This window comes from Thamnophis elegans, chromosome 5 (genome assembly GCF_009769535.1).
Source record: "Thamnophis elegans isolate rThaEle1 chromosome 5, rThaEle1.pri, whole genome shotgun sequence".
NCBI classification, from domain to species: Eukaryota; Metazoa; Chordata; class Lepidosauria; order Squamata; family Colubridae; genus Thamnophis; species Thamnophis elegans.
The window spans coordinates 54,477,704-54,579,370 of NC_045545.1; the positions used below are offsets into that span (position 1 = coordinate 54,477,704).

Here is a 101,667-nt window from a genome sequence, read left to right on the forward strand (position 1 = left end):
CACTTTTATCTCTCAAACAAAAATTGAAAAGACTAAACTGGGCTAAAACCCATGTTACCTGGACAGAGGATATATAATTTTATGGTACTATTCAAAAAAAATGTGGTGTTATTAGCCATCGAACCTCAAAAATACTGTACACTTTTCCCAAAAGGTTTCCACAATTTTGGCCATTACTGTACCTACTTAAAACCCCACCTCATTGTAGGCACAATTGTGGCTTTTCTAAAACCAAATCTGGAACATTATAAGACATGTACCCAACCATATGACACATACTAAAGAAATTTGAACAGGCTGGGTTATTTTAAAAATATCAGCCATATGCTAATGTGACACCTTTTCTCTGTGACATTTAAAATGGAATTGTTAATACAGTATTGTTTAAAGCAAGCAGACCAACTATACTACAAAATACTAATCGTCATTTATTCCTAAAGCCTTTTTTGAATCCAGTTGGACTCTTGATGACTTCATGGACACATTATTGTGGTTTTCGTGGCAAAGATATGTAACCAATTTACTTCTACCTTCCTCTGACCAGGTATTTCCTAGTGGCTTCCTGTCCAAATACTAAAAGTCCAGGCTTAGCTTTTTGAAGTCAGTCAAGAGCTAACAATTTCTAAGAGTTTGGCTGCAAGCAAAGGACTATATGCTGCTGAGTTTCTGCAGACTTCTTATATCTCTGGACTACATAGATTGATCAATATCTATGCAGTCAGGAGATATCAGAAGTGAACAGCTACATTCTAACTTCATCTGCCTATCTATACACATCAATGTGCTACTACTTCTGGTATTACAAAGCACTTTGCTTTTTCATATACTGTATATGTTGGCCAGTTAAATTTGCACTAAATGACAACTCTCCTATAGACTCACCTCTCCTATATTTCAGTCGATCATGAAAAAAAAAACCAATGCTAATTGCTTCCCAAATTCTTATATCATTGATGGGCTTTTTTAAATCCGCCATAAAAGATTCATGCTGAGCTATTGTCTCTTTGTGTTGTCTGCAAAGAAAATTCTATTTTCAAGCTGTACCGCAGAGTATACTAAACTATGCTTTTAAAAATGATGGAGGGGGGGGGGAACAGAACAGCAGTTCTTTGGTTAGCATTTGCAATACTGAAGATTTAAAGCAGCAGACGGCATTTGAACTTCTATGAGATTTGGGAGGTTGACTCCCTCTATAGAATTTCTGCTCCAGAATTCCTAACCACAGGGGAATTCAGCAAATTCAGAGGAATCTTGGCTGCCTTATGCTAAGCTGGTGAATCTCTGAAGCTGCATGAAATTGCCCATATTGAGTGACAATATGTTGAAGACATAAGGGAAAGTTAAACAACTATTTCAGGAAGCTTGGAAGGCCACCAGAGAAAGGAGGAGCCAATATAGGCAAGAACCACGAGGGAACACATCACTTCTGATCCTTACTTGCTCACCAAAAGGAGGAAAATCAGGCATATAAATAACGAATGACATACATAGTGTCAGTGTTTTTCAAACTTGAACAATTTTAAGATGTCTGGATCACATTAAAATTGCCAAATTTGAAAAACCAGATATAACAGGTAATGCTGCAATAACAATAACAATAGTGCACCACAGATCTATACTGTAGCTTTTTGAGCCATGAATATTTTGAATGGGAAATTAGAAAGTTATATATTGGGTTGTCTTTTTTTTAATGTTGCATAGATTTTTTAAATGTCTATTCCTGTGATATATCACCTGGATCCGCATTGCTTGAGTTGGAAGTCCTTATAAATACACAAGAGAAATAATAAACTTTGGGGATTTAGCATCCATATCCTATATGTTTTATCCTAAAATGTCTTTCTAAAAATCTTATGAATTTAACATTTTATTTTAATTAACTCATTTAGTTTTATTGTTTTACTTTATTCATGTAAATTGTACTCTGGTTTGTGGACTTCAAGTATTTTAAAGATACACAGATTATATATAATTCATTTTACTACAGCTTATTCATATAATCATGATTTAACATATCATAGATTACAAGTTTTGAAAAATATCACAATAGTGATATGAGAGATCACTGAATTTATATACTTTAAAAGATTTCAAAATGGGTTTTTCACATTACAATGGTTGCCTGTTTCTTTTTCATCAACCTGTCTTCCCCTTCCTTTCCCTATTTATTCCAATTTAAATATTATATCAGACATTGAAATAGTAGCCACCAGATCCAGCAAAGTGGGCCTGCTTCAGGTCTGTAAGAGCTACAGTGATGAACTTGGAGAAACATTGCAAAAGCATGGAAAGGAGAAAACCACAAAAAGAAATTCAAGCTGATTCCACCTTAAGAGGCAGGGAAGGGAAAACAAAATGAAGTTTTTAAGATAATGGTCAGATACAGATACAGATTAACAGAGTTGGAAGGGATCTTGAAGGTCATCTAGCCCAACCAGATGCCAAAGCAGGAGATCCTACACCAGGGGTGTCAAACTCAGATCTTCACAGCAGTGTCACGTGATGTATCAGGACTTTTTTCCCCTTCACTGGCATGAAGCAGTGCATGAAGCATCCAGCCCAGCGCCTGGAGTTTGACAGCCCTGCCTACACCATTTCTGACAAATGGCAGTCCAATCTCTTATTGAAAGATTTCAGAGAAGTTGTACAGCCCAGCTGGGGAATTCTGGAAGTTGAGGTCCACATTTCTTATTGAGAAACTCTGCTATGGCCTCTCTCAATAAAATACAATCCCAGTCAAATGGCAAGAAGCAATGTCACCTGCCAGGATCCAAGCAGCCTATCTTCTTTTTTGTGACAGCTGGCTTCTAGAACAGCCTCTCCCCTGAAATGCTGGATGGCCCTGATATGGCTGGCTTTCCAGAAAGCCTTGAAGACTTGATTCCCCCCCCAAAAAAAAAAAATCTTGGGAATGGAATGGAAGCCAAGCACATATACATGTGTTGCTTTATGTTGTTGGAGACTTTTTGATCTCAGGCTATTAGAAAGTTTTCAGGGTGCCTAACCAGATTTTTAGTTGGTTGTTTCATGCTGCCCAGAGTTATACTGGTCAAGATTGGCAGCCATATTGCTTACTTAAATGAATTTAAGTAAGCAATAGCTGACAGAAGCTAATGCATTTTAATAAATGTTTTGGTGGAACAAGGTGCCACCAGACACTTCCTGATTTCAGGAATTCAATGAATCCCTTTGTCTTTGAGAACGTATTGTGCTAGGATTTGAATGACAGAAAGGTCATGGATAAACATCAAAACAAGACTTGCCTTTTTGATTGTATCATGACTGACGTATAACCTGCTCTTGGATAAGTCCTTCTTCCTTTTCATTCCTATTACTTCACCATCAAATATGGCAAGGATTTGACCTATTATTCCAATAGTCTTGAGCTATTTTCTTGATTGTTTGCTAATATCTGATTGGTACACTTAAAGGTTGCCCCACTTACCACCTCTGCTATTTTAACTAATTAACATTATGAAATATTTCACCACTTCCTTGCACCATTGCCAAAACCAATCACATGCTTTCTGGTTTACTAGCATAGTGGAAGCAATAAACCTTCTTTGAGCAATGAAATATATTTTTGCTGCACCTCTTAATGAGCACTCAAGTGGATGAAACATCCAACACTTTATTTATTTATTCTATTTGTTTAACACGTCTACAAGCTGTTTGCCATTTAATACAATATTCAGTCTGATGGTTCCTGATTTAGAAATGAGGATTTTAGGGAGTTATTTCTTTAGGGGTCAAGGTCAAAAAGGAGCATTAAGAATAATGGGGTGAGGAAAAGTACCTCCAAATTGTACTCCATAAAGAGCAAAATATCTGCAGGCATTTTCTCTCTGGGGTGTAAACAAGAAACATCACAAATATAACACAGTAGATGGGGAATACTGTAATTTGCACAAGGAGTGACAGAATTTACAATCAAATGAATTGCTTCCATTGGAAATCTCCCCCAAATGCTGGAGCAAGAAGAATGGAAGGAAAATACAATTGCTCACTTTGTCCTGTCGGTAAGAGTCCAAAAAGTTTTGGATTCTCTGTGTCTTCTAATCTTGCTGATTGTTCACTAAAAGGCTACATTTCTGAAGATATGGTGCAAGAACAAAACAGAAAAGAAAAGAAAATTAAAGACACCAACTGTTTCAAAAGGTTCAGGAAGCAGCCCTGGGAATGAAGCATACCCAAAGAGAAGGTGGTTCTGTTATATTACTCTAGGCTGCTTAATGTAAACAGCCACAGAATAAGAAACACCAACGGTCTCTTGAGGGAAGGGCACTCTAAAATCATCCCGTCTCCAGTTGACACAATTGTCAGAAAGAGAGGGGAGAAATACTGTAATAAATAGAATTTATTACATTGGAGATGAATTGGGGAGAAATTCTTGCCCACTTCTAAAGTCACTGGGACTAGTTATCACTGAGGGAGCTAAGCAGGCAGGGTAACTTGTGTGTCTTTTCCAATCTAACCAGCCACAGCTGCATCTCCCTCCCAGCTTTCAGTACATTTTCCAATTCTAAACGTTGTTTTGCCTCCTTTTCCTTCAGCTTCCATGTACACTCTGTACTATTTTGCCCTTTGGTTGAGAAGACTTGAAAGGGCAGAATGTCGCATGGGAACTGTGAGAACACTGCAGAATAAAATATGAAACTGACTACAGGAATGTAATTGCTGTTGGAGGTGCAATAAATCATTGTAACTCATGTAAGTTGATCCAGTCTTCTTAGGCCCTACTCTGAGATGAAATCACAGGATTCTTCCAGTAACTCTAGATGATGACAGCATGTCACAGATTATCTTTCCAAATCTATTTGGCCATGTTTCTTCCAATTCTTACTTATTTCTTCACTCGTATATTTTACTAATTACAGGGGCCAGGGTTTACCCAATATACCAACCCAAAACCATACAAATCACAGGTGACGTAGCATAATGTGTGAACTCCACAAAGTTGAAACCAAAGAAGAGTAACCTGAAGCCAGCAAAAAGATCCCAATATAATTTTCTGAATGATGGATGTCAGAAATACCAGCCAAAGCAGGATATCTTTTCCCTGTTTATAGGAGCACGAGGAGGGAACTGGTAGTACTACTACTTCCATGTCAGAAGCATCGAGGTGTTTCAGTGATGAAAGGATTAGCCACTGACATCCTCTACTAACCAACTGCTAATAGAGGAACTGGGGAGATATAGATTGAAAGACAGGTTTGAGGATCAGATTCCTAGCCTAGAAAAATCTCCACCTTAGTTAGGAATATACAGTATTTAGGGTCAGAGAGGCAACTACTGACTCTAAGAACATTGCAGAATCAAGGGAGCCTTTTATAAACCATTTTAAGTTATTCAATGCACATCAACCCATTTAACCTAGTGACTCTGTTGTATCTACCCTATATTCCACCTGGTCATATCAGAAACATATAAATAAAAGAAAAATATTTAGTGGTTATATCAAGGCTAAAGAATTCTACAGAAATCTTTCCAAATTTGTGGGGTTTCATTTTTTTTTAGAAAAATAACCACCCATAATGACAGTATATGACATAGTCTATGTAGCCGGTATTATGGAAAAGAAGCAAAACAGCACCATAATGAAAAGAGATAGATAGATAGATAGATAGATAGATAGATAGATAGATAGATAGATAGATAGATAGATAGATAGATAGATAGAGATAGATAGGTAGATAGATAGATAGATAGATAGATAGATAGATAGATAGATAGATAGATAGAGATGAGAGATAGATAGATAGATAGATAGATAGATAGATAGATAGAGAGATAGAGAGATAGAGAGATAGAGAGATAGAGAGATAGAGAGATGGTTAGATAGATGGTGTTTATATATATAAACACCATCTATCTAACCATCTCTCTCTCTCTCTCTCTCTCATATATCTATCTATCTATCTATCTATCTATCTATCTATCTATCATCTATCATCTATCTATCTATCTATCTATCTATCTATCTATCTATCTATCTATCTATCTATCTATATAGTGTCACAACCCCTGGTATGCTTTATTTATCAGCAAAAATATAACATATATATATATATATATATAAATATTGGGTTTCTGTCTGGATGGTCTCTTGTGACAAGCCGATGGTCAGAAAATGGAAGCTGTGAACTTCCTCCCATATTTGGGCATACCAGGGGTTGTGACTTTAATATATGTTTGTTATATTTGTGCTGATAAATAAATAAAGGGAGACTAGTATAGATCTATTTCAAGCTATTTAGCTCTCATCAGCTAGCCATACCCTTGCTGGGAATCGAACCTGTGCTCTATTGCCTCTTAGGCAGATGTGTTAACCATTGAGCTACAGAGCTCCACTCCTTATCAGCCAGGCCAGGGTGAAAGGTATATATTTAAAGTCACAACCCCTGGTATGCTCAAATATGTATATATACCGTATATACTCGAGTATAGGCCGACCCGAATATAAGCCGAGGCACCTAATTTTACCACAAAAAAACTGGAAAAGTTATTGACTCGAGTATAAGCCTAGGGTGGGAAATGCAGCAGCTACCGGTAAATTTCAAAAATAAAAATAGATACCAATAATGTTTTTGAATATTTATTTCAAAGAAAAACAGTAAACTAGCGGTGTATTCAATGAAATACTTCACTCACCTCATGATGCTGATGTCCCGCTGTGATGATGATGTCCCGTGCAGCCGCGGGAGCGATGTCCCGCCTCCTATGACACACGGCACAGTGATTCCTATCATTGGATCACTGTACCAGAGGAGGTGGGACATCGCTATGTGGCTGCTTGCCATAACAAGGAGGAGGTGGGACATCGTTGCAGAGCGGCAGGAGGGGGAGGAAGGGGAATCGTAAGACAGCCCTGCATTACATTAGAACGTGAGGAGGGGGGATGGTGCGGTGCGCGCTGCGCGGCAAACTGACACAAAGGGAGGGGAAACTCACAGGGGCACTGGGCCATTCACGAGTGTCACCCAGCAGCATGGCCCCGCCCCTTTTTCTCCTCCATTTCGGGCAAATTTTTCACTGACTCGAGTATAAGCCGAGGCGGCTTTTTTCAGCCCAAAAAGTGGGCTGAAAAACTAGGCTTATACTCGAGTATATACAGTATTCATTATGGTGCTGTTTATATATATGTGTGTGTATGTATGTATATATGTATGTGTGTGTGTGTGTGTATGTATGTATGTGTGTGTGTGTGTATATATATATCTTGTGACGAGCCGAAGGACAGAGAATGGAAGTAGTGATCTTCCTCCCATATTTGGGCATACCGGGGGTTGTAAAAAATCTAATATATATCCATTACAATGGATAAACAATTATGAATGTGAATGGAACTATGGGATTTTCCCACAGATTTGGAGAAATATTTTTTCAGGAAGTTGGGAGAACTTTAACTATGTTAAAACTAGTTTCATGCCCAGTTAGGTGGCAGGAGCTAAAAAATCTTTGCTGATCTTGAAAAAAGGACTGGTTAGTACTGGAATAACAATAATAAATTAACAGGTAAATATCACTTCCATATTATAATCATGAAAAACCTAGAAGACAAATTCAACTTGACACGGTCTTTGTCTTTATCTTAATTGCAATGTACATTGTAGTCAACCTTGCCAGAAATTTCGGAAAAAGGAAAACATGTCACTGAATCAACTCTGCTTCACTTGCCTATGTACCATACTGCACTTCCTGGGAGGAATAAGGCTGGAGGAAGAAAGCAAGCAAGAAAGCTCTAAAAAAAAAAAACCCAGTTACTGTTTCAAATGCAGCAGGTAAAATATTTATAAACTCTTCCTCCTCCAGAGGGAGTTTTCTGCACAAATGGAACATTAACGCCAATCCAGCCTGCTACATAATATATATCCATAATATATATTGTATTGTTTAAAAAACACTAGAACCTAGAAAAAAGATTGAGTTAATTGAAGAAAAAAGCATTTCCCGTTTCCTCTCAATGCTGGATACGCTTTGCAATATAGACTAAAGGCCCAAGGTTTTAGTTTACTGCTTTGAAGGAATGGAGCAGAAGGAGATGGGGACCAAGGAGCTAAAGGATGTTGGGGAAAAATGCCAAGGACTTCCCTGGGAGCACATGTCCAGATATTGTTTCTTTAATTAAATTCTGGCAAATTCAGGAAAGTTTTCTCAATCACTGAATTTGTTCTTTTAATATTCCAGATCTAAATGTAGACAACACATTGTCTTGAGCAAGAACACATTGGTCCGTTCTTTGCCTATCAGCTGGAGAGAAAAAAAACATTGGCTACCAAATTTCCTGTTTGAATGTTTCCAGATATGTGAAAGACCACTTTAAGTGATGATAGCACTAAAATTTCCATGACGATAGCTTAACACAATGTAGTGACCTGCTTCCTGGTCAAGACCTTCTGCTGTGAGTGTCCTCATGAAACGTGTGAACCAGCTGTGAAATGTGTGAACCAGCTGCTGAGCATATAGCCAATATGCAAATATTTGTACACACAAAACACAAACTATCTAGTGACCACATGCCCTCTTCGTTATGTCTACCCAAATTCTCCAATGAAAACAATTTTAAGAAGAAATTGACCGTGTAAAGGTCTTAATTCATGGCAATCAGACCCCCAAAGTATAATCTGAAAGAACAGAGGATTGAGTGTTAGCAACACTTGGATCTTGCCAAGACTTAAGAACAAGATAGCTCTCATGTGAATGCAATAAATACACTTTGCTTGATGTAAAGAGCAGCACAAGGAAATCCTAGGGAAGGTTGCCATTTGCAGTACTGAAGGGGGGCCCTTCTTCCCTCAAATCTCCCTGCTGGTTCCTAACTGCAAGGGAAGAGAAATTCCTTCCCCCTTTAACCATTACACAGTTTTGGGGAGAGGAGTAGGCCATTCATGAGGTGAATGCTGATGGTTTCAACAGAAGTTACTTAGTAACGTTTAATGTGAGTTATGGCACCTCCATTTGTCAAGAACAGAGCAAACGAACTCTGGGTGGGGGGATCTCAATTGTGTTTGGAGTAGTTTCAAATTGTTCTCTTGTTTTGCCTATGGAAAAGTGATGGGGGGGTCATCTCAAATGGAAGAGCCGCGAATTCTAAACTGAGGGCAGACAGGTGAGGAGTCCCGGGCTCTTCCGTGTCTGAAACAACCCGCCAACTCAAAAGATGCCGTCTTTTCACGCCGCGTCCGGGACGCAGTTTCGTTGTGCAGCCTCGGCGAAAGAGCCGCACCTGGAGAGCTGACCCATTTGCGCGCCAATCCGCTTTCTTGGAGAGGCGGCAATGCGGAGGAAGATTACGCGCAGCTCCCAGGCGATGGACAAAAGCGACCGTGAGGAGAACGCGGCCGTCTCCCGTCTCGGCGAGTGACCCCGAGCTGTTGCTGGACGCAAGGGCGAGCGCGGGTCGCAGCCGCCTGGTCCCCTCGACGCCTCTTTGCCACCGCAGCTGGCCAAGGGAGGCGACTCGGCCGGTTGCTTATGCTCGGCCCCCTAGGATGAAGGGGCGGAGCCAGTGCCAATCCAGCACTGCTCTGTCCGCTCGCTTTGCGCGATACGCATCCTCCTCTTGCGGCGGAGAGACGAGGAGAAGCCGACTTCGCCGCTTGGGGATCGGCAACCTCCGGACCCGGGACCGGGACAGCTGAGGCGAAGGACGCGCGAGCGTGAGAAGGGAACGAAGGGAGAACTGGGACGCGGCTGGGCGGACAGGCGAGGCGAGGCGAGGCGAGGCGAGGCGTGGCGGGCGGGCGGGCGGGCGGGGAGGGGTATCCGGTTGCAGGTGTTTTCGAGCAGGATCCCACTGCCGTAAAGGCGACTGCGCTGGCTCGGCTGAAGGGAGGAGGTTTTCCCGAGGTTCCGGCTCGCTGCTCCTCGGAGCGCGGTTCCGGCTAGGTCGAGTGCGGATCCAGAGCGCGGGTGCCTAGGGGGCGCCACTCGCCTGTTGGAGCCGCTCCGCCCGTCCCAGCAGGGACTTGCTCGGCGAAGGAAGGCGGACGAAGGCAGGAGCGCAAGCCGAGGATGTGGCGGTGGGATGCGCGGGTGACGAATCTCTTCAAGAGGAACCTTCAGCCCACGCTGACCTACTGGAGCGTCTTCTTCAGCTTCGGCCTGTGCATCGCCTTTCTGGGGCCCACCCTGCTCGACCTGCGCTGCCAGACCCAGAGCTCGCTGTCGCAGATCACCTGGGTCTTCTTTTCGCAGCAGTTCTGCCTGCTGATCGGGAGCTGCTTGGGCGGCGTGTTCAAGAGAACGTAAGTCAGCGATTCCCGCTCTGCTCTCGCTGTCTCGGGCTCTCGCGTCGGCATCGCCTGCCGCCTCCATCCTTTGGGAGCGAAGATGCTCTTGGTCGGGCCGGGAGAGATGGAGGGGAGGGAGCCCCTTTCTCTTTTGCCACTTAGGCACCTTTTCAGTATCCAGGAAGGAAATGCCGACCGTCCCTTGTTGGGTGGGATGCGTGCCAAACTGTGCCCTAGAAATCAGTGCCTGTTTCTACGCCCGCGCCTGTTTTCCGGTGGTACAAGGCTGGAACAGATGTGATGCTGCAGTTCCTGACCGTCTAAATTAACGACCTTAAGCAAAGTTTGAGGCATCTATGCCTGTTGAAATCCATGCCCAGTTTCTCATAAGTCTCATCCACAAGTTCGGGCATAAATCAGGACTTAATTCTTGGTACATGTGTGTTGAATTGACTCCAGCAAGCAGAAATACTGAAGGGATTCTTGTTTTTCTTTAAAAATGACTCGATGCAGTTTTATTCCTGGCTCCTAAATACATAAGGAGAATGGGTAGAAGCCAGATTCTTTGGCTTGGACTGGGATAAGTCAGGGAAAAACGGAGAAGCCTGCCATACAATGCTTTGTTTGGTGGAAATACATTTTGATGTGCAGGTCACGGTGGTTCACACACAAACTATGATTTAACTTTATGAACATAGCCTATGTGTTGCTGCAGAGACTGGATTTAATGGATGGTACAATCCAGAGGACATTTCTGGTGGGTGGATGTGTGGGTGGATGAGTCAGATTGTGTAGGGCACCTAACACAGCAGTGGGCAACACCTATTCAAGGAGAACCTGGTCCCTGTGTCTTTAAGAGCAGCACTTCGCTCCAAAATCAAGCACTTAGTAACTACGTACGTAATTGCTTGTTTAAATGATAGATTACAATGACATAAGATGAAACAATGATAGAGATGCAGTCACAAGGGAAATTTAAAGTCAGTTATCTTAAAAGCAGTTAACCAATATCCGTCTTAGATATGCTTCTTATACAGGCAATTGTAAATGCAACACACACACACACTTTCCCACATTTTATTGCTTTTGCTAGCTAAGTTTGATTTTTTGCAAATTAGGCCAATGTCTGGTTCCAAAATCAATGTGCTTCTTTCTATTCATGAATTATTTAAAACATATCCTTCAATAACTTTCAGAGAGCTTATCCAAATAAAATCAAAGTCAAAGATCAAATACGAACAAGGCCTATGAAAAATGATCCTTATTGTATTGATATGTACCTGTCAGTTGAGAAATCCCACAGAAATCAACCATGTTATTGGATCACCTCCGAGGGCCTACATTAGCAACTCTTGGGTCTGTTCACATGACATCATTATGGTTATGTGAAGTCTTTTGCCTGCATAGAGGTGGATGCAGACTTTGGGGAAATGGAGCATGTGGCAGGATCCCAGAAGGATTTACAGTGGGGAACCAGCAGAACACAGCATGCCTGATGGACATTGACATAGAAACCTCAGGCTACAGAAATCATGCTGAGAATTTCTCTTTGTAATCTAAGAGGTTTGTTGTAAAGGACTTGTTTTAATAACCTCAATGTCCAAATTCAAGCTGTCTTCTTCTCTGAAAAGTTGGCAGTTAACATCTAGCAGCCAATAAGCATTTAAGTTGATGTAAAACAGTAAATATTCCATTTTCATACAGAGTTCCAGGACAAGATGATGTTATTCTTTTGAAATCATCAATAAACAATTAATAAGGAAATGGTCCCTGTAAAGCAGAAAACATGAACTGTAATTCCCCATCTCATTCCCAATTTGTGCTGTATAATTGATGCTATATTAATTTGTTCGAAGTTCCCATCTATCAACTGATGTTTAAGCTGGAAAACAGTTTTAACAGTCTACATGTTTTAAATCTTGGTGTGTTAAAGGTATTGACTATATTTTGATCAAGGTTTTCTATAAAACAGTATTTAAAAACCAATTCTTTTAATTCATGGGATGTTTGCATAATATTTAATAGTCTCATGATCAATGCATGTTTTAGAATTTCTTAAATCAAGGCAAGCATACCAAATATTCATGTAACAACAGTTTTGTACACAAAGATATTGTTCCATTACAACAACACTAAATAAAATCAGTCACACTAATTATTCTTTTCAACCTCATAATTATGTAGTAAAAAGAACAGGCCTGCTTGAACTTTTAACTATTTATATGTCTGAACATACATCACCCTATATAAATATTTGACTTCAACTTTATAGTGTGATGTGAAATTGTTCCATAAAATCTTTAGAACATAATTTTTTATAAGTGTATGATTTATGTGGACAAGATCACAGAGTAGCTGTCATTTAATAATGAAAGAGAAATTGTGTGTGAATTGGTTTCAACTATTTTGAGAAAAATATGGGATTACATCTTGATTTCTAATCATTTGTCTTGGCAATATTGGACATTGTCTTCATTGACAGAAACTTGCTTGTTTATTGTCCAGTATCATTCTTCTAAGACATCCCCATAATTTGATTCTGTCCAATAAATCTTTGAAAGAAAAATGAAATTAAAAGCAAATGATTATGGTATTTAGAATAATAAAAGGGCCCTATTCTGTATGTTATGTATATTGCTTGTATTATTTATAGTAACAGAGCCTATTTAAGCATGAAAGAAACGGTTTGGTCATTCATTTTTATCATTAAAGTAAAATTCATTGACAAAATTTCTTAAAGATTCTGTAAGCTAATCATTGTTGATCAATACTGCATTTTTCCCAACAGTCCTAAATATGTCCATTTTTGCTGACTAAAAGTAATTCCCAGCATTCCATTAGATGTAGTCTAAGAACCAAGACTGCAATTAACTTGTATACAGTGCAACTAGTAAATCATAGCATTGATGTGCAATTTTCTAAAACCTCAATTGAACTTGAAATAACATTAACTAGTCTTTTAAATTAATCTGTTTTCATCCTACAATATACAATATGTTTCCTGAGTTGTGAAATATGCTGCAATTCTCACTTTACTGGGGAAAAACAGAGATAGAAGGCAACTTCCTAATTGCCAGGTAGACAGCTGTTAATAATTGTGGAATCCTTGGTGCTCTCTCAGCTTGGTTGTTTGCCTGCACCAAGGATCCTCAATTCAACCCTGAATGACGTATATTGCCCTCTATAGATGTTAACAAACTAATACTGAAGAATTCTATTCTTGTCATCAGATTATTGCAAAGTCGTGTCCGACCCATCGTGACCCTATGGACAATGTCCTCTACCATCCTCTGGAGTCCATTTAAGCTCACACCTACTGCTTTGATGACTCCAGCCAGCCACCTCATTCTTTGTTGTCCCTTTCTTCTTTTGCCCTCAATCTTTCTCAGCATTAAGCTCTTCTCCAGTGAGTCCTTCCTTTTCATTAGGTGGCCAAAGTATTTGAGTTTCATCTTCAGGATCTGTGCTTCTAAAGAGCAGTCAGGGTTGATCTCCTCTAGGACTGACCAGTTTGATCGTTTTGCAGTCCAAGGGACTTGCTGGAGTCTTCTCCAGCACCATAGTTCAAAGGCCTCAATTCTTTGGTGCTCAGCCTTTCTTATGTTCCAGCTTTCATAGCCATTCATTGCAACTGGGAAAACTATAGCCTTGACTATACACACTTTTGTTGTCAGGGTGCTTTTTAGTATGCTGTCTAGATAATCATCAGATAATCAGGTACATTTGGAAGCAGAAATGTTGATGGTTGTGCTTAACACAGTTGTGGAGAGCTAATTGACCCAGAGAACAAAATACTTTTGAATGCCTTTTAGTTCTCCACCCACTCCCATGAAATCCTTAATGTTCCATCATCCAGATCTCAGCAGTTACTTTTCAAGACACTATAAAAATGATGGCTTGTCTCATACAGTGTTTGGAAAACACGAGACTTCCGGGGGGGCGGAGCCTGTCGCCGAGGAGGGCTCAACCGAGCTCCTCTCAGAGATCTGGTCTGTATATCTAAATAAGATCATAGATATCACCCCTTTTTGGCTATAAAGGGGCAGGGAGTAGCTCTGTGTGCTAGGATCTATTCGTAATTCACAGCCTTTCTCTTTTTTTTGGCTGTGGACAGAGATTAGATCCAGCGTGAGCGGAGCTTTTATCTCCAGCCAGTTCTTCTCAGCTGCTTTTTTTTTGCAGCCCCAGACAGGCGATCCCCCCCCCCCAGGACAAAGCAAAGTTGTTTGAAGCTAGGATTAATACGGGCGGGTCCCACTCCTGTGAGATTTATGCTTTTATTACTATCTTAAATACCAGCACCATTTGTCTTAGAGGCTTCTTTGTTTAAACGGACTTCAAAATGGCGATTTCTCTCCGTTGGTGACTGATAGGGGATGTACGTAGCCGGTTTTACCTTCCTGCAGACCGCTCCTTAACAAGATAATTTTTTTTTGGTTTTTTGGAAACAGAGGGGAGCGAAAGCGCTGTTTATTTGTTTATTTATAATGGCACCCAGGTCAAAATCGAAGCGTCTCTCTACAAATGTGCCTAAAGAATCTATGAATGAACTTAAAGAATTTACACTGGAATCGCAGCCCTTGTCTCCTATGCCCTCTACTGGAGAATTCTTAACACAGGAATTTTTTTTTCAAATGTTTAATGATTTTAAACAAGAAATTAAGGAATTTGTATTGGAGCTATATGGTGATTTAAAGTCTAAAATTGACCAAATGAAGGCGAATACGTTTGCAGCCGTGTCTGCCCTGTCAGATTATACCGCTGAAATAGAGAATAAATTGGAAAGTTTGGAGGAGGCTAATTCTAATTTGACTACTAATATTCAAATATTACAACAAAAAATTAGAGACACTCAAGAACAGCTCGTTATGATAAACTTTAATAAGAAGGCATTCGCAATAAGAGTCAGAGGATTCCGCGAAAAGGAGCGAGAGAATCTGAAACAGACCTTTGTTGAAGCCCTCAGCCATGCGGTGGGAAGCCCGGGACTTAACTTTGATTGGCAGATTCGGAAAATCTATCGCCAGAATTCGTTGGTAGCGGAACAGCGACAGCTCCCGAGGGACATAATTATATATTTCTCCACAAAAGAATCCAGAAACGCGATCATGCAAAAATTTTACAATAATAGTTTGAGAGTTGATGGCCAGGACTTGATTGTCTTCAAAGAAATACCTTTCCAGATGTTAAAGGCAAGAAGAGACTATACCTTCTTAACTAAAGAGCTTAGAAATCATCAGATTCAATATAAATGGGAGGCCCCAGCCGGCATTACGGTCACATTTGAGAATCAAAGACTTCGTCTCAATTCTGTTTCAGAGGCTCGAGATTTCTATTACAAGACTTTGAAGGCGGGACTTCCTGATTCACTTGGAAAAGAGGAGAGACAAGCCGAAGGAGAAGGCAAGCAACAGACCACATGGCTGCAAGATGGAGGGGGTAGCTCCCCCTCCCTCGGAGAAGCAGAAAAGCGGAGTTTGAGGATTTAGACATTCTAAAATATTCGCCAAAGTTGTGGATTGAATGGGGGTTTGCGACCTCTCTCCGGTAGAAAAAGCGGAATTTATTGGTGGGGTGATACTGAATGTATATATGTAAAATGCATGCAGAATGATTTACGCTGTTTAAATCTTGTTAGAAGGGAAAGTTTGAAGAGATTATTTTAAAATAGAAGGTAAACTGATTCTTGTTGAAACTATTATTTGAATATGTGGAATGATCTATGCTATTTAATTTTTATTAGAAGGGAAAGCTTGGTGAAATTATTTTGAGCTAGATTTTAAACTAATGTCTGCATAAATTTGATAGTGGCAAATATCAGAGAAGCAAGGGATGAGGGTAAAATGCATGCGGAATGATTTACGTATATTGGTGGGGTGATACTGAATGTATATATGTAAAATGAATGCAGAATGATTTATGTTGTTTAAATTCTGTTAGAAGGGAAAGCTGGATGAGATTACTTTAAAACAGAAGGTAAACTGATTCTTGTTGAAAGTATTATTTGAATATGTGGAATGATCTATGCTATTTAATTTTTATTAGAAGGGAAAGCTTGGTGAAATTATTTTGAGCTAAATTTTAAACTAATGTCTGCATAAATTTGATAGTGGTAAATATCAGAGAAGCAAGGGATGAGGGCAAAATGCATGCGGAATGATTTACGTTGTTTAAATCCTATTAGAAGGGAAAGTTGGTCGGGATCATTTTAAGATAGAATGCAAACTGATTTTTGTGTAAAGTAATACTTGATCCACGCTGCTTAAATTTTACTAAGAAGGGAAAGTTTGGTCAGATTATTTTGAATTACTGTTTGAAATTAAGGTTAAGAAAGATTATTTACGCTGTTTAAATCCTATTAGAAGGGAAAGTTTGATTATTCTTCTGTAAAGTAATATTTGAATATGTGGAATGATCCACGCTGCTTAAATTTTACTAGAAGGGATTATTTTTGAGCTAGATTGTATATTGATGTCTATACAAATTTGGATAAATGTTTATCTGAATACAAGGTTAAGGAAGAGGAATGGGAGAGTCTACAGGAGGCCGGGGTAAATAACAAAGAAGCAAGAGACGAGAATAAAATATAGATAGAATGACTTATACTATTTAAGCATAGATAAAGATGGGGGGCTGAGCTTAACACAAAGAGTTTCTTTTTTTTTTCTTTGTTCTTTGTTCTTTTCTTTTTTTTTTGTTTTTTTTCCCCTTAATATATTACTTTTATTTTTAATCCATACGAACATAAGATACTTTAGATAGAAGGCAGTGCCAGGTGTGGGCCCTGGGAAGTCGGGAGGAGTAGGGATGGGGATTTATGGGGGGTGGGTGGGTGGGTGTTAACATAGTCTCAATAAGAACAAGAATGCACTTATATACGGTTGTTCTTTTTTTTTTTCCTTTTTTTTCTCTTTTCTTTCTTTATATTTTTTTTCCTTGGTTTATTTTACTTTTTATCAGATTATAATAAACAACACTTGAATAAAGGAATACACCAAGGAGGGAGGTAGAGGGAAAGAGGAGGGAGGAGTAAGGAAGGAGTAAGGGGAATGTAAGGAGGGCGTGTTGGGAGTAAGGGGAGAAGGAAGGTTTGAGGGGAAAGGGAAGTAGGAGGGGAGCGTTAGAGGGAGGAAAGGAAAGTTGGAGGGGGTAGATGGGGTGTATGGAGGATGGAAGTGTCAGGTGGGGTTGTGAATGATGAGTTGTGTTTTCTTTTTTAATTTTTTTTATTTTTATTTTTTTATTTTTTTTCTTATAGCAAATACCCTGTATATAAGTGATTGTAAAATGGAATGTGAAAATGAATAAAATATATTTTTTTTTAAAAAAAAAAAAAGGAAAACACATGTTTCTCTAACTGATGCTATCTTCCAGGATGTTATTTGAACTGATGATATTGACTTAGATGGCATTTTTACATCTAAAAATTAATTTTCCAACTAAGTCCTAAAACTAAGATCCATTGACATGGGAGCATAGTTGTCCAAAATCTGATTTGTCATTTTCTGTTGACTCTGTCACAACATTCTTAATTGAATCTACAGAGGTGATAGGTTATTGTGTAATGGAATTAGAAGTATTCACTTAAATGACCTCGATTATTCATTCAAAGGAGAAATTATTTTTATCCCCAGATAAATTGGGCTTATTTGGGAGCTAAGATAACTTTGCCCATGTATCCATGCTAAGGACCACTTGTAAGTAACCTGTCTCTATATGATTGAGGCAAATTCCTAGAGAGGCCCTTTAAACAGGTTTCCTCTAGCACCCCATTGTGGCTGCCTTTTTAGAGTCATCTACACTTAACTAGTCTGCTCTAACACACATTCCATTCCCTATACATGCCAACAAGAGGAAGAATGATAAATCCACAGCCGCTGCCCCCCACCTCACCAATCTGCAGTGCAACTGGCCCACTGTTTAATCTGCATTCAAAGAAACAGTAATTGTCAGGTACAAGAAACCAGGAGCCGAGATAGAGTTCAAAAGTGCTACAAGTTTATTTCATGCTACCTATGTATATGACCCCTGCCCTCAGGGTCAACCTGGTCATCTCCAACAGGAACATATGAAAAAGCAAACAGCAGCCTCCAATAGTTAGGACTTAGAAAATGGCTGCCAGGGTGGTCTGACTCATGTACTGCTGGTGTAATGAGGAAAGATGATTCAGCAGAGATTCCTTGGGTCAACCAAGACATGTGAATGGGACCTTTGGGTCCAACCTCTTATTGCAGCATGGCAGGTAATTCATTTAGCAATCTTTTTGCAGCGAGGGAGGCTGCTTGCTTGCTTGTTTGTTATTATTTATTTATTGTCTTTGGGCTTTTCAGATCTGTGTTATGGCGTCCTTGGAGGAAGCAAGATGTTTAGCTCTTTTTAGGCTTGAAACTTTTTATTTTTTTAGAAAAATAGTTAATAAAAACTTGTTAAACCTAATGAAGTATAACACACATTCCATTCCCTATCCATGTGGATACTATTGAGTTGGATGGATTAATTGCCCGGACTTCCTTCTGCTATTTGATAGGACATAAACATGGATCTCCTAGTCCAACTGCTTTGTTGATATATAATATCCCTAACAGCTGACTTTCCAACTTTTATTTGAATGAATGAGAATGCTTCACTTCTATAACATAATTGGTTACTATGTTTGGGTCTTAGATATTGTAAAACTTGAAGGGGCTTTCATGGGCCTTTCCTATTTGAAGCAGGCTTCTGCATTCCAATGGGTTACCTTCACAAGGGCCAAGAAAAGGATGGTAGGGTAAGAAGGGAATGTAGACAGAGCAAATGAAAATGGCACAAATTTATCTTAAATAAATCTATGAATTAAAAAAAAATGTTTATCTCACTGATGCAGTCAGATGATCTGAAGATGCACCTTTAAGATATGTGATGGATGTTTTTATAGCAGATACTGTGTCCAAGTTTTTCATGTGCCAATTATACAGCTTTTCAATTGTATGTACATTCAGTTCATAGTGGTTGTTGATGTCTTTACATTGTATTTTGTAGATGGCACCTGTTTTTCCTTCTGGGGCTTTTGGTTTGCTTAGAAAGTTTTGGAGGGCTTTAATTGGTTTGATTCCATGAAATTATAATAGTCTGTTGGTGGTTTCTGAGATTTTTTTATGTTGGCAGTGTTATCTTTTTTTATTACTTGTATTGGTTGTGCTGTATTGGTTGAGTGGTCACGCACTTTTTGATGAAGTTGCACTGATATCCATTTTGTTGGAAGATGTGTTTCCTTTTTCTGCTGTTCAGAGTTTCTGCAGTGTGTTCGTACTCATCTAAATAAAGTTTTTACAGCTTTTCTTGTAGGAGGTTGCATTATTACTTTGATAGTGGAGCATTTGATTGGTGTAGGTGGTTTTTTGGTACACTTGTGTTCCTAATTTGCCATCGTAGTCTCTGCTGATCAAGATATCCAGGAAGGTTAGTGAGTTGTTGTTTTCTTTTTCTCTGGTGAATTAGATTCCTTTGAAGATGTTGTTGATGGTTTTGTAGGTATTCCCTAATTGATCCTTTTTATTATGATGATGATGATGCCATCTACATATTTGTGGGGCAGCTATCGATTCTAGATATTGCATTATGACCTCCACTATGAGTCCCGAAAGTAGTGATCCTATAGGTTCCCACAGGAATCACCTACCACATACAGTGTAAAAACTGCAACTGTCAATACTTAGCACAAACACACTGAAGACTAACAGAAAGCATCCATGAACACCAATTAGCAGTCAGAAGACCTGATAAAAACTCTTTAATGTCACAGCCTATGGACAGACTTAATCATAGTTTCAACTGGGAAACTGTGACCATCCTAGACCAAGTCAAGTTCAAAAACATGAGATAATTCCTGGGAGCCTGGAGAATATAAATTCAGAACAAACCCACTCCTTACTAGCACTGATCATGTTACCTAGTTTTAATAATGAAATGTCTGCAGAAAAAAAAAACCAAGCTCAGAGAGCACCAAGGACCCCACAGTTCAATCCTGAGCTACAAATATTCTCCTTTTTTTGGTACAAGCAAAGAATATTGAGGCTTTAGATCCTCCTCCCAAGCAGATTTTCAAATCAAGTCAATTTGTGCTAAAATCTACTCTGAAGTGGTGGCCACAAAAAGGATCATTCCATTATTTAAACTACTGCAAATGAACATCCTTAAATTCTTGGGTTTAGAGGAAAATCTTCTTACTATATTTGGAAAGAGAAATGCAATTACCCCTTGCTGGAGATGTATGCTGGAAGACACACCCTTAAACTAACAGCTGCAGACCCCAGTGCTCACAAAATATCAGTCTCCTATCATGAAGATTTTGTCTTGCACTACATGTGATGCTTAGATCATCCAAAAAGATTCCATTATTTTTATTGGCATCCTTGTTTTGACCCATCAGGGGTTTGGAATTTATACTTCTCTTGGAGGATATGAGATCTCAGAAGAATATGAAAGAAACTCATCTTAAATTCATAAGTCTCTAAATGTGTGCTAGCAATGGAATGGGGGGATAGATAATTAAAGATGATGAGACATATCACAAGAGTTGGCAGTACTGTATATCCATTTTGTTTTTGTGAACAATTTTTCCCTAAAAGCAAGGAGTAGTGCTTTTAAGCTCACTCTGTATTATACTGTATTTAGTGTGCCACTCTTTTACGATTAAGCACATTCATAGATTTCAGTACACATTGCTTTCTGTATTACACATCCTTAATTCTTTTTGTTGAAATTACAAAGAAGTATATGATAGGCTCTTTTTTGGTCTTTTTTTAAAAAATCAAAGAAGGAAACACTTTTTGTTAATGGGCCAATGCCTTATTAACAATTCTGAGGTTGAAAGTTGAGAGTGACATTAGGGAAATATTTTTATTATGATGACTATTAACAATTTTATGGTCAGAATATACAATCAGAAGAAACATGCAGGCCACACATTTCTCTAAACGACAATATGATTTGTTTTTCACTTCATATAGTGATAAACTTTAAAAACTATTGGATTTTAAAGCATGATTTATCTCTTAATATTTACCCAGGAACTCAGATAGGGTACCTTTGATCAATTCCAGCAAGACTTGATTCTTGGCCCATGCATGGACAAATGCATAGGTCTTCCAAGAATGTGCTGTAATTTCTTGATTCTGTCTAGTCATCTTAACAGAGAAGTAAATAATTTCTTCTTCAGTTGTGACTGACTGGTTTTTGTTGCAGTCCATGATATTCTGTGGCAGTCGCTACCTACTGATCCCTAATTTGAAGATCTCTGTCTTCTTTCTCTCACTGTTTCTTGTCATAGTTTCTACATTATCAATGAAAAGACCATTGGTTTAAGATTATGAGATTAAGCTCCTCTTTAATTAATAATGTATCTTTTCTTAAGCCTAAGCAAACAACACTATTTATCACCTTTCCTTTTTTGCCACCCATTTAAAGTTTACTAATTAAGTTGATTGATATTAAGCTTGTATTAATGTTTTGCAGAAATCTGGACTTTTCACATTCCTTTTTTATTTTTGCTTTCATTATCTTTCAGCTTCATATTTTCATTCAGGACATCACCTTTCCAATATTGCTATTTATAAGAACATAAAGAAGAATGGGGATAACAAGTAGGCTAATCTCACCCTTTTCCCTGTGTTTCTCCAAACTCAGTTCTTGCAGTACGTTTTGTTATAGTAATTGTACTTGTTAAATATATTTAAAAAAACACTTTGGAAGAGTAATCAGGTGTTCTGGGATACCAATCAGTCTTATCAATAAAGGAGAAAAATTGTAGCTCAGGGTTGAAATGAGGGGTCTTTGGTACTCTCTGAACTTGGTTGTTTTCTTGCAGATATTTCATTACCCAAACTAGGTAATATCATTGCTAAAGTGCTACCACTGATGATATTACTGTCAGCATTCTGGAAGAAACAAAATAATCTTCTACGGTGCCAGTTACCGAGTTTGGTTGTTTCCTTGCAGAAGTTTCGCTACCCAAATTCAGAGAATGATGAGGAGCCCTCAATCAGTCTTAATACATTGCACATTCTCAGGTGTTCTACACACAGGCCTTGCTATAGCATCTTGTATTCTCTATTCTTCTATTTAACCCATCTTTTGTTAGCTATGCGGGTATAGGGTTAAAATAAAAATACAGGTAGTCTTGACCATTATTCATTCAGACCATTCAAAGTTGTTATGGCATTGAACAAATTGTGGTTGTAACCTGTTCTTGCAGTTCCAGCCGTCCTAGCACACCCATGATCACAAGATTGCAATCTAGGTAGTTGACAACCAGATCCTTATGGTGATTGCCATGTAATTGCCATGTGTGACCTTTCCTAGCAGCTTCCTTGTAAACTCAATGGGGAACCTGGCAGGGAAGGTTGCAAATGGCTGGGATAAATCCCCCTCAGCCTCATTGTGCTCCTGCTGTGCTGGCCACTCATGCTGTGCACCCTCTTCAACTCTTACCTCCATCACAATCTTCTATGCCCTCCCTGACACTCACCCCTTTTGTGCCACAATTGTGAGAAGGGAGCAACCCCAAACAACACCCCGATCCTCACCATGGCTTGCTCATACCTTTGGGTACTCTCACAGACTTTCATTGTACTTCCTTGGACCCTCGCACACCTTCCTCACCTCCTCCTCCTCCTCACACCCTCATGCCTCTCTCACCAGGCAGCAGTCACTTCCCTTCTTGCGAGCCACCTGGGACTTGCTATTTCCTGCCAGCTTTCCCATTGATTTGCTTGTTTCTTCACCTAATGACCATTGGATTTGGTTAACAATGGCATTTCTGACTGCCTCACCAAACAGTGCGTTCCTACTTTATGACTTAGTGATGGAAATCCCACTCTCAATTGCTACCTATATTTGGACTACCTATATATGAATCCAGCCATTAAATAGAGAGAGTCCTGGATAAAGAAATTCTGAAAATACTAACATCTCTTTAAATATATTGGTCCTGTGGCTCTGGTTATATTTATCTGTACCCCACATTTTAAAATAAATTCACATATGCCATGTTTCCCCAAAAATAAGACAGGGTCTTATTTTCTTTTGAATTAAGTGCTTGGCCTTATTTTGGGGGAGATCGTATTATTTTTGAGGTGCGGGAGGTGTCAAGCATGGTCACCTCATGGCTGCTGCTGTGTTGCAATATTTTCAGGGAGGACTTATTTTAGCACATGCACTCAAAAGCCCAATTGGACTTATTATCTTAGAAGGGCTTATTTTCGGGAAAACAGGCTACATACAATGCATTAAATAATAAATATGGTCCTAAGATCACAATAGCTCTGTATCACTAGTGTGGGTGTCCTTAGGTGGCTAGGAAATTCTGGGAGTAGAAGTCTACATATCTTCAAATTGGTAAGTTGGAAAAGCACTGATTTAGCACAATACAGTGTTTGTGTCATCGCCATTTTATATCTATCTGTAGTTATCTTTCCTCTTAAATGCTCCTTCCAGCTACAGCCTTTCCCCATTTCACACTTTAGGCTTTTTTAAAATTAAAAACTAGTTCACATTTTTGGATCCTACACTCTCTAAAAAGATGGAGCAGTTGTTGAATCCACCCAAGGTGCTTTAAAGCTATTACAGTTATTTAACAATGTTGTGTTCCTTTCTAAATTTCAAATCATACTTTTGTGCAGGACTTTGAAAAGGTTTAGGTTTTAATCTATTTATGAAAGTATAAATTTTTGTTCAGCTGTCTGGAAGATTATTTCAGAATATATGAGTGTTGTTAACATGGCTGGATACTGACTGTGAAGAATCCTTTTAGTCGAGGTCTAGTGCCTGTCAGTTTCAAGGCTCAGTTTCTAAGATGCCAACCACATGTCTCTGACAAGCAAGCAAACGAGATAGTCTTGTTTCTCCCACACATCTATTGTCCAAAAGATTGAAATGTGAAGATTACAATTAGAATGAATCATATTGTTCTAGTCATTTAAAAAATACATTTGGAAGAGTTATCTACCTTCCTCTTATGGGAATTCCACCTTAGGAATTATTTAGGGCAATTCCTTATGATTGTGGACAAATACTCACTATCTCAACCTATGTATAGTACATACTTGTAGCTCTAACAAAGGCAGTTCTGTAATTCTTTGATACCATCAATCTACTTATCAGTTTCCCTTCTTTCACTTCTCCCATACTTGCAAAACAGTAATGTTTTTTTCTGACATTGATTTGCATCACATGCCTGCTTGCATATCATCATCTTCTCAGGGGAGTAACAATTTGTTCCAGGATTGATTGATGATTTTTTCTTGCAGCCCACAGTATTCCTAGCAACCATTTCCGGACCTATGCTTGAAAGCCTTTTGAAGACCATTTGTGCTATTTATGTTAGGGAAGTTCTTTTAGCAGAAAATCAAATTTACATTTCAATTTGTAGTACATGCTTTATCCTTATAGCACAAGCAGGTGAAGCTGATTTTGTGGCATTTGTGAAAATGTTCATTTTCCTGTGCCGCTCCTAGGTGTAATTTAAAGTCATACAGGAAGTGTCAGTAAGATATTGTACACTCTGCAATGATTAGGGTGTGCAATACAGATCCCTGTGTACAGTGACTCTTAGCTACTCATCCGTACCTGGGTAGTTGCTTGCATTCTGACTTTCTTTGAAGTTATTGCCTCATTTTATTTGGATAAAGGTTGAAAGGATTAACCAATAGATTAAGTTTTTCTTTACCACCTATTTTTTATGTAGTTAGGAATTTGCCTTAGACTGAATTTGGCTATCGGTTTCACGTAATTAAATTCTGATGATATTAGATGGTAGCAATGCTAGGGTTTAAAGCAGAGGTTTTTCTTGGCCCCTAGGATTGGACATGGGATGGTCTGCATTGAAAGCCTGACTATTCCACCAGGATATAGCCCTCCTGTAGTGCAGGAAGAGTATGACCCCTTTGCATAACAATGTAAATTAGAAATCTAAAAAGCTTATCCACTTGCTATGATTTAAACTTTTTAGATACTTTTGGCCTGGATGATTGAGTTTTCATTTATATGTTGCTTTTCATTTTGGGAAGAAACTCTCTGCAGTCCATTTAGCAAGAGTTGGTTCATTCCAACAACTCTCTGCCTACCCAATTTTTTTCATTTTGACTGAAGAAGCTATTTGGATGAGTAACAAAACATCTCCGTTTTTCATTTGCTGTGATGTAATCTTTTTAGATAGAAATCTAGTGCTTGTGTTCACATAATATGATAAGCTTGATTAGTTTCATATTTAAATTGAGATTGCAAAAGTTTCTTTATGCTTCATTAAACTGAAGTTTCTATAACAAATGATCTTACTATATCAGACCACTTACCATACTTATTTACCTAATTGATATAGCTGCCGAGCTCACAAAATGCTAAAGTTACCGGATATACTTGCATATATGGCTGTCTTGTGCAGAAGCTGACCATCAATTGTTTAACCCAACTATGGTGAAAAATGTGCCATCTGCAGACAAATCAATCCATATTTTTCATGGTATTTTGGTCAAATATTTAAGGGTAGGCTTTTCCATGTTTAGGCTTATATGTGAGTACATAGAGGAAATATAGGTGTTTTTTTAAAACCATTACTGTACATACTTGTGGATAAGTCCATCCATGTATAAGCCAAACCTTGTTTTATCTCAGGTTCTCTGCAAGTATATATGGTACATCTTCCACACAACCTGAAAGTTGCAGGTAGTCCTGGTGAAACAATTACTTATTGTCATGGTAGGCTCAGATTTGGAATCAGAGGAGGAGACTAATAATGAGTAGAAAGTGCCGGACCCAGCTTCAAAAGTGCTGACAGATGAGGAACAGTGAACTCCCGTGCTACCAGATGGACTGCCATCTGAGCAGGCAGAAGTGGTGGAACAAAACAGCAACCAGCAGTTAGAGCTGCTGTCCCTCTCTGAAGATGAGGGTGTGGAGTTACTGCAAGTGTTCGGCAGGCTGCAAAGAGATTGGAACAAAGGCGTTCTGTGAGATTGTTCAGCAGAAGAAGTCTTGCCCCACTAAATAAGCTATACCAGGGCTGTTTCTGTTAAAATGGAGCATCAAGCACAAAGTTCTCCATTAAGAATAAATGTCCATTAATTCTCATGCCATTGACTTGACTTGTGAACCTTGCAATCCAGATTTTGAACCTGGAACAGCCAATGAATCCGCTACAAGCTGTGACCCTTGGACTCCACCTGACAATTGTTCTGCCTACCGCTTTGATTTAGAAAACTTGTAAGCTAGGCTTGCTGAATGTTTGGAGGCAACTTGTCTGTATACTGCAAATGTATGTATTTGCAAGCCTAGTTTAGTGAAGAGAACAAACCCATGCTTTTGTGTATTTATGTGATATTGGTTTAGGACAGGACTCTCATTAAGGTGATGGTTTGAAGTTACAACAACATTGAATTAGAGTCTGTGGTCTTATGATAAGTTGTGGCCATTGCAGTATCCCCAGAATGTAATCGCAACAACAACAATGGTCACAGTGTCCCAAAGTCACATGATTGCCATTTGCAACCTTCATTGCTAGCTTCCAAAAAGGGAAGTCAATGAGGAAGGTGGCAGGAGATCATAAATGGTTATCATGTGACCATGACTCTGTGACCACATGGGGTTCATCTAATGACAGCAGCTGGCATTTCCATAACTGCTCTCCTAAGATGGAATGATCATTTGATGGCATACTTTATTACTGCATTGCTTAGCAACAGAATTGCCAATCCTACTTATCAGAATTAAGCAAGTACTACTTGTATTCATTTTGTCATTTATGAAATATAAAATCTTGCCTATCTCAGTAAAATAATGAGTTCTCAATTATATGTTTCTGAGTGATGAGTTTTGCTTAATTTGAGTTAGTAAAATTTATATATCCTATACACTAAGTAATATATTTTTAAGAAGGACTTATACCTGTTTGAGTAATATGATTTAAATTTGATTAGGGATTAATCCATGTTTTTGTCATTTTGCATAATTTTCAACAATTATTGATATAAGAAATTCTTTTACTTAATTTTTACTGTTTCTATTTTCTCAATACCAGCATAATAGTTTTTTGTTGAATGGGCAGCTATATATAGTTAATTAATACAAAAAATAAATAAAAATTATACTCAGGTTGTCTCCATATCAGATTCTCCATAATAGATCTTAATAACTGTTTCACTAGCTTCTGTAGAAGTTGATCTGCTTCTAATTCAATGCAAATGGAAGCAAATATGAGCAGTTTATTGTCCAATTTCTCTTTAACAAAAATACAACTCCTTACTTTAAAATTAGCTTTAAATAGAATTTCAACCCCTCTAAATAATTTGTTACTGCTGAAAAATATTGTTTATCAAAATAATTTTCTACATGTTCTGTTTTGCATGTTTCTTGAAGTAACTTCTTCCCATATAGTATGTGTTGCTAAATACAGTAATAAATTTCTCTTTCTAAACAAAAGCAAAACCATCATAATAGATTGATTACTCCTCCCCTTTTGCTGTATTCCTTCCTTTCTTTATCTCACATGTCCTTTTGTCTTCCCATAGCCAATCCCACCATCCTAATTTAGAAAATGAACTTCAGTAGGTTAAAAGCAAATTCTGTCCAGAGCTCCTTGCTTGGTCTAATAATTACTTTTAACTCTTTGGTGGTCTAATGTTTACTGGTAGTTTTAAACTTGATTAGATCTGTTAAGGGAGGGGAATTGGGGGATGATTTAGTACAGATATGTCAGTATATTGTATGAGTTCAGATCATTTGGTCATTTAGTGTATTTGAGTATCCAATTCACAGAAACCACTAAATCAGATAATTAAATAAAGAGGAGAGGGTTTTGTATTAATGTTGTCCATATTATTCTCCAGGATGGCTTCTTTGTGATCCCAAGGCCTCCAGAGAATATAGATCTATATTAAGTAAATCTTGCAATCCTAAAGAGCTTCTGAAGTTCTCAATTGGAACTTGAAAGTGGACTCTTAAGAGAAATGGAGAGTTGAATTCTGGGCACAATAATGAACAAACTATTCCTCTGTTTTCCCCAGTTGTTTGTTGCAGTGATATAAGATGTGTCGACGTCAACCCACATGCTCGTTGGGAAAATTCTGGGAGGTGAAGTCCACACATTTTAAAGTTTCTGTGTTTGAGAAATTTGGATTATTTTAAATTTTACCTGCTTTTCCACCATATAGCTGTTGATGTTGTTCTAAAGAAATTGGCAATTAATGTTTAACATGTCATTGTGTTCTTAAGCCAGTTGAGTGTAGAAGGTAGCTGTTCTCCTTTGACAAGGCTCATGTGTAACATTCCAGTTTTGGCACACTGCCCATTCCTAGTTGTTAGCATCTGCATATTTATTCCCCAACTAGCTCTTTTTGTATCCCAGAGGTATGGCTTTTATAGCTCTGAGCCTGTTGCTGACACATCACTAGCACTTAGCAGTTGTTGTTTTTTGCTTGCTGCTCCTATTTTTATATGTATTTTTCATTTCTCTGTAAATCAATACCAAGTTCCAATTTGGGGCCCTAGCTGGATATAATGCAAGACTTTTCAGAATCAGTTATTTATAAGAGGTTCCATGTAACTGATCTGTAGATTGTCCTATCTTATTTTGTTCTTTCTAGAATGAAATCTATCCTATTTGATGCATTGTTTACCATGTTTGAAATTTAGTGGGAAGGATTTGTTTTTCATATACATCAGGATATCAATTACATTATGTGTCTTGTGTCAGATTCATAACAAGCATTAGTCAATTTAAAGCTAGACATAATTCTACTGATGAACAAGTAGGGGAAGTTACTCCCTTTGCAGGAAGTGGAAACAGATCTACCATAGCAATCCTCATTATAGTCATCTTACTCTATTCCTATTGAGAAAATATCATAGAAAAATGGCTGGGAATGACAAAAAAAGTTATAATCCAGCACAATATATATCATGGGTTGGGAAAGTCTCTTTTTAAAATCTCTCTTAAAAATCACTGGCTTCCAATGCATCTCATTATTATAGTGACCATATTATTTTATTTATATTTATATTCATTTATTTTAATTTATTATAACCAACAACTCTGATAGATTCATGGCACCTTAACAAAATACAAGAAAGTGTTTAAAAAAACCAGTTTAAAAACATCCCACAGCATAGACAGCCTGGATTAAAATAACTAAAATAACCTCGATCATAACAAAGAATCACAATAATGATCTCAAAACACAATAGCCCTAGCACTAAGGCCAGGTTTTGAGGGCTTTTCACTACCCCAAGAGAGAGGGCACCATCCATACTCTGGAGGGTGCAGTTCCAGAAGGCAGGAGCTGCAACAGTTAAGTTAGTACCATGTTGAATCAAATGTCCTATATTAGAAAACCTGAACAAAACCATTATAGTCCTTACAGTAGTGCTTGGAATGACTGGCCTATGATACAGCAAAATAAATAACTTGTGTCTTTTCTTTTCCAGGTTGGCACAGTCTCTGCTCGCTCTCTTTGCTTCATCCCTTGCTATTTCTGTGGTTTTTGCCATCATCCCTGTCTGTCACAATGTGGTGGTTCTTGCGGTGGTCATGGCTGTGGCTGGGCTGGCCATGGGCTGCATCGACACACTTTCCAATATGCAGCTGGTGAAGATTTATCAGAAGGATTCAGCGGTCTTCCTGCAGGTGAGAAGGAGACTGGTGGATGCTGGGCCTAATTTTGTACCCCTGATTGTGTGCTTGTATTCCCTACTTCTCCATTGATTCATAACTGTTCAAGGTTCCCTAGTCCTTGCCATGATGAGGAATGTTTTCCTCTGATGGGGAAATATGAAGATATATAAGCTGAGACCCTTCTTTATTTTTACTCTAGGAAGAAGAAAGAAAAAAAATCACTGTACTGAGCTTGGATGGTTTATTTTCTTCAGTGCAACATGGAGGGGAAACCTCAACTTTCTTGGTGCTTTCAAAAAGACAGGATCTTCCTAAATACTAGATTAGAACAGTGATCTGTGATTAGAAATTGTAAATGCTGCTGCATCTGGGCATCTCTTGCTTTCTCTTTTGTCCCAAATACCCATATATTTTCTTTTCTGCACCCTCCATGTTGCATTTTGGAATATACCATAATATTTTCATTTCCTTTCAGTTTCTATTGCGAGATATGCATGCAAATGCAAGTAGATAAATAGGTACCACTTTGGTGGGAAAGTACCGGTAACAGTGCTCTGTGATATCATGCTGGCCACACGACTGCAGAAATCTCTTCGGACAGCCCTGGGTCAATGGCCTTGAAATGGAGATGAACACCAACCCAACAATTAGCAGAGTAAACTTTACAGGGACTCCTTACCTCCAATATATATATATATATACATATATATACATACATACATGTGTGTGTGTGTGTGTGTGTGTGTGTGTGTTTATTTGTGCTGATAAATAAATAAAGGGAGACTAGTATAGATCTATTTCAAGCTATTTAGCTCTCATCAGCTAGCCATACCCTTACTGGGATTTGAACCTATATATATATATATATATATATGTGTGTGTGTGTGTGTGTGTGTGTGTGTGTGTGTATTAGCACAAATACAACATATATATACATACATACATATATATACATATACATATACATATATCATATACAACATATACATACACATACACATACACACACACACACACACACACACACACACACATATATAAACTATATGTTTAGTTCAAGCAAGAAGATATGTGCCCTATACCATCCTTCTCCCCAGATGAACAGTTGGATACAAAACTAGAAGTAAAGGCATGTTGGCTCCAAACAGAAGCATGATATAGAACTAGGGAATCCTGCAAATAATGAATAGATGCAGTCATTTCAATGTTGATCTGGCATTCAGACCTGTCAAGAGAACCAGACCATGAACTTCAAAAGCAACTGAATTGAGTGCATCAAATTATAACTTGTTTCTGAATAAGTAAGATAAGATGTAAGTACTACATTGGGTTAGAATAATGAATGTACAATCCTTTATCAATAGAAGTTAATCTGTGGGTCAGAAGTGGGTTGCTCCCGGTTTTACTACCGGTTTGCTTTGCACATGCTCGCTTCACTTGCTCGTGTGCCAAATGCACGCTGTGCATGTGTGTACATTTCAATGTAAATTGTTCTTCACACATGAACAAAACAATTTACAGTGAACTGTGCATGCACGTGCACTACTAAACAACATGCTGGCAACAGAAGCAGTGACCAGGGAGCCAGTTTGGGGGCATGGCGATCCTGGGTCGCTGCCGGTTCTGCGACCCAGGCAAAAATGCCATTACTAGTTTGGCCGAACCGGGCCAAACCAGGAGCAACCCACCTCTGCTGTGGATTCATTTTAGCAATAAAAATAGCATTTAGACTTATATACCACTTCATAATACTTTGCAGCCCTCTCTAAGCAGTTTACAAAATCATATTGTCCCCAGCAATCTGGGTCCTCATTTTACTGACCTTAGAAAGATAGAAAGCTGCATTAACCTTCAGTCGGTCACAATCAAACTTCTGGCAGTGAGTAGAATTAGGCTGTAATACTGCATTCTAACATTGCACCACCATCTTCTGCTACCAAGAGATAGAGGCATGTTACAACATTTTCCTGGAGGATTAGTCTTTGCTTAGCCATAAAATAGCCATTAATCCTATCTTGGGTAATACACCAGCTATGGTTAAAGCAAGCTAATCTATAGCCACAACTATAAACTGAGATTAAATTATTCCTACTCCATCACAATCAAGCAATTATCTAGTTTAGATGATACAATAAACCAAACCATAATATCATTTAGTATGTTATATTGAACAGAATTATGATATTGATTTGCGTCACACCTGAGGTCAGCATCATAATTGTGCTGGCTTATCCTCTGGTTCTTCTGTGGTATAGGAGATATCCATAGTTCTAGTCTGCTGAATAGAAGGAGCCAAATGTCAAAAGCACTTGGGTAGCATATGAAGTTTATGGCACACAGCACACAGCCTTGTAAAGTCTGTCTCTAGAACCCAGATGAATTTAGCGATAAACTATTAATTCATTCTGAACCCGATTCATTTCGTCTAGCCAGATTTGTTATTGGCAATGTTGGATATCACACCATCTTTTCTCTTTGTCGTTCTCTGTAGGCCCTTCATTTTTTTGTGGGCTTTGGTGCCCTGCTAAGCCCTCTGATTGCTGATCCCTTTCTATCAGACACCAATTGCATCCTGCCGAATGGCACAGCCAGTGTTAGCAGCAACCTCCCTCACATCCGGAAGTCATTGGTCCCACATCATCCTGGGAACCTGACACATTATGACCTACCCATAAAAGGACTGGTGGTGACCAGAGTGTCTTATGCTTTCTGGATTATAGCTCTGATCAACGTAAGTATGGCCAGGTCAGTTGTTCCGTGTATAATGTTCATACACATCTTCAGAGAAATGCAAGTAGAAGCTTTTGATCCCAGGTTGCAATTTGTTTTGACACTCCGACAGATCAGTCTTCTCAAAATGTTTCCACCATCATCCTTTCTCCAAATATGACAGTCATCCAAAGCTTTATTTTAGAGATTTATATCGCATTTCGAGAGGACATGAACATAAAACCAACATTCAATAGACTGTTCTGCCTCTGCCAAAATTATCAGATTCACAAGGAATAGATTGCCTAAGTGGTTTGCTACAGAAGAAGCATATTGTGCCTGATATTTAAATCTTCCTAATCCAGGAAACAAATTCATAATCCTCCCCAGTCCCTTTTGAAACAGACGCTGCCTTTTCTTCCTCTTTTACAGAGGCCAGTTAGGTTAATTCACACTTTTCCTATTTTCCCTTGTAAATAAAATTCCACATTTCAAGGTATAAAGTCTGGGAGGACTAGTTAATGACTGTGATCCGTACCATTTCAAGATAGTGTTTACTGATTTCAATATCTTTGAGCTTGTTGTAACTGCTAGAACAGGTTGTTAGAACAACCTGAAGTTATATGTTCCCTTGCAGCCCCCTATCTTTTATGTGGGTATTTCTTTTATTTTTACCAATCTTAATGAACATTTATGTTTACATTATATAATGAATACCACTCAGTTCATGGTGACCTACTCTAAAGTTGGTGTACTATTGAGAATTTGAGTGGCATGACAAAGGTGAAGCAGTGGAGGTAATCTGTCTTGGTTACAGGCAATAAGAGTGAGCGTTAATTGGCAACTTGGAGATGATAAGGAGGCAATTTGGAAGGTTGGTGGCAATTGTGGAGTCAGGCGCACTGACAGCAGTAGGCAATCAATTCCTACATTGAATAGACAGAGAAATTTAACTAAATCTACCCTGTACCCAGTCAGTCATAGCAATGGCAGCTTTATTTTTGTATGAGAATGTGGGGAAGGGAAAGGTTGAAAGGGAAGAATTAAATCTCCCTTTTCTCCATAACTGCAAGCATGTTGTACTGTAGGAATAAACGTAAAAGAGGAAAATTGAAATGGCAACAGACATTGCTATTATGGCAGCACACAGATTAAACTCCAACAATTAAGATAGTGGGGCTTTTGATATTGTCCCAAATTAGGGGGCAGTTGCAGCGTGGGTTTTGATATGTTTTATTAATATGTTTTGAAATTCTTAATGCATTTGTACAATTTCAGTACAATTATACCTATGTAGTATTAATTAAGAATTGATACTCCATTATTTAAGATAACCGAGACTGTAGTAATAAAGTAAAATGAAATATTCTGTCAATTTTAATTACAATTTAGGATCACAGTTTTTGAAAGATGGCTTTATTTGACTTTTTCAACCAAACTGAATATAACATTAGAAAAACAAAACTGCTGTTGCTTGCATCAAAATATTTGTTATATAGTAAAATTGTCATTCTTGAGCTGATTACTTACTATTGAAGTCATCATCGTATTGTTAGTTAATAGTTTTAAATATTACTAAAGAGAGAGAATATAGGTAAGCAAATTTAACAGCAATTAAAATTCCAAAAAAGGTAAACAACTGTTGAATTTCTAACTTTCCCCTTTTTCTTCATCTGCTGATTTACAGTGTTGTAAATGTTGTAAACATTTTAGTTTCTGGAAAGCTAGACTGTAAAGGCTTGTAGTTGCCATGCTGTGAAATATATTGCATATAGGGAAATCATTCCTGCTAAATTTGATTAAACCTCAATTTTATATACTGTTAGGTTTGCCATTATTTCATATTCTCCAAATTTAAGTTTCCAGTCAGATATTGATGGAGTTATGCTTCTTCCTGTCTGGGGCAAGATTTATTCTTGCTGCTGTAAGCATATATTTCATTAAATCATGGTGATTGTTTTCTAATAATATACCTCATAAGAAAAGTTGTGGCTTCATTTCAAATTTAAATCCCAGAGGTTTTTCCGCATTGTATTATGTATATCTTTCTAATAATTTGGATTTTTTAAACATGTCTACCAGATGTGATAAAACATTCTTTCTATATTGAGTCATTTCCAAAATTTATTAGAATATCATCCCACATTGTTATAAGTCTTTTTTGTTAGGTACAGCAAAGACCTTTGGCAGAAATGGGAATTTAAAGGAAGTGCAAATCACACTGTTGTAGTATTCCTGTTATGAGTTTCATATATGAGTAGGTTATAATCTCATCATGTTATATGCTTGGAAAAGGTAGTCCTCAATTTATGACAATAATCTAACCCAAAATTTCTGTTAACTGAGACATTTCTTAAGAGAGTTTTGCCTCATTTTACGGCCTTTCTTGCCACAGATATTAAGTGAATCAGTGCAGTTATTAAGTTAGTAACAAGGTTGTTAAGTGAATATGGCTTCCCCATTGACTTTGTTTTTCAGAAGGTCGCAAAAGGTGATCACATGATCCTGGGACACTCCATCATAAATATGAACCAGTTGCCAAGCAACTGCATTTTGATCAAGTGACCGTGGGGATCAGTGGTGGGTTTCCATTTTTTTACTACCAGTTTGCTCATGTGCGCACGTACACATGCAGCTTCTGCACATGCGCAGAAGCATGCAGGCAGGTGGGCAGACCCTCCCGCCACTGCCACTATCGGTTCACCCAATCTGGGCCGAACCAGCAGAAACCCACCTATGATGGGGATGCTGCAATGGTTGTAAACATGAAAAACAGTCATAAGTCCCTTTTTTCAGTGGCATTGTAACTTTGAACAGTCACTAAATGAACTGTTTTAAGTCGAGGACTACCTGTATTCTAAATCAGTATTTAGAATGAGATTTGGGGAACTACTGCCATTTTGCTAAATGAGGAAAGACAAGTTGTAGACAACAATTATTGACAAAAATCCTTTCTAATTTTCACTTGTAGCTGACTGACTTTCTGTCTGCCGGTTTCTCTGCTGTTCCTGCTTCCTGAGAATAGGAAATTGAACAGTGTGACTCAGCAGAGTTCGGGGGCGGGCGGGGGGGAGAAACCACTTGAGGGCCAAAATCTTGGCTGTACACATAGTGAGGTTGACATCTGAATGACATGGGCATCATTGAGTTGAAGAGTCCTTATGCTGAGAAAAGCTATTTCTTTTCTTTTTAAAAAATGTACTTGTTTTAAAAGAGGCAAAAAAAGATACCTATTAATTTTAAAACTCTAACTTCTCCTGGGTGACAGTCTCATAAGACCTGTTACTGGAGGGAATAGCTTGTTATGATTCTCTGCTGTGGTATTGCAAATCTTAAATCTGCAATGTGCTTGCACAATTTTTAACACTTCACAGCCTCTGCAGGTTTTCCAGCACTTGGGTGGGTGGCACAGCTTCTATTTTATGTCTCTCTTGGGAAATATAAGACAAATCTACTTTACATGCCAAGTATGATGTAGATGAGCAAAGCATATGGAGCTAGTGGAACATAAGAAATGAATATTCTTCTTCAAAAGGGAAAGTGGTTTTCTTTCTTTTTTTTCAAATTAAGCAATATGGTGATAGAGTGGGCAGGGTGTGAGAATTCAGTCTGAAATTCTGTAAAGTGTAAGAAAATATGTGGGATTGGTATGAGTGACACCTGCATTGGATTATACTTACACATAGGCACAAAATAAATATAAAATGTGGGGTTATTTATTTATTTTTTAATCAGAGGAATGCTATGGAGGTTTCAGATTCAAAGACGGAAGACCAAATACTGAGAAATTAGTGGGGGCAGCATGTCAGGCAGAGCAACATTTTTGCAATCCAGTGCTTATAATTTAACACAATAAATCACATCCAGCTGTTTTGAATAGTTGGTCAACAAGAAAGGATGGCCAACTTGGAGGCCTTACACCTCATTTTACCAATCTCAGAAGGATGACGACTGAATCAAACTTGACTTGGTCTGGGTTAGGGTTAGGGTAGGGTTCTACAGGCTCTGGGCAGAGTTTGCCTGCAATACTGCACTTCAACCACTGCACTACCAGGGCTCCTATAATAATGCATTTAAATTAACCTAGAGCTACTCAATGAGCTTGGTTAAAGAAAAGTATAATTGTAGCACTGTTAAAAAGTGAAAAGGTTTTTATATGATGTGATTTCTATCACACCTACTTGTTGAGTAAAGGAGAGCATACATGAATGAAGTGGAAAATAGTGAAACTGCTAACTCTGCTAACCTTGAAGTGATTTGTGTGGGTCGTCTTTTTTCTGACACTGGATGTGTGCCTTAAATGTTTTTGTGTATTAAGTGTGGCCCAAGTTCATTGGATGAATTGGATGAATTTTCCCATTGGGTTGCTGCTGTAATTCAATTCCTGTTCATTCATTCATCCATCCATCCCATCATACCCTTAAATAGTATTCCTTGGTTTCTTTGTGATTTTCTAGCATTAGCTGCAGTTTGTCCTAAATTTCATTTGTTCTGTGGTACAAAATAAGGGCAGTGTATCTTCTATGGGAAATGATAGAATGTGGTCTCTGAATTGCACTTTAAAGAAACACACTATTGCGCATACAGAAAATAGAAAAGATGCTAGACCAGTGATGGCTAACCTTTTTCCCATCACGTGCCAAAAGTGGGGAGGGAGTGTAGGGGGGGTGTATGCAAGCATGCCCACATCCCTAATTCCGTGTGTGACACCCCCCCCATACACCTCTGGTCTCCCCCTGATTTTGGCATGCGATGGACCCGGTTTTTGCCTCCCCAGGATCCAGAGGCTTTCCAGGAGCCAGAGGAGAGCAAAAATGGCCTCCCCCGGCCCCTCGGAGGGCTTCCCTGAAGGCTCTGGAGGGTGAAAAATGGTCCTACGGGCAAGCCAGAAGACTGTTCCCAAACTTTCAGTTTGCACGTTGGGTTGTTTTTCGCCCCCCAGCGGCTTCAGGCACAAAATGAAGGCCGAAGTCAGCATGCGAATGCATGCTGGAACTAAGAGGGCAATGCCTCACGTGCCTAACAAATGGCTTTGCAGGCCACCTATGGCACGTGTGCCATAGGTTTGCCATCAGGGTGCTAGACTATGTGATAGATTGAGTCCAGTTTCTCCTATAGAGATAGGACACTAAACAAAGACTTTTCAGATTGAAAAGCCTTTTGATTGGTTCTCAGTACATTTTTTCAGTAGTTTCTTGACAATTTCCATGGGATCGGGTGGAAAGGGAATGGAGCTTCATCTGCTAAAATTTCCTCTTCAGCAGATTTTTCTTAAAAGCAGTGGAATAAGGCTGGGGGAGAATCTTGACAAGATAAGGTCATCCCTTTCTTCTAATGTTTGATTGAAAACTAACCCTAGGGATGTTTTCTTGTGTTGATTACCCAGCTTCTTAATGGGTCAAATGATATTACTGTGTATAAATGTTAATCAAAAACGATTTCCCTGAGATAGATGGGTGAACTAGTTATCAGCAATAGAAGTGTTGATGTCAGTACCCCTGCTCACTGGTCAGAGGAGTAATAACACCTAAACTGTTTGGGAAGCAAACGCTGCTTATTTGTTCACTATTTATTTGATCTGATTTGAAAAATTAGTTCAAGCCATGGTAGGTCATATAAGATATTACTATTTGTTATGTGGAATGTTGCAACAATCCACCACATCCACAGGGGAGGGGAAGATTTCTTTGAAGTAGACTCTCTGCTGTGAAGGCATTTAACAGCTTTCCCAGTCTCCTCCAGATTTGTTGGATTTATAGTGTCTGGAGGTTGATGGGAGTTGACGTTCAGTTCATCTCTGCTGGGATAATAGGGGAATCCATCGTTTGCATTCTCTATTTATGCTACATGGATACAAAGATGTTAGCCTTGTAGGCAGAGCATTAGTGAAACATAAAACACAAAAGTGATTCTGAATGTGCTGTTTGTTTCGCCTTCTAGTAGGCTGGTGAATCTGGCACCCATGGTTTGTTATTAAGCAACAGAGCCATATTACCGATGTCACTCTAAAAGCAAATTGTGAGATCCTGCAATAAAGTGTCTTGGCTCTGGCCATATGTATCTTGGCAGAGAAACCAGCAGTAGAAGCCAAATTGGCTGATCAGCACCATTTAACTGTTAGAATTAAAGGTGAAAGATAAGCAAAATTCAGAGGAAGAAGAGAATTGAACAGTTGTGTTTGTAGAATACTTAGCTTGAGGTAGAAGAATGTTACTCGAGTGTAGGAAGAGCAAATTCAGTTACAGGACAAGATAATGTCTTTTAAAAAGTGCTATCCCTTAAAATATTCAGATATTTCTTTTTTAATTTTTGTTCAAAGTCAAGTGGTACTTTTCCTGGTACGGTAGCTTTACAGTATTTTTTTCTGAGAGAGGAAGATCCAACTATAGCAATTGTTGCCTTAATCCCTTCTTATTTAAATTCTTGTAACAGACTCCTAAGGCTACTTTTCAGAAGCAACTAGAAACAACAACTAATGCAGCATCTACGTTTTTGTGTCTTTTCACTTGCAATGTGCAGAATATGCATTTCAACATCTCTGGGAGCTATTCAGTTGGGATGTATCATGTTAAAGTTCCTCTAGGTGAACTTTAACTTTTCTTAAATAAGGAAGTTTTATATGTGGCATAGAGTGTTAAACTAGGCCTAGCAATCTTCATTCCAATCTCTTGTTTCATGAGAATTTCTGGTTGACCTCAGGCTATTTTTTTCTCTCCTAAGAAGAGTTTTGCTGCAAAGACTAGACCCCTACTGAGTTCAGCATTTTGGTCTTCATAGATTGACCTCATAGATTGTAAATAAGCAGACACCAAAGGTATGCCATTAGAAAACAATCAGAAAAAAAGAACAGGAGTACATTATTCTTGGAGGTATGGTGGAGAAAAAATATTTTAATATCACTGTTGTCAGATGTTTCTAGCATGGGGGTGGAATAATAAGTAAATGAATCAAATATTATTTTCATAGTCACTTTAATTAAAAACCAAATCTTGGAAAGAAAGAAACAAGTTTCTTATTGTAATTCCTTCCTATGGGTTTGCTTGTTTATTCCCAATTTACAGTATAGAGCCTTACTATAAATCAGGGGTGGGTTCCTGCCTGTTCTAACCTCTTCTATAGAAGAGGTTCCATAAATCTACAGTGCCGTTTAGAACTGGTTCTAGCTCCCTCCCCCCGCCGGTCTGCACATCATCAAGATGAAGAGCAAGAGGAGGAATTCTGGGAGTTGAAGTCAACAAGTCTTAAAGCTGTCAAGTTTGAACACCCATGTTTTTTTTTCTAAAGGGTTAGGGGTGCAAAGGGTTAGGGGTGCAAGGATCTTGTAACTTGACAGCTTTAAGACTTGCGTGCTTCAAATGCCAGTTTCTGAGCCAACATTTTGGTTGCTAAGCAAGAGCATTGTTAAATGAGTTTCACCACATTTTACAAGTTGGCCATGCCCACCCAGTCACATGGCTGGCAAGCCACGCCTACCCGGTCATGTGGCTGGCAAGTCACTTTTACCCAGTCACATGGCCAGCAAGCCACTCCCACAAAGCAGGCCACACCTACTGAAGAGGTTCTAAAAAATGTTGAAACCCACCACTGGTACAAATGGTCCTCAATTTATGACCATAAGTGAGCCAGGAATTATGCTCATAAGTCATGATGAGAGAATTACCATGTGACCATACCCAATTGTACAACTGCTTTTCTTGCAGTCCATAAGCAAATGAGACAGTCGATAAGTGAACACTGTGGCCATTAACAAAACACCAAAAACAAAACCTGTTTTCTCTAATTGGTGTTTTTTCCCAGAAATTGGAAACTAACAAAAACTGCCAAAAATTGTTTTCATGTGACTGGGAGATAATAGAACTGATTGCAAATGAGAACTGATTGCCACGTGCCCAAAATATGATCACACATGGCTACAGGATATGTGTGTCATCATTGGAACGTCGAAATGGGTTGTAAGTAATTCTGGGGAGCTTCATTATAACTCACTAAGCAACTGGTCCAGGGGTGGTTTCCGGCAGTTATTACTGCCAGTTCACTCATGGGCGGGGATGCGTGCGCATGCACAGTACAATAAAAATCATTCTGTGCATGCACAGAAGCAAAAAACAAGATGGTGGCACCTATGGTGCCACCCAGAGAACCTATTTGGGGTCATGGCAGGCCTGGGTCACTTCTGGTTCCAGCAACCCAGGTCACCAAACCTCTACTGGTTCAGCCCAAACCGGTCCGAATCGGTAGGAACCCACCATTGAACTGGTCATTAAGCAAAGACTACATGCATCCTTCCTGCAATAGGTTTATGTAATGTTGGAATGTTATTGTGAATGTTGACATCCAGCTAATAGATCTGCAAAAGGAGATTAGAAACAAGCAGAACAGAATCAGAGATTAGAGCAGGACTTCCTTAAACTGGCAGCTTCAAGAACTTATAATTTATAAGATACGTCATTCCCATAACTTCTAATAGTATTGGCTTCAAACTGAAAAGATGGACAATTCTTGGTCTTTCCAATTGGATGGAAGCTTATGACATGAATTATGATGGCAGTGTTGAAGATCTATATTTCTTGACATTAGTCCACCAAAAATGAAAAGCAACTGTGAATTTGAGGACAAGGGAAGTTTGGTGGTGAAGTCAGTATTTCAAGTCAGTGCTATTTACATAATGTGTTTGAAGGAAAGCTATTGTAAACATCTGATTCTTTGTGCCTGTGAGCTATTTCTTCTTCTTGACCCAGTTTGACCTCACTTAGCAAAATGATGCACTTTAGCAAGACAATTTGCATGGTTTTACCAATGAAGCGGAATATCAGAAGTGGTATTCAGCCAGTTCTGGCCGGTTCTGGCAAACCGATAGGGAAATTTTGAGTAGTTCGGAGAACCAGCAAATACTACCTCTGGCTGGCTCCCAGCTGATCAGCATACCAGCTGATCGGCTGGGTCTTCTTCTGTTGCCCTGCACAGGAGAACAGACCTGGAAAGCAGGATAGTGGATGGAGAGGGAATGGGGATTTTACAGTATCCTTGACCTGGAGTGGGGTGGAAATGGTGATTTTATGGTATCCTTCCCCTGGAGTGGGGAGAAAGGGAATTGAGATTTTGCAACTATCCTTCCCTTGGAGTGGGGTGGGAATGGGGATTTTGCAGTATCTTTCCCCTGCCATGGCCACCAAGCCACGCCACACCTTGTCCACAGAACCGATAGTAAAATAATTTTGAATCCCACCACTAGGGAATATGTAATATGGGACAACCATTAATACCATTTCAGTTATTTGGTTTTGGATTGCTATGAGTTCTTGTATATAATTCATGATTCAGATTATCCTTGCTGCTATCTGGTACTTGTTCTAAATTATTTTATATGCCATGTTAATTTTGTTTGGCAATCTCCTTCAAGGTTGCAGCCAAGATAATAGCTACATGGACTGGCCTTCCTCAGTTTTGTAGGTCTCACATACACTGAACCATTGCTCTCATTCATCCTTGCATCCATCTGCAAGTGGATTGTTATTCCAATCATATAGGAATAGTCCAACACGTAACAGAGACTGTTTGCCCAATATTTTATGGCTTAGCATTGTTTAAATGATCTATGAAATATGCATCTGTTTTTGCTGTTCTCATTTTCATAGCAAATTTGCCATTAACGCAAACTGGTCCTGACCTCCGGAAAGATTCTAACTATGAAAGGAAAATGTTTTACTTCCATGGGGCTGAACTAGCTGTTCTTGTTTCTATTGTTCTATGAACAATAGAGACCTCTTAAATGAATTCAGTTGAGGAGAGGAGAGCAGGCAGAGTTTCATACCTTGAAATAACTCTGTGAGCCAACAAAAATCAGGAAATGTGGATTTACAGCTCTCTTAAGTCACAGACAGAAAAAAAAAACAATCTTAGAGCAATCACTCATTAATTATGAATGTTCTAGCAGTCACCATCAATCAGATGGGACAGGAAAAATATAGCTTCAATTAACATTACTTAATTACTTTCACATACAACTTCCACCCTGCCAACACACAAAATATTTCACTAGGATTAGTAAAATCAGTGTGCATTTAACAAACCGTTTTATATTGTGGCAAAAGCCACAAAGGGAAGCTGTTTTCATACGTATATCTGAATGCAACAATGTAAAGTAGTAGTGATGAAGTGTCCTCGGGAACTTTCTGGGATCCATGCCTGATCTTTAGACAATGCCTGTCCAGATGGAGTGCAAAATTTAGTTGCAGTCATTAAATACAAGCCTGAATGTTCATGTAGAATGCAAAGCTATTTTCACTGCGGGTACCAAAATTGCTAGCATCTGTGATCCTGGACTGTCACCTGCTGGCAGACTGAGAAACTGCATTTTGTTTCTTCTGTTGGCAGAGTTTATTTAGTTTAAAATGCATGATGTAATTTAAGTGACAAAAAAAACCCCTATCGGATAAGATTTTCTGAAAAACACATCCAATATTATATTTGGGTTGAGTTTTACAGCTTGTCATTTGGAGAGCCAAGCATGCTACTCATAATGGCTGTAATGCATCTCCTCTATTGATCAGCTGAAGCTCAGGTGTATTTTTATGCACTACACATATGCCTATCTTATGCCATAGATATGGAAGATCAAGAGAGGGCCTTTGCATAGTTCCATTTTATGTACAGTTCACCTGGATCAGTCAGCCCCCCAACCAGTTACTCCCTGACACTTCACAGTTTGACTATAGCTACACATTCTACATGGGGTTGTCCTTGAATACTATTTATAACCTTCAACTGGTCCAGGATGCAGCAGCTCAGGCAGTGATGGACAGGTCTTAGTATACACCTCTGTTTGCACCTCTGTTTTGCAAGCTGTAATGGTTACCAGTATGCTTCCAGGTGTGATTCAAGATGCTGGTTGTAACTTATAAACCTTACATGGCATGGAGCCTGGTTATTCAAGGACCCCCAAACTCTGTTATCTGCCTAGCTAGTAAGAGCTAAGTGAGTGGACATACTTCAGGTCTCCTTGATTAAATAGTGTCATCTTTTGGCAATCAGAAAGTATATCCTCTGGAATGAGTTCCCTCTTGAGATCGGTATAGTCCCTAACCTGATTGCATTGTTAAAGACCAGACAATTTATTCAGGGTTTAGGATAGGATGGATGGAATTACCTTCTTTGTGATATCTTATGTCTGCTTTGTAGTCAGGAAGCTATCTTGGAGTAGGGGTGGGGGGTTGTAATTATTTTTGCATTGTTTTGACTAAAATTCTATATTCAGCCATTTTTATGTTGTTAGCTGCCCCAAGCTACTTGGAATTGGGCAACATCCGAATTGAATTAAATCAATTAAAATGTGTTGCTGTCTATATGTTCTAGTAGAACCTGTTCTTTTTTTAAACCTTTATAAAAATGTAGCAAAAGAAACTTCGTAAAGGCAACTTTTTCAATATTCTCACCAGTAGAAGCCGCAGTTGCAAACATTTTTTGCTCCAATTCTCTGATTTAAAATCAGGAAATCTATGCTTATCTATATGCAATCATGCTACCTATACCTCTTAGTATATGCTGGGAAAAGATGATGCTATACCCACAAGTAACGTCAGAGAGTTTCCTGAGGGGGAAAAAAAAATCAAATCAGTCCCTTTCAGTAGAAGAACTAACATACAACCTTTACAGTGAATATAGTACAATGTAGGTCTGCTTGGCTAACTGTCCTTTCTATTTTCTATTGCTTTATAGTTGCCTGTCCCCATTGCAGTATTCTTTTTGCTGTACAAGGAAAGGCTTGTGCCGTGTTGCCCCACTGGCAGCCCCCCACTGTTACCTGCAGATGAATTGGCGATGGAGACACGGATAACTGACAAAGATGACTCTTCTACTTCCTCATCCAAAATACAAGTAGAAATAGGTGAGGACAATTATTCCAGTTTGGGTCTACTTTGCTTTCAGCAAAACCAAGAGAGCGTGATATGCTGCTCTATGAAGGTCTGGCACTTATACATAATGTTAAAGCAGGCTTATTAAATCATGGTTTATTGCAGGAACTGTGGCCTGAATTGGCCACAGTTCCTGCAACAGAATCAGCCAAAATTGAACAAATCATATAATAGCTGTGTTCGCACAACACATGGGATCAAATAAATTACCTATAATGTACCTCAGGATGTTCAGGCACAGCTTGGATTTATATCCTCTTAAGTGACATAAGTTCAGTGTATGAAAAAGAAAATTGGGTTAATTGAATACAGCAGAGGTGGGTTCCTAACAATTCAGCATAGTGGTATGGTGGTATGGTGACTGGGTCGCTGGAACCAGCAGCGACCCAGGCCTGCCACACATACACCCCAAACTGGTTCCTGGTCACTGCCATCACCATCTTGTTTTTTAGTTCTGTGCATGCGCAGAACAATTTTAATTGAATTGTGTATGTGCATGCAGCGCATCCAATGCACACACGCGCCTGAGTGAGCATGTAATATAATTGCAATAGATTGTCTTGTGGACTGCATTTAACACAGTTGTTTGTATTTGTCCATTAAAAAAAACTCTTGTTGAAAATGAGGCTCCATATTCACTTTGGAAGCCATTTTTCACTGGCAAAAAGTAACTCTATCCTTATGCTGCAATAAGACTCATTAATAAAAAAGGCAATTATTTCACAGTGTGTAGTTTGAAGATGAAGAGCAATCAGTATATGCCTAGAAGGTTACTTCTAATAGGAAGCAATTTTCTCTATGTGTTCTAAAGCTGTGTTGCTTTATTTATTTGATAGCTTCGCAGCAACATCTATCAACTTACACCTTAAGAACTTCAGAAGCATGTGCTTGCATTTTATGGTGGCTTTAAGTAGACCTCATTAAGCCATGCAGTTAACTGCAATACCTGCCAATATGCCTTAGGTGCATATGACAAATGAAGAAACGTTGACATTAGCTTGGGAAGCACAAACCATGAGAGCAAGACAGCTTTTAGAAGCAATGAAAAATAATAAGAGTCTTGCTGGGTCATACAAACTGCTATCAACTGAGTGTTGGAAGGTTTCCAGCAGAACTGCAATGCTCCTGAATTGATTCCACAAATTATTTTGTCACATATTGACTATACCTTTTGTTTCACTTAGATCTAGTGCTTCACATCCATGGTTGCACTTTAATGATAATACATAGGATATGAAACTCTTGGGGATTAAATGAAGGACTGGTAGCATATACCATATTTTTTGGAGTATAAGACACACCTTTTCCCCTCAAAAAAGAGGCTGAAAATCTGGGTGCATCTTATACACTGAATACAGCATGTTTTATGTCCTAAAACCCCCACCCCTTCACCAAAATGGTCGTTCATAGCCTTTAGGAGGCTTTCAGAGTGCCCCTGGGAGCTGGGGAGGGCAGAAATGAGTGTAAAAGGCCCATTTTTTGCCCACGTTTGCTGCCCCCCAGCCCCCAGGAGCACTCTATAAGCCTCCTAAAGGCTATTGATACCCTTTTTTAAAATAAAAAAACAGGCCCATTTTCGTGAAAAACGGACTGTTTTGGGGAGGTCTGCAGAGTGCAAAAACTTTTTTTAAAATTTACCTCTTCATAATCTTGGTGCATCTTATACTCTGAAAAACACGATAGATTCCATCATTGCCTCCTCTTCCTGAAAGTTGTACCTTTCCCAATGGGTGGCTTTCTTCAATCCTAGTAAAAGGTATAATTTTTATGAATAGTGGAATATTAGAATTGAGGAAGAAAGATCCAGTTATCTCCTCCAAGAAAATCACCCCTTGCGCTATAATGAAGATGAGTGAAAAAAGGGCTTCTCATTGGTTTCAGTTAAAAAAAAAACAGATTTTTTTCTCTAGAAAGCCCAACTAATTGACAAAGGAAGGTACATTTGAGTGCAGGAGATAGGAGAAGAATGTGAGACTCCATCCACAACTGGCATGAGGCTCCGAGGGTTAATCACAAGAGAATACAACCTTCAGTGCAAAACATTTATCCATATCTCAACTACGGAAATAATTTATATTATAGCAATAGCAATAGCACTTAGACTTTATTCCACTTCACAGTGATTTTACAGGCCTCTCTAAGTGGTTTACAAAGTCAGCATATTACCCCCAACAATCTGGGTCCTCATTTTACCCATCTCAGAAGGATGGAAAGCTGAGTAAACCTTGAGCCTGGTGAAAAGCAAACTGCTGGCAGTCAGCAGAATTAACCTGCAATATACCATTATTCTTCCTTTCTCTTGCTGGTACCCTTCAGGCTCCTTATCACAATCTATTGACTAATTTGACTAGAAAGCATTAGCACTGCGGTCTAACCCACCTGAACATCTTTTGCAGATAAGGAATATATTCATTTTAAAATTTATATCTTTTGTATAAACTTATATAGCCTTGGTTAGTTTTTTTCTCCTTGTAATAATTACAGATTTACAGCAGAGATTGGTGAAGTAAGAATGATACCATACGGTCCTTTAATACCAACACTGTGCTTTGAAACCAACAAACTGTGGGACACAAAAAATATTGCCCTTCTTTTTTTTTAATACACTAGCAATGGCCAACCAGAATTTTACATGGCATTGTTTTCTCTCCTCAGGACACGATGACCTCTTTGGGTGCTGCCAAAGCAAGAATTTCAGAGGACTTCCTTGCTCTTATTTTGGTGTCCATATTACTGGAGCTCTTCTCCTTTTTATGACAGATGGGATCCTGGTAAGGGCAAGTGACAAAGAAAACATCAGGCCCACATCTGTCCGACAAGAGTAGCTTTTCCAGGTCCAATCAAGCTGCTTGGGAGATTGGGGCTTGCTGAGTTGGAGAATGCAAGATTGAGGGAGACTAACAAAGATGCTAAGCAACTACTATGTAGACAATTCAATTTTGTTCCAGATGTGATCTCAGCAGCTGGCCTAAAATGTTCATATGTCACAAAATCAAAGAGTAGTTTTCAACCATAAACATTTAATGTTTCCTTTTTTTTCCAAGTTTGCTGATTGTTGGTTGTTGTTCTGTTGGTAAAATTCTTTGGCAAGGACAGAACACTTTTTACCTAGCTACTTACCTTTTTTAAAAGAAAGTTGTATTTCTCCCCTACTTTTATTTCATTGCCAGCATCTAGTACCTTATTCTTACAAGTTATTTTTACAAATTAAGTGATTCTGGGAATTGTTTTTTAAAAAAGTAAAAGATTTCAAAATGACTTTTTAAAATCTATCTTTTGATTTAAATTGTGCCAGATAGTACAACACCATTATTTTAACTGTTTTTATCCATTGTCTAGAGAACTGTAATTATATATTATTAATCTGAATGAATAAAAGATGAATGCTATAGTCATTGCTCAATACAGAACATGTGCAAATATAATGAATCATGTTTTCATCTCTTCAGGGTGAATACTCTGGCTTTGTATACAGCTATGCAGTAGAGGAACCACTCTCAGTGGGGCACAAGAGGGCTGGCTATCTGCCGAGTCTCTTTTGGGGATTCATTACACTGGGCAGACTCATTTCCATCCCTGTCTCCTACAGAATGAAGCCAGCAACCATGGTTTTCATCAACGTGGTATGGCCAAATCTTATTCACCTAGTAAATGACATTATAAATAAGTGTTATGTATCTCAATACATCTGGAGGGCATCATGTTTTGAAGTGATGGAGATAGATTGATATACTGGCCCTTTGGGGAGTCATATGAACTACAGGTCTAAATGAAAGCTTACGATTTCCAACAAAGCAATCTTTATATATATATATATATTTCAATTCCAGAAGTTCTTCTGGAGTTGTTATGCCAGTTCTTCTTTTTAAAAAAAAAAAAAGGCCGTAATGAATAGTATGATTATATTCTTTTCCTAAAAATATTTGTGTTTTGGACAAAATAAAACACTTCTCTTGTTATAATTCAATATAACAATGTTAATTAAGACAAAGTACAACTGTAAAGCAATTGCTAATTATGATTCCGATAATTCAGATCCAGAAGTATATTTCAACAAATGGAACATTATTCATAGAAGAATAAAGGATCTCTCCTATAGAGGAAGGTTGCAATGTATGTAGGTGTTCTTATCAGTTCCCCTGTAGCCATGTATCCTACCTTCCTTTCTGTATGACAGGTTCCCTATTTTTTCCTAAACTCTGAAAAATACTTCTCTGAATTAGATTTAGTAAAAACAAAATAATGGCATTAACCATACAGAGTATATGTTAAGAAAATTACATTACAGACAATACAGTAGCAAAACTCTGGAGGAAAATAGTATCAATCACTCAAAATGTTGGCTCCCATTTCAGTTCTTTGCTGCAGGTGTCAAGGTACGAAGTTGAAGTAAGAGAGCAATGAGATGGCAAGTTAGTCAATCAGAATGTTAGTCAATCTCTCTCCTGAAAATTTCCTGCAGAATCTGAAATGGTGTCAAGCAAAGATTCTTGGAACATTTTTGTCAGGCACAAAGACCCAAGACCATACGTTAAGCTCCAATTAAGAAGATTTATAGCACAAACTTTGTTGACACAAAGTCAACTAATGGTCAGCAGTAATTTAGTACTAGATAAAAAGTTAACAAAATTCAAGAAGGGGAGTAGACTTGGATCACTTGTGGAAACCTAATGACTCCAGATTGATTCCTCTCTTGATTCCTCCCCCAGACTCTGTCTAAACTTTTCCTACAATTTTAGATGCTGATTTCAGAATCCATAGAGTAGTATTTATTATTTTCTCTCTGATATATTTTTATAATTGCTATTCCTTCTTTCACAGCTGACTTTGACTGTCTTGATTCCTCTACTTTCCCTTTTAATGTCATTGCAGGTTGGAGTGCTTATAACATTCTTCCTGCTCCTAATTTTTTCAACCAGTGTGGTTTTTCTCTTTGTGGGGACTGCCTCTCTTGGCCTCTTCCTCAGCAGCACATTCCCCAGTGTGCTGGCCTATACTGAGGACATCCTCCAGTACAAAGGTAAAGTCTCCCCATGTTTTCTTTTGCTAAAATGAGTGGCTGGAGAATGTCAGTTTAGGAAAACAGGTGATAGGACCCATAGAAGGAACGCATTAATGACTTACTACCTTCTAGAGTCACTGAACCATTAATGTGCCAAAACAGCAGAAAGAAAGATTGGTTTACATTGGCTCAGATCTTGCTGAGTGATGCTAAATTAGTCAGTAATGGAGATTCTGCCTATCTCACTCTCATTTTGTGCAAATAAATTCCTGATATTCTGCCAGCCTTTCTAAGAGAGAATGGTTTGAATTATCTGATTTGCTTTGTTTGTCACACCTTATTTCTCCCATTCTGGGTATTATTTGCTTTGCCCCAAGTTTGATTGCATATTGTTAAATGCAATACAATATTGTATATACTATACAATATTATTGTATAACATAATGTAATATATTACTGAAGTTGAATTCAACAACTGATGATTTTATTGAAATGCCCATGACATTTTCTTGGAAATCAAATGGAAGTAGTTTCTTGTTCCTTCTTCTGGGAGGTTTACTCAACTTCTCAGTCTTCTCTACTGCCCTGATATTTTGTAATAATTCCCATCATAATACAACAAGGACGACACCTTCTTAGGGTTTTTTAAATCAGCCAAGATCAGCTAAATGCTACCACATTATTGGGTAAATGTTGAAAGTGAAAAGACACAGAATGGTTCTCAAGGTATTAATTTTTTTCTTCCAGGGTGAATAAACCACAAATCCTGATGCTTTTTTCTTCCTTATTTGTTTTGATAGGGACACATTAACGCTGAATGTTTATCTTGGACTTCAGCACAAGACAGGTGGCATTCTTGACAAGTCATTTATATTAGAGATTAATTTTTACCATTTACATCTGAATGTTTCAGTCATAGACTACAATATTATATCATCTGCATAATTAAAACAGATGCCAACTTTTTAATTCCAGGCTGTGCCACTACTGTATTGGTGACAGGAGCAGGAATTGGAGAGATGGTTCTACAGTTGCTGGTAGGGTCGGTAAGTATATTAGATATCAAAATGACACTCTGCTGGATGTAAATTAACATCTAACTACCTCCCAGAAAATAAAGAGAACATTTCAACCGCTGAAGATAAAATTGAAAATTTTATCCCAAGACTGTTAATAGTGTCTGCACCAACTGAATGTCAGAAAAGTATCTGAAAAGCCTTATATGGAGATGTCCCATGTGAGCATTTTAAATAAATAAAATGCTGTAAACTATATATGGAATTTGGGGCACAGAAGCATATTATGGACCACTAATGTATCTTATAGCATAGGGTGGCAGCTTGTAGAGAGGGTGCAAAGAAAGCTAGCAAAATTCTGTAAGACATATTTCTAATATGTGGAAAGACTGGCCAGTAGTAATCGTATGTTGCAAAGTGTGCATATTTCCACTGAAGTGTGATCTGCTAGTAGATTGAAGCTTAGAGGTACCCTGATGTTTAAATTGAAGAAATGGAAAAAGCATTTCTGCATGTAACCATGTTGCTTCTGAGCTTTTGGCACTTCTTGAATTGCAAGTCTTTCCATGCACATACAAACACAGAGTGGAAACACACACTAATGTCCAGCAGGTAGAAACCCTGGGGAAACAGATGGCATTTGCTACTTTCCCTGAAGGTCAGACAGTCTGGCACAAACTTCTTCTGTAGGGAAATGAAGTCCGCATAACCTCAGTCAGCAATACTGGAGCACTTTTAACATTAGACAATCAGCTGTGCTCATTAGTTTTTAAGACAGTATCCAAAGCTTGAAAACCTAAATTACCTTGTTTTTTTTCTGTTAGATCATTCATGATCAAGGAAGCTATAGTTTCCTGGTGTGTGGAACCATCTTTGGAACTTTTGCCTTTACTTTCTACGTCTTCCTTCTATTTTTCCACAGGATTCACCCTCAGTCCCAATCAGGTGAGACTTCAGCTCCCCCCCCCCCACCAGCAGCAATTCTGAAAAGAAAGGAAGGCAGATCAGGTGGAAGAGAGTGTATGTTCCTAAAGAACAGACAGGGAAACACTCTGAATTTTATAAAAAATCAAGGAAGTGTTTATTTTACAGCTGCTTCCTTTCCCCCTTTCCTGCTTGGATTGGACTGAATGCCCAAGCAACCACATAGCCCTTGACTTTCCCCTTTTCTTGGACAAGGAGACCATGAAAAATAAAGCTAAGAAAGAAAAGTCTACAAACACTAAATAAATAAGCAGTAGTTAGTTTTCTTTGCTATGTTTAGAGGAGATTAAAACCTCCAGCGATGTACATTTTCAAATTACAGTTGACACCATTTCCATTGAAGAACTAAGGAAGCATGGATATAAGGAATCTGAAATTATACATCAAGAACCTAAGGCCTTCCATTTTCAGGCTGCACAATCCAGCATGTCCTAATTTGAAGGATTAATAGTCCAGCATCCTATAGGAAGTCACGATTTCCCATTTCTGTAATGTAACATAGAATCGTCTATTAAATGCTGTCAGAATTATTTTAAATTATTAGTATTAATTATGTTCAAGGGCACAATTTTTCAAGCCAAGTGCAGAAATGAATCTTCCTACTGCTGTGCGCTTTAGGAAGGAGGTTTACCTCAGTAGTCATGAATCCACATAAACTGTCCCATTTAGAAGTCAATTGTATGCAAGACTTGGTTCTACTTTATGAGGTATCCAGTACATATATGAAGGAATAATGTATATATGAGTTGGAGAATACACATTTTGAAGAACAGCACCTGCCAAAATTGATGTCTAGAAGTATGAGTCTTAATCCTCATCTATTGTATGTTGTAAACCAGTATAATAGTACTTCATAAATCAAGTAGGGGGGGAAAGTATGTGGTATTTTAATGAATTTTTTAAACAGCCAGTGAAAGACATTTGGTACTTTATTTTAAATGACAGCTTCAAAATCTTGTTTTGTAGATATGGATATATCACCTGACAAGCAGCCAACAATAGGGGAACACGGACTTTATCAGAGCTAAATAAAACAGCAAATTCTTACATGGATCAAGCACATGGTCATTTCAGCTGAAAGATTTGTTATCAAAGCCTGATTTGAATCTACCTGATTTTTCTACAACTGAACTCCTTGATTACAATTCATTCCCATTTATGATTAGAAGGGATTGGTCATAACAATGATTGAGGGACAATCTGCAGAATCCTAGAGGCCAAACTTTTGATATATGATCAATTAAAGTCCATTCAAAAGCTCAGTTGGGGAAAAAAAGTACTACTGTCATTTTACAAACCTTGCTGACAGGAAATTGGGGGTAGGGATGGGGATATAGTAGTATTTTATATGTAGGAAGTTTTGGAAAGCACCCTTCTTAATTATGTACGCTGAAAACTCTTTAATTGCAGGAAAAATTTAAAAATCTCCACCCTTCGTGTTGTACATAGCCAGAATAAATCTGTTGTTATAAAATTGCCACCCAGCTTGAAGTATTCAAGTTTTGTCTGTCCCCAAATGGGACTTTACTATGTACTGGTAGTAAAAAGCCCTAGACGCTGTAGATAGTACAGTATATAGTTTAAGTAAAAGTGGGTTAAGTTTGATTGAATCAGTATAAGCTGGCCTTTTAACGTTAGCCTACTAAATGGTATAAGCCAGATGGGCTACTTTGTCAGAAAAGCCCAAGTTCTGAAGTATTACCAAATTTAAAGTACATGAACACAAATGTTATGTTTCTTGCAATTGTGCAATATTGTAAAATAGGTGCCTTCCAGGAAGAGAACTAGAGAAGTACTAAGTAAGTGATGGCTATTCTCATGACTGGCTCAAATGAAGGTAATGGGATAGGTAGGAATTGCAAATGCTGTCCCAGGGGGTATACATCTGTTATGTATATATGAAGGAATGTTAAATATAGTATTGTTGCATGAACTTGTGAATTGACCAAGATGGGACCCAGCAACATTACTTAAGCTATTTTTCCTAAGAGGCTTGTTGCACTTCTCATTTCAAAATTGTATATTTATACTAAATTTGTATTGCAATGTGGCTTTTGGATTGCTATGTTGCATGGGTATGCACCCTCATCTTTGATTTCCATGTTGTTTAAACCTTAAAATGCACTGTCCTTATTACAGAGCACGTGTACTCACGTTTATATATTCAGATGAGTGTAAACTTTTCTAATTGCCCATTTCTAGATTTTTAGATTTCTAGACCAGAAGGTCAATATTAATATCAATTTCATGTGTGAAAATTCTGGCATTATGCAAAGCTGAAACTGATGAAGACAGAAGCTTCTGCTGCTACAAAAGAAAGGTCTCCATACTGTTTTATCTTCAAGCTATTTTTAATATGTGAGAGTAAAAAATTAATTTTACAGGTAATATATTAAAATTAAGAATGAATTTCAGTTTTCCCACCTACTTGCTGGAGTACAGCATCCAATCGATCACTTAATAGCCAAATATAGCTCATACCAAAATACAAACCAGGATTGAAAATTTGAAAAAATTTAACCTTCAATCATCTTGTTTGCTTGATTTGCATTTATAAATCACAGTTTATTTTGATTGCAGTTCGAACCAGAGATTGTGGTTTGTAAGAGATGGTTTAGTATGTCATATAAATGCAACCAATTGTGATTTATTCTATAACCCACATTAAGTAAATATGGATTAACATAATGTGTGAACTCAGTCTGAGTAAAACAATCTGCAACAAGTGTTTTTTGTAGATGCAGCCTAAGGCAAAAAATATGAAAAAAATATTAACAATCTTTGCTTTGGAGAGTCTTTATCAATTGTTTTAATATATAAAAGTATAAATGGGCAAAACATTATGAATAAAGTAATTATTCCTGTTTCAAATATGAAACGGGCTACTTGGAGCAGGCTGCATTTCAAAAGTGTTGCATCAGGAAAGCAAGTGTTCCAAATCTGAGGTACAGGAGGTCTTTAAAATATTTAATTAGCAAACCTGCATCAAACTGAGCACACGCTGTATCTGGATTATGCACCTGAAAACCTGATTTGTTGCTTTATTCATTGTTTTCTAGACTGCTCAATAGCCAAATGTCTTTGGGTGGTTTATACTAAAAATACAATTTGAATAAAAATAAATAAATAAAATCAAATAACATAAAAACAAAAACACTAGTAGCTGCACAAAAATAATTCAAAGAAATAGAATTAAAGTTCAATTGAAGAGCCTTGGGGGGAAAAAAAACGTTGTCTTTATCTGGAACTAAATGATGCAAACGGGGTGCCAGTCCAGCTTTCTTAGGAAAAGATCCATAAATTGGTATCCACCATAGAAAAAGTTCTCTCCCTTGTAAAGACCTGTTGGAGGAGACCTAGAGAGCCTCATGGGATGACTTTAAGGCCTGGGATACATATGAGAAATAACCTGAAGTACAGACACCCATTAGGACAGGCAGGGCACCATTTGGCTGGACAGACCTTCCACCCATAAACAGGATTTCTGTCTTCTCTATACTAAGTCTCAGTTTATTGGTCATCATCTAGTCCATTTCTTGCCAACCACTAGTTTAGAACACCAAGCACCTCACCTGGTTAGATAAAAAGGAGAGGTGGAGCTGAATGTCATCTGCTTATTAATGACTGACATATGCTCATCTTACACTCTCCCAGCAGTCATATGTAGATCAGTGTTTCTCAACCTCAGGAACTTTTAAGATGTGTGGACTTCCAACTCCCAGAATTCCCTAGTCAGAGCAGAAGTTGAAATCCACACATCTTAAATTTGCTCAGGTTGAGAACCATTGATGGAGGTATTAAAAAACATAGCTGAGCTCTGAAAGGTTCAGACAGCCAACCGCCATGAGGCAGAAATCACACAGAGTCGTCGGGAGTTGAATAGCGTATACATTTAATAAATCCTTCTGGATTTCTGGAAATCCTAATGAAGTGGTCAAATAAAATGGAATCATTCTAGTACTGTGTGCTTCCCAACTCTGATAGTTCTAGGAGAATATCAATCAATGCTATTGAAAGCCACTGAGAGGTCCAAGTCATCCTACAGGATGACTTCCTTTTCCATAATCAAGCCTGAAACCAGACTGAAATGGATCTAAAAAGTCAGTTTCACCTACTAAAGTCTGGAATTTATAAACTACCACCCACTGAAGCACTTTGCCACATTGACAAAGAAGCACAATCTACAATGAGAACTTGGCAACTGGGAGGCTGTGAAATAGATATGAAGCCTGCTCTAACTGATATATGGTATATGAAAACGAAACACTGCATTGATCAGTTATTGGAAACATAGGAAGAAAGGGATTCGGATTCAGTCATTTTAAAAGCAAGGTATATAAATAGGACAAAATAATCCCAATCTAGTGAAAGGGGACTATATTCAGCCCTTGGTGCTAGATCGTTTCACACTGCAATCCAAAAGGAAACCTCAGAAGACACAGTCACCTTGCCTGGTTGGTTGCTTGCTTGCTTGCTTGCTTCCTTGTTGCTTATCAAGACCTTCAGAGCCAATTCTGAGAGGTAGGAGAGGCGCAGGTACATTTTGATTTGGCAGTCATATGCTTATCATTGCCACAGGATATCCTTTACACTTATTTCTCTGGTCTTATTTCTTTGAGAGGGCAATCTTCACTATCCATAAAATAATCATAATCTGCAAATATCTCTGAAAACATTAAAGATATATTAAAGAGGGGTTGTTCTCTTCTTGCAAAGCAAGATTTTCAAACTGAATCCTAACAATGCAGTAGTATTTTAATTTAGAAGCCTCAGATTTCAATAGGATACTCTATGATGAATATGTGTCATTTAATTACATCCAAATTCAAGAACAGTACCATAGAAGCAGGCTATAAAATTCACTTCTGGCAAAATATTTTTAAATTGTACTGTTGTGGCATATTCTGTCTACCATGGAAGAAAATAATATTCCAAGATAATTTTTTGTTAAAAAATATTTATTTTTAAAAATACAATTGTTCTGTAAGTCTTCTTGCACATACATATTAACATGATTTACTACAACGTTTAAAACAAACCTACATTATTAGACAAAGTAAATCCCTCAATCAGTTCTTAAAGAAAATATTTAACACTTTCCCCAACTCTTGTAAAAAGAAAGAGTGCCATAACATTTTTCTTGCAAAAAATCTAATAATAGAAAAAAACCAGACTGATTTTTCAAGGAACTTCATTATGTTAGGATGTGCAGTAACTAATATATCATTTTTTAAGCAATTAGGCCTCCAAACTGTGCATGAGAAATGTAAGATTAACCTTGCAAAGCTCTGAATCAGATTTGGTAATTAAAATTATTATTGAAGATACATATTTTTCTCTTTTCTTATAAACACCTTAAGATTATAAAAGTCTTCCTAATGCCTTGTCTAAATATGCTTGTATTCAAGAAAATAACACTGAAAACTTACTTAGAACTTTGGCTATTCATGCAATTTTATTATATATTAACATTATTTTACACAATGGTAATATACTACATATATAAAACGTATAGGTTTTCATTTTTTTAAAGGAACAAGAAGCTACACTTCCCTAGATAAATTCACTTGAGTCTTGTGGCAAAAGGCTGAACGTCTGACAAATATTAAGAAATCCTTAATATTTCCAACCCATCCCATAGATGTACCAATATAGGTATTGCAGAATACATCCAAACCCATGAGAATTTACCTAAGGGCATAGGATGAGGGAAGAGAAGCTAGAACTGATTTTTATATCCTTTAAAGGCCCCACAAAGATCACAGGAAGCTGTGAAGGTTTTCCACTAGGCAATTGCACTAAGAAAAAGCTCAAGAACCTGGCCTCACCCACTCTCATTCTTTCTGGACTAACCATCATAGTGGATTATCATCTCCAAAATAAGATAATTCCACTTTTGTCTGCAGTATATATGATGGGCAAAAATAATATTCTAGGAAAGTAATCACTGAAATAGAAAAGAACAAAAACCAAGTGCTGTACATGTTTGTAAACTAAAATGGCAATTGCAGGAACACTCGCAAATACCAGAGCAAATCGGACAAAGTAGCTTTCATTCATCAACATAAGCCAGAGATTCCATAGTAGGTTTCATGATTACCAATCCCTTACAGAGAACTCCACTAATTGCAGTTGCAGTGTAGGTACTAGCCAAACAGCATTCTAGCAGAAGCATTTGTGAAGCACTTGAAGTACTTCAACAATATTTAATTGTGTCAGCTTTCATTTCTGAAAAAAGCTTGTTATATCAACATATACATCAAGGCCTAGTCTAATTTCTTCCACTCCTCCACCACCTAGATTTTCCCCTGTATATTCTTACAACATGCATGAACATGTCAACTGTGAATAGAAACAATATTAAAAAAAACCTCTTCACAACCACTATGTGTACATAAAATCATTTGGTAACTACATTAAAATGCAAACATTGTTACTGGATTTAGAAGAAGAGGCTTTCTCATACACGTTTTAGCAAGTATTTTGTTATTCTAATATTTCTAGTATTTAAAATTCTGTGCAGCTGAACAGAGAGATACCAAATATCAACTAAACTTAAAGCACTACCAAAAACAAAATATTGCAGCTTAAAGGATCTATTGGAAAACTTTGTTACTTCTTCCCTAATTACACAAGGCATACTAAAGAGAGTTTTTATTTAAAGACAAAAAATAAAACAAGATATGAAGACAGTTTTAAAATAAAAACTTCCAGTTATTAATGCAGTGCACAAGTAATATTAAGGAACTTGCTCCATATCAGAGTTTAAGATGGCTTTGAAATGGGATACAGTAAAATTGGGACAAGAATAACTGGGTATTCAGTTATAATTGAGGGCCACAATGAAATCTATTTATATTTCACGTTTCTTTCAAGAGTCCAAAGCGGCATATCTATTGGACCTTCCTCTCAATTCCACTTCTCAACCTCATATTACCTTAAAGCTGTGTTTCTGGTCTTCCTAGTACATTGTGACTGATTGTGGACTAGTAAAATCTTTGGTGAAATCCACAGATTTTTTTTTTCTAATAATCTCTGCAAAATGATTCCAAATTAAGGCTCACAATGAAGAATGCACTAATTATACAACTTTGGAGGTTTATCATTACACAGAAATCTTATTTTGAGCCAATGTTTTTTCAACAGCGTGAAAATAAATGATACTAAACCAATTAAATAAAATATTTCATTTGCAAATGTAAAAAAGCTGCTTCAAGCAAAGATACATTCATATGGTAACAACTATTTCAACCATTCAGGTTATTTATATGACAGACCCAGTTGTATGAGTAATGCTACCCTTTAACTCATCATTAGAAAATTGGTTTAAGATACTTTTGGAGAAAATGATGATAGGTTCAAAATTATGTTTTAATAAATAGAGAAATATGACACAATGATCTATAGTATTAGAAACCCTGAATGTGCAACTCATTTTAAAAACTGCAGCCATAAAGTGCAGTACCTTTCAATCACGTTTAATAAAACAATCTGAATATCATTACAATTGTTTAACTCTACAAAATATTGCCTTAGGTATCAATTTCTCCAAGCAATAGAATTAGCTTCATCACTCTGATTAATAACATTGCAAAGCATTGTAAGAGTGATCTGAAAAGAAAACTCTTAAACAATGCTCAGCAACTACCATATCATGGCAGCAGTTCCATAGTCTGACATATGTTCAGATTTTGTCAAGATCAGTCAAGTCTTGATAGTAGCATTTTGAGCTACTTTCAGAAGCATTTTTTTTCTGGAAATAAAAAGCAAATAGCTATTCAAAGAAAAAGTCAAGATACTCTTAGCATTAGTGCAAATCCTAATTAATGAGTCTAGAGCAGGAGCGTCAATCTAATGGTCAACGGCTAGATGCCGTTGAATAGGCCATCCCAGCTCTGCGAAGGGAAAAAATGTCACGATATGTCACATAACGGCAACGTGACATGAGTTTGACATGTGTGATCTAGAGAAGTTTTCCAACCATAGTTGCCTAGGCTGCATTGAGTGAAGACAAATTGTCTTGGACTGCATATAAAATATATAATATAATTACTGTATATAAATAACAAAGTTCCTTTATTTTTTAATATTTATTATTATCTTATGGGTTTGCCAGGGGCCACATACAACCAGCAGACTGGTCACATCACATCTGATCTAGAGCCATAAAACCAGCTTTATCACTTTTAACTTCTTCAAGATGGCTATGTTCTATAACATATTCATATTTATTAAAATCAGTGGGACTCAAGTAAACATACACCAGCTTGACTCACTCACTGATAATTACTGATAGTTAATGCCAGTTTTTATTTTGAAAAAGTACTCTAGCCCTTAAGACCTATACCTCACTTTTTTCCAGTACCATGAGTATTATCCTAATGCTTCTTTCTAAACAAAAATTTGGAAATATCAACAAGCTTAAGGAAGTATTTGGTTATTAAATTAAAATGTCACTGATTTACATTCACAAAACATTAGCATGACAGCAAAGGAGAATTAAAAGTTCTTTGGCATTTCCTCACATTAATATTTACTTTAGGACCTCTCACAATCTGTTTTCATACCAGTTACGAGGTGGAGAAGGGATATTTCACAAATGTAGTTTGTGAAAGATAAAATTTTCACTGCTTACATTAATTCTTGAAAAGTAATATCCAATTTAGTATTCCCTTTAAAAACATAGAGCTCTAACAAGTATAATCTGGACAGGCTATTGAGATCTTTTGAATGAATTATTGTTTATATGTGATTACATATAAAAATGCAATAGAAGAGTAGCAAAAATTTTATATAATGAATTATTTAGGAGTCTCAACATTTGTCCAAACGTTAACTGATTAGGTAAAAACCTATGAATATCAATTCATGCTAACATATAAAATAATATTGTAAAGATAAATGTAGAGATCATTGTTTTCTCTAATTATCAGGTAAAGAAAATACAGCATTAAGAAAAGTTAATAAAGTACCAGATATTTCTTAATCAGTAATCATATCTAAGTAAGATATCATCTGACTAATGTGTTTGTTAACATGATCTAGAAGCTGAAAACATGAAAATGTTTATTATCTAACACAATTAAAGAAATCATACATGAAAAGCAAAATAAAATCTAGATCTGGAAATTAAAATATTCTATATTATCTGGGGTGTAAAATGGAGGTTAACCCTTTACTCTCTCTCTACCTGCATTTCCTCCATCCTCGATAGTCAGAGTAGAGTTTTCACATTTACTAAATGTAGTAAAATAGCAATGAAGTATCTAGGTGAACAGTTGCAATAGAACAAAAAATTTATACAAAATGTAAGCATATGAAATTAAAAAAAGAAAATAGCAGGTCTACTGGAAGTAGACCAGTATAAAGTATCTCTCTAAATAAATCACAGAAAAGTTTGCAACTGGGAATGTGGTGGGGTTTTTGTTTTTTTTAATATAGAGGGAAGCTTCTCTAGGTAATGCAGCTATGTATTGGCTAAAGGCTGTTATCTTCCATACCAAATATAGTAGTCACCTCCCGTTCTGGCTCCCAAAGCTCATTCTTAAATAAAAAATAATTTATTGATGATGAAGCAAGAAGAGAGAAATTCAAAATTTCTCTACACCTAAATCTCCCGTAAAATAAAAAGACAGTTCTGTTAAGTCACTAAAAACGGAAACGCTATACCTAGATCTTAGCATAAGAAGGGCAGTGGTTTATAGCAGAACATTTTTTTCTGAGAATATTGGGACTAGCTTGTGAAACTAGGATAAACAAACTACTTTCAGGAGGATCTAAGTTTTGGTTCACTTGCAAACCTAAATACATGTATTATTACCAGTTGCTCCTTGTACGACATAGGAAAGCACAATGCTGGAAAAGGGAGACTCCCAAGGAAAGCAGAAGCCATTCAGGCCAGTGTTTCTCAACCTTGGCAACTTTCAAATGTGTGGACGTCAACCCCAAGAATTTCCCAACCAATGCTGGCTGAGAAAGTCTAGGTGTTGAAGCATCCATGCAAATGGTTCAGTCCATCAGATATTATTTTTTTAACATTTAATTGGAATCTGCCAGTCCTTTCTAAGAATGCAAGTTATCTACTTTTTTGTTTATTTTTACTTACGCATTTTGAAGCTGAAGCTTAAATATTTTGGCCACCAAATGAGAAGCGAGGACTCATTGGAAAAGCCCCTGATGTTGGGAAAGATTGAAGGCAAAGGGGGAAGGAATCAGCAGAGAATGAGATAGTTAGATAGTGCCAGCAACACACTGAGTGTAATTTTGGAAGGACTCCAGGAGATAGTGGAGGACAGGAGACCTGGCTGCTGTGGTCCATGGGGTCACAAGGAGTCAGACACAACTTAGCAACAACAAATCCCACCTTTATAATTTTTACGAAGAAGCAACAAACCTTGAAGTAAGTTGGCCTGAGAGAGAGAGAGACTGACTGGCCCAAGATCACCCAATTGGTTTTAATAGATAAGGTGACACATCTTCTTTCTAGATTTCTAACCACTAAACCAAACTGACTCTCTCTTGCTACCTGCCATCAATGTTTTGCATGTCTATACTGAAATAGATCACCATATACTCAATTAGGTACAAGAAGAGATAGGAGTGGGCCTTTTGAATCCCTGCCTGGTCAAGGGCACCAAATACAGTTTAATGCAGACAAATCAGCAAATGTCTCCTACTTTAGTCTGTTATGTTATCCTGAGGCACTACTGCATACCAATCAACTTCTGAGGCCTGTTCAGAATAAGTATATGAATCAAAACCCACAGGTTGATCGCCGTTTTCAAACCAAGCCCACCTCGACAAAGAAAAAAGGATTATAATGCTTTACTGATATCTACTTCAACTTTCTAACAAGCTATTGAAGCGACAAGATTTAGAGTGTTTTCTGAAATATAGCAAAGCCTGAATATAAATATTATGTAGAAAGAGTGAATCTTCTTTAAATTCAACTGAGGGATAACTACTATTAGTGGTGTTAGATCTATCCATTTTACTTTCACTTTCTAGGCCCCCAAATAAGCCTCCCACTTTAGCAAGTCATCATTATGTTACCATATGTTTGCAAAGAAGTCTCAACTATCATCATGCTAAAGTTGTTATCCAATAAATATCTTCCCACAAGATTAAGTACAGGCTAAAACCTCATTTTACTCCTTTTAGATTTCAAACAGCATGTGCCACTTTGTGCTTTCCCCCTCTAGTTTCAAACATTTAATCAAAATACTTTCTAATAATGGCACACTTCTAATTTTAAAGGCTTGAATATTCAAAACTTCAATCTACTTATATTTCAAAGAACACCTAGATATGCAGGTGGCCAAGAGAAGGTATGTCTCTTTCCCTCTTAAAGAGGGAGAAAGAACAAACAATAAATGTTCACTCCCCAAATGTCACACTTACATACAATATTAACAAGAAGCAAGACAAAAATAACCCACTGCATGTCAAATAAATGCTTATTAATTCAGTGCCACCATAAATCCACTGCCAGTTTCTTTAATTAGTTCAATCTGCTAAATTGTTTATTAAACAACAAGGGATTTACTTTTATTTTTCCTGACTTGGCTTATCAAATATTAACACCTTTAAATATTTTGGGAAGATCAAAGCAATTCAATCCATGATCTATGCAGAACTATGCCATTCAAGCATACACAATACCATACTATTATGTGAGGATGAACTGACAATTTTTGCCAAAGAAAAAAGAGCTTTCTTATCCATAGCAACCATTCTTAAAATTTTTGCTCAACTCTACACTACTATAAGTTGCAATGCTAAAACCTTTTAAGGTCATTGGAATTCATTGTAAAAAATAAATCTTCTTATTCACTTTCCAAGTATTTCTTGGAATGCCAGCTTCCATGAAATCATATTTTAACATAAAAAACAAAAAGCAAAGGAATGGAAGGATATCAGTCAAAAACCATCTGATATCAGTTGGCTGTTCTCTCCAATACCTCATTATAATACAAAAATGTGTTCTTTGTTAAAAGAAGCCTTCTTCATTCAAAAGAAGCAGTAAGGGGAGATAGAAACTCTGGAGAAGAATCTCCACAATTAAGGCACTTCCTTATGAATTCTCATATGTCTTAAAGAGAATTTTGCAAAGGCATCTGAACTGGGAATAGCAAAAACCAAGTAAATTGTCTCTATGGAATTAAAAACTGTGTTTTAAAACCTGGATTGCACCATTTTTAATAAAACCTCTTCTCTTTTTAGTCCAAGCTGTCCATTTTCAAAAAGGCTGTATGTTAAGTCTTCTGCAAATCTGGGGAGAAAGGGCCAGGAGTGAAAGGCCCATCCATTCCCGACAGAGTAAATGGTCCATGAGTATTCAGCACTGATGGAAACTACAAAACAGAAACAGAAATTAATGTTACAGTTGTCTATAAGGTAATATCTGTATTTTCAGTTAGCTTTTCCATTGGTCTGCTTTTGTCATCAGCAAAACACCCACAGGCTTCAGTTTCTTCAGCTTAAGACAAAGTAACAATTTCATATTCATACTCTCTTCAAGAGGGAAGTCTACCCAGCCATTTATTCAAATGAAATTCATCAAAATGGCTTCAAAAGACAAGCACTCAAGTTACCAAGTCATTTCTTCTAGCATGATACAGTAAAATCCTAAAATGCAAGGACCTTTATAGTTATTGATTTTTTCACTTTGGTTATTTTTTTCAAAAATATTGAATTCCCTTAAATCTCTCAAATCAAGCAAAAAACTCCCAAACCTCCAGGTAGTATCCTGTTCCAAGAGCCCGATTCTAGGATAATTATGTTACCAAATGGTTTCATAGGACTAATTACCAGGTTGGATGTGACCAAGATGCAGTACTGTGTAATTTTATTGCATAGTAAAGCATCACACAATCTTATTTATCAACTAGAAGGTGTTTGAGCTTTACAAACTCCCCATAGGGGTGATCAACCAAGAAGGTCATTTTACTCTGTTCATGCTGTCCTTGTAGCTATTTCACGAACAGGAAAGTTCCTATGGCAGCCATTTTCTTGACTATACCTACTACATCTCGAGTCCCTTCCCCAAGGCAGTAGCTATCCCTGATCAACATGGAGCCCCTGATACAGATAAGCACATTTATTTTAAATCTTAAAAAGAGGAAGAAAAGCACAAATAAGCTCAACAATGACACCTATCTCTATTACGATAATATTTTCCACAGTAAGAGTCCAACCTTCTTATAACACTGAAAAATTAAATATAACACTGTTGCGTAAATGTGTAAAGATTAGAAAGTCCTCAATGCAGAGTCAGGGTCACCATCTACATTTGGAGGGTGAAGCTTTGGCTGAAATAGTTGCTCTGCATCTTCTTTTTTGTTCTTCAAATATAACGAGCTTTGAACCCATAGGATTCTACAATGTAGATTAAATTAGTAGTTGAATGGGGCATCTGCTGAAAAATTCATAAGTGTTAGCAAGACTAACTTTTAAAAAACATATTGAAAGGCAACATCTGTTTACATTTGTTTTGACACAGTGATCAGAAGCGTGGGTTCAATTCAAGGCATTGAATTCAAGCTTTTGTTTTAACTGTAGCCTCACTTAGTCTATAGACTAATTCCTTTACCTATCACAGAATAAGGTATTGAATTGAATTGAATTGAATTGATTATATTTCTATGCCGCCCTTTTCCCAGAAGGGACTCAGGGCGGCACACAACCCAAGTCGGTGGGGGGGGATAGGGGACACAAATAGGGGGAAAAAAGACATGGACAAACAATACCACAATTTAAAAACAATTCAACAGCCACACCATTCGAGCGGGGACAGGAACTCATCAGCCCCAGGCCTGTTGAAACAGCCAGGTTTTAAGGGCTTTGCGGAAAGCCTGGAGGATGGTGAGGGTCCGAATCTCCACGGGGAGCTCATTCCAGAGGGCCGGAGCAGCAGGTATTATTTTGGCCTTCCTCAACTTTTAAGTTACACAAACATGAGTTAAACAACAAACTTGCCTGGGAATATAGGAGTTGGGAGTCCGAATTTATCTGAAGGACACCAGGTTGGGGAAGACTGAATTATTCTGTTAAAGTGCTAAACTTAGCAGCTGCAAACAGTTAGGAAATATAAGTGATTTACATGGAGCTTTGCTGCTAAATTAAGAGTGTAAAAGCTGTCCAATCTCCTAAGATCATCTTTGAATATAGCTGTCAATTGCAGTTCTTAATATAATACAAGGAAGGAATAAAATGTAATAAGTAATAATATTAGTTGTAGTTAAATCTAAAGTAATTGTCCTATTCTTGTTCACTCCTTTGTCACCTTCTTGACTTTTTTTGGAGCTCAGTCACCAAACTCCTCCCAAGTTGCTCCATAAAAGCCAAGTCTAACCCTTGGCTTAAATAAAGTTGCACAATCTTGTCCTAATAAAGAAAAGGGCTCTTACATGACTATTTTAGCTATTAGACTATTTAGTCTTTGTTTGCTGTCATGAGCTGAAACTTACCTGGAAGAGGGTATTAGCACCTTGTAATCTTGCTGGACTGAGAGGAGCAACTGGACTGAGAGTACTCCAAAAATGGATACTGGAGAGCAAGGGGCTTGGTGTCAGTAAAATGGGTGTCTGTGGGACATACAGAGCAATAGCATAAAATTAATCATTTGGAAGTGCACATTAAGCTCAATATGACTAACAAGCATATAATACCACTAAGGCAAGACATCTGTTTTAAATTCACTAGTCTGGGATCAGACACCAATATGACAGTTAATAAAGGGTAGAAAATCAAACTGGTTCTGTCTAGTCTAGGAACTAAAAATGATGGCACACCTCAGAAACAGGAAGACAATTTGATTAGCTATCTTCTTTTTCCAGATACAGCAAGAGAAGATGAACAGAGATTTTCTCCATCTCAATGTCAGATTTTAACAGGTATGATAAGATGGAGGGGAAATCTAATAGTTTTAAATTATTTTATTTGCTGTCCAAGCAACAAGTAATGGCTCAAAAATAAAGGAAGTGGCCTATATAAACAATTTTTAACAAACTGCCCTGTACAGATGGTCATAAAATAGAAATAGACAGAATTCACATTATTATTTTTAATTTCTTATAAGACAAAGTGGTCATATTCTGATATATTCACTGAATTCCACCAATCTAAAGCATTAGCTTGAGATTGTTACTCTGATTTCACTTTTGTTTTCATTCTGATCAACTGTTTTCTGGAACTTTACAGCTTGGGGTGCTGATCCCTAAAAATTAGATTGATTATATTTTACAAAACTATCTAAGGTTTCCATTTTGGGATTAAATCCAAACTATTTAATCATAGTTAAATCATTCTATTGGATTGCCTATTCGCCAACATCTCTCTATTTTTCATGACATTCAACTCACTTGCTTACTCATTTCACTCTATTTTTATATCTGAAGCAAAATTAACTATAGCTCTATAGCTGAAAGTACATCAGGGTCCCTGCTTAATTTAGAATATGAATACCTAGAAATAGATTTTTAAACTGCTATGTTAAGTAAAAATTATTCTGTATATAATCTTGCTGTAGCTATAATAATGAAACATGGTCTTAATCGGTTGAAGAAATTTCTTCTTAAAAGAGAGAGAGAAGATAGCAACTCCAAATTAGGTAACCATGATTAAATAGTGAAAAGTTAACTTTTGTCCTTTTTTAAAATCTTCCATTCAATCATGTCCAATTTTAAGAGACTACCTGTTAATGACCCTGAAGTTTTTTTGACAAGGATTTTCAGAAATGGTTTGCCACTGCTTCCTTCCTAGCACTGAGAGCACATTACTGGCCCAAGAACACTTCGTGTCCAAGGCACAACTGGAATTCTGTCTCCTAGTTTCTAGTCGGATGCCTTAACCACTACACCCAACTGTCCCTTTTGTCCTAACCAGAATACAAAATATCTAGGAAGCTTAGGTCTCTTAAGGAAAAGTAAACACCCAACATTAAGTATTCTGCATTAACTCCTCAAGCACAAACTAAAATATACTGTAAACAGATTAGGTCAATTTTCGGATCAATGACAACCCTGAGCTAAATAGCCATCCAGCCTCTTAAATTCCTACTTTTATTCCCAAACTTAAACCAAAAACAAGAATTAGCAGGCAAATTTCTATTCTATTGCAAATTCACATACAGAATTTGGATCCCAAATAAAAAACAGGATTACCTGTGAAAAAAGTGCTGGTGTAAGAGAAGCAGTTGGTAGAGAAGGACTCAGTATTCCCAGTGGACTGGGATCACTTCCAGTAATAACCAGAGTGGGAGTAATCTCCAGTCCTTTGGGCTTTCTAGTTCTGCTATGACGAAGATTCTTTTCAAACATGGAGGAACTCATCTCTTTACCCTCCAAGACGTGATTCTGAAAGTGCTCTAACTGCTGGCCAACTACAGACTCAGTTTCTGTGTCTACAACCAGATCAGAATTAGAACTTAACGGTGGCAAAGGAGATTTGGGTGGAACCCGGAGACTAGGAGATGTGGAGGTTGCAGGAGATGTAGAATTAAAATTAGAGGTCAAAGATGCTGAACTTTCAGTGGCTGCACCTTTAGATGTTGCTAGAGATTCCAAGGCCTGGAGGCTTTCATTTGAACCTGAAGGTACGATAGAGGCAGCTGAGATAGTAGAGGTCAGTTGAGTAGCTGAGGCAAGGGGAGATACAGAAGGCCTTTTGGAGGACATGGTTACAAATTTTATGACTGAAGGTGTTGAATCCTGAGTTCTTTTTTCTGTCAGCTTCTCAGCTGAATTCTCCATCTTAAACAGTTTTGTACGAGAGGAGGAATTAAGAGAGTTCAAAGTAAATGAAGAATATAGGCCTGAGTGGATATAGTCATTGCGACTGGAGGATTTCACACTGGCCTGATGCTTTTCTTTCCCATAAGTTTCAATGTCCTTCATAGAGTTGCTAGTATCAACAAAGCCAGCCTCTGCCTCAGCTTCACCCTCAATCTTGCCAACAACCAGCAGATCCATATTCAATATCTCTGGGTAAGATACAAACTTGTAAACAAACTTTTGACCATTAACCTTTTTGATGATGTTCTGTGAAAACATCAAAAATAAAACAGAGATTAGGCACCTCCTCTTTGAATACTTGTCCAAGACATAGTTCAGCTAGTCAAGGAGGCAATATGATTGACTAAAGATGAGACAATTGTGGGGCCTATTTAGTCCCATTTATCTCTATGGGATAAAGGATCTCTATGTTCTAGATTCAAACTTATATCTTTCTTCACTTTTGTTTTGGAAGGGATTTGGGGATACACATCCATGTACTAAACAGGACACAAACATCCATTTGTCTAGAAGCAGATAGCACTAGGGAAAATAAGAATGTAGTTTCCCATTTTACTGTGATGCCAGACACATACCAACAAAGCTATCAATAAAAAAAAATGAATTTAAAAACATAGTAGAGCTTTAAAAAAGTTTGCTCATACAAATTGAACATGGTTTCAGTCAACTGCCTATTTTATTACTTTGATTCAAAAGACAGTATAATACAGTGGGACCTCGGGTCACAAACTGCTCAGACCACAACCAAATTGGTTTCCGACCCAAAAAATCACAATTTTTTTGACTCTGGTCACGAACACATTCTCAGGTGGCGACCAAACATGGTTGTAGCTGATTTCCCCTTCCACGCCATAGAGAAAGTCCTGATTTGTTGAACAAACTTGTCTGCCATTCCACATGTTAAAGTTACCCTTTAATTTTGTTCTCACTGGTTTCTAGCTTGCTTTGTAACTTTCTCCCCAGACAGGCAGACTCTCTCCCTCTCCAACCTCCCCCGGAAGCCCACATGACACCGCAGAAGCATGGCAAGGGTTGGGAACAGAGCCAAGCAAGCTCTGCAGTTGGGAATTCCGGCAGCTTGGAAGCCAGTATCTCCCCCTCCCCCATCTCCCCTCCTCTCTGTCCTCCAGGAGCTGCAGAGTGGCGGCTCTCTGCCTCAGCAGGCCAGTGACCGAAAGGCCCTGGTGCTCTGCTTTGGAGCATGGAAGGAGGGTGTGTGTTGGTCTGCTTCTTCTCGCCGGAGCTTCCTTGCAGAGAAGAAGGCAGGAGGAGCACTGCAGAAGCCAGCCAGGCCAGTCCAAGCCCTCCCGTCTAGATTGTGAGAAAACCAGGCGCCTAAGACGGCTGAGATGAAGTCAGGAGGAGCTATCAGTGTTATTAAAGGATTTTACATTTTATTATTACACTGTGAATTATATGGCATAATTAACTATGTTTGTGCTTAAAAATCTTTTTTTTTTAATTTATATATAGTTCGTAGGGGTCTGGAACAGATTGATCGTATTTCCATACAATCCAATGGGAAAATTAGATTCGGGTCACGACCAAATCAGATTGCAACCAAGACTGTGGAATGAATTGTGGTCGTGACCCGAGGTCCCACTGTATCTCAGGCATAATACTTGTATCAATATCAATGGTGCATTTTAACATCAAGATTAAGTATTAAAAGCTGACTGTACATAAAATTTTAATGTAGCTGAAGGGAAATGAACATATGAAATATTCAGCAGAATGGTTTGAACTACAGCCATTTCAAAGTCTCCAGACAGTATTCAATGGCTTCCACGTTGTTCTATAGCAGTGGTTCCCAAACTTGGCAACTTTAAACTTGGCTCTGCTGGCTGGAGAATTCTGGGAGTTGAAGTCCACAAGTCTTAAAGTTGCCAAGTTTGGGAACCACTGTTCTATAGCAATGTGCTGAGTGCTACAATTCATATATCATAAAATTACAAGCAGCATTTAATAGTCAAGTCAACGTTATTCCAAATTAAATTCTAATAAGCACATTAGCTGAAGCTTTTCAGAACATACCGAGAATTTTCCAGAAAACATTAGGGGAGGAAATCATACTGTATGCATTCACATATTCCATGGAAATTCTGCATAAAATATTACTTACTTTTATTTATTAATATAATAGCATTTAACATATTTTAAAAATCTGAGAATGCAAATGAATAAAAAAAATGTCAAATAATAGAACTCTGGGTTACACAAACCTATTTCAAAACAAGAACAAGTGATTGGGTAGAACAGTAGAGATGATTGTTGCTAAATCATGAAACAAGTACATTTACTCAGACAGGCAAGCAACTTTATCTGTTTCCAGTTTAGTTCAATAAACTCTCATGACATTACCAACATTCCTGCCTTTGAAATCAGAGAGGGAAAAACCACTAATTCTAGAGCCACTGGAATACAATGTAAGTTAAACATTTGAGGCAAACAAAAGGCCAAGTTACCTTTACATAATAATATCTGAGTGCACGACTGAGTTTGTCATAGTTCATGCTGGGCTTGTTTTTACGGATTCCCCAAAGGCGGGCAACCTCTTCTGCTTGCAAAAGTTTGAATTCTCCATCATTTGAGGTCCAGCAAATAATGTCTTTATTTCGAGATTCCTGAAGAAGTTGCAAAAGGAACTGCCACAAGGTGATAGCACTGTCCATAGCAATGAACTGAAATTTGGAAGAGAGGAGATAAGATTGACATCAAGATCATGCACAATACTTTGGGAACAAATGCATCTCCAGTGGTGAGCAGTCAACCCAAAGTCAACTCACATTCAGGGGACCCATATTTGCTATACAATCTGGTTTCCTGCTTCTTTTCTTAAGATTCCTTTGCTAAATCAGATCAATTGGGAGAAATCTAATTTTGAGAAAGGGGGGATAGGTTCATTTTAGATTTCTAAAAACGATGACAATGGAGACTGAAAAAATTATTTCCCTACAATCTTACATTCAGAGTCATCTTCCTTTCAGGTAAATACCAAACATGAATAACCTCCTCTTGGCTTTCCAAATTTATTTTTACATTATTTTTCTCCAAATTTCTACATCTGAATAATACAGGGAGGATCCCAGTGATATTCAACAGTGGAATAGGAAGAGTCTTTTATAGATATAAATATTGACATTATGGCCTTGTTTTTCCTTCTTCTTTTGAACACTATAAACATACCTTCTACAAAAATCCACATGTCTAATGAAGATAAGATCCCAGCAGCCCCAGCCAGTAAGGCCAATGATAAGGATTTCCAAAAGTTGTGAACCCAAACATCTGGAAGGCAGCAAGTATAAATGGATTTTCACTTTGGTACTCAATCCTCCAGGTTACGAAAAAGTTGTGAAAGAGGAATCAAGATCTAGAGACAAGTGACAAAAATTTTTGAAGGGAAAAAAATAGGAAGACGCCTTAGCCAATTACTTTCCAAATAACATAAATAATACAATTTGTTTGCAATTGTATTAAAAATTTATAGAATGTAACTGTTTAGATAATGATTCTTTTAATAGTTATATTATTTAGATAGTAATGTTTTTACAAGTACTAAGAGAAATATTACATTACTAATTCTAGATATTACAAAGCGGCCTATTAAGAAAACATACTGGAAAAGTATCTGCATAATGCTTAAGTAGAGTTCAACATTTTCATTTAAAGTACCCACTGGGGAAACTATCTCGTTCCTTGAGATATAATTTATCATTTTGACTGTTTTTAACACTGTAAATTTTTCAAGTAAAGGAACTCAAAATACTTTCCAAGATGATTTGTGACATTTGATGCCCACAGGCTGCCCAGTTAAGAAAACAGGCAGAAATAGAGGTCATAGGAAAACAGAAAAAAGCCCCTTTCTTTCTACGTCTTTTTCCTTAAGCAGGCTTAGTATGATCAGAGAGAAAAAAATCCAAATCCAACTGCAGAATGCTTGATGTATATTTCTGCATATTTTAGTATATTTTCCCTTACAATTCAAATTGAAACTTACAATTTAAAAGTCAAGCATTCCAGAAATCACTACATGAGATGCACACATAAGAATTGTTTGGAGCCCTTAAAGGATCTTTTGCTATTGCTTCTGGAAAGTTAAATAACAGGGAAGCCACTTTCCTTTTTAAAATTGCTTTGTCCATTTAGCCTTGAAACTGAAGAACAAACTTCAAAGACCTCTATCTACTACAAAAGTTTTTTTTAAAAAGTTCTTCCCTACACAAGCAAATAATCATGCTGCAAAGCTAGATCTTGGCAAGCATATACTGTTATTTCATTCTGTTCTTTTTAATCTTTTTAAATCTATAAGCCTGCAAAAAAAATGTTTTTGTGACAGTTGTCACATTAATGGTGACTTAAGTAGAAAAAGTAATAACCTGAAAAACCAGAGAAAGCAAATAGCACTTAGGTTCTTAGCTAGCTTCCACAGAGTTGGTGTTTTCTGTATATATTGTAGGTTTCCCAGATAGAATGGGAATAGCTTGTTATTTTATTCTCACAATAAACTCTATGAGGTAGCCTGAGTTTAGAAAACTGTCACAAAATCACCCTGTGAGCTTTATGGTGCAATGATAAAAGTCCAATGTACCAGTTGCAATGAATAGATGAATTACGTGGAAAATGGGATGAGCACCATCACAATATGTCTTCTGACCCCCATTTCTTCTCAGTGAAGTAAAGAAAGTGCAAGCATACTGCCGTTGAGGGATGCTAATTGAGAAAAAGAAGCAGGGTTTCCCCCCCCCTTTTTTTTTTACATAGCATGTGCTCACATTATATTATACTTTTTAGGTACTAAGCTAAAAGCATCTGGGCAGCCCCACATGATTTCTTGCCTTATGAAATATGCAACCAGTGCAAAATGTAATGCCCATGCCCATAAATCTTGCAGAAATTTCAAAGACAGCTTGCTTACCATGCATGGTCAGCATCTGGTACTTGTCACAAAGGCAATAACTAGAAGTGTATGAAGGAGAGCACCCTGGATTCCAGAAGACCCATGACAACAGAATATGAAGACTTGAAGTTAGGAAAATCTCAGCAAGTTTCAGAAGCCACATCTGAGGGTCTCAAAGCAGAAAAAGAAGGGAGAGTTAAGGCTCATAGGCCGAGATTGAGTGGTAGGGAAATGTCGAAATATCAGAGGATCTAATATAAATCTCTACCGTAGATACAGATTTGATTTGTTTAGCTCAGGGAGACATTTCCAAATCCTTAGCCGAGCGGCGGTGTTGGCATATCGTGGCACATTTATTGGCCGTTGTTCACATATCATGGCAAAGCAGAATTAATGAAACATACGACAACTGTTGCATGGAAATACTTCTCGGAAAACAATTAATAAACCAGCTAACTATAATGAACAGAGAGAGAAACCCGGGCTTCTGCCAAGGCGGAGCTGAGCACGTCAAAACTTCGCCTGCTTGTGAGTCGGAATCTGGAAGTCCGGGGGATGCGGGGAAGCGAGAGGACGAGGAGCGTCATATGCGCTTAATGCGCGCTTTCTTTCTGGGAAGGGACTCTCTGGGCATACGCAGAGTGTCTTTCGCTAGTGCCACCGTTCAAGAAACTCCGCACGCGCGGGAGAGTGGGGGCCAGGGCGCGCAGATCGCCCAACGCCGCCTTGCAGGATTCAGCAGCATCGGGGAAGGAGAGAGAAAAGGGTCCCAAGCCGACCCTGGACTCACCCAGGCGGACAGCCCCCTCCCGCGCCAAGCCTTTCCTGTGCAATGGCAGGTGCTGAGCTGCTCCCTGCCGAATGCTCGCCTTTCATGGCCAGCGGCCTCCGCGGAGACTCGAAATCTGACTGCCCATCTCTCTGTGGGCAAAACCGAAACAAGAAGAAGCCAAGTGCCAAGACCAGGCTGGCCGACCAGGCATTTACTCCGGAACACATAGACTTTCCCAGCCCAATTACGGCCACCGTACTCCGCATTTCCGCCACTCCCCTGTGGAAAGGAAGGTAAGAGCCCAATCTCGACACCCTGGGTTATTTATTGGGCCAATGAGAAGTTTCTTCCCGCCTCCTTTCCGCAAGGCTTTCTGGTCATTGCAGTATGTTGTAAGTGGGAGTTTTGCTGTTATCAGGCAGTCAGAAAAACAGCAGAGCTAGAAAGTGGTGAAAGTTATGAGGGTTAGAGCTACAGTACTTGCTTATTAGCAATTCAAAACAAATCATTCTTTAGAGAGCGCTCATTTCGTTTCGCCGCAAACGAGGCCTGGTTTCCTTATTTTTAACAATGTTAATGTTTAATGTTTTAATGTTATCTTTATTAACATTATTACTTCCAACCCTGAAAGTGAAAAAACAGTGGGGGTGGGAGGCTATAGAAGAGGACTCTGGTTTGAAATTCAGAGAATCTCCCCCGCCCTGCATCTTGCATTTCATATAGTGCAGACATAACAGAACCAAGAAGCTAGAACATTTCATGGTTCACAGACCTTGAAAGTGGCTTATCCAGCCAATTGAGATAAGGTATAAGTTCCAAGGGAGGCTTTTCCTTAGATAAATATTCTCAGAAAACTTAGAAGGAAGCTTCTCATAAAAATAATGTGAGGACAGAAATTGGTGCTGGGTAAAGGGTGGTATTCTATAAGAGGGGCTGATTGGAATGTATATAACCTATGCTAGGTGGAGGGGGTATTTGTGGCTAACCCACCTAATTTCTTGTTGTCATTGCTCATAGATAAAGAATAAAGAGCTTAATTTCATAATATTTTTATCATTACAGATCAGAATAAAGTTGCAATAAATAAAATATTCCAACAAACATAAAAAGAATACAGATTTTTTTAAAAGGCAGAACAGCCTAGACCACACATTTTCCAGCTAGTCAAATCAACAAAATATCTCAAACATGGAGACCGTGTTTAGACACCTGTTCTGGGGAAACAATGTATTCAGGCCACCCACTTTCTAATGGGGCAAATTAAGCAAATTCACTTGTCACATGTGATTATGGAAGGACTCTTGGTGCAATAAGAGCAACATAGGAACTATTGTTTAATCCTGCATTATTGGCAAGCTTTGTTGTTTTAAGAGCCAAGGTGGCGCAGTGGTTAAATGCAGCACTGCAGGCTACTGCTAGATCAGCAGTTCAGCGGTTCAAATCTCACCCGCTCAGGGTTGACTCAGCCTTCCATCCTTCCGAGGTGGGTAAAATGAGGACCCAGATTGTTGGGGGCAATATGCTGACTCTCTGTAAACCGCTTAGAGAGGCCTGAAAGGCCTATGAAGCGGTATATAAGTCTAATGCTATTGCTATTGCTATTGCTAGTTGGGTAAAATAGAATATTTTATGTGCCAAGTATGACTAGACACACAAGGAATTTGTCTCTGGTGCAAAAGCTCTCAGTACGCATGCAAAGCAACAGAGTAATAATAATCATAATAATGATACCAAAAAGAAGGGGGAGTAAAGAAGGTGGGAGAGATAATAATACTGCAACATGCAACAAGAATAAATATATTTAAGCATAAGACAGTACTGTGAGAATTAGGGGTTCAGCAGAGTGATGGCACAAGGGGAGAAACTGTCCCTGTGTAAAGTTGTTTTGGCATACAATGCCCTATAGAAATGATGGCGAACCTTTTTAGCACCGAGTGCCCAAATGGGAACACATGCACCAGAGCCCCAGAAACGCGAAGACCAGGTGGCCAGTGCGCATGTGCATGCTGGCAACCTGGTCTTAACTTGACCAGTTAGCCGGTACACATGCCCGCACCGCTACCTAGTCTTCTGGTTTCCAGCACGCACATGCGCCCAGGTGTTAGGTTAGGTCTTCGCATGCACCAGAGCCCTGGAAACAGAAAACCAGCTGGTTAGTGCGTGTGCATGCTCTGGCCATCTGGTCTTCAGGTTCCAGGAGTGCACATGTGTGCCAGCCAGCTGGTATTTGTGCGTGCCAGAGTGCTGGAAACCAGGGCTTCCAGGGCTCAGGCAGGTGTGAAGTTTGGCTGGCCTATATGCATGCGCGTGCCGGAAACCAGAAGAGCATTTATGACGGTGTGTGTGCCTACAGAGAGGGCTCTGCATGCCACCTTTTGCACTCGTGCTATAGGTTCGCTATCACGGCCCTATAGCAGCAATGTGAGGAGTTGAAACAATTTTTGTTCAGGATGTAAGGGGTCTATATTTTCTCAGCCCTCCTGGCCTGCATAATTTATAGGTCTTCTATGGGAAGCAGACTGGTTGCCGTTGTGCTTTATTTTGTTTTTTGTTTGCAGTCCTAACTACCTCTTGGAGTTTGTATCTGTCCTGTTGGTTTCTGTACCAAATTATATATTATATAGAAATACAGATTACAGCCTCAATAATTCCTCTGTGGAACTGTATCAAGAGCTCCTGGGGCAGGCTGAACTTCCTTAGTTGATGCAGAAAGACCATTCTTTGTTGTGCCTTTTTAATTTAATTTAATTTAATTTATTAGATTTATAGGCCGCCCAATCCCGGAGGACTCCAGGCGGCTTACACAGAACAAGAAAAGAAAAACGAACAAAAATAAAAATTAAAAAATTCTCCAACACGCATACGTTCAAATTGGGGCTGGACCCTACATAATAAGGTCAACAGCCCCAGGCCTGCCAGAACAGTCAGGTTTTAACAGCTTTTCTGAAGGCCATGAGGGTGGGTGAGGTCCGGACCTCTGGGGGCAGCTGATTCCACAGGGTCAGAGCAGCCACAGAGAAGGCCTTCCTCCGAGGTCCCGCCAGCCGACACTGTCTGGCTGATGGCGTCCTAAGGAGGCCCACTCTGTGGGATCTTATCAGCCGTTGGGAGGTATGTGGCAGTAGGCGGTCTCGCAAATACACTGGTCCTGAGCCATATAGGGCTTTAAAGGTAATGACCAACACCTTGAATTGCGTTCGGAGACCAATTGGCAGCCAGTGCAGCTCACGGAGGATAGGTGTAATATGGGTGTATCTCGGTATACCCAATATCGCTCACGCAGCTGCATTCTGGACTAGCTGTAGTCTCCGAACGCTTTTCAGGGGTAGCCCCATGTAGAGCGCATTGCAATAATCCAGCCTTGAGGTGACAAGGGCATGAGTGACTGTTTGAAGTGCACCCTGATCCAAGTAGGGCCGCAATTGATGCACCAGGCGAACCTGGGCAAAGGCCCCCCTGGTCACAGCCGACAAGTGGTGTTCCAATGTCAGCTGTGGATCCAGGAGGACCCCCAAATTGCGGGCCCTCTCTGAGGGGTGTAAGCTTTCACACACACACACACACCCAGGATCAAGGATGGACTGTCTGAACTGTCCTTCGGGGGCAGCATCCACAGCCACTCGGTCTTGTCGGGATTGAGCACGAGTTTTTTTACCCCCATCCAGATCCTGACAGCTTCCAGGCATCGGCACATCACGTCCACCACTACACTGAGCTGGCACGGGGCAGATAGATACAGTTGCGTATCATCTGCATATTGATGGTACTTTATCCATGCCATCGTATGATCTCACCCAGCGGTTTCATGTAGATGTTGAATAGGAGGGGGACAGGACTGAACCCTGTGGCACCCCACAATTGAGGGGCCTAGGGATCGATCTCTATCCCCCGACCAATACCGACTGCGATCTACCAGAGAGATAGGAGGAGAACCACTGTAGAACGGTGCCTCTCACTCCCACCTCCTCCAGACGTCGCAGAAGGATACCATGGTCGATGGTATCAAAAGCCGTTGAGATGTCAAAAAGCACAAGGATAGATGAATGCCCTCTATCCCTAGCCCGCCAGAGATCATCGGTCAGAGCGACCAAAGCGGTTTCTGTGCTGTACCCAGGCCTGAAACCAGATTGAAAGGAATCCAGATAATCTATTCTATTGTTAGATGTCCATTTCAAATCCTGGGAGATTATAGGACCCAAAACCTTTAAGAATTCTACTGCTGATATTGTCCTGTCAAATATAGTAAGAGGTAGTAGAGTAGAAAATCTCCTAAAATCCACCCTGACCTCTACATTTTTAAGTATGATCAGCTCCAGATTGTTCTGGCTGCCCTCCAGGGCTAGTTGTTCAACCTCCTGTCTATATGCAGAGTCTTCACTGTCACAAATGAGACCAATGACACTTCTATCATCTGCAAACTTCAGTATTTTAACAGGGGGATCCCTAGAGATGCAGTATTTTGTATACTGTAGAGAGAAAAGAGCAATGGAGAGAGAACACAGCCCTGAAGGGTGCCTGTGCCAGGTACTTGATGTGATTTTTCCTAGCGTCACCTGCTGCTTCTTATCTATCAAAAAGTTAATAATCCACCTACAAGTATGGAGAGACACAGCTAGATGAATCAGTGAGTGAAGGATTTCTGGAATTATAATATTCAATGCAAGCTGAAGTCTACAAAAAGGACCCATGCATTGGTCCCTGGAAATGTTGCAAGATGTAGTGCAGTGCCATATTGACAGGATTATCTGCTGATCTATTTGCTCAGTAGGCAAACTGCAATCTTGTCTTCTTTCCTGCAAGCCTCCTCTTTGGCATGATGTAGTTACTTGAGCTTCCGGCTGTCCCACAGAGCTAGTTGTTCAACCTCCTGTCTACAGTATATGAAGACTCATCACTGTCACAAATGAGACCAATGACAGTTCTATCATCTGCAAACTTCAGTATTGTAACAGGGAGAACCAAGGTATATTATATTATTACATATGCACAATCTCTTGGCAGGTATATACACGTTAGCCACAAGCTAACATATAATGTCACAATATTAGTGAATTCATCCAAGACTTCAGTATTCCACGTTGTTCACTTTAATGAAAAAAATAATTGAAAACATTGCAAACTTAAATATTTTTATCATGTAAGTCTAGAAGAACTCACTATGGGTTTTATATTTATTTATTTCAATTATTTAGATTGTTATCTCACCTTTATTACTTTATAAGTAACTCAAGGTGGCAAACATTCATAATACTCTTCCTTCTTTTCCCCACAACAACCACACAATGATTTATACATCTGATTCCCAGTAAAACAGCAGTCTCCAATCTTTGTGCCTTGGCAGCCCGGCTGGGAGCTGGGGGTGGAGGGAAAGGGGAACTGGGTGGCACAAGAAGCAGGATGGATGGTGCATGCACATGCGCACCCACGCAGTCCTTGCACAAGTGGTGGGCTGGCATGCATGCATGCAGCTTGGCTGCACTCAAGTGCCCATTGTGTGTAAAAATAATTGTAATAAAAGGAGGGGAAGGGTGAAAATCATGTAAAACGTTCTCTCTCACACTGCCTCAAAGCTTGAAGGGAAACATACCATTCTGTTCCACTCTAGATATTCTGACAACAGCAGTGGGAACCGAAAAGCTCCTAAAGGTAATGCACTATATTTATTCATCTAAAATGCAATGATCAATGAATATTGTAGAGGATCTGAAGCAACATCTGATATGTACATCCAATGGTTCCCAATAAAGATCATGCACCATCTCCCACTGCCTCCTGATGTCAACCTAACTCTTTATAACAGTGGTTCCCAAACTTGGCAACTTTAAGACTTGTGGACTTCAACTCCCAGAATTCTCCAGCTGGCTGGAGAATTCTGGGAGTTGAAGTCCACAAGTCTTAAAGTTGCCAAGTTTGGGAATCACTGCTTTATAACAAGGATAAAAAAAATGGCAGCCTTATTGTGCAAGAAAAAAAAAATCCCCCATAAAACATGTAACCAGAGATTACAGAAATCTATCACAACTGTAGAATACACATGAGTTTATATTAGGACTTGCTTTTTAAAAAACAGCATTTTTAAAGAATGATAGAAATTATGGGGAGAAATTAAGTTCTCTGAGTCCACATAACTCCCAAAGGGAAAAGAATTCCGTAATTCCTATGTGTTTATATGTTGGATAAATGCTGTAGTTACATGTGTAAGAATATGCACATGCTATATAATGATGGTATTAATTCAAATCTCATCAAATCAGAGTGTTGAAAGAGGCTATTGAGTCAACATCCTACTCAGGATAGGAATCAAAATTATCCCTAGAAGATAGCTCTTCAGCTTTGTCCTGAACATCTCCTACAATGGAAATCCTACTATTTGTTTGGACAATTAGTTTCACTGTTGAATGCTCTCTTAATTTTATTCTGTTATTTGAAGCTCGATATTTACAACCAATTATAATATATTTCAGCTTCATTTTTCTTCTAGGGAACATGTTACATCAACAGATCCTTGGAAATCAGTTTGCCAATTACTTCTCCTATTCATGAAATAATGAAAAAGAGATGATTTGGGTTGTCAAAAGACATTTTCCATTCAGAAGTAAGGAAGAAAGAAGTAAGGAAGAACTTTGATTCAAGTTTTATCTCTTATTATGATATATGCAAAAATATTTTTATGATTACTGTCTTGTCATTCCTTTACTCTTATTTGTATGTTCTTATTTTAAAATTGTACCATGGTTGTTTTAAATGGTATTATGCCGCTGAGAGCATTTAAATTGCAAGAGCATAGAAATATGCTTAATAAATAAACATATTTGCATAGTTGGGCAAATGACTTCTGGATTTCTGTATCTGCAAATACAACTTGCTTTGAAGATTTTTCAGTGTGCCATGGTAGGGCATATTGGAGGTGCTTTTAAAATATTTTTGTTATTTATGCCAACAGAATGTTGTTCAGTGGGAAGAGAAAATCGCTGTAGTACACCTTTATACATTATTCAGAGTCCTAGTTAAAGATTGAGAGCGGTCAGAGAGAGAATAATAAACTTGACACAGTACAGATCTCTTGTGGAAAACACTGGACCAAAGAAAGGAGACAGCGGCAATATAAATCATTCAGGCTGGCACACGCTAAAAAATGAAAATCATGCCTATAGGGGAAGGAGACTAAAACATCTAAGGCAAGCTATAACATATCTCAGAATCAGTTTTCCAAGTAAGCATGGTTAAGTGCAGGCTGCTACTCTTACACAGGATATACTGATGCTCTCTTCTGGTAGGAATTGTTGCGTTTTGGAACAGGCTGGAGATGCGTAAGAAGCTTGCTTGCTTGCTTACTTGCTTGTGGATGCATGTCGCCTCTTAAGTTCAGTGTTTTCTGTGCTCAGATGCAACTGACCTAACTTTTACACCAGCAGTTCACTTAAACTACTCTAAATACTTAGGTAAAGTAGCCATATTAAAGATGAAAGTTCCCTCACTTGGGCTGCATTCTTGACAGTTCATGTAGGTTTTTTTGAAAATAACATAGATGTAGCATATTATTGCATACTGCTATTCTTTCAGATCATTTTTAACCTCATTGTCTACCCAAAGCCTTGGAGTTTCCTGGTAATGTCCATCTACCTATCAACCATATCTGACATGCTCAGGGTGTCTAAGATCAGACAAAGTTAATTAGGCATTGCCATTGCTGTATAGATAATAAATTCAATGCAAGGATTTTGTGTACAGTAGTGTATAGCAGATATCATAATACGTTGATTAGTGTTTTATCAATTGTAATGTATCAGGCTCTTTATTGTTTTAATTAAAATGCACAAGACTCATTCTGGCTTGCCTTATTAGAAAGGAAGAAGGCACTCTCTAATAATGCAGCACTTTGATGAATAGCAAGAAGTGTACAAATTCACCTTGGGTCCCATTCTGAGGCACTGGCAATCTGCACTCCATTGAATATGCATTTTAAGTCTGGCTCTTAAAAGAGAATATAATCATTCACAGTAAGCTAAAATAAATTTCCAGAAAGAAAGAAAGAAAAAAAAAGAAAGCATATTACAGAGAAAGCAATGAAACTCACTTAAGTAGCAAAATATAAAAGAGGAATTTGGAATTCATAGAGTAATTTGTTTGCTGGATTTATTATAGTTTATGTTCACTTGCCTACATTTCAAACCGAAATAATTTTCTGTCACTCTTTTGGTTTTAGAATAAGTGCCAGGCTGCTCAAATAAGGATAGGCTGAGAGATTATGAAAAAGGTAACTTACATTTGAATACAGTCCCTTATAGGCAGCTCAATACCAGTAGAAGAATAATATTTACAGTACAGTATTTACAACATTTAGAATGAAACAGAATCTCATGCTGTTCTTCTCCACATCCTGAATGGTCACATTTTCCTCTCAGATATAATGTACAATTATTAACCTGTGTCAAAGATCTTGATTTGGAGGCAAACCATAATTGTAAGGCACATTGAAACAGAGGTTGTTTTCTCCTTAAACAAGTCATTTTCTAATTACTTATCTCCTAAAGAAAAATCATATTTTCTATTCAGCTGTCCTTTGAGTTGATGGGAAATCTTCTCTTGGCAAGGAAACAGGGAGTTAGTTAACTATTACGAAAACAACCTGCTGACTGACTTCCTGAACTGAATGACCCTTTGTGGATCTTCATATGTTTAGATAAGTGGTCACTGCGGGCAAATTTCTTCTCGCATATTTGACACTGGTAAGGCTTGAGTCCAGAATGGGAGCGCTTGTGACGAGATAGCTCATCTGAACGGGAAAACCTGCCAGACAGAAGAGGAAATATTTGTTTATTGCACATGTGTTAAAACCAAAGAGATTGTTGCTTTTTCCCCTGTGCCATCAACACCAAACCACAGAATGCAGAAAAGTTTTCTGAGATATAGAAAAGAAAATCAAATCAAAATCTTTATTTGAATCTCAAGAAACCAGTATTTTTCCACATATGAAATGTCCCTCATAAACCAAATGTTGGCTCATATAAATTCACACATATACATTATGTATGTAGCATGTTGTTGTATATGACTCAAGGAGAGAGGACACATGACACCTCTCCAGTTCACAATAATAAAGGCTTATGTTATTTTATTTTTGTGTACATCAGGTCTTCTCTTTTGCTCTTATACTTTCTTTGGTTTTCATATGCACATTATTTTCATATGCAGGTTTACACACCCAATCTTCCTACGAAGTCTTGCAACACAAATATTAATAAAGCCATTGTGCTTTTGTGCAATACCATTTCTCTATTTAGAATATGACAAGAGATACAGAAGGAAACATCGCTGGTCCATTGTTACATAACAATTCAGAAACAGGCTAGACATGATCTCAAACTGGGCTCAGAACACAAACTGCTCCCTAGCAGATTTATTTCCCTTTTAATTGGAAAAGAATCTTTGTTCAAATGTAAAGATATAAGGCAGGTATTGGGTAACATGCACCCATCAACCTAATTTCAAAACTCTCTCCAAGCAATCTGTTCAGTTCTCTGATTTGAGCAATCTGTCTCTCTTCTTGGTTGCCTGGATGACAAATAATTTTTAGGGTGGTGGTGCAGGAAAGAGACTGTCTCAAAAGAGAGAGGAGAGAGACGGGGGAGGGAGAGGGAGGGAGGAAAAGAGGAAGAGAGCAAAAGTAAACTTTCTAAAGGGGTGAGAGGTAATCCTGCTGCTGTGGCTTCTGGCTATTGCCTACCACTGACTTAGCTCTATCCATGACTCACACAGAACCTTCACCAAATGACCTTTCCAGTTATGTGGCTCTTGACATAATAGGATACCAATTCTAATGGAATAATGTTAACTTATTTTATCCATTCACTCAGGAACTGCAGCCTGGTGGAAACCAATTCCAGGCTATAAGCAATAGCTCTTACTAAAGGTACATTTATAAGGCTACACATGTATTTATGATCAAGGCCCATCACCTTCATCATAATGACACCACTTCTGAGCAATTATCTGACCTCTAACGATGTCAACTCCAAAGCTGATAAAGTTGATAAAATAATGTAAATTAATAAATTTAAATAAATTAAGAGCAGACATGCACACCTATAAGGCACATGGACATCATAATAAGTTTTTATTTGACTAAATATGTAAAAAGAGAGCTTTGATTAGCTACAGTCCTCCAATATGTATGTATGTGTTGAAGTGTGCCAAACTATTTGCTTTAGTTTTATTCATTCATTTATTTTATTACTAACTCCTTTGCATAACTACGGTCTGAGTCTCTCGGGAATAGGGTGGCATACAAACTTAATAAAGTGAAATCTTCCCAAGGCAGTTTACAATAAGAAAAGTTACAGTTGGTAACGTCATAGATTATCTCTACAAACTAGCATCAATCATTAAATTTAAAAAAATTGAAGAACAATGAAATATACAGTAGTTCAAGGGTTAACCATACATATAAGTAAAACTGTTGAAAATACTATCTGATAGTCCTCGTTAAAAAGTGAAAAAGAAAGAAAGTTCTTTCTACACTTCAGTACTGCATATTACAAAGACTAAAGATCTGATGCTGGATAAACATCATTTCTTTAAAATAGCTTTATAGTACTCATAATTTTCCTGACCTGGTTCACATATTGTGTTACCATGTTATGCAAAAAAAACCAACTGCAGTTTATTAAACAAACTATGATTTAGTAGAACAAAGTACAAGTCAAGCTAAGGGCTGTGTTTAATGCTGCATCGAGCCCTTGGATTAGAATCAATCTAAGATCAATTCTTTTTATCCTTCTTCAATAATAAGCAGTTGAAAACAGAACCAGCATAGCTAAGAAACAAACTTCTGAATACGATTATTAGATAACTAAAGTTTGCATCAAGTTTCAAGCTATAATTTGTCCTACCTATTTATACATATGAGTTACATATGTAGGGGTGGGTATTCTTGGTTCATTTACTCAGGCCCCTTTGCCATTTTCAAGGTCTCACAGAAATAAAAAGGGCAACCGAGACTGGGTAGCTTGTTTTTTTCAAGCTCTATCAAAGAATCAACTCTGCAACTGTATAGATCCAGCTGGATAAAAAACCAAGAAATGTACTGTGGAATAATAGATTTTGCCACCTCCTAGTTTATTTGTTTAAATGACTCTCATTAGAGGAAACACAAGAGCAGATAAATCTAAAATCCAAATGTTCCACAGTGACCAATCTGGGTTTCTTAGCAAGCCAGAAATAAAGGAGGAAGGTAACACCATATTCTGGCTTATATCCATTGATAGATGATAATAATATTTATTTTTTGCCTAAATGGATCTGATTTGCCTAATCCAGAATCAACCTGACCAGAAGGGAACTAAAATCTCTAGAGTATCCACTTCCGTGAAGCAGCATAGTTTCAAACTAAGGGAGTGCATTCCTGGTAACCAAAACATGATAGAAACATTTAACAAGGCTTACATAAGATAATGTAGAATCTGAAATATGTTCCAGTCATAATTCCTCCCACTTGCATTTTCATTTAAAAGCAACTCATTGTCAACACATCAGAGGAGTCAGCAAAGATCCATTTCTTAATATATTTACCAGAGTTCTAGTGGGGAAAAATAACTACATTATTGCAATAAAATGGGAATGGATCCAAAGTTATGTAGCTGAAAGAGTGAAAGCAAACAGATTCTCCAAAGAACCTTTCAGCATGATTCTTGATAGTAGAATAGATTAAGAACTGTAGAAAACGGCAAATGAGAGTGTGCCAAAGTAGGAAAGAGTAGTTCACCATTTGTTGTGGCATGTACTTAAAACTTGCAGTTCTGTAGAAATTATGGATTGGGGTACATTTCCTACTGAAGAAGCCCTCATTTTCCAAGTTTGTCTGCAAAATAAGAATTGATAGACTAATCTTCAGGTGGATCAGCTGTGGATATCTCACACCTAAAACAATTCACAAGTTTCCCTAAAGGTTGCTGCTCATAAGACCATTAATTTCTTTCACCATATTTGAGGGACAGAATTTGTTCTTTTAGTCAACAGTAATTTCACCATTTGGGATGCCAAAAGTTTAGCCAGAAAATAATTTTTTAAATCCCTATCGTCTTTACAAATGAATTAGCTAGTTCTGAATGGACAATCTGCTCCATGAAAGGATTTAAATTCTTAATGTATAGAGTGGAACAGGTTCAGTCCAGTTCTCTGGGTTTCTAGGCAATAGCATGTGAATCACAGCCAGCTATACCAATATAAAAGGATTCATTACACTCATCTCCACAAATGAATTACATTTTCTTTCATACTGTTTCCGTTATTTTGAATTGTAAAAATCTGGATGACCTCTGGATGGTAGTTCAAAGATTCAGAAATCAAATTCTTTGTTCCCCTTCTGAGGTTATCTGGCATCTTTAAGCCTAAATATGATAACCCTGTTCTTATCACAGAACTGTCACTGGGACAAACAACACAGCTCTGCCAATTACAGCAAAGCTCCCTGTAAATACAATTACACACCTGTTAACAGCAGCCTTTCTCCACATTTGGAAAGTCTCCACTGATGCAATGACAAACAGACAATTGAAAATTTAAAACTGTACAAACTTTTAATTGCTTGAAGAAGAGATATATGCACATAAATGTAATTTTCCAAAACTTGGCCGTGAGATATAGCTAGAACTGAAAAGACCAGCATAACTGCATAAATAAATTGACAGTCTGACACAGTCCATGAGTGGATAATTCTTTATCAGAAGAAAATATGTAGAGTGCAAAACTTTCAAGAGTTCCAGAACTATTTGTCCAGCAAGTATACAAGAAGCAGATGAGGGATGGGGAGAGGAGGGATAAATAAGGTTAACGTAAAGATGAGGTCATGAAGTCCAATGACCTACAGACTAAGTTAGGATTCTGGAGGAAAGAGAAATAACTATGAGGAACTAATTCATGCTGCCTTTGAAAATGTACATTAAACACAATCCCAAGAGATGGGAGGCTAACCTTAAGGTTTTCCAAAACTGTAGCACACCAAGCAAAAATTCAGCAGCTGAAGCTTTTCTCAGTCCTGCTAAGAAGGAAAGAAGTTATTTTACACCAGGCTAAATTACTGTAAGCTGCCAGGGAGCTGTAAAACGAATCAAAACCTTGTGAGTAGGGAACAGAAAAAGACAGAGAAACTATTGTACAGTATGTGAATCAGCCTCTCACCAAGAATGGACATAAGAATTGCCATGCCTGTTTAACCTTCCAGTTCAACATTCTGTTCCTGAGAGATTGCACATGGGAAACCTAACAGCAAATTATACTGTTCATGTTTGTCAGCAAATGATTGCAGATTGCTTTAACCGTGGACTGACAGCCTTTGATAGTTTTACCTTCCCAGAATTTGTTTAATTCCTTTTTAAAGCTATGGAAGTTGGCGGACTTCAGGGAATCCCATGCTAATGAATTTCATAGTTTATTTATGGTGCTGTGTGAAAAAGTACTTCCCTTTTTCTATCCTCATTTTTTACGATTTGGAAGGCATCTCCCAAAAGAAAGAGACAAACATCTGTGTCTTTTTTGTACACTAAACGGTCCATATTATTGTAATCTCCCCTTGTGGCAATTTGAATATTTTAACTGCCATATTTTATATCTTTTCCAACTCTGTATTAAACATACAACACCATAGCTGCACACTATTGTTTATTTAAAAATTGCTTCATATAATTGTATAATAAGATACTGTTAACATGTAACATGAAGAATAATTATCCAAGTATTAACAAATGCTTACAAAGTTGTTTCTGTCAACTGTGTTGAGATCATGTGTACGTTTTTCAGAGCAAGTTAATACTTTTCAAATTATTTTTCAAGCAAAGTATGATCTGTATTTGGACTACAATCCTAAAGAGTTTTATAAGTCTCACTGACCCTATTGGGAATTTCTTTTGTGAAAATATATGTGGAATTACAGTGTAGGTTCAAAGAAATAGTAATAGAAATGACAGAATTCTAAGACCATTACATCTCTTTGAAATGTTTCATTGAACAGTGAACTATGCTAAAAACAGTAAGCCTATAGTTATAAAAGCAGCGAAAGATGTAGCTGGAGAACTTAGTTAAGAAAGCGGTTTTCACTGTCACCCACTTACCTCCAACCACAGTCAGGCCATGTACAAGTATAAGGCTTTTCTCCAGTATGACGTCGGAAGTGTGCCTTAAGATGGGAACTCTTAGTGTACATCTTGGTGCAGCCAGGATGTGTACACTTGTGGACTCGAATAACTGAAGGGGAAACTTTGGGGACTTTGGTCTCCATACTCTTTGTACTTCCAGGAACTTCTGGCCTCAATGTGACAGGCAATGGAGCTATTCGTACATACTTCTGATCTGTGCCTTTCACAGGACTTGGAGTGACCTGGGGATAAACAGTCAAGTTTTGGCTTTGCATTCTAATGATCAAGTGGGCCACCGGAATACCACCCACAGAATTCTGGATGGATGAGCTATCATCTGCTTGGCCAGGCTGGATCTGAAGGAGAACAGGGATTGATCCCATGGTTCTATGCATGCTTATATCTCCAGATGCTACTCCAGCCTGAACAGAACTAGAAACACCTTCATCTAGATCAGTTCCAGTAGCAGACTCTTCCCCTGCACTGCTTAAGTTGATTTCAGATTTTATTTCAAGTTGCCCCCCTGGTTGGCTGTCATTCAGTTCATCCTTGACAAGTTCTTTCTTCTCATTGAGGAACTCCTCGATCTCTTCCAATGTAGGGATGAAATCTCTAGAGACATCTGAACAAAAATCTGGCAGTTTGAGGTAAGCCTCATAGATGGTATTCTGTGGTTTCTCCACTTCCTTCTTTACCATTGACAACGAGACACCCACCTCTGATGTAGAAACTGTGTTTGAGGTAGCAGCTGGGACAGATACTTGTTCATTGCTGCAGTCCTGCAGTAAATTTAATGGTGGCATGTCAGGCTGGAAAACATCTAATATGATATCTTGCTGATCAAAAGCTGGGGCAAGCAATGGACCAGAAACAGATAGCAGTTTGCTATGACTTACTGAGACCATGGATTGATCTATTCCCTCATAAAAAGATGAACTGCACGGTGTGTATTCAAATCAGATGGAAATGAAGGCCTTGGGAAATCTATAGATCCACCTGCAAGAAAATAACCACAAACTTGTCTAAAGGTATCCACATCTAGCTGAAATAAAATCAAGATTTAGAAGATTTTTGGAAATTAATTTTATAGGGACATCCATTCCAATTAAAAAAAAAATATCCCTGAAACATACTACACCAGTATTCAAATATCCAATGACTTTCTAGTTAGCAACAAACTCCTACTATCTAATATTGTTATGTTAATAAAGCCATTGATCTGACATAAAATCTATCCTTATCTTTTAATTATTTGGTCAGTGATATATTGGCATTTTCTTTTGGCTCTGAATTTTATTGCATTCTTATTAGTATTATTCCTGTTATATATAAAGAAAGGGCAGGATAAAAATGTAATAACTCAACATTTCTTATCCTTTTGATTTTCAATTCCAGTGTGCAATTATAGGGTTTAGATTTTGATATGTTATTGCATTATGATATATATATGTACAAAATCAATTTTAAAATAAAAAGATATTTCTGTAAAAAAAGATAAAAGATAAGCCCAGACTCTTATTATACTACAGTCATATACAACACTCCACAATATATTATACTCTGTATCAAAAGATTCAGTGAAACAACTCAATGGGACAAATAAGCATTGCAGTACAAATAAAATCCGCATCACCATATATCTGTCAGGTTACACCTGCAGACACAGCTGTCCCTATGCTAGAATGGGACAAATTATTTTTTAACCAGAAGTTAATCTTGTTGACATGCCTATGCTCTCTGTTCAGTAGAACAGAAAATGGCTCAGAGCAAGAATACACTTTTTCTGGCACACACATAAAGTAAAAACCCGGTGGCACAACAAATCTAAATTGGTATTTATCAGTTTTGCAGCCTGATGAGAAATGAGAACCTTCTTTCAACCAGGTTTGGTGGTGGTGATGTAGTACAAAAGTTTCCTCTCCAGTTGTGTCAAACTCTAGGGTTGGACTCATCTGTGTTTCTTGGACAAGGAAGCCAGTGTTGTCTGAAGACAATTTTCATGGTCATGTAGCCAGCTATATGCCAAAGGAGCATGGAATGCTATTACCTTCTCATCAAAGTGGTACCTATTAAACTGCTTGCATTTGCATGCTTTTGAACTGCTAGGTGGGCAGAAACTGGGGTAAGAACAGAAGCTCATCCTTTATGCAGCACTTGAGTCTCGAACCTGGGCTGTCTGCCTTCCAGCAGACAAGCTCAGCATCTAAGCACTGAGCCATCACAGGGATGGGGTTAAAACCCAGAAACACATCAGAAATGTCAGCTCACGGATTTATCCATGTTTGATTTTCATTTCATTGCATACATGTATGTTCCTTTTGTGAAGATACAATTTTGTAAAACACATAAGTTTTATCAATCCATTCAAAACCTTTTCAAACCACTTTATCCTTATATTTTATACAATAGTAGCCATAACTGGATTTTTTTTTTTAAAAAAGCAAACATGAATTCAAATTTGTGTAAAAAGATTTGGATGACCCCAAAAAACCCCATCCCAAGAATTTTTGCTCCTGTCCCATTCCTTAGAGTTCATTAAATGCTACAATTCAAAACTACCTGGATGTGTTCTGGGGGCTTAACCGAGAGAGCACTTTTCCTTTAATGGCACTCAATCATGGCTTATCTTCGTGTGCACCTTCCTGCAAGAAAACCTAATTACAGGTACATTCCTGAATAAACATACCCATTTTTGAGAGCACAGAATTCAAAGGATTTCACTTCCAGCCCAAGGCAACATTCAGGTCAAAGACCTGGCATTACTCAATGCATTTTGTAACACACCATTCATAACAGTTGGAATGTTTTTTGATCCCACACCCACTGCAAGTGCCTGCAATGTAAGTCCAGAAATTGCAAGGAATTAGATCACCCTGACCTATCATTCTCCTCTGGAACATTTGGTTACAATCAAAACGGATGTTTCTTAACCAGATTTGGTTAAGAAATATCCCAGTAAAAGCAAATACAACTACTTCTCTTCTGTTGCCGAGAATCAATATGGCCATGGACTCACCGTCACAGGAAGTGAGGCTAGCAGTCTTTACCTTTAAAGAACACTTTGTGATTTTAGCTTTGGTTTACTGAAAACAGTCATTGTATTGGCTTAGTCACAATGGTAAGCCAGTCTGGGTTACACAATATAGTAAGCCAAAAACCAAATATATGTATGATGTCTTAAGACTAATGAAAGCGACAATTAGAATTTACATTCAAAGAGAATATATTCTACAGGCTTGGGATTTTTAAAATCTAAACTATTCAAATTAACCATCTCTGTATGTAGCAAAGGTATTTTCTTTACATTTCTTCCATTTTATTATGGCCAGGGCTTTGAACACTGAAACAGGCTTATAGTGGCCATAGTAGCTAGAGGTAGTAGCGAGATGACTTCAGTCCAGTCATTCTGTCTCAGCCCAACCTACCTCACAGGGTTGTTGTACCAGGGAAAAATGAGATAAAGTAGGGATACGTTTGGTACTTTGCACTCTAAACTAAAGGCAGGATATTAGACTAACAAATAAGCCAATACTTGAAAGGGCCTCATTTTGTGGGTTACAACAGAAATTAAACATGGTCCAGAACTCAAAATCAGATAGGCACATTTCACCAGATTTTTTTGCCATTTTCTTTTTGGTTAATAGTGTTTATTTTCCTTGCTAGTGTTTTTAATTATAGTACATGTCTCTTCCCCTTTCCTAACCCCCAATTTTTTGCTTCAGAAAGTGACTTCTTAAAGCAGAGGTCTTCAACCTTGGCAACTTTAAGACTTGCGGACTTCTGGGTGTTGAAGTCCACAAGTCTTAAAGTTGCCAAGGTTGAAGACCGCTGTCTTAAAGGTTCAGCACTGTTTCACATCTTCAAAGAATAGCAGCTTCAGCAAGTGTTGAAAACACAGTGGCTGTTGTTAGAGCTAAATCTGACATTATTTTTAGAAGGCATGAAAGGCATGTATGTCTATGTGTGTGTTGTCAGGAACCACTTAAAAATCTCATTTGCAATTTAAAGCCAAAGAACTGTGTGGTGGGGAGGGGTTTCCTTCCTTCATACTTGATGGCACATTTATATCTGAAAAATGAAACAAACAAGGGACAACTTGACTTGTTGTCTGAACAGAGGCATTCAACAACTGCAAAAGAAGCTCTGTCAATAACAACGGTGATTTGTTTTCAACAAATCATCCTCAGTGTAAACAATGAGTCAAGTGAGAACTGGCTCTAACTGGATGCAGATAAAGACTGGATTTTCATATTGCACTGCTATGGTTTGTTTAACTAAAGTTTATTAACTAAATCAAAATATTATGAAGAAAGAGGGAGGGAGGGAGGGAGGGAGGGAGGGAGGGAGGGAGGGAGGGAAGGAAGGAAGGACATTTTGTCTTAGTTGATGGATAAAACAAAATGAGTTAACATGTTATGTTGTTTAAATGTCTTCAAATTCCATCCTGTTCTACGGTGCAAGTTGATTACCTATTTAACATATTTTATTAATAGATCTAAAATCAAGATGAGTGAAAGACTCAATTTTCATGCTTCCTATCTTCACAAAGAAAAACCAGAAAGTCCAGTTGCCTCTTGAAAAAGCACCTTTGGGACTGTAACTCAGCTGTAATTGATCCTATTGGCTCACTCTTGAAGGAGCCTCTTCCACATCAATTACTAGGAAAACAGTTTCAGTAATAAAATGCCAGATTAGGCAAGTGGACTATCACTTACGTGATGCATCTTCTACCCTTGAAGGCAATAGAAGAAAACATGCTTTTAAGCACCTTTGAACTGAATTGCCTCTTGATTTATATATAGACTTTAAGTATTAAGTCAGAAAACTGGTTCATATGTGTATCAGCATCAAATGATGATTGAATAAGATAAATTACTATTAAAATCAAACATCAGGTATTGATACTATGAGCAATTTATTATTTCATCTGGGAAATATCTAAAGTGACACCATCAATTTACATATGTAACTACAAGACAAGTATTAAAGAAAAATTAAGTGGAAAGTGTACACATGTGGAAAGATTTCAGTGACCAGGTTCATATAAAAGTATTCTCATTTTTTTGCACTTAAATTTTGACCTATTTTAAAGAGGAAAGACATCTTACCTACTGCACCGAGGAACTGTAAATATAAAAAACATGGAAATTGAGATGTTTCATAGACTAATTAAAGGTTTGTAAAACTTTAACTGAAAATCTGGCACAAGAACAATTGCTCTATCTTGGATACTGTGTTAATTTTGTTGAAAACCAGTTTTGCCAGTAGCAAATAGAGCCTGTTGAACTAAGAAATTAAATACCTGAATTCTACTATTTATCGTACATAGATTGTAATATCATATACGAACAGTAGCTGAGCCATACTATTTCAATTAATAACATTAATAATGGACACATTAAGCAATGGAAATTTTGTAGCATTGAATTCAAGAGGGGAAAGAAAATGTTTTTAAAGCAAACAAGACAAATAAGAGACTGAAAGAATGAAACAGCTGCATAACTAGCAGTTAAAGAAAATGAAGGTGCCAAGTAAAATGGGTTGAAGTGAGAACAGTGAATCTGGAGAGAGTTAAGAGCTGCCAGAAGAGGTCAATCTCTTCATGAAGATACAGATTGTCTAGGCCAGTGATGGCGAACCTATGACACGCGTGTCAGTGCTGACACGCGTAGCCATTTGGGGTGACACGCACAGGATTTCATGCGATTCATCCTCGGCTCCTGCACAGCCGCCGAGGATGAAAGAATCTGTGCTGGAGGAACGGGGGGGGGGGGCTGGATGTGTGATCTCCCCCGCCCACACTCACTTACTGTATCGCCGCCGCCCCTTTCTGAGCGCAGGGGCTGCTGGTAAGGCGTGTGTGCCGTGCGCACACACGTCATCAGCGCGGAGAGGGAGGACCCACAGGAGAGGAGCGCGGGAACATTGCGCGCCTCTCTCCAGTCAGGCCGGCACAGAGAGTCTACTCCTGGGACTGTCGGTTACGACCGCACCACAGCAGGGAACAGCGGAGTGCCAACGGGAACTGTGAGCGCCATTAGCAGCAACTATTGGGGTGCCATGGACTTGTAATTGCCCACAATAACTGAGATAAGTGAGGGGGAGGTTGTGTTAGCTTGTTAGGCTAGTTAACCCCTAATTGGCTATCTATAATTCTATCTGCTGTCACTGGCCCACTGATGGAGCACCCAAAAAATAAAAAACAAAGGTTAAGTAAAGGGAGTGGTAGTGGCAGTGGCCGACCCTTTCAAGAGACATGGAGCGAGATGTATGGCATTATAGAAAAAAATGGCAGATCATTTTGCGTTCTATGTACTGAAATGGTAGTAAGCAGAACGTGGAATATAAATAGACATTTTGAAACTAATCATTCCCAGCTCTTGGAAAAAAGTGAGGATGAAAGGAGGGAATACATTTCCAGGAAGCTACACCTTTATAAGAGCCAATCTAACTCCATCCTTAAATTTATGAAAGGCTCTACAAATTTAAACTCTGCAAGTTTGAGCATTGCTCACTCCATAGCTCAGCATGCAAAAGCGCTTAACAAAGAAGTTACTAAGCAGGTATGTTAAATAATTTGTTTTTGGTTTATTAAATACAATTATATATTGCAATTATACATTTTTGTAGTTTAAACTATAAATTGCGCAAAATTATGTTTTTGTCGAAGTGACACACAACGCGAGTTATGCTCGATTTTTTGCCGATTTTTGACACACCACGCCAAAAAGGTTGCCCATCACTGGTCTAGGCTCAGACCTGATGCCCTGTAACTCACAGGAACAAATTGCAGCTACCCTGTACCCGTTTCTCTTTTCTTCCTAGAGAGAAATGTTGATATGGGAGGGAGAAAGAGACTGGGACATATGGTCACACAAAACAGGAAAGAGAGAGGACTGAGCAAAAATGACAGAGAAATGGGTTGCAGAATATTTGGAAGAGAGGAGAAGGTGGGACTACAAGTACAGCAGTCCTTGACTAACAACCACACTTGAGCCCAAAATTTCTGTTACTAAGACAGATTGTTTTTCAGTGAGTTTTGCACCATTTTATAATCTTTCTTGCCATAGTTGTTAAGTAAATTGCTGCAGTTAAAACTAGAAATACAGTTGCTAAGTGAATCTGGCTTTTACGTTGACTTTGCTTGTCAAAAGGTTGCAAAAGGGGAAAATGTGACCCTGGGACAAATATGAACCACTTGCCAAGCACCTGAATTTTGAACATGTGACCATGGGGGATATTGTAACGGTTATAAGTGTGAAAAATAGTCATGTTATTTTTTTTCAGTGTCGTAACTTAGTAACAGTCATTAAATGACTGGTTGTAAGTCGAGGACTACCTGTATGTAGATTTAGACGAATTCAGATTCGATTAATCTCAGAGATCGATCAGAAAGAAGAGAACATTGTTGGAGATACAGCACATAAAATAAGAGACAAAAACATTATGTGAAAAGATTTAATGAGGCAGGTCCAACTAGGTTTGATTTCATTTTGACAAATTAAGCATGATCAGACCTCCTTGGATGGAAGACCTTCTCAAAAGTTGTACCTAGTTGGTAGTTTTATCTTATAAGGAATTGGAAAAAAGCATCTCTGAGGAAAACATCTTCAATCTACTTTTGCATTGTTGCAGGGACCTGTCACTGGAACCTTTTATTTTATTATTATTTATATTTATTTGTTTGTTTGTTTGTTTAGTTAGTTTGTTTGTCAAACATGTACCAGATAACAGGCATAAGTATAAACATTGACATGAACACAGGAAATGGATATGAATAAATGGGGACAGTAGGACAGGGATGGTAGGCATGTTGGTGCGCTTATGCACGCCCCCTTACAGACCTCTTAGGAATGGGGTGAGGTCAAAGTAGACAGTCTAAGGTTATGCGGAACCTAGCTTGATGTGAAAGAGATACTTGAAGAGTGAGCCAGTAGGATCAATTACAACTGAGTTGCAGTCCCAAAGGTGCTTTGTCAAGAGCCGACAGAACTTTCTGATTTTTCTTTAAAGACCTTTCGCTTCTCATCCAAGAAGCTCCTTCAGCTCTGAAGTTACAGCGTTGGTGCATTAATTTTTAAATGGGTGGGGAGCTGTCAAAAGGATATTTGAGGATCACTCCTAGCCAGATCAAGATTGGTGCTTTCTGTTACAAAAGGAGCTGACACAGCCAGTGACGAAACGGGGGTGGGAGATTTACAAGAGGGGAGACTACTTAAAGGGGAGAGCAAACAAGCGAAAGGGCACCGCGCTGGAGAGTTCTAAAGAAGATGTGGGAAGAACTTTTTGAGAAAGAGGGTATTTCCCAAGCAGCCATTACGGGCACAGGCAAAACTGGAACGGGGTTCTGAGCTACTTCCAGCTGTCAAGAGCTTGAGAAGCTACACAGGAAAGGAATCCCGAGCCTCGCAAAACCCGCACGCTCCTTGCGCGTTCGGAACCGGGCGCGAAGCGGCTGCGATGGAAAGGAACGAGGCGTCCGCCGGAGGAGGAGACAGGACAAAGCTCGCCCGCTCCGGCACGCGCTCCTCGGCTCCCCTCTCGGGTTCCACTCGCTACACACACCCACATACACACCCACAGCACCGCTTCCCCCTCGGGCTGGAGCCGAAGGAGCAAGGAGCTCCGCCCTGCAAGGCGAAGCCACGGGGCAGGTTCTTACCCATCAATCAACAGAGCTCCGCGTTTCCGATAGGCCGGGACCAGATCGACTTCCCCGACGGCCAGCCGGCTCGGGTTACTCGCGTTCACAGAGGGCGCGTTGCTGCTTCACGCGCCTTGCCAAAAAAAAAAAAAAAACCAACTCCACTCTGGAAGTTTAGCCTGTTTAGCCGGATTCCTGAAGCTCCATTACGTTTGTCAGCGGGATAGGAATCGGTCGCGTTTCTGAATTAAGGCTTTAAGTCAGACGGTCAGACCGGGGGTGTGGGGGAAAACCTACCCGTCCTTTGGCGGCAAGAAGCCCCAGATTTTTCCACTAGAAGCGGTCGGGAACCTTGCATGCCATTGGCAGTAAACAACCCACATGATTTATTTCTCACGCAGTTTCCAATATAACGAGGGGCGTGAGTGAGTGTGTGTGTAAATAAACACAGCAGACCGGGCAGATCCGCTTTTCAGGAGCTTTTGCTTCCGCGGAAAGCCAAATAAAAATATCGGCTCTTGCTGGTCGAATCCGTCTCCAACCCAGCTAGCTCGGGGCAGAGAAACAGCAAAACTCTTTTCTTGGAAAAGGTTAGTTTACGCGCGGCTTGTTAGTGTATTCCTAGCGCGCCTTCCCCAATTCGCTAACTGCTCAAGTGGCCCTTTCACAGCAACAACGCGCTGCAACCTTCTCGGTGGAAAACGCCGACACTCCCCGCAATCCGCGGCCCCGTCCCCCTTCCCTCTCTCGTGGCCAGCTCGCGCGCCTCCACGCCAGGATCCCCCGCTGGTTTAACCCTTACCCTGGCCGACCGCCACGACGCTCAGGCTTTTCCCCTCTCCTCCTCCTGGCGCTCTCGCTCTCTGCTCACATGATGCGAAGGTAGGTGTCCTCCAAAACCGGGGGCCCGCCCCGTCGAAGGCTTGGTTCCATCCCGGTCTCCTCATTGGACGGATCGTCTCGGGGGCTCGCCTAGCCCAACTATCTGCGGAGCCACGTGCCAGTTGGCTGGGGGAGAACCCGGCAGGAGTAGTCAGACCATCGCAGGGAACTTCCCCGCAGGCGCAAAATAAGTTTTGGTGTTTACATTTTTCATTCTGCTCTCGCCGCTGGCTTAGAAAGCCAGGACAGAAGTCCCGGCCTTTCAGTTTTATACGCCTTGAAACGAATAGGATTAAAAGGTATAGGCTTTATTAGGAAGTGTGCAAAGTTACTACGTGAGATTTTCCTATCTGTTGATTTGCACAGGTCGATATATGGTAGTCCTCGACTTACGACCACAGTGGAGCCCAACATTTCTACTGCTAAGGGAGAAATGTGCTAAGTTGAGTTTTGCCCCATTTTTACCATCTTTTTTGACAGATTTGTTAAGTGAATCACTGCAGTTATTAAATTAGTATAATGATTGTTAAGTGAATCTGGCTTTCCTATTGACTTTGCTTGTCTGAAGGTTGCAAAAGGGAATCACATGATCCCGGGATACTGCAACTGTCACAATGTTTGAACCTGTTGTCAAACATCTTAGTATAAATCACATGATCGTGAAGGTGCTGCAATGGTTGCGTGAAAAATGATCGTGTCACTTTTTTCAGTGACTAGAACAACATTCATTTCACCTCCATGAGCTGCATTGGTTGCTAGTTTGCTTCAGGGTTCAATTCAAGGGCTGGTTTCAACCTTTAAAACTGGGTTTTTTTGAGGGACCAAATGAGATTAGCTCCATTCTTCCTTATTTTTTGGAAATTCTTCAAGACCTTGCTTTGTCATCAGGCCTGGGGGTCTCGGAAGACCAGTGAGATCTTCAATTGGCTTCATTGCTGATTAAATCAATAGTACTGATAAAAGAGAATATTTGTATCTCAGGATTGAACTGTGGAGTCCTTGGCACTCTGGTTGTTTAGTTGTTTACTGATATTTCATTTCCAAACTAGGTAATATCATCAGTGCTAGTAGGGAGTGAGGTTTATTGTCATTTTATATAGTGGCTTGTTTGGTCAGTGTTGGTGGAAGAGGTCTTGGTGGTTCCTTGATTGGGCTGTTGTTAACAGTTAGCTACTTTGTCAGATTAGGGTTTTGTTTGCTTCTTGTTTGTTGGTCTAGTGTTAATCTTGGTGTTAATCTTTGCTCATCTGGTTGTTGATTGCTGGTGAGGAGATGTTTGGGCCTTTTCGTTTCCTTTTTGACTTGTTGATTATCTCGTTTGAATGGTATGTAGATGTTGTTTATCTCTGCATGCCTGTTGATTGCCAATTTTTTTTAGTGTCAGGCTTCCAGGAATTCTCTAGTATTTTTGGACTTGGCTTGGTCTAAGATGCTCACAGTTAATTAATTTCACAATATATGGACAGACTTACTCATAGTTTCAATTGGTTACAGAGAAGCCAAGATTGTCTCTACAAAGAGAAAAGATATGTGTATGTCTATGGAGATTCTCAGTCATCCAGGTCATAGTTGTCCCAAAGTTGCATTTTCAAGAGGCAACTAGCCTTTTTTATTTTTCTTTGAAGACATTTCGCTTCTCTCCAAGAAGTTACTTCAGCTCTGACTGGATGGTGGGGAAGAAGCTTTTTCAGTCAGAGATTGGACTGCCATTTGTCAGAAATGGTGTAGGGTCTCCTGCTTGAGTGAGGGGTTGGACTAGATGACCTATAAGGTCCCTTCCAACTCTGTTATCTGAGAAGCGAAATGTCTTCAAAGAAAAAAAAGGTCCAGTTGCCTCTTGAAAAAGCATCTTTGGGACAAGATATGTGCATGTTTATATGTATGGTATAGAACTCAATTTGCATTTATTTTAAGGGAAAGCAGGGATTACAGTACCTAGTCATTTTATACTGTCGTCATAAGGACTATTGAGAAAATGAGTACATAATGTTCCGAACACTCGAAAGAGATATGGAAATTCTAATAACTTCTTGGCATTCAAAGTTTGGTTTGTGGCTGGCATCTACTCTGTTCTATACTAATCACAAGACGATCTGATTCTTTTATTATTTCAACACTGTCTCTTTCTTAAAGCATGATTAGCCCTTTCTTCCCAGAGGCTTTTAGAGGCTTGCATTAACTTGTAACCAGTTTAATTGATCTAGTAGAATGGTAGTAAGAAGGTACCACCCTTAATTATCAAATGCAGATTGCCAACACTCTTGATCTTTAATTTATTCAGGAATCAGAACCAATTCCTGCTACATTTAAAATGCATGTTTTAGCAGGCAGTGCACATAGAACATTGTTTGAACAGCACCTGTAATTTTTAATAGTGAAATTTGCACACCATTTCAAGTAGTTGCTCTGTTGATGTTAGTTTAATAGTAATGATAACATCTGCTCTAAGAATAAGAATATTATGGGACTTCTGTTCTAAAATTAGCACACAACGAACTATACATAACATACTGCACTGCAAATGGGTAGGAATAAGTTAGCCTATTCATGTTTTAGCCTCTTATCTTTTTTGGTCCTGTATTAGCAATATATTTTATTGCTATATTGCTCCATAGTGCTTTTATAGCCCTCTCTGAATGCATATAGCCAACCTATTGCTCCGCCCCAACAATCTGGGTTCTCATTTTACCAATCTCAGAAGGATGGAAGGCTGAGCCAACCATCAGGATCGAACTCCAGGCTGTGGGCAGAGTTAGTCTGGAATACTAAATTCTAACCACTGCACCATCAGTGCTCTTTGTATTATGTGTTGAGCACTCAAAGTTGCCTGGGATATCGCCAGTGTCCTTTCAGCAGTCTTCGTGAATAGGCAATGGCATATTCAGTATTGGGACTCTCAAGCTGATTATCCTCAGGCACCTGTGGTAACAATGCCTCAACAAAGGCAGCTCTGTTTCATAGCTGCTATGGCAGACACAGTTATCTTGGCTTGTAATTAGCCCAACTAAACTAAATCTGCACTATTTTGAACTTTGTTTTCTCAGTTGGACAGGTCGCTAGTGATCTGCAGGTAGGGATCTCTACTCATTAGTCATGGCTGGATCACTGCCTGTGGATGTTTAATCTGTCAACATATTTCTCTTTTTAAAAAGATTGCTTGATTAGATTTTTATTACTTTGTAAGTAACTTAAGGTGGTGAGCATGCATAAGCCTTTCTTCCTTCTCCTCTCCTCCTCCTCCTCCTGTCCCCACTTCAACCTTGTGGTTTGGACTGAGAGTGGCTGCCCAAAGTCATCCAACCAACTTTTAGGCCTAAGACGGGACTGAAGGTCATGGCCTCCTAATTTCTAACCTGATGCCTTCTCCACTACACCGTACCTATTGGCGTATTGAAACTAGAGATGGATTAAGAGATTTTCTGGATGATAACAGTTGTGTTTATGTTATTTATACTCTGTGTGTCTATGTGTATAGATATATCTCCCCAAACCTGTGGATAAAAACAGGCCTGGGCAACCTCGGAACCCCATTTAAGAAAAGCCTTGAAGTTTTTTCTGACCATGATTCCTGAAAACTGATAGCATTGTTATGTGTAGGAATGTTGAAAAACTTCAGGACAGAGCTAATTTATTGCTCTTGTTGGTATTTATAAGGAAAATAGCAATTTTTGAGATCTATGCCATGGCACAATTCGTGATTTGAAGAGCATAAGGGGCTCAAATGCTACCTACCAGAAGCTGCATCATTTCCTGGGATTGTGCAGTTGCCGTCCATAATGGCAATCTGATCTTCAAAAAAGATGCATTTGTTTAAGAAACTGTAAACAGGTATAACACTCTGAAGCATTTTTCCCAAGTGTCTAAAATGCTGCAGAAATCTTATGTGGTTCTTGAAAGAATACATGGTCTGCTATTTGTCCAATGAACTCATTTTTATTTCTCCATATATACTTACCATCCGAGGGAAATCAAATGGTAATTCCCAGTAGCTCCCAGATCAAATTTCAGGATTGATCTTTGACCTTGTCTATTCTTATGGTGCTTTGTTTC

General features: G+C 38.4%; 3 protein-coding genes and 1 long non-coding RNA gene across 10 annotated transcripts; 2 read left to right on the forward strand and 2 right to left on the reverse strand.

Moving 5' to 3' along the window:
• Positions 1-9,994: 9,994 nt before the first annotated feature.
• MFSD4A (major facilitator superfamily domain containing 4A) lies at positions 9,995-54,465 on the forward strand. The gene is made up of 10 exons (XM_032218539.1): positions 9,995-10,247; positions 29,688-29,886; positions 32,366-32,605; positions 44,299-44,467; positions 47,151-47,266; positions 47,945-48,118; positions 49,368-49,515; positions 50,473-50,543; positions 51,338-51,458; positions 52,464-54,465. The coding sequence occupies exons 1-10, from the start codon at positions 10,015-10,017 to the stop codon at positions 52,523-52,525; spliced, it is 1,533 nt and encodes a 510-aa protein (XP_032074430.1). The 5' UTR covers positions 9,995-10,014; the 3' UTR covers positions 52,526-54,465.
• A 2,565-nt stretch (positions 54,466-57,030) lies between these two features.
• On the reverse strand, positions 57,031-74,226 carry ELK4 (ETS transcription factor ELK4). 2 transcript variants are annotated; one of them, XM_032217599.1, is made up of 7 exons: positions 73,978-74,226; positions 73,206-73,350; positions 71,477-71,660; positions 70,756-70,971; positions 67,661-68,536; positions 65,966-66,082; positions 57,031-63,850 (listed from the first exon to the last, which is right to left on the reverse strand). In XM_032217599.1, the coding sequence occupies exons 4-7, from the start codon at positions 70,960-70,962 to the stop codon at positions 63,752-63,754; spliced, it is 1,299 nt and encodes a 432-aa protein (XP_032073490.1). In that variant the 5' UTR covers positions 70,963-70,971; positions 71,477-71,660; positions 73,206-73,350; positions 73,978-74,226; the 3' UTR covers positions 57,031-63,751. The 2 variants fall into 2 exon arrangements, with proteins under 2 accessions (XP_032073490.1, XP_032073489.1); XM_032217598.1 differs by having other exon boundaries at positions 73,206-73,358.
• A 4,964-nt stretch (positions 74,227-79,190) lies between these two features.
• LOC116509065 lies at positions 79,191-82,485 on the forward strand. Its single transcript, XR_004255456.1, has 2 exons — positions 79,191-79,605; positions 80,441-82,485. It is a non-coding gene; the product is annotated as an uncharacterized LOC116509065 (long non-coding RNA).
• LOC116509064 (Krueppel-like factor 15) lies at positions 82,079-97,641 on the reverse strand. Of its 6 annotated transcripts, none has more exons than XM_032217970.1 (4): positions 97,538-97,641; positions 88,988-89,087; positions 88,068-88,870; positions 82,079-82,749 (listed from the first exon to the last, which is right to left on the reverse strand). In XM_032217970.1, exons 2-4 carry the CDS (start codon positions 88,994-88,996, stop codon positions 82,569-82,571), a joined length of 993 nt encoding a protein of 330 aa, XP_032073861.1. In that variant the 5' UTR covers positions 88,997-89,087; positions 97,538-97,641; the 3' UTR covers positions 82,079-82,568. The 6 variants fall into 6 exon arrangements, with proteins under 6 accessions (XP_032073861.1, XP_032073859.1, XP_032073860.1 ...); XM_032217968.1 differs by adding an exon at positions 90,651-90,733 and having other exon boundaries at positions 88,068-89,087; positions 97,538-97,633; XM_032217969.1 differs by lacking the exon at positions 97,538-97,641 and adding exons at positions 90,651-90,733; positions 96,754-97,506 and having other exon boundaries at positions 88,068-89,087.
• Positions 97,642-101,667: the final 4,026 nt, after the last annotated feature.

Excerpts from the sequence above, each read along its gene's own strand:
- ELK4 (XM_032217599.1), bottom strand. The coding sequence starts at position 70,962 with ATGGACAGTGCTATCACCTTGTGGCAGTTCCTTTTGCAACTTCTTCAG. Across the intron at positions 68,537-70,755 it reads TCAGATATTATTATGTAAAG|AACATCATCAAAAAGGTTAA; the intron begins GTAACTTGGCCT and ends ATGTTTTCACAG. Across the intron at positions 63,851-65,965 it reads GTGCTAATACCCTCTTCCAG|TTTCCATCAGTGCTGAATAC; the intron begins GTAAGTTTCAGC and ends TCTGTTTTGTAG.
- MFSD4A (XM_032218539.1), top strand. The coding sequence starts at position 10,015 with ATGTGGCGGTGGGATGCGCGGGTGACGAATCTCTTCAAGAGGAACCTT. Across the intron at positions 44,468-47,150 it reads CAAAATACAAGTAGAAATAG|GACACGATGACCTCTTTGGG; the intron begins GTGAGGACAATT and ends TTCTCTCCTCAG. Across the intron at positions 49,516-50,472 it reads GGACATCCTCCAGTACAAAG|GCTGTGCCACTACTGTATTG; the intron begins GTAAAGTCTCCC and ends TTTTAATTCCAG.
- LOC116509064 (XM_032217967.1), bottom strand. The coding sequence starts at position 88,996 with ATGGTCTCAGTAAGTCATAGCAAACTGCTATCTGTTTCTGGTCCATTG. Across the intron at positions 82,750-88,067 it reads TGGCCTGACTGTGGTTGGAG|GTTTTCCCGTTCAGATGAGC; the intron begins GTAAGTGGGTGA and ends TCTGTCTGGCAG.